Below are 113118 nucleotides of genomic sequence, written 5' to 3'. Positions count from 1 at the left end.
TCGAGAAGTGTTGTAAATCAGAGGTACACAGTGGATACTGAAAAAAAAAACAAGAAGCTCTTAGAAAAGTTTAGAAAACACAAAATTTTACCAAAATTAATAACACCAAAGCTTACGACTTTTGAACACTTCACACAGCTGCTTTTTCAATGAAAATAAGTCATGAATTTACTTTGTGTCATAGACCAGTTGCAAAAATATTTTGTTAAAAAGCACTCCGATTATTTTCACAAGTACTCAGAAGCTGATAAAATTAAAAAAAAAAGATGCTTGAGTTTCTGATTGACATTGATTTTTTTTTTTAATAGTTCAGGTCTACCAATAATCTGTTGGAATTCCGATGGGTAACAACTGTGCCAGTTTTAGAAGACTTATTTTCTGTTCAGATGAAACAGAATTTGTTCAAAAACAAATAAATGAGAAGAAAATAATTGTGGCTTTCAGCTTGGCGTTCAGATATATTGACGACGTATTATCAACCAACAATTCGCATCTGTTTCACATCTGGATACTTCATTAGCAAAATACATCATTGATAATTTAGAACCATTTCAGTAAGGCGTGGCATTCTCGGCGCTACGATATTAGGGTCTGTCAAATGGCGAATAGATTCTCATAAGAAATTAATGACATCAGGAACTTTAAATTGTTGTTGACAACGATGAGACGACCTATGCTCCACCTCTTTGTCGGAAGAAACAATCTTATTGGTTATTCTGTACACTAATTGGCATTTGTCCGAATTTCTATCCCATGTATATTTCAACAGTGAAGGAAAGCTGTGTAAAGTTCAGAAGCTAATTATGTAACGCCGAGAATGCCACGCCTTACTGAAAATCCAAGCTTAGCTGGAAATGGTTCTAACAGCGAAACTTTATGATAGACTACGTGATTTAAATTTTTCTATCATCAACTTCTCTTATTTAGCAATCCTTATTACGTGTATATGGAGTTTTTCTCTCCCAGTTGATAGAGCATCTCTACGTACAAACAATTTCTAAAACGAGGCAAGCTATAGACAAACAAGTTGATGAAACAAGGATATCAATTGTCTCATTTGAAGTCATCATTTATTTTGCAAGTTTTATGGTCGATACAGTGATCTTGTTAGTAAATACAGCCTATCCTCAAGTTAAATAATGACTGACGCATTTCATACTTATTTTGCCATTATTTACACCCTGAATTTTCTACGGATTTTCCCGTTTATCCCGATTTTAACAAGGAGCACAACAAGTTTTTTCCTCATTCTCATTCAGAAGTTTTTATATAAATTCTGCTTCACATGAATACGAAAATAGGTCTGCTAATAACGAGCGCAATGGGTGCCCATGGGAATTTCAACAGATTGTTTGAAGACCATGCCCGACTACATAGATATTGTCAATTATAAAACTCAAGCATAGTTTTAACATCAACTTCAGAGCTTCTGTTTTTTTTAACTTTCCTTATTTTCACATAGTTATATAAAGATACACAAATGATTCCAATTTGATGCGAAAAGTTTTGACCCTTTAAAAAGAGAGATTGTAGTTTTATTTGAAAACGTTAGTCAATTGTTATTAATTTTAGTTACATGAATTTCTTTGTCTTTAATTGATTAAAAATTTATAACCTAATCTACTGTTTTTCAATACTTTTAAGAAGCAGAAATGGAAGTACATGTATTCATAAGTCGCCGTTCAAAAAATGATGTACCGTTATACAATACCGGTATATGAGGAGACAAGAAAGTTTGTCCTTTAAAAAATTCTTACAAATACATTATAATTAAATTGTGGAATTCGATAAAATTGCATTAGGAAAGTTCTTAATAAATACTAGTATTTGAAATTTTATTGATTAAAAACGAATTTCTATTAAACATTATTATTATATTTAATTCAGTACGAACTGCATGGCTTAAGGAACTGCATGGTTTAAATTGTTCAAAGTGATCGGAATGGTTTGGTAAGGATTTATGCATTACGTTTTAATCAAACTAGTATAAATTGTACCAACCGAAGGCATCTTTTTCATTCATGAGTATAATTCAAAAGTTGAACAGAGCATATTTTAAATATACTCAGTAATGTATCAAGGTAAAAAAAAAACCCTTTATATTAATTTACCCACAGTTTATGATAATTTGACTGAAGGAAAACAAGCAGAGTTGGAAAGACAGAACTATGAAAGGCCTGCGAAAGAAGAAAAAGGAATCCTCTGAATATTTGATATTTACATCATTCACACGTGTTCATAATTAAGCCATTAGCTTAAACACTCTGTCCACCGAGTTAAGTTAGAAATGTTTTCCCCTCAGGTGCCTCCTGTCTGTCCCTTTGTCCCCTTTTCTCCCTTCTCGCCCTTCTCTCCGGCGGTTCCCGTGTCCCCTTTAGTCCCCGGTTCACCTTTCTGTCCCTCGGCTCCTGCCTCACCCTTCGCCCCAGCCGCTCCTGCAGCACCTGTAAGTCCGACGTCTCCCTGCTGTCCTTTTGTGCCGGGCTCCCCCTTATCCGACACCCCTGTATCTCCTTTACTCCCCGCGGAACCAGCCGTACCAGTGGCCCCTTTAGCTCCCTGTTCCCCCGTATCACCCTTTGTTCCTGATGCTCCTTGGTCTCCTTTCTGTCCGGTAGCGCCCTGTGAACCTTGGGGACCCTTATCACCGTTGACCCCTAGATCCCCCTTGGCACCTTGGTTACCCTGAGTTCCAGTGGTCCCTTTGGTACCGGTGTCCCCCTGTTGTCCTGCAGCCCCAGGCTCGCCCTTCATTCCTAAATAGATGAAATTATCTTAAATGAATTGACAGTTGGACAATTGTAACGAGAAAAAAAAATACATGTATGTCGAATGTTGAATTATAAATAGAAAGGCCCACAACTACTAGTAACTTTTATTCTCATATTTAAATAATTTATTGGATAAACAATAGGTTTTAAAAGAGCCACAAAAATTCTGAAAAGATCGTGGAATATTTTATTTTGAAAACGCTAATACAAAAACACGTTTTTAACATTGAAACAAATATTTAAGCCCAAAACCTCTCTAGTTCATGTAACATATTTTCATTTTGTAGAAATATTAGTTAATTTACAAAATCACTCAAACATGTACATGTATGTAAACTTTCCGTACCTTTACCGAGGACTGAGATGAGGTGTTTTAGGTGTTTCAGTTGTTTGTGTAGATAGTGGTACTGATATGACAATCTATAGGAATACCGCCTCCATCCCGTCGTCTCGGGGATCAAGACCACGCCCACCGCCACCAATAACAACAACTTCATATTCATCCTGCTACATGATGAAATAAAAGAAAATAAACTGATCATTCATAAAAATTCATTGCATTACTTGTAAATTGAAAGATAGTGAAATACCAATCGTCATTTCAGGTCCAAAAACAACTTGTCGAAAAAGTAAGGATAAATAAAATTTATTGAAAATAAACTTGAGCTCTTAATGGCATTAAAAATAAAAAAAATAGCAACAAAACTGGAAAAAAGTCTTAATAGATAACACCAATCCAACAGAAAAACAATGCCAATACATGTACATACACTTTATATGATCTACATGTATATCCATCACTCACGCCATCATATCTCACCTTATATTGATTTGTAAGAAAACCCTAAACGTTGCTTACATTCGTTCAGAGTTGTACACAATTCCTTCTAGGAAATGTTTTCTTATATATAGCAATCTTTGTCTTAACCACGAAGTGACCAAGTCCTCTATATATATCCTTTTGAAGTCAGTTTTGGAGTACACTACTGCTATGACGCAGCTTTCATTCACCGCGTCGTGAGATCTGGTCTTCTCCGTATCCTGATATTTAGGAATAGAAAACACGGACAACATCCTAGAGAATTTAATCACAGTTTAACGTCCTTTGGTGTATGCAAACAGCTAGATGAAACTGGAAAACATTGTTCTTCTCAGAAATTTCTGAATTCTCTAAATCAGACACTTCATTTTACAATTTTAATTTTCATGAAATACATAAAATGATTATCAGCGGATTTTGGATGTACAATAGTTATACTCATATGATGCCAGCAAATGCATCTTTTTCATTGTTTTGAACATTCAAAATGATAAATTATCCTATATATATCTCTTTACAAATATTAAACCAAATGAAGAATTAGGTTTTGTCTTTCATGTACCCTGAAGTGGACATTAAAAAGGTGCATGCTGGAGTTTCTGATTGACAATATCTATGTGGTTTTTAGAGACCAGGTCTTCCAACAATCAATTGGAATTCCCATGGGTACCAACATTGCGCACATTTATTAGCATACCTAGTTTTGTATTCATATGAAGCAGAATTTGTCCAAAATCTTATACGTGAAATGAAGAAAACACTTGCTGTGGCCTTCAACTCGACATCTAGATATATCGACGACGTATTGTCAATCACTAATGGTAATTTCCATTCTTTTGTCGATACGATATATCCCGTGAGCTTGAGATAAAAGATACCACAGAGTCTGGCACGTTTCATATTTGGATATTTTACTTGAAAAAGACGTTAAGGGTAATTTAACTACAGCTCTAGCTTTATGATAAATGTGATTACTTTAAATTTTCAATCGCCAACTCCCCTCACTAATGCAGCAAATAACTTTATCACCTACATACGGGGTATTTAGCTCTCACTCGGTGCGACACGCAAGGGCATGCTCTACGTATGTACAATTCCTAAAACGTGGTAAATTATTGACAAACAAGTTGATGAAACAAGAATATCAGCAGCCTCGTGTAAAGTCATCTTTTCGAAAGGTCTATGGTCGATACAATAACCTTGTCAGCAAATACAATTTATCATTGTGTCAAGTGACGACTGACGTTTTTCATACTAATTATTAGGCCATTTTTTACACACTGAATTGAGACGGATTTTCCCGACATTTTCCTATATGACAAGGAGCACACGGCGTGTGTGACCGTTCGGCTGGGAATGCTCACACTTCCATCGCACCTGATCCCACCTCTTATGTTTTTGAAGTCTTTGTTTACTCTGCTTGCCATGGTATATTGTTTGATGGACTTTTGAGCTTGAATACGTTTCGTTATCTCCATACATTTCATGTAAACTGTACATGTCTTTTTCAGTTCATGACTTGCATAACTGTTTTTTTTTCTGGAAAGTTAAAAACACCAGATGACAAGTGAATTACATGCACAAAATGTATGAGAAATTATCTTTTCTGAAGAAAAAAAAAGATATGACTTAATTGACCTTTGCTCAAGGCACAGAGACTAACATTTCAGTGCTAAACTGTTTGAGAAAACGCTTTTTGTAACGAAATCGGGGGAAAAAAACGAATAGTGATCGAACAAAAAATTCAATAAAATTAATAGCGAGCGCAGCGAGCGTCGCAAAGCGACGCTCGCGAAGCGAGCTCAATAGACTAACGTGTATGAACAGAGGAAATTCGGATTGAAATCTGTACATACGTCAGCCAAATTTCTCTGTGCAACATTCCCAGAATTCCTGCACTACCCAATGTCCTTTGCGCGAATATTGCCGAATAAATAAATAAATAATAACGTAAAGCATATATCAGACTTTCAGTTTGTAGAAATCTTTCAAAGAAACAAGAAATAACTCTGCAATGTTTTTCGACAAAAGTTGCACTAAGTTCTATAGTTTCAAACAGACGCTCGGCTGTCTCCGTAAGCTCCGACGAGCTTTGTGACGTCGTATGAAAATTCGAAGTGGCTGAAAATTAAACTGCGCTCGCCCGAACGGTCACACCGTAAAACATATTATTGAAAATATGCATGAAACACAAGCCCTTGAAATTTCAAAGGTGAAATCAGTTGCCAAGGAGTAGTAAGCATCCCTTGTCTACCAGTTATGCCCGCCGTGAGCCTTAAGTATTGATCATGCAGGTAGATTTGTTCCGGAAAAAAGTATATAATCAAAGGCCTAACAATTGGTTTGTCATCAAAAATAGGACCCACTGATGTTTATATTTGCGAACAAGATAATATCAGCGATCAAAAAAAAAAATTTAAAAAAATACGAACGCTGTTTTAAACGATATGTTTGAAATCCCCTAACAAAATAACTAGAATCTGTATTTTAATTAAAAACTATTGTAATATTATAGCAATCTGTGTCGGTCTTAAAAATGATCATTAAAAACACCATATGCATAAGTATCTGATTAACAATATCTATGTGGTTTTTGGAGACCAGGTCTTCCATGCAATAATCAACTGGAATTCTCATGGGTACCAATTGAGCTCCGTTATTAGCATAGCTATTTTTGTATTCATATGAAGCAGAATTTTTCCAAAATCTTATACATGAAAAGAGGAAAACACTTGCTGTGGCCTTCAACTCGACATTTTAATACATGTAGATATATCGACGACGTATTGTCAATTAACAATGGTTATTTCCATTCTTTTGTCGATATGATATATCCCGGTGAGCTCAGATGAGATCATATACCACAGAATCTGACACATCTAGATCTACGTATTTCATATTTGGATATTTTACTTGAAAAAGACGTCAATGGTTATCTAGCAACCATGTTTTATGATAAACTTGATGACTTGAACCTTTCAATCGTCAACTTACCTTACTTATGCAGCAAAATACCTTCATCACCTGCATATGGGGCCTATATCTCTCAGTTAATTCGATCCGCAAAGAGCATGTATTTGTATGTACAATTCTAAAACGATGTAAATTATTTACAAACAAGTTTATGAAACAAGAACAAGAATATCTGCAGTCTCGTTTGGAGTCATCATTTCGTAAGTTCTATGGTCGATACAATGACCTTGTCAGCAAATACGATTTATCATTGAGTCATACTTATTGTTAGGCCATTATTTACACACTGAATTGAAGTCGGTTTTTTCTGCAATTTTCCGATTATGACAAGGAGCACAAGGCGGATGTCATTCTGTGACCGATCAGCAGGGGATGCTCACTCCTCCATTGCACCTGAATTCACCTCTGTTGCTTCTTAGGTCCGTGTTTTTTCCGCTCCTATTCTATAGTGTTTTATAGACTTTTTGAGTTTGAATACTGTTCGTTGTCTCCATATATTTCATGCAAGTGGTAGTTCAAAATGACCATTTGTATATTCTTTAAATAAGGAAATTTAACGATGGAAAAGTTTAAATCATTGCAAGGCAAGAGACCAGATCATTGTATTTACCATAGAAATTGCGAAATGCTGGTTTCAAACGAGAATGTTGATATCCTTTTATCATGAACTTATTGAAATGAAATATATGGGGTCCGAGTGTTTCCCTTAGCAAAACAAGGACACTGCCATTCTTTTTATAACACTGATCTTCATGTCCACCAATCTGACCCACAGTGAACCCTAGCTAACTAGATGGAATAATCCGCAGTTAAATTACAATGGCCTTACAATTGGCGTGTAATATACTGGTCAAAACAAACACTTAAGTATTTGCGAACAAGGTCATCATATCGACCAACGAATCTTCAAGATGTTTGATGAACTCTCGGTAATTTCAACTTATTTTTCAGTAACCTGCCTCTGGTTTTTGAAGACCTCTACGTATGAACAATTTCTAAAACGAGGTAAATTAATGGTTATCCAACTTATACTCATACTACCCTTTCTAGGGAAGAAATTCTTCAAAATCATATGTCAGTTTAAAATATTTTAATATTCCACAGAGTCAAAATGAATTTGAACTACCCTATATATATTGGATTCCAAAACTTCATAAAAATCCTTACAAACAAAGATACATTGCGGGTTCCAGTAAATAATCAACCAAATCTCTTTCGTTGCTCCTCACTAAGATATTGACAGTAGTGAAGGAAAAACTTCAAGAGTACTGTGCAACAATATATTCAAGAAGTGGTGTAAATCAGACGTAGATACTCAAAAATTCAAAAGAACTTTTAGACAATTTGAAATCACAAGATTTTACCAAAATCAACAGCTTAAAAACTTGCGACTTTTCAACTTTATACACAACCATTCCCCACGATAAATTAAAGTCCAGGATTTTTGATATCATTGACAGCTGCTTTTTCAATAAAAATGGAACTTGTAAATTTACTTACCTGGTCATTGGTCATTTACAAAATAATTTTGTTAAAACACAGACAAGTACTCTGAAGTTGACATCAAAGAAATTCTTGAATTTCTGATTGGCAATATCTACGTGGTTTTTGGAGACCAGGTATTCCAACAATCTATTGGAATTCCCATGGGTACAAATTGCGCTCCGTTATTAGCAGACCTATTTTTGTATTCATATGAAGCAGAATTTGTGCAAAATCTTATGCGTGAAAAGAAGAAACCACTTGCTGTGGCCTTCAACTCGACATTTAGATATATCGACGACGTATTGTCTATTAACAATAGTAATTTCCATTTCTACGTTGACACGATATATCCTGGTGAGCTTGAGATAAAAGATACCACAGAGTCTGACACATCTGTTTCATACCTGGATATTTTACTTGAAAAAGACGTTAATTGTTATCTACTCAATAACAACCAAGCTATATGATAAACGGGATGACTTTAACTTTTCTATCGTCAACTTTCCTTACTTATGCAGCAATATATCTTCATCACCTACATACGGAGTATATATATCTCAGTTGATTCGTTACGCAAGAGCATGCTCTACGTATGAACAATTCCTAAAACGAGGTAAATTATTGACAAGCAAGTTGATGAAACAAGAATATCAGCAGTCTCGTTTAAAGTCAACATTTCGTAAGTTCTATGGTCGATACATTGACCTTGTCAGCAAATACAATTTATCATTGAGTCAAATGCTGACTGACGTTTTTCATACCAATTGTTTGTCCATTATTTATACACTGAATTGACGACGGACTTTTCCGTTATTTCCTGATCATGACAAGGAGCACACGGCGGGTGTGACCGGTCAGCAAGGGATGCTCACTCCTCCATGGTACCTGATCCCATCTCCGATGTTTGAGAGGTCTGTGTTTGCTCTGCTCCTATTTTGTATTGTTTTATGGACTTTTGAGCTTGAATACTGTGCGTTATCTCCATATCTTTTTGTTTAAAAAGGATCGTACTCAGAGCTTGTTCTCGAATTTTGAGATATTTGGAATATATAGATATCATATGCATGTAATATTGTGCATAAACTAGAGGGTATTGTGAGCAACGAGCTCACTAAATGATAACCCCCCCCCCCTACACACACACCTCTTCTATGATTGTAATGCCAAAGTCCATGTTTTGCTGTGGAAGACCCGAAATAAGTGACATGCAGGTCAAAAGGTAAAATATGAGGCGCACAGTGGCATTGTCATGATTGTGTAGTAAAGAATCTGTGAAAATATCTTAATATTTTATTCAGTGGTATAGGAGGCGTTAAGGATAAAAGATGATTTACCCTATTATTATCTGCTAAGCGCCGGGTCCCATCTTTTGAATTTCTAAGGAGTCCGTGCTTTTCTGTCCTATTTTCAAAGCGTATTGTTTGTAATTTTATATAAGGTTAATAAGTGTGCGTTACCTGCACCCTTATAATATCTTGGTGTGATATTTACCAAAATTTGCCTTTTGCAATCATATTGAAATCAAGAAAAACCAATTAAAGTTTTAATATGAATATTTTAATTCAAACAGTCGCTGATGTAACAATAAGTGTTTTAATACTCCTGCAATTCTCATCCAAACTTTAGATACAAATCAACAAAGCTATCGTCTCTTATAGGAGTTCTTTTTATAAATATGTCCTCAAATTTTAAGATATGATAACGTGAGTCGTTTATTAAATGCTTACTTTCAACTTTTTGTCTAGTTAGATCTCAAAGAAAGGAAAAAAAAATAAAAAAAATAATTACTTTCTCATCGTTCATTATGTTTTATTGATTATAATAATATAATGCAACAAAAACGTGCATATACTTTTTTTAAAATTTGAAATACAATGATAAATTAAAAAAGACGTTTTGTATGTCAAATGCATTCTGTTTATTTTCTAAAATGCTCAACACATGATCCAAAAAAGATATAGAAAGAAAGAAATGGGATCTTTTGCATAGTTCCTGACAAGCATGTGTTTTTATAATGTCACTGAGTAAAAGACGCTGATAACAGAATTAAGTAGGAAGTGATCCTCCAGCGTTGCCCTTCTCCCCCTTCGTGCCTTTCTGTCCCTTCTCGCCCTTGTTTGCAGTGGGGCCCGTATCCCCTTTAGACCCGGCGTCACCTTTCTGTGCATTGTCCCCTTTATCCCCCTTGGCCCCAGGTGCTCCTACAGCACCGGCAGGTCCGACGTCTCCTTTCTGTCCGTTTACGCCCGCCTCCCCCTTTTCAGAAGCCCCCTTTTCTCCTTTCGTCCCCGCGGCACCAGTCATTCCAGTGGCCCCCTGGGCTCCTTGTTCTCCCTTATCCCCCTTTGCTCCTGATGCACCTGTCACTCCTTTATCTCCAGCAGGCCCCTGAGAGCCTTGGATCCCCATGTCACCTTTGACCCCAAGAGTTCCCTTGTTGCCTTGGTTACCCTGAGATCCCGTGGTCCCTTGGTCACCCATGTCCCCCTTTTGTCCTGCTGGCCCAGGCTCGCCTTTCAATCCTAAACAAATGATAAACCAAAGTAATATTTAGGAAAAGCATATAAATCATAATTAAAAAAGACTTGAATTTATTAACAGAACATCGTTTATGTGTAAGCAAATACACTTCGAATAGTTTTAGGAAAAATCTGGAATAGTCTTAATAGGGAAAATCTTTTTATACAATAAAGATAAAACTAACATATGTTTAGCTTTGAACACCTTTTTCTTTAATAAAAAAAACTTTTAACTTTGATTGGATGAGTATTAAGTTTTAAACTTGTAAATACCTCTGATATCTTTAAATCATACCTTTACTAAGAAGTAAAACTAAGTGCTTTAGATGTGACACTTTATTGCATAGATTGCGGTAATGTTGATAAAGGCCGTATGATGTATAACGCGTATATCGCGTATACCGCCGCCACCCTGCGATCTCAGGGACCAAGACCACGCCCACCGCCACCAACAGCAACAGTTTCATATTCATCCTGGCTATATGAACATTTAAAAAAAAATAAAGAATATACTGATCAGCTTTAGTTCATTCCAATATTTGTAAATGGAAAAAGAATGCGATTTCAAACATTTTTTCGGGTAAAACAACTTCATTCTTGTCAATAAATAAGAATATATTGTAAGTAAATTATATAGATTGTATACATCTATTTTTTTTTCATATATCTCACCTTAATTTCGGCTGTAGAAAAGCCTTGTGTGTTGCTTACATTGGTTCAGAGTTGTATACTAATCATTCAAGGAAATGTGTTCTTATATATAGCTATCTTTGTCTTAACCACGAAGTGACCGAGGCCTCTATATATATCCTTTTGAAGTCAGTTTTGGAGTACACTACTGCTATGACGCAGCTTTCATTCACCGCGTCGTGAGATCTGATCGTCTCTGTATCCTGATTTTCAGGAATACAAACAGAGAACATGGACAGCGTCATCCTAGAGAATACTGAACTATAAAAACTTGATCTATATACAAACCTCTGCATTAGGACGAACACACACACTCTCTCTCTTTCATTCTTCGTTCAGGAATTTGGTTTTTCATTAAACAAATCATATGGGGTGGTGGGTGGGGTGTACATATAATATGTTTTGATGCAATATTCATACAAATACAATGAAATATACGGAGATAACAAACAGTAGTCCAGCTCACATACACCAGGAGCAGAGCAAACATGGACCTCCAAAACATCAAAGGTAGAATCAGGTGTCATGGAGGAGTGGGCATCCCCTGCCGACCTATCACACCCGCCGTGTGCTCTTTTTCGAGATCAGGGAATAACAAATCCATCGTTTTTCATCAGGGGTATATGACTTGCTATAGACATTATGAAGTGGTTATCAGACCAAAAAAAAAAACCAGAAGTCTCTGTAGAGACTGTAGCTCTACTGGTTTATACAGCAATAGATAGAGAAATGATCCTTGCCGCTCATCAAAATAAAAACCAATGCACAGAATTATGTATCTTAGTATAGTCTACCTGTGTGCCAAGTTATTTTGAAATCGGACAAAAACTGTAGGAGGAGTAGCATTTTGAAAGCATTTCACAGAAATTTCTATTTTTAGTAACCATGGCAACACCGTTCATCGAAATCAAAAACCGATGCATAGAATTATGTATCTTAGTGTAGTCTACTTGTGTGCCAAGTTATATTGAAATCAGACCAAAACTGTAGGAGGAGTAGCATTTTGAAATTAGAAATTTCTATTTTTAGTAACAACGGAAACACCGTTCATCGAAATCAAAAACCGATGCACAGAATTATGTATCTTGTGTAGTCTACTCGTGTGCCAAGTTATATTGAAGTCGGACAAAAACTGTAGGAGGAGTAGCATTTTGAAAGCATTTCACAGAAATTTCTATTTTTAGTAACAACGGCAACACCGCGTTCATCGAAATCAAAAACTGATGCACAGAATTATGTATCTTCATGTAATCTACTTGTGTGCCAAGTTATATTGAAATCTGACCAAAACTGTAGGAGGAGTAGCATTTTGAAAGCATTTTACAGAGATTTCTATTTTTAGTAACAACGGCAACACCGTTCATCGAAATCAAAAACCTATGCACAGAATTATGTATCTTAGTGTAGTCTAATTGTGTGCCAAGTTATATTGAAATCAAACCAAAACTGTAGGAGGAGTAGCATTTTGAAAAATTGTTTACAGACAGACAGACGGACAGACAGACAGACAGACGGACGACGGACGCATTACTATCGCATAAGCTCTTCTGGTCTCTGACCAGTAGAGCTAAAAAAATACGGATGACTTGTGATGAAGTGTATAAGAAATATCTGATTAAAAAAATAACTAAAGCCGCCATATAAAATGAAACGTTATAAGTTTATTAGAATTTTGATCACAGACACAAGAACAAACGGATTTCAAAACAATATTAAATAGGCATAACAAATGGACATCATATTGTAATGGTGTCTTAGTTTTGAACTGGGCCTCAGGATGACTTGTGATGAAGTGTATAAGAAATATCTGATTAAAAAAATAACTAAAGCCGCCATATAAAATGAAACGTTATAAGTTTATTAGAATTTTGATCACAGACACAAGAACAAACGGATTTCAAAACAATATTAAATAGGCATAACAAATGGACATCATATTGTAATGGTGTCTTAGTTTTGAACTGGGCCTCAGCTAACTACCTTTAGTAACCACGTGTGTATTTGTACATACAATTTAACAATTTTAAAATATGATGTTGACAAATACCAGTAAATTCTTAATGTTATACAACTTTTACAGGATTTGATACAGTGATATGATAAAATATACACTAGTTCAAAAAAGAAAAAATAATAATGCATCTTTAAATTAAACACTTGTGAAGAATGCATACTCCTGAGTACTAGACTAGAAACAGGGACATATATAAAAACTATATATACATCCCTACTTAGAACCTGTACTTCATTACCATTTCACTCTGACTCAAATTATTCCTAATTCTAGTTATCAACGATGCTAGGATTATACTGTAAGACTCCAAAATTATTTTCATTATAAGACTTTTTGTTATAAAAATAATTACATGTAAGCAATTTGCATTTCATGTGGTAATGCAATATAAAGTTCATGAATAAAATAACAGATCTTTGACACTACAGAGATAAAATATAACAGAGTATAACTTTTTAAAAAGTTTAAAACTTCAAATATCCTTCATCCCCTAGTATGCTATTCACTTGTATTTTGTATAACTCATTGCATGTAATTTTTGTGTCATTTAAAGCAACTGTGCCCCCCCACCCCCCCCCCACCCCCCCCCAAAAAAAATAAAAAATTAACATTTATTGCTTACATAATAGACCTACAAACAGTTTATTTATACAAAAGTTTGATAAGAAAAAGGTTGTGAAATAATTCCTTTGATCACAAAGTAACCAAGATCACACCTTTGCTGAAATAAAATTCAGAAAGCTTTTCTGCTCGTTAGCTTATAGACTCATACCACAACCCTGTTTTCTCTGCTGTACAAAGATTGTATGTAAGATTATTTCTATGTTACTGAAAAGTTTCTTCTGACACTTGCATCATTTTCATCATATTTATGTTCTTATCAATTAAAAAACTTTTACAATAATGCTAGCATAAAGTTTGTGTTTATAAAACTAAAAATTCTTTCAGGGGAAATATATGCTATTGCATGATGTGTACAGGCATGTAGTATATTTATTGCATTGAACCATCATGAAATCGGGAATGAATGAGGATGAAATGAATAAGCAAGTGAAACTGTATTGCTTTTATAAATCCTCATAGAAATACATAAACGTGTATGTACATGGATTTGGATTTTCATTGGTAAAAAAAGTACAAAATGCAGAATTCTGAAACAATACCAAGTTTAAGTCATTCTATTACATAAAGAGGAAAGAAAAGGATAAATATAATGAGATTCTATAAAATGTATCACAAAATACAGTGTAGACGAATGTCTGGGAAATAAAATAATTGCTTAGGCTTGCACTTGTATGGATTTCACTACTTGACTAGATTTATAAATTTGTACAAAAGCTTTTCAGCAACAATGATATATATAAAGATGATATCACACATTTATATGTATAGAATCTACAGATTTAAATGTATCTTAATGAACATTTATCCAAATACAAACTACAATGTACATCTGTGTACATGTATATATGACAAAATATATATTAAATAAAAATAAAAATTCTAATATTTAAAAAATCAAAAGACTGTATGCAGTAAGCTCTTGTAATGCTGTAACTAAGAAGTTGTTTAAAAGACTAGATTATCTCAACTATTACAACCTATTTCATGAATTGCTTTCATTAATAGTGACACAAAAAATGTCTTCTGGAATAGTTAAAAAAAAATATGCAAGACTGTATGCAGTAAGCTGTTCTTGTAATGCGTTTCTATAATATAATAATTAATTTACTTAACCCAATTTACATGATTATTTATACAGATATAAATACAACCTATTTCATGAATTGCTTTCATTAATATTTACAATGTACATGCTAATGCAGGAAATGCTTTTTTCTGCAACAGCGGCGACATTAATTCCCATACGAATAACCAAGGAAATCATTACATCTTTTAAATAACCATGCAATAACATACACATTTAAAATAATATTCAAAACATGTTTTATAAAATAAAGATTAGCTTAACTCTACAGTAGGTCTGAATGCAGGTACCTTTCAGAATATATCTACACTTTGATGCCTTGTTCATATACATATCAAAATAGTATGTATTGTATCTGAAATAATCATTAGAACTTGCACAGGCATCATACAGATTACGTTTATATGGATATCAATAGACATCCTTAATATGCACAAATTTAAAATGGAATTCATGATCATATGAAAAATAACAATAACAAACAATAACATTATATTGTAGGATTTCATAATGTATTTTTTCGAAAAAAGCCAACTCTGATAAAATATCCTTACACATGTTATAAAAGAGTACACAAAAAAGACAAAAACAAAGAAAAAAATCCATACAATATAAAGGGTTATATTTTGCCTCGCTATAAACCCTGTAAATCCGAAAGAAAAATATTGAAAAACAAAAAAGTTAAAAAATTAAACTTTTTGAATTCATTTCCTTTGCGACCGGAAGTACACTTGCACAACAATTTTTCATGTCCATGAATTTCAATGTCATATCTTTGGCCGTTTAAATTCAAAAATCCATTTAAAAAATACAAATTTCCCCAAAAATGTTTTGAAAAAATGAAATTGTGTGGAGATATTAACCTGGTGCATCTTTCCTGTAAAAATCTTTGAAATCACCCCAGCTTTTAAAATCAAAAAAAGAATAATAATAATAATAATAGAAAACCGACGGAAAACAATAAGGTCTTCCGAAGGAAGTCGGAAGACCTTAATAAACAATAACATTGTATTGAAGGTCTGAGACAAAATCCAACTCTGAAATCTCTACAGATACTCTAACAATACACAGAAAATAAATAATCATCTGAAATGACTAGTCATCAAATTTATCATCAAACTTGATAAATTTCAGACCTTTAGATTTTGTATACATTTACCCTGGATCACATAAATCAAAAATACCGTATTCAGTTTTAAAATAAACTAGAATTGTACAATGTAAGTTGAGTTTGGGATTTTATATCCTATGATGTGTTGAAGAATGCCAATTAAATATAAATTATCTTATGAAGCAATTATTGTACACCAATGTGATCATTGTACATATGTACATGATAATGTAAAAACTAAATACATTACAATGGTTTTAATTTCACCATGTTTATAATATAAAAAAATTACAGCAAACATTCGGCCATTGTGAATATTGTGCACATATCAATGTCTGCATTCACATTTGAAATATGGGTACATCATATATGTGCCATGCACTTAAATACCCTAGTTTCCCTACATAACTTAGAATACTGTAGAAGTACTTTTTTTCCGCATGGTATTGATTTACGCTATGTACGCGGTCACAAATTTGGAAATTTGTCCGAGCGTTCTTAATATACATGAAAGGCATATAGTGACAGCCTAGGAAATCTGCGTAATTTTCTACCTGCGGATTAAACAGAAATTGAGATTCCACAGAATTATGACCCCGTGGAAAAAAAGTACATCTACAGTAGTTGTCAATATTTAAAAAAAAAAGTTTTATCTTAATAACAACAACTTAACTTGACTTTATCCTTGTAAGTTTCAAATGAATAGTTTCTAAAATTGAAAGTATCTTAAACTGAGAAATTTAATGATCACAAAATTAAAAGAACTGTAAAATGTACCAATGATTTTTAAAACAGTCAAACCATGTTATTCTGAACTCGATGGGACCAAGAAAAAATTCAAAATATCTGACAATTCAAAATATTAAGAGTAAAATACTAAAAAAAAATGGGTGGTTTGACCTCCAAATCACTTTGGTATCCATGGTATTTGAAATACCTGTGCTCGAGATACCAACTGTATGTATAAAATAAGAAACATATAGCATATATGTACATGGCATATATGAAAAAAATCTTATTTCAATCATAAACATATCAAAATTATAAATCAAACAGCTTTGTATATAAACTCAAAATGTTTGTTCAAAATTGCTCTTAAAAAGCACCAGTAAATCCCCAAAAAAGAACCCACAGTTTTTCACCATTCAATAACATGGTCACTAAGAAATAACATGTGCTTTAACATAACATTGTGCTTATTATAGAAAGCCACATGGTGTAGAGTTATCTTCCTTTCTACCAGACCTCACACTTTTTCTTGGGATTCATCCTTGAATTAGCTGGACATTTATACTGCTCAGCAAATTCCTTAGAGTTGGATAAAGTTCCTATTACTCTGAAACAAAATATATATACATGTATATAAAACACATTTCATCTCACATGTAATAAGCAATCAAAAGTAATTTCTATGAATTGAAAATTTCAAAAATTATAAATGCAGTTCTTGATATTTTTTATATATGAGACAGCAAGCTGCCCCTGTTCTGTTTAATATACTGATAGAGTTTATTCTATTTCATTTTTTAGTAGTACAAGGTACCATTACTGGCAGAGACAATTAATTTCTCTCCTACTTCTGACTCTGTTACAGACCTACTTAATATTTTACCTGTAGATTGCTGGACTGTGGGGGTCAGTCAGAATCTGTAAATGGTCAGCTTCCTTTGTACTTGCAGAACACCACACCTAAAATACAGTATCAATTTGTTCATTTACTGAAGGACAGCCATATTCTCTGAGTCCCAACAATATAACATATTAATATATGTATATATAAAATATACAACATCAAGTATGAACTCCCCTGATCCTACCATTATACATTTACATCCTTTCCGCTTTGCAGCAAAAGATGTAATATTGGATGAATTTAACCATTATCCTTCAAAATACTGATGTTAGTTCTTCATTTTCCCTTACTAATTATGTCGCCCTGAACGAAGTCGGGACAACATATTGCGATTGTACGCATGTTTTTGTTGTACAAGCTGTTTCTCCGAGATGGCTGGAAAAACATTGCCTGTGTGTGAACTTTCCAAAGGAGGATCACTGGTTGTAGTTGTGTTGTGTGGTCATTCAATAAAATGGCTACTGTTGCCATGGAAACCTGCAAAAAGCTACAAATATAGTCCAAAAATTCTCTCTGGCCTAAACATTCACATGAAATTTTATTGAAGTAATGATTAGTATCTGAAATTGTGCTCATTGGATTTAAAAATTGGAAATTGTCAATAGTTTCCATGGAAACAGCTATATTTTCTAACTATGATTTTTAAATCAAAGCACTGGAATTATAAACAGGGTTAGTAAAACCATCATTAGAAAAACTGTTTGTTCTTAAGTGATTGCACAAAAAATGAAAGTCTTGTCAAAACCTTTCTAAACCTTCAGTAAACATTTTTGTTAACCATTCTGGAATTTTCTCATCCCCATCAACAGCTTTTTAAAAAATGTTATCAATTCCTTCAGTTTTATAACATTTTAATAATTCAGCATTGATGTTGAAAATTTCTTGCCATTCTGTGATAGCCAATAATCATAGGCCTAAAATTAAACACAGAACAAATATAGCCAAAAATCAAAGACCTAAAAGTGAACACAGTACAAATATAGCCAAAAATCAAAGACCTAAAGGTATTAAACACAGTACAAATTTTAAATCTGTAACAATCTGAATGAACAAGAGAAAGCACCACTCACGAAATAATATTTTACTCCATTTTTATATTTTCTGGTGTTGTTTATCCATTTACCTGGAATTAACCAAACATTCGCAAAATATCATCATTAAAAAAACTGTTTGTCCTCTCCCAACTGACTGACTTAATTAAAACCTTTCTAAATCTCCAGGAAACATTTTGTGGTACTTTTGGTTTGAAATTATTCATAGTTTTATTTTAAATGCGTTATTAAATTCATTTCTTTGTAAAATTTGAATTGCTTTCACCGTATTAATAAATATGTTGAAAGTTGAGTCGAAAGAAAGTAGGCCACTGTCATTTAAGAATAATTTACCAAAATTCATTAGAAATATTAGTAGAAAACTTCAATAAAATTCCCATTTAAGAATATGACTTACATGATTTTCGCCCAGTTTATATTGTGAGTACTGGTCAATAACACACTGTGTCCTGTTCTGAAAGTTTATTATGGACTGATTATTCCACCAAGGATGGAGATTTCCATATTTATCAAATTCTCTTCCTATTAAAAAGTAAAAACATTGTCAGTATTAAAAAATTCAAGATGAACATGTTCTTGTGTACCAGTATACGAATACAGCCTTAAATGAGGTCAATACATACACATGTAGAAATACAAACTTCACAGAAAAGCATATCATCCGTTTCTGTGAAGTTGACATACATGTACCTACAAATCGACCAAATGAAATGCAAACATTTGTTATATTACATGTATTAATCTTCCTAGTCAACCTTCATTAAATTACTGTAACATAATTTTTTTTTTCAAAGGAAGATTATCAAAATGTAAAGAAAAATTAACATATGTCCATATGAAATGAATGCCTCAAACAGGATAATTAATAAGGCAATATAAAAATTTTAATTAGTGTATAAAAATCGATGAAAACATCTGAAATACCTTGATCATCAAATCCATGAGTCAGTTCATGCCCCATCACCACTCCCATGGCACCAAAATTCAGTGATCTGTAATTGACATTTCTCTTAAATCTTATTTAGCCTACGTGATGAAAGGTTTTCTTTGACTTGATTTTTACAAAAATTACAATAACTTCATTTTTGTATGGACTAAAATATTTATGTTTGGAAAGGATGTATTTTCTAATGAGTACCCAAGAAGAGGTACATGTATATATAGGAAAAAAGAGTTCAAACAGTCATCCTCCATAGATTCCTGCAAAGCTCTGTCTAAACATTAAAATAATTGTACAGACTTCTAAATGTCTGCTCGACTTACTTGGGATAGTCTATCTCATAAAACGGTGCTTGCAAAATTCCAGCTGGGAAAACAATCTCATTTTTGGTGGGGGTGTAATAAGCATTCACTGTCGGTGGAGTCATATCCCATCTAAAATACAGGACAAAAATCTATAAGACAAAAATCTATAAGTGAGAACTCTTATTCTTTTCCTTTCTTAATGTTGAATTTCTACGTCAAACGAAAATCTGTTTAAAAAGACCCATGAGCAAAAAAACAAAACAAAACAAGATGTGTTTGTGAAACACTATGCGCCCGGCTGCAACAAAGTTCAAAAAACTATTTTTAGCATATAGGTCACAGTCAAGGTCACAAGGTCATTGATCTTAATGTCATTTGAAAGAACTATATTAGTGGAGTATGCGTACAAAAAATGAAGTCTGTATCTCCTACGGTTCAAAAGTTATGGTGAAAGTTCGAAAAAAAACTATTTTTAACATATGTGTTACAGTCAAGGTCACAAGGTCATTGACCCTGGTGTCTTTTGTATGAACTTAATCCGTGAAGTATGCATACCAAATATGAAGTCTCTATCTCTCAAGGTTCAAAAGTTATGGCGAAGGTTTAAGTTGAGAACAGAAAGGCAGAGAAATAGACAAACAGACAAACAAATAAACAGACAAACAGATAAACAGATAAACAGACAGGACAATAGCAACAATATATGCCTCGGATCTATCAATCCAGGCGCATAAAAAACAATCGACTGAGAATTTATTTCTCTTATTCAGGTACACTAAATATACAAATAGCTTTTTCTCCTTAAGAGAACTGTGTTATTTCAAAATACAACAAATTATACTAATTTTAATTTAAACAATATTTATTCAGAAAACTGACAAGATTCTGCCTATAAATACCCTCTCTATACAAGGTCATGGGTAACAAATACAATGAACTGAATTAATATTCATAATACAATATATATTATACTAGTATATATATATATAGTCACCATTACTGGGTTTGTAATGAACAGCTAGTGCTTACTCATTTTTCTTTGGTTTGGACCTCAGGGTCTGCAGGTCTTTCTTGACGGCAAACAAGAAATTCCTGATGTTGTTTTGGAAGTACTCATCTGACGTAACCTCTAACTACAGAAGTGATAACAAGCTGATAAATACCTCAGTGTGTTACATAAAGTACCCTCATACTCTAAGTGACAAGCTGTCCTACTTCCTTGCACTATTAAGTCTGCTGAGATACTCTCATTATAAGTACAATTCAAATCTTTGAACTACACATTCAGTTTTTGACAGGGAAAATATTTTTATCTCAAATTTGATAAGGAATGTACTTCTGCAGTGACAATCACTTGTCAAACATTAATTCTAGATAAATATCAGGAAAACTTACATCTGCGTATTCCTCATTGAGAAGTGAAACATTGTTAATATAAGCAGGAAATCCTATGAGGTCAATCACAGAATTAGCCTGAAAAATAATTATACATGACAGGTATTTTCTTTTGCAAAATCTAAAATAACACATTTTCTTTCAAATCTTCTATAGACTCAATACAACTTTAAAATAGAGCATTCTGATGATCTGATTTTTTCTTTTGTGAAATAATTATCAATTTTCTCTAAATTTCCATTATGTATACCTTATCCTTTGCTGCCTGTCGTGTCTCATCATCCATCCATGAAAGATTTGGAAGATTCTTTTTAAAAGCATCTTTGACCTCATTTACCATTTTTTCTGCCTAATAATGAGAACTAAATAACTTGAACATATTTCTAACCAACATACAAAAAGATTCATCCCTCAAAAGGGCAATAAAAATCCCCATAGGAAACTAAAAAAAATTGTTTCACTTTATTTATACATGTGTCAATGGCAATAAGTCTAACAAGAGGCCCAGGGGCCACATCGCTCACCTGAGCAACTAGCTAGGTAAAAGCAAAAAATCAGTTAAATATTGAAAAATTTAAACATATTATAAAAGTGGGTTCGAGGGAGGAGGGGAAAATTTGAACAAACTTATATCTACGCTTTTTAAGAATGCTTTTGAATTACACTGTAATATGACACATAATGGTTTTGTTGTTTATTGTTATGATCCACTATAATGATGCTTTTAAATTGATGGTCAATCATGGCTACCCCATGGGTCATGATCTGAACAAACTAGGATCTACACTACCAGAGGATGCTTCCATATAACTATGAAGAAGAAGATTTTTAAAGATTTTTCCACTGTATTCCTATGTTAAACCTTGATCCCCCATTGAGGAAGAAGACTTTTAAAGATTTTTCCACTGTATTCATATGTTAAACTTTGATCCCCCATTGTGCCCCATACTCGGGAGGGTCATGATTTGAACAAACTTGAATCTACACTTTCGGAGGATGCTTCCATATAACTTTGACCAATCATGGCTTTGCTGTCTTTGAGAAAAAGATTATTGAAGATTTTTTCCTACGTATTCCTATGTTAAACTTGGATACCCCATTGTGGCCGAAACCTACCCCCGTGGGTAAATAATTTCTTCACTACCAGAGGATGCTTCTATATGAGTTTCATCTTTCCTGGCCCACGGCTTCTTGAGAAGAATTTTTTAAAAGATTTTTCCACTATATTCCTATGTTAAACTTTGATACCCCATTGAAGAAGAAGATTTTTAAAGATTTTTTCCATGTAATCCTACTTTGATCACCCATAATTGCCCCACCCTTGCCCCAGGGGTCATGAGTTGAACTTGAATCTTCACTACCAAAGGATGCTTCAATATAGCTATGACCAATCATGGCTTTGCTGTTCTTGAGAATAAGATTTTTAAAGAGTTTTCCACTGTATTCCTATGTTAAACTTTGATACCCCATTGTGCCCCCTACTCGGGAGGGTCATGATTTGAACAAACTTGAATCTACACTTTCAGAGGATGCTTCCATATAACTTTGACCAATCAAGGCTTTCCTGTCTTTGAGAAAAAGATTATTAAAGATTTTTTCCTACGTATTCCTATGTTAAACTTTGATACCCAATTGTGCCCCAACCTACCCCCAAGAGTCATGATTTGAACAAATTTGAATCTTCACTACCAGAGGATGCTTCTGCATGAGTTTCATCTTTCCTGGCCCACTTTTTCTTGAGAAGAAGATTTTTAAAAGATACCATTAATTTATCACTACATCAAAACTCGATTATAACGAAGTCACTGTGACCTATGAAATTACTTCGCTATATCCGTAATTCGTTATAACCGTATAAGAAATTCATTCACTTTATAAAGCTGGGGAACCAAGATGACTTCGCTATATCCGTAAAAATATATATGTGAAAAGTTTACGACAACGACACAACACCAACGACGACAATAGACAACAGACAAATTTTGATCAGAAAAGCTCACTTGAGCCTTTGGCTCAGGTGAGCTAAAAAGGTTGAAATTGGTTCAGCCTTTCCAGAAAACAAGCTGCCAAGTTAGGTTGAAACTGGTCCAGTAGTTCTGGAGAAGAAGATAAAATTGTGAAAAGTTTACAACGACACACAGCTGATGACAATGATGACGACAGAAAATGGACAAATCTCGATCAGAAAAGCTCTCAAGTCAGGTGAACTAAAAAATTACCCTCTTGTCTCAGAACTGACCTTTTGTTTGCTGTCCCCTTTGAAGGCCTCTCTGACAAACATGGCCCCCAGAGCCATGCCAACCACCCCATCTGTATCTGTAATGCAGTACCTCCACAGCTCCTCACCACCAGTCGTCCCTAAAATTAACAGAAAATATCTCAATATATCTCTTAAATTACAACTTAAATCCCGATCCAAGTGTGCAATCTGTATCCCCTCAAGCTCATCTCCCACTCGACAGATTTAGTGGGTACAATACTGCTAGCAAATTCAAAGATGCTCTTAAATTGTTAAAATTAATCATATAAGGGGGTGGGAGGGGGTGTAAAACCATCTTAAAGCACATTTGAAATCCCATTCATTGAACGTTTCCCATTATTGCTTTGGAAAAATATAAATCTGTCTAAACTATATATATATTTCTTTTCATGATCAACTCTTTAGTCTCCAAGAAAAACTTGCATAACTATTTGAAATACATTATAAATGGAATAATTTATATGTACTACTGTATATAAAGCTGTTGAACAGTACAGTATCTTCTGCTTGAGGAACACAGAATTTAGTGTTGTGTGTGTAATGTACTCTATTTTCTGATTTATAATTTTAAAATTTTTCACCTGATAGTGCCTCTGTCAGAATTTTCTTGGCATTTCTGAATGGCTTTGACAGGTATGATGTCAGAGAACTGACTACATGCCACAGGAGGTAGTTATGTAATGTCCTAAAATAGAGAAATTACACTGACATGCTGGATACTGACAATAGGTCAAATTCATAACAAATCTAATACTAGTCAGTTCCTTAATATGGAAAAAAAAGCATTTTTACAATCTAAAAACATTACTAAGAAATTTATACCTCCTGCCTTTTTCTGTGCTTAACTTTGTGGTGATTAGAGAAGACATTTTTCTGAGGAAGTCAGATGAAAAGGACAGAATGGGTTCTGCTGGAGATAATGTAATGTTTGTCACCAACATCATTTTACTGGAAAACCGGGTCCAATTCAACTAAAAATAAACATCAGAATCAACAGTAAATTCCTGTCTATAGCTAAATAGGGGATGGTTTAAGTAAATTCAGCACTCCATTACACTGCATTACACTTCATCTTTTAGATGAAAATTTGATGAGTTTCCTTCTAACATGGCCCTATTGACCTTTTTAAATAAAGGTCATAAGAAGATCAAGGTCAGGAAAGTGTGACAATTGCTCTAAGCAATATCTTTTTAATGAAATTAGACTTCAAATGGAAATATGTATACACAAAATAGGATAGGGAGAGGGCTAAAATAAGGCTAAAAATTTTGATAAACTTGATAGCTATAACCAAAATACCATTCACATTCTGTGAATAAAATTTTGTATAAATAAAAAAAAAAAAAAACATAAGAAGTTGAATGCCATAGCAATTTCATGACTAGATATAAAGACTATCCAAGGTCATAAGGAAGGCGCAAGGTCTGGTATTGTGATTTTGTGTGACAGTTGGATTTCCTCACTAGGTACTGTGATCTACAGAGAGACAGGTTATAACTATATCTTCATTATTAGATTACTGTGACAAGAGAGAAAAAATATATTTTCATTTGTAGTTTTTTATTTTTTATGGGTACTGTTCAACAGAGAGATATATTTTGTATATCTTCAAATATAAAGATCATTCACCTGTCAGTTACTGTACAAAGAGAGACATGACTTATAACTATATCTTCTTATATCTCGCCTGTCCTGGGTACTGTGATTTACAGAGAGACATGACTTATAACTACCTCCATTATTACATGTATCTCCCACCCCCCTTTCTCCTCATCTCGCCTGTCCTCACTAGGTACTGTGATCTACAGAGAGACATGACTTATAACTATATCTTCATTATTATCTCCCTCCCCCCTTTCTCCTCATCTCGCCTGTCCTCACTGGGTACTGTGATCTACAGAGAGACATGACTTATAACTATATTTTCATTATTATCTCCCCCCCCCCCTTTCTCCTCATCTCGCCTGTCCTCACTGGGTACTGTGATCTACAGAGAGACATGGCTTATAACTATAGCTTCATTATTATCTCCCCCCCTTTCTCCTCACCTCGCCTGTCCTCACTGGGTACTGTGATCTACAGAGAGACATGACTTATAACTATAGCTTCATTATTCTCTCCCCCCCTTTCTCCTCACCTCGCCTGTCCTCACTGGGTACTGTGTTCTACAGAGAGACATGACTTATAACTATAGCTTCATTATTATCTCCCCCCCCCCCTTTCTCCTCATCTCGCCTGTCCTCACTAGGTACTGTGATCTATAGAGAGACATGACTTATAAATAGCTTCAGTATTATCCCCCCTCGCCTGTCCTCACTAGGTATTGTGATCTACAGAGAGACATTTCTCCTCACCTCGCCTGTCCTCACTGGGTACTGTGATCTACCGAGAGACATGACTTATAACTATAGCTTCATTATTTCTCCCCCCCCCCTTTCTCCTCATCTCGCCTGTCCTCACTGGGTACTGTGATCTACAGAGAGACATGACTTATAACTATAGCTTCATTATTATCTCCCACCCCCTTTCTCCTCATCTCACCTGTCCTCACTGGGTACTGTGTTCTACAGAGAGACATGACTTATAACTAAAGCTTCATTATTATCTCCCTCTCCTTGATAAATGACATTGTTCTTAACTTCATAAAGTCAATGATCTCTTAACTGTCCATCACTCCTTGATTCAGTGGATAGGGGGACAGATATAACTGACAAGAAAGCAATCTATAACTGACAAGAAATCAATCTCACTCACATTAGCCAGCTCAGTCTCAAAGGCTATCACGTCCTGCATGTGTTTCCTTGTAATGTTCTCTTCGCCTCCCATCAATACTCCAACCTTTGTCATGTAGTCCAAGTAGGCATCTAATACCTGTACAAAGAAAGGTCAACAAAAATTAATTACAATATAAAGTTTGTGGATAGTGTAATGAGATAAAAAGGGAGATGTTCCTCAAGGGGCATTACTCTTGTATGTTCCTGATTTAAAAAAAAAGAATAATCAATTGTTATTAAAAAGAATAATAAATTTTTGTAGTGGTATTCACAATCTAAAAACTATGTGACTTTGAACCAGTTATTCAGCAACATTGAGATATTTCTGAATTGTTGAATGATATACCCAAACTTGGACTATGGTGAGTATCTACAATACCTTTCTGTCAGATTCATTGAGATAATACTGTCTTTCTGGCAATCCTAAACCTCCCTGGTCAATCTGAAATAAGAACTTAATAATTAAGCTGTATATAAACCCAGAAAACAGAATAATCAATGTGAAAAAAAAAAATGAATGGTTTTAATGACTGACTGAGAAAAGGTATGCATACAACAGTATCATTAGCTAATATAGAAAATTTGTTTGCATCAAAATATACAGTCTAATTTTTTAAAGAGGAGAAATTTGAAGGATCAGACCAAGATTCAAACCTCGGCCTCCTAAATCTCCGGTCAGGTGCCCCAGCAACTAGCTATCTTGTCACAGAGGACAGAACCTGTCTGTACACACATGTCTTTTTTTATTTTGAATGAAGCTTACAACTGCCCTCTGATAACTGATGTTGTATATATTATCTGATTTCTTAATAATCTACAAAGACATATTAAAATACTATCATCTAACTTGTAAAATATTGACTGATGAATTCCTATCATCCACTCCAGCCCAAATAGCAAACAGAACTCCAATCCCGTAGGCCTTGATTTTCTCCACCATTCCCTGGATGTCTAAGACTTTGGTTTCATTCAGCTTTGGCCAGGCCCCAATACCCGCTAGTAGTTCCCTGACTGGCTGGGCTCCCAGCTTCTCTATTGTTTTATTGCGGTCCATACAAGATTCGTAATATTTCTGAGCTTTGATTTCAGCCAAACTTGCTGTTTGGTTCAGTGGTTTTTCTGTGGTGGGGAAAAGAAATTTATAATGTATATTAACTGTGGTTTTAAAGTTTACAGAGATATTATTGAACAACGAAGATTTTATGAAAAGGTGTTGAGAACAAATTCAGATTATAATAGTTACCAATTCTGTTTTTATAGCAAAGAGAATTGCAAAATTAAAAAAAGTGATTTAACTAAAAAAAATATTTTATGCATTACACATTGAGCATGATTGTGGATTGTGCACCTGGTACAGTTAATCAGTAGTTTGAGATGAGCTTAGACTCAGATGAAACTTAATTGTTTCTTATATATATCACAAAATACATTAAATATATGTACAAGGTAGTATAATTTTTGAGACAAGATAGTTGTTTTTAATGATTAAAGGTTAATTGTTAACCTGCTCCAGTTAACTAACTTTGCTAAACTTTCTCATCTTAACATAGTTAAAAGTGTTCCTCATTCACAAGATCTTAACCACCTTCAAGCATTAGTAAACAAATCTTTCCATCCCCGCTCCAAAGCTAGTGTAATTTGATGTCATTTACAATACAATTTAACTTTAATTTGCAGTAAAGCTAACATTAACCCCAGACATACCAATTCAATGTTACATTCTGATTTTATTTTTTTCTTTGGATATAATCTTGCAAATACCTACCATTATCATAAACACCTGCCTAATGTATAAACATCAACAAAGTTATAAGCTAAAACCTTACGTATGACAATGATACATGCATTATCCTTAAAATTATGCATTATTCTAAAAGATTCCAAATAATTTTACATTTCTTGTTAAGCTTATAAAAATAATGTAGAAATTGAAAATTAGACAGATTGACTTACCTATAACCTTTTTTAATACGATTTGATTCTCCTGCCACAGAACATTAAACGTCCCCCAGCGGGAGTGTCCTGAGGGTATGGGGTGACTGTCCACCCAACCCCCACAGGCATACTGATAGAAATCTTCACAGGGGTCAGCGGTGGTGTCCATGGCATTGTAAATGGAGGCCGCCACTGTAACACAGGCTGGGGTGACACACACTGACGGGGGCTTGTGACATGGGGGAGCTGGGTTGGGGGTGGCGGGGGTGGTCGAGGTGGGGCAGTTCTTTGTGTAGTTTGTTTTAATGATGGGAATGATATTTCCACATTCTTTACAAATCTGTACTGAAAGAAGGAAAAAAAGGCTGCTTTTATTCATGAACAGTGCAAGCTGAACATAGGAGTTCAAAGGAATAGTGCTTTCATTATAAGTTTTAAAAATCATGAAAAATTAACACAAGCACCTTTATCTAGTGAATAAACAATCATCTTTGATTAAGCAATCATCTTACAATTTTTGCATACTTTGAGATTTCTCTTATTTTTTCTAAAAGCCATGAAATATATCACAGTTACTGCAGAAAAGCTATTGATTAAGCCATCTTCTTACACTTTTGTTGCTTTGACGCCTCTTGATCAGCCTGGTGAGTGGAGGATTTGGTTGCCAGGACGATGGACATGATGATGACAGTGAGGATCAACAGTAAGCATAGAACGATCAGTATACGCTCCAGCAAGGTCTTACGCTGCCAGGAGAAGATGCTGCTCCGCACCACCACCCCCGTCTCAAAGTTCAGGACCCCTGGGGCGCTGGCTTCCGAGGCCTCATCCTCCTCCTCCAGGTGGGTATGTTTATAACCCTTATTGGACATCTGTAGACAACAAAGACAAATGCATTGTTAAAATAAGAAATTTTTCTCCTTTAGTTCTTCGAAAAAGCATGGAAACTTTTCTTCCAATCATTATAAGCATACCCTCTTGAACATAATTTAATCAAACATAGATATCTGGAATAATGTTTCCAGAAGTGCCCAAATTTAGTTACTGCAGAAATTTAGTTAATTTTGTAAAAATATCGACATAATCAAGAGTACAAAAATTTATAATAGACCATATAGAAAATGTATCAAAGTTTCAAATTTGAACATCAAAGAAAATCTATGATAGTATTTCTTAAATATTTAAAAACAAACTAATTTTTATTGACATTGACTCTATTCAAAATAAGTTAAAAATAAATACCAAAACATGCAGCATTTTTGTTTGTACGTGTTATTTATCCTTATAGACTTAGAGGTAACTTTTCCACTAAATTCTTTATCTATTGCAGAGCGCTCCATACAGCATACTAACACCAACTGTACTAGTTATATTTTATTTACAAAGGACCATAATACTACATGTACCAGCAGGAAAACGGAATCAGTCAACACCCACATTGATCCAGTGAAAACTGCCACCAGCAAACTTATATTGAAAAATATGATACTCTTTGTTCTTTACACATCTCCATCTGTTCTAAGCTAATAATTTAATGTCACTTAATTCCACTGTCACATTGAGCTAATTCAATTGATTGACATTTCTTGTAAACAATGAGTAACTGTGCAACACCTGAATTTACAAGATTCCTATCATCCCTAGTAGTAACTAACCTGATCTACGGAAGCCTGTTTAGGACCTATCAAAATATATATTTGAATTCGATATAACGAATTGTCGAAATTGTTAAAATGAATTAAATTCGTTATAACAATTTTTTGAATTCGTTATAACGAATTTAATTTGTTATAACAGATTTGATAAATTCGTTATAGCAAATTCAAAAATTTGTTAAAACAGATTAAATTTGTTAAAACGAATTCTAAAATTTGTAATAACGAATTAAATTTGTTTAAACAGATTCTAAAATTTGTTAGAACGAATTAAAGTCGTTTAATCAAATTTGAATATTGTGGCCTATGGAAAAGTATTTTTGAATTTGTTATAATGAATTCAAGAAATTTGTATACCAAATTTAATTTGGTATAATGAATTCAAAAATTGTTATAACAAATTTTAGAATCCGTTTGAACGAAATTAATTCGTTATTACAATTTTTTGAATTTTACAACAAAATCAACAAATTTGTTATAACAGATTAAATTCATTATAACAAATTCAAAGAAATTGTTATAACGAATTAAATTCGTTATAACAAATTCGACAATTCGTTATATCGGATTCAAAAATATTTTTCGATAGGTCCTAAATGGGCTTCCGTACTGATCTCTGATACATGGACACTACTGATAATTTTTCAAGATATTATAAATTTCAACTTATTAATACCATTACATGTTCTTAGACAAAAAATCAGCAAGCATTACCAGGGGTTTTACCCAGAAATTATGAAAATTTTTGCAAAAGAAAAATGTACTAAAATTACGAAATAATTAAATTCCAGATATTTTTCCATCAAAATTTGTTTTAGAAAAGGTGTACAAATCCATATATAGACATTAAAAGTATTGCACAGAGGTCATTCATAAAATGGAACTCTTCAACTCCAGGGAAGAACCCAATAAAGATAAAAACTACGTACGTTTCGTATGACCTTAATCACCCATTTGACAAGACTTATATCCAGAAAATCACTGTAACATTCAGAATGACAGCAAATATTTTACTAGTGGCACTTAAAATTTTAGAATGATAATAACTTCATCATTCTTATGACAGTCATTACCTTTATACAGATACAGCAACCATGGACTTTATAGAAAAGATCATTATGTAAGTACATGTAACATAGATATACCGGTACAACATAATAGTACAGAGTGATTCCACTTTTAACCAGGTATCAAGATACCACTTAACATTATAGACAGAAACCATTCCAAAATTCCACCACTGCATACATTATGTAAGAAGACAACCATCACTTACAGCTGCGGTATATAAACCTATACAATATTGTTTTCCTCTAGTAAGTTAGTACAACAGACAGCCTGACTTTAGTGGTCTATTGATGGAACATCATAGAATTAACCTCAGCACCACACTTCCTTCAATTTCAGCAGTGGATTAAAATCGATCAGACATGCTATGGGGCAGTGCTATTATATTTGGTAATAGAGCCTTGGAAATCTTAAAGTCTCTCAATAAAACTAATTATTCTATTCAAAGCTCAGGCCCTACAGATATTGTAGACTTGTATTGACTAGATGACTTCGGGAATTTCAGAGAATTCTATCTGTAATGTGTTTAACAACTTGATAGAAAATTCATTCCCCATTTTCATCTTCTGTCAGACACACAGATGTGAGCACAAAGCAATAGACATTCCAAAGTATTTTTATTTCGTTTTTCTTTTTCAACATAATTACTGTTGTTCAATAGCTGTCAAGTACATGGTGTAGCAAACAGAAAAACAAACACTGAGAGAATTACTGAATACATGTATAATTATTTCCATGAGTATCATCCCACTAGTTTCTGTACACTGCAAACATTCAAATAAACACTGAGATATATTCTTAATATTTTGAAATATGCAATCTGTAATTATTGAACAATATGAGACAAACCAGAAGTCTCTGTCGAGACTGTAGCTCTACTGGTTTGTACTTAGCATTTTAAAGGAATTTCACAGAAAATTCTATTTTTAGTAACCATGGCAACACTGTTCATTGAAATCAAAAACCGATGCACTATTCTATGTATCTTAGTGTAGTCTACTTGTGTGCCAAGTTATATTGAAATCAGACCAAAACTGTAGGAGGAGTAGCGTTTTAAAGGAATTTCACAGAAAATTCTATTTTTAGTAACCATGGCAACACCGTTCATTGAAATCAAAAACCGATGCACTATTCTATGTATCTTAGTGTAGTCTACTTGTGTGCCAAGTTATATTGAAATCAGACCAAAACTGTAGGAGGAGTAGCGTTTTAAAGGAATTTCACAGAAAATTCTATTTTTAGTAACCATGGCAACACCGTTCATTGAAATCAAAAACCGATGCACTATTCTATGTATCTTAGTGTAGTCTACTTGTGTGTCAAGTTATATTGAAATCAGACAAAAACTGTAGGAGGAGTAGCGTTTGAAAGGAATTTCACAGAAAATTCTATTTTTAGTAACAATGGCAACACCGTTCAACGAAATTAAAAACCGATGCACTATTCTATGTATCTTAGTGTAGTCTACTTGTGTGCCAAGTTATATTGAAATCAGACCAAAACTGTAGAAGGAGTAGCATTTTAAAGGAATTTCAGAGAAAATTCTATTTTTAGTAACCATGGCAACACCGTTCATTGAAATTAAAAACCGATGCACTATTCTATGTATCTTACTGTAGTCTACTTGTGTGCCAAGTAATATTGAAATCAGACTAAAAATGTAGGAGGAGTAGCGTTTTAAAGGAATTTCACAGAAAATTCTATTTTTAGTAACCATGGCAACACCGTTCATTGAAATCAAAAACCGATGCACACATGTATCTTAGTGTAGTCTACTTGTGTGTCAAGTTATATTGAAATCAGACAAAAACTGTAGGAGGAGTAGCGTTTGAAAGGAATTTCACAGAAAATTCTATTTTTAGTAACAATGGCAACACCGTTCAACGAAATTAAAAACCGATGCACTATTCTATGTATCTTAGTGTAGTCTACTTGTGTGCCAAGTTATATTGAAATCAGACCAAAACTGTAGAAGGAGTAGCATTTTAAAGGAATTTCAGAGAAAATTCTATTTTTAGTAACCATGGCAACACCGTTCATTGAAATTAAAAACCGATGCACTATTCTATGTATCTTACTGTAGTCTACTTGTGTGCCAAGTTATATTGAAATCAGACCAAAACTGTAGAAGGAGTAGCATTTTAAAGGAATTTCATAGAAAATTCTATTTTTAGTAACCCTGGCAACACCGTTCATCGAAATTAAAAACCGATGCACTATTCTATGTATATATCTACTTGTATGCCAAGTTATATTGAAATCAGACCAAAACTGTAGGAGGAGTAGCGTTTTGAAAAATTGTTTACAGACAGACAATTACTATCGCATAAGCTCTTCTGGTCTCTGACCAGTAGAGTTAATAAAAATTGAAAAATAAAAAATATTTTGCTTTCCAAATCAAGGACTTGAAAGAATCCTCATTATATGTAGTATCAATTTTTACATACAGTACATCAAGTTATGGTCATAATACCTCATCAATGAGAAGAAATGAATTAACTTAAAAATCTGATGATGTGAGGTTTGAGGGTATAATTATTCATTAAGAAACAGTGATTGGGATTTCCATTTCATGCATCAAGATATCAATGTCAGAGATAATATGATAAAGGTTATAATGATGTCATTAAATTAAAAGTATTGTTTCTCAGTTTAAAGAAATGCAATCAAACAAATCAAGAAACCTATAATTAAAAACAAATACAGTATAAAAACTTGGTTATAACAAAGTCACTGGGACCTATGAAATTACTTCGTTATATCCGTAATTTGTTATAACCATATAAGAAATTAATTTAATTTATTTAGCTGGGGATCCAAATTGACTTCGCTATATCCATAAATTCACAATATCTATGTTCATACTAAACGAGTTTTGCTGTTTTCCATCAACTGGTGGGGTGCATGGTTGCTGTATTTGTCCAAAAGAAGGAGGGGTCCAGCCAACCCATACATCTTATTATTCAGCATAAAATTAAATTTGTCATTTCAAGTTTTTTAAATTAATAATTCGATCTTCACATCAAAAAAATGCAAAGTGGGCATACTTTTGACTCCAATGGTCAGTAAGATAGTTAAAGTTTAATTGGTTTAAACCTGAACACCTACACTGTTGACTTTCGCATTTAATGTTGTGTACTCAATGCTGATAACCACACCAACTAAATTCTAAAGAAACATAACAATATTTATTCACTTTCTCCAACATCCCACACAATTACCTCAATCCTGATAACAAAAACTGTACAAAACTGCAAAATCGTGTTTAAAAATCAAATTTTCAAAAAGTTTGGAGATAATTCAGAGGATTATAACACATTCTAGATGATTTCTATAAAGAGAAATTGATCCTTGGAGCTTTCAAACGAAAGGTTTTGAAATAGATGATGAGTAAGTTGAAGCATGATCACTCTATCAGGAGAAGATAAAAATAACCACAATAATATTTAAAGTACACTGAAAGGTCTCGCTGCTGGCAAAGCTCACTTCCAGTATTACAAATTTTGCTATATCATACTTATATTATTTTAATACTGACAGAATTCACACCATAGCTTTAGATGTGCATGCTGAAAAAATGTGCTTGAGTACTGCTTTTATCTCCATATATTTCAATATTGAAAAGAAAAGCTATAGTAAATGCATATGATCATGCCCCCAATTTTTTGGACATGATTTTATCGAGTGCAGCACTGCACATGGTCATGCACTTTTAAATAATTTTCAAAGTGCAATAAAATTGGGACAAAATCAACACACTTTGAAAAAAAAAATCATTTATTTTCTAAATATAGTTAAAATTTCCTCATAATAGCAAAAAATGTATAGGTTGCCATATTTTTTTATGAAGTTATGGACAATATTAAACAGAAGTAAATCTCAACATTAAAAATTGTTCATTTTAGATACCAGATTATAAATATTTGGCAAAAACTGGTTAAAATACATAATTTTGATGCTAAAAGTTTAAAAGTAATTGCAAATTTTAAAATACTAGAATTGTGAATATCAGGGACAGCATTTTACATAAAGTACGTAAGGGTTGCCCGCAACCCTGTGTCTCGCCTGCTGTCGCTGTGGTTAGTAAGAAATGATTGTCTGATAAACTGAAGCATTTATTGACATTTCAGAAGGAATAACTCAAAAAGTGGATCAGTCATTTTGCTGGTTTTTAAAGAGATATTGTCATGGACTTTAAGAACTGTAAAACGTTTCTATCTGGCTGACTATATATATTTTATATGGATTTAATATATAACTTTTGCATACTAACACAACATTTTCCTCTTAGTCAATGTGTAATGCACTGCATATGCCAACTGGTAAACAGAAAAGTATAGGATAAATGCATCATGTAGGTTAAATATCTTCTGTACAGTTTAAAATTTCCATATTTCATATTATTCACAAGAGTAGGTAGGATCCAAATGCATCATGTAGGTTAAATATCTTCTGTACAGTTTAAAATTTCCATATTTCATATTATTCACAAGAGATAGATTGTTTTTTGTCCACTTTAAGTTTCTCCGAATAACTGCTGGAAATACTATGTACACTTTAAAAACACTGTATCATATGTTTGTGTTAGTAGTTCATAGCAAACCACAATGGTTTACACAACGTGTTATGAGTCGCAATAATTTGAACTTGCATTTTGAAATCAAATCCACTGTATATGTATCAAGTCATTCATGCAGAAAATGTAGGTGAAGATTACCTAATTATGGTACTGATATTGTTGGTTACCTATGATGTGTAGACTGACAAATTATCATGCCACTATAAGTTATAGTTGCTGAGATATGGACCTCCACCATAAATTTATGCAAAGTCACTCATGCGGAAAAATGTAGATCAAGATGACCTAATTCTGGTACAGGCGTTTGTGGTTACCCATGATGTATCCACTGACTAACTATCATGCCACTATAAGTTATAGTTGCTGAAATATGAACCTCCATTATCAATTTAACCAAAGTCATTCATGCAGAAAAATGTAGGTCAAAATGACCTAATTCTGTGATGTTTGTGGTTACCCATGATGTATCCACTGACTAACTATCATGCCACTATAAGTTATAGTTGCTGAAATATGAACCTCCATTATCAATTTAACCAAAGTCATTTTAAAAATGTAGGTCAAAATGACCTAATTCTGGTACATGTTTGTGGTTACCCATGATGTATCCACTGACTAACTATCATGCCACTATAAGTTATAGTTGCTGAAATATGAACCTCCATTATCAATTTAACCAAAGTCATTCATGCAGAAAAATGTAGGTCAAAATGACCTAATTCTGGTACTGATGTTGTTGGTTACTTATAACCTGTACAATGACAAATCATCATGCCATTATAAGTTATAGATGCTGAGATATGGACCTCCACCAAAAATTTAACCAAAGTCACTCATGCAGAAAAATGTAGGTCAAGATGACCTAATTCTGGTACTGTGTGGTTACCCATGATGTATCCACTGACTAATTATCATATCCATAACTTATAGTTGCTGGAATATAGGTCTTCACCATAAATTATCATGAAAAAACTAAGTCCAACTTAAGGAAAAAATACAAAAATTTGAATTTTTTTTTTCAAAATCATACTTGGGATATAAATTTTTATCCATACAATATTGTGTCCAAATTTCAAGAAGACTGAATAAAATTTGAGAAAGTTATTGCAGTTTATAAAACTTTGACATTTGGGTTAACCAAAAGTTTTCGACGACGACGACGACGAATCTATAGTCGCTATGTCTCGCTTCGCGACATTCGTCGCAGGCGAGACAAAAATGTACAATAAAATGCCTTAATACATGAGGAGTTATTGCTCTTGGCAACAATTTTAAAGATTAAATAATTTTAAAATCAAATAAAAAAAATATACATTTCTATAATGCTTTTACTTGACCTATAATGCTTTTACTTGACAATTATTTGCATTACACCTATTGAAAAGCATTCATCCAAAAATATTTTTAATAGGGATGGTATGAATATAGATTAATAACAATTTATTGCAAAACCACCTATGACATCACAGAGGGTGGAAATGCCTTAAACAATCATTTCTGAAATATTCATAATGTCTAATTATCTCAGATATTGAAGTGACCTCATAACCCAAAAGCTATCACAACCAGATTCAATTATTTATCATACCTAAGATTTGCAAGAATATTGACCAAGCCATACACATTTTAGTTTTTTTTCAAAGCGCATGTTAATATGTTCCATATTAACACACTTTAAAATGAGATTTCATTTTTTTTCAAAGTGCTTAACTTGGTCCCAAATTTTACTCACTTTCAAAAATATTTTCAAAGTGCATTGTAACACAACACTCATGACCTGGTCAGGTATTGGTTGACCAGGTGTGCTAACATCAGGCCCCAAATTTAACCATAAAATGAGAATAGACTTAAGTCAAAATTTTAATTTTTATGATAATATCTTCAGCTCCATTCGATGTATTAGCTTAAAAGTTTGCAACCGTCCAAAATACTTCAATTCAAACATATGTTGAAAATTTTATTTTATTATCGACATTATTTTGAAATTAAGTTATATCGATTTGAAATTTTGACTTAAGTCTGTTCTTAAATGGTTTTGGGGCCTAGATCAACAAAAGCATAATTTTATACAATGTATCTCTCTGGTTGACTAGAAAATTCAGATCTGGTTTATCTGTTAACATTTTCTGATCCAGAGAGCTACAGTATCATGGGGCTAAAAAAGGCTGATTTTAAATCCTTTAATGGCAATATATTTGATTATTACATACTATTTAATTATAATATATTTGCACTTGAGATAATTATAATGCATGTCATGTCTTTCTGCATCGTCAGAAACCCACGGTCAGTCTCTCTTCTCAGTCTTGGTTGGTAAGAGAAGCGAGACCGACCGTGGGTTTCCGACGATGGTCTTTTTTTAGAACTGCATGAATATATTTGAAATGCATTTAAAAGAAAACAGTACAGTAAATTGTACTCACATTCTGCATAGTTAACTATTTTTATACTGTTACCAGTTGTCATATATTTTCGACCATTTGTTATGTAAAGTTACCTGATGGGTGTGGTATACGCCCACAGTGGGGTAATACAGTAAAATACGCTTATATTGAACATACTTAAACAACTTGGCGCTTGAAGCAAAATTATGTTTATTTCCCTTAACTTTTAAAATATACTGTAAACTTCTTCTGACAATATGATGAATTATGCTTATAACGAAGCACTACCATATACATGCAAGTGTGTTTTACTATAGTATGTATATTAAACAATTGCAATAAACCAATAAAAATGACTTTTAACTTGAAAGTACAACAGTATTTTTCACTCAGTCATCAGAGTTCAAGGGAAATGTGATCCTATTATTCAGTACATACCGTTAATTTCTTATTTTATCCACTAAAAGTCTATGTCATTCTTATAGTAGTCATCAGTTTCCTGTGTTATAAAACAACACATCTAAAGCTGCACGGGGATGCTTAATGGATACCGTAATACAAATACAGGATTATACAACACAGTATTCAGATGATAAACCCTCATGCCTTTTCAAATGGAAAATAGTACTGTAACAGTATTATCAATATTTCAGTTTTTTTTAAATAAAACAGAAATGCATTAAATTGCATTGGACTGAACACAATATCGCACTTAGCCTACCTGTAATCATACAAGAAGGATATACTACAACAATAATATGTACAGGTCAAATATACAAATTTGATTGCTCATGATGCAATAAAATCTCTGCAATATAATTAAGCTTACCTGTAAATACATTTTATCCATGGAGACTACACAAAATGTCACAGGATATTGGCCATTGAGGATACAGCGTAAATCCAATAATATAAAGTCACGGCCAACTTACTTCAACCCAGCACAGCGCAAGGACACTCATGTATACATAAACTTAAATGCTATATACCCTGTACATTAATTTTCCTCTGGTGATAAGGACAAATGATTTTTACTGATAAGGTATGATGGGTAAATACTCCTACATATAAGGGTTATATCCCCGATACTAAACAGAAAAGCTCATGTATCCTCAGCTAGTTCCTGTCTGAGTATTGATTTACCATTACTGTGAAATACACAATGAAAGGATCTTCCTTTTTGCACAATTAAGTTCATTACGTTTATGATAGGGTAAGAAACTGGAGGCCAGATTCATGGCATCCAAATTTCATGCCAAAAAGAGCACCATTACAAGTATATTTATATGCATGTAAATGTATTTACTCAACATAAACTCAACAGCTCAAGCAGAGTCTGCAATATGTTCATGACTTTTGGATACAAACAATGATATGGATTTTATTGATTTTGTTTCTTGTAATATGCCTCCAAGTTTTCAACAAGATAAAAATGATATAAAGCAACTAACAACCTCCACTCCTTGACCTAGCATTGAACCATTCCATAATGCCCCAAGACAAATCCTTATTACAGTGTAACCTGTCGAATCCGACATGCACTGGGAGACAAATTTTGTGTCGGAATAGACAAGGTGTCAGATTGCACAGTGTTAAAAACAGAGAGAATACTAAACTGGGGAAGAAATTTATTTAGTCGGAATTCACAGTGTGTCGGATTATTCAGGTGTCGGATTAGACAGTTTTCACTGTATATGTCATTCAACTTTCATAACTGTCAACTAAGCAAAAAATCTAAAATGTTTTATCTCTAATGGCTAGCAAATTCACAGAAATCTAGCTATGCATTGATTTCTACAAGAAAAAAAGATATAAAAGTTGAGTTTTATTAAGCCTGTTAGCAATTAATATAAATGTGGGTTTAGCATGTTTATAGTGACAAGAATGGGAGATAAAGATACAAGTATATACTTGATAATTAAACTAATGGAGGGGTTTATAACTATACATAAATTATGCCTTTAACATCTATTGTTTCTACATTCTTTTTTTATTTTAAATATCTAATAGTAAATACTCCTGCATTTTTAAAATAGCCAAACATAATATTTATTTAGTTTGTATAATAATGTCTCTTTCTTAAACAACAAAGGGTCTTACAAAATTCCACTTAATGTAAACATTTTGTTCATCTGCATATCGTAATGTTACACACTATGTATCATGTGTTTTATTTTTTATCTGAAGTTCTAAAACATTCCTAATTACCTTAATGCATCACAAGCAAGAATTTCTTTAATCAAATAGTTTCTCCATTTTACAAAAGTACAGCTAGTTATTTTCAAAATGTTAATTTCCCACCTCTGTAAACTGCATAAGAATTTCTTTTCAAGGCTTTCAGTAAAATAGACCCTTTTCCTATGACATATTTTGCCTAGGAGTTATTCCCCTTATTTTAAATATCAACAGTAAATATCCCTTCATTATTCATAGCCAAGTTCAACTTGTTATACTTTAGTTTGTAAAGATAACACTCTTTTTCTTATGAATATAGGTTTGTTAAAGCCTCTATTAATTCATAATTTTAAGATTTTGAATTTTACACACATATATTTGTTGCATGTGTTTTAAATTGGTTGCTCTAAAGAGGTAAATTCATTCTTTACCCTTCAAGATGGCGGCTACAAGCAATTTCTTTAATCAAAATGTGTCATAGGAAAAGGGTACAACTAGTTATTTTCAAAATGTTAATTTCCACCCTTCAAGATGCATAAGAATTTCTTTTCAAAATGTGTCATAGGAAAAGGGTCTATACTTTAGTATCCAAAGATCAATCCCATATTCCCTGCATTTCTGTAACACAGGGTAAAGAACATTTCAAACAAATAATGGAAATAACTGTATAAACATGAGTACTTTATAAACTATAAATATGTCAATACAACATGATAATGTCCCTATACCCAGGGTACATTAATTAAATGCAAATATGAAAATAAATTTACACTTACTATGTACACGTACCTTGTCTTTTTGTTTTACGAGTTTATGCAGTGTGATGGAAGGATAGATGGAAGAACAGAAGGATGGAAGATGGCTATGATAATTAAGCACTATACTGACTATAGGTCTGAGGTGTCTGACCATGTTAAAGGGTATAAAAAAGGCACATCCTTTTCTTAAATGCCTCTAGTTTATCACATGTTTCCAACATTAATTAATATCTTAATTTGTCTCCTAAGAAATACAATATCAAGCTGTATGTAAATGAGTAGCTCACTTTTGATAGTGAATGACCTGGCACAAAACAAGTTGACAAAAATAGTTTGAAAGGTAAAGGGAGGGGGTCTTTTTATGCAATGATATGGTTTCAATATTCATTCTTTATTTCGTTTTGTTAAGTTTCTAAGTTTTCAAATTTTTTGTTTTTACCGGTATTGAAAATATTAATTTCAAGCGCGGATCCAGGAATTAAAGTTGGGGGGGGGGGGGGGGGGGGGGGGGGGCTTGAGGCCCCTGCCTGGGTCCCCCAGTGGGTCCTGGATTCTAGAGATTTTTTTAGGGTTTAAATGAGGTCTAGTAGACATTTTTTACATTTTCTTGATGAAACTGTTTTATGCTTTCATAATTTTAGGGGGCGTGCACTGGGTGCCCCCTCTAAATCCAGCATTAAATCTTTACACATGTTTGATATATTGATCAGAAGTAGTTTCTTACATTTTCATTGACATTAGAAGGATGTCAATGACCTTTTATGGTTGCTTTACATTCAGGGTCTTCTTTAAGAAAAATAAAAGGTAACCACTTAGATAAGGGCTTTTAACATCGTCATTATTATGTCTACATCTACCAGTATTTTAAACAACAATTTGTATCACCACTCCCAGGCTAAGAAGCAATTCTAACAACATCAGTGATCAGTATGCAGGTACACGTGATAATTGATATCTAAAACTCTAAGGTTTAATGGCTTCTTATAAATTCAATGATCATGATGAATTATCACGTACCATACACTCACTGATCAATAAATACTCCGATCTAACTTGATGATAAAAAAACTCCCAAACAAATCTACTACATGTACCACATATATTTTACAAACTGATTTATAATTGAACTGAAAAACTTTTTTTAATGTCTTTTTCTAATGTTTTTTTTTTCAATTTTGTTTGTACCAATGATTTAAAATAAATTGTTTTATTTAAACGATGACTTACGTTCACACAAAAGTAATATTTCACTTGCCAGTTATTATCAAGCTACATGTACTATACCTTTGAAAACTTAGAAATATCCAAAGAGCAACATATATTACTTACCATGTAATTTCTCTCTCAAACAACAATAGAATGTTTACAAGGTCATCTCTAACTATACAAATCTATATATCGATAGATTCTGCTTGTGTGCATTGCAATAAAATGCAAATTTCTAAGATCGTGATGATAAACACTTTTTCTATTATCCTATACAGCCTCTAGGCTCTGGCTGTGAGAATAAAGCATTGATGTTTTCAGCTGCAAATAACCTCTCAGTCATAAGCAACTTCTTCCATTTGGCCAGGGTGTTCTAATACTGCAGAAAATATTCCTAATTAAAATTACCATGGGAAGGTGTGTTAATCAAATATTAATATCAATTAGACATAAAAATATAATATTGCTATACATATATATGTCGTATTACATCTTGAAAAAATATTTCACTGCGAAAAAAAATTGTTCTAATTTTTTGTTCTTTTCTGAATCTGATCATCATTAGCACAAATTCGTTTAAGGTAAATGCCTGCCAGTGCCATACTTGCCTAAATTACCTATCCCCATCATACACTCATCCCACCCCTAGCTCACATCACTATATATAATGATATTTTGTATTCAAGGTATTGTATATCCTCAAAACTATATGCTAAAAATTTGGTTGATAATTAAATTACTTCAAAGATAGGGATACATGTATGCTTGTCTGCAATTCATTTTTATAACAATTAATTAACGCTTGACCCTTATCAGATCAACATCCTATAACATCTCTGTACATGCAGCGACTATCAGAATTTCGGAGCATAACAAAGCTCTGATTTTAATCAGATTGCCTATAAACCTAATCATTTCAGGAAGTCCTTTTCTTATTTTTTGTACAATGTACATATATGTAGCAATCCTTCCAAAACCACAATTTACATTATACATGTGTTGTAAAAATAATGTAAACATAATCTCATCCTTTTTGTTTCAAAGTTTCAAATTGTAAAAAAAATTAAGATTTTATTTTTATTTTTAGGCCTATTTTATTTTTTTATTTAAAAGATTCCCTTGCTTTATTATGTCAAGGTACTTTTTTCAGAAATGCTGAAAAAAGCATGTAAGAGAATATAAAAATTACAGAATGCCATTTATGACCATTTTTTTTACATATGAAAAGAAAGGTTAAAAACGTTAAGCGCCTTTGGCATAAAGCTTCAGATGCTGGAAAAATGTTATCAGCTTATAAATGGAGTTTTAGGTCCAGATTCTTGATAAATTCATTCGTTGGATTTGAAATCATCATAGAAATTGAAAAGACAAGTAAGTATTTTAAATATCTTACCTTTAATCTAATGAAGTTACCACAAGTTTCCACCTACATCCCTTCCACGCTTTTTAGGAAAATGTTTACATTATCGACACAGTTCTCCCCCTTATATATATTTTTTGTCAATTCGTACTAATTTTATTCTTAGAACCGACATGTTTGACGTAAGGGTTAATGAAAATTTTTATTTTCAACCAATCCAATTTTGTTTTTGTAGTAGACGGGGGGCTTTTCAAATCAACTTCCTGTGTCAACACATTGGTCACATTGACATGATCTTCGTGAAATGAAACTGTTGTTAATCGGTTTCGTGTTAATTTGGCAGCACAGAGAGTCGGAATGTGTTCTCGACTCCATAAAACATTGGATGTTTGGAGACGACACCCAGCATAATGCTGACAATGCCCTCAAAAAGAGTAGCTCAAAGTTTGAAATCGTATCAACTGATACAAAGTTTCTAAAACTTGCTAGCGAGCTCACCGATATGTCACCGCTAGATGCCTGCTATCATATTGTAATTCAGTTAACTGTATTTACATATATCTAAGAAAACCTTTACGACTCATTTAATTAGCAAAAAACATTTATATAAGGATATATGAACATTTATCATTTGTTAGTTCGCAATTTTATTTATCAAATAATTCAATAAAAATCCATCGATTGACTTAGCCATGAGCTATGCATTTAGGAGAAATTGACAATTTCGTGTTTTACTCACCACTTTTTCAATATATACCACTTGTAACAACCGTATCAACATGTCTCTACTAAAATTTTCCTTTCTATAGGCTTGATGTGATGTCATGTAATGGCTTCTTAGTAAAACAAATGTTTACATGAAATCGAAGAAAGTGGATATTGACGGCATTTTGAGAAAGACTTATGCATAGCTACTTAGGCAATCAAATAGCAAAATCCTGTGGTTCATTATCATGATTATCAGGTGTCAATAGCATTTCCAATTTTATGTATTAATTTTTGTTTGTTTTTTCAGGTTGTTTATAATTTAAAGAAAAAGTGTGGGGAACTGAAGGAAGAGGATTTAGGAAAATTGGCTGTTCAACTTTTAAATTGTCAGTCCATGGCAGAAGACAGACCCACTTTTAAGTGCACGTCAGAGATGGTACGATCAAACTTAGTCCGAAATATCTGATGTTTTCCAGGCTTTTTTCACGATTTTTATATTTTACGTGCCAGGAAAACATCAAAACTGGCGCCATTACGAAAACTGGGAATTGTACGATCAAACTGATTAAGTCACTAGAACTTGTAAGAAATCTTAGATTGATGTTAGGGCATATTCCCTTTGCCAGGTTTTGTGATACGCAAGAAAAAAAAATTGAATGGTTTTATAAAATTTTTATTTTGTATTCCAGTCAATAGCTGAATGCACAAAAGACATGGATGGCCCAACCTGGAATGCTTACCAGATTGTTGGTAACAGAGCCAGGGCAGTGTGCTACGCGACCCAGCAAGATCAGTTCCGCAGGTTAACAGAAATGGCCGTCCATGATCTGGTGTCTGCTGCAGATGATCAGCTAGAGTCAATGAAGCAAATGATGGTATAACAATAAAAATGTTGAAATTTAGTTTAAAATTTTACTTTGAAGCTTTATTACACTGATCTGATGGGATATTATTTTGGTGAATTTCATTATTCATTACATGTATTATGCTATAATTTGTATAATTCTTCTTTAATTAATGATAGGGACTCTGAAACATAGACACATTTTTTTCTATAGATATATATTCTACGTAATTTCTTTGTACTTTACTGCTTACTGTAATTTTTTGATGATACCGTAATTATTTAATATTATAAATTAAGTATCATTAGGGCCCCGCAAGGATTTGCGGGTGCCCTATAGTAATCACTCTGTCTGTCCGTCTGTCTGTCTGTCCGTCTGTCACTCTTCCGTCCACAAATTTTCTGTTTTTTTCTAATAACTTTTTTTATGGTTGCCCAATCAAGTTCAAATTTGGTATGGTAGTTCAGTAGGCAGAAATACATATTTTGATGCTAAGTTTGGTTCTCTATGTCTTCTGGTTTGGAGCTGGGGTGGTGGGGTAGATTCCTTAACTATGCATAAGAATGAATGGGCAACTTTTTTATGGTTGCCCAATCAAGTACAAATTTGGTATGGTAGTTCAGTAGGCAGAAATACATATTTTGATGCTAAGTTTGGTTCTCTATGTCCCCTGGTTTGGAGCTGGGGTGGTGGGGTAGATTCTTTAACTTTATATAAGAATGCATTGGCAAAGAGAGATAACTGCTGAAGATGTTCCCATTGTAAACTGAATGCTGGCTATGAGTCCCTTGGGATTAATTAGCTTTCGTCCTGAAGAAAATCCAGAGCATTATCTTTATCTGTCACATTGAGATGAATTACCACCTCTGTCTGCAAATGAAGTTTGTTTTGAAGTTAAGTCAATTTGGAATGCTATGAACACTCTGAAATGTGGATTTAAATATTATTATTAAATTTTTATAATTTATTTTTGTTTTATAGTTATGATTTCATTGAATTCTAAAAACAAGAAATAGATTAAAGAAGATTTTTTGATTTACTTTTTTTTCACTTTTAATATGTTAATTAATTTTTAAGGTAGTTGTATAAAAACCCCATTCTATCATTAATACTGAAAAAGTTCTTATTGTAACTTTAGAAGAAAATGATGAGAGAGGTACAATTAATCCTTTGGGATTAATTATCTAGCCTGCTGCAGAAAATTTAGTAGGCTTTCCTTTATCTTTAAGATTAATGAAAACCTTTGTCTGCAGCTGCTGTTTGTTTGAAGTTTAGGTCAAGCCTTCATGATATTTGCATCCATTGAAGGCTGGCATTCTAAGTAACACAAGCTTCATAATTGTTTAAATATACATTCAATGTTAAGTTGTTCTTTACTGCCTAATGTAAATACAAGGATATTATTTTCAGGTTTTTGAATATTCAGGAATTATCTTGAAATTTTAAGAATACAGTTGCTGTTGCTTATTCTTCGTACATTTTTTAATCATTCCGTAAGCTGCACCCTTTTAATTCTACCCCAAGGCGGGGCCCTTGCTGACTGGTCAGTTTTCTAGTTTCATTTATATCTGACATTCATTATATTATTTAGAAAGGTCAAGAAGTATTGCACACTTTGACCTCGGAGACAGTACAGAAGCTGTTTGACAGTCAGATGGAGTTGCTAGGTAACCATCAACAACTGAAGCTAGCCCATGACAACATCATGAACAATGTCCAAGACAATATGAACAGCCTGCACCAGGAGAGGTCACTGATTGCAACCGGAAACCAGCAGCTGGCAGAAATGGTGGAGAATATTAGACAGAAGCTAGGTATGCATATTATGGTGTTAAAGCTGAAACACAGGAGTACATACTCATATGATTCCCAAAAGTAAGTTTTATTATCTATTACTAAAGTCTTGAAAAAAATCATATATTTTGAAGATATGGCTGCTGAAAAAATGGCTTCTCAAGAGAAAAAACAACAGGACAATTACCAGAAAATCATCGAGGATTTGAGCCAAATTCATAAAAAATCACAAGATGCTCTGGAAAAGTTAGGTAATAAAAATTCAAGAGAAGTATGTTCTCAGATTCAAAGATTTTGAGTTTGGAAGTCATTTTTGGGAATTTTGAGCTGGAACCAGTAAAAATTATTTGAAGAACCAAAATAAAATTATGTTTTAGTACAAAGTTTCTTTATCGTTATTTCAACAATCAAATTTTTACAATAATTTTTTTTTTTTAGAATCACAAGTTTGTTTTCTTTGTGTATTATTTAGTGTTCTTTATTTGTTTTGAAGTAAACTTAAATTTTTAAACATTTTAAAATCATTTTTAAAATCATCTTGGTTGATGAATATGCCATTCATTTGAGTGTCCTCGGCTTAGGAAATTTAATACATACGAGGGCCGTTCAAAAATTACGCGGACTTGTTGCACAGAAAAATTATTTGACGACATAATCGGGCAAAACGTCACACATAAGAGAAAAGAATCTTTACTTATATTGTCTTCAAAATTTCATATCAAAATATTGTAAATTGGTATCAATTTTGAGTGATTTTTCAGGACATATCATTAAGTCACGGAGCAGCAAAATTTTCGACGTCACAGGCATTACAAAAAATAATGTGTTTGAGCTTTCATTTTCTCATCATTTTCCCAAGAGTACCTGTACAGTTTGAGTTACCTTATCTACTCAACATCCAAACACCATTTCTTGTCAAGCTTAAAATCTATTAAACAAGTAAAGAATATTCTTTTTTTGTTTTAAAACCAAACATATGCGGGTATTTATTATCAGCGTTATTGGTGATTATTTACAGTCCAGATAAAGTTTTCGTCGTTAATCTTCTTCCCGTCCTCCCCTATAGCCTTTCTCAGGAGGTCTAACGGTCTAAAATTTCAATTTGCTGTTTGTGGACGAATGTCACGAATACCCTAGTTTACTACATGTTTTAATTTGCATATTTTGGATCTTTGTTGGCGATATCTCGAGCATTACACATACTTTAACAAAAGTGTGGTGCGCCGTCAATTCAATTTTCACAGTCGTTTTCACGAGAATCGCATCAGAGGAAAATCACTATATTTCTGTTAGTACTTTAAATATCACGTCAGAAATCTAAATACATGATAATAGAACAATTTTAAGATACTTTTGAGAAAATTGTCGAAAAATATCGCAAATTATAGAAAATTAATGAGTTAAATTTTGGATTCCGCTTGCTTCTGCATGAAATTTTTTGTCGTCCTCCGTATCTATTAATATTTTAAGTATTTTTTTTAAATAAAAAATTTTGCATTTGAATCTTTAACATACATATTTCTGTGAAATTTCATAACTATATGACGTCTGCTAAGAAAATAATAGCATTTTTTGAACGGCCTTCGTATTTGATAATTATTAGTTTTATGAAGATGCATGCACATGACAAAAATTTTTTATTATCTTAACTGGCCTTACAGATGAAAGTTCTAAGCAGCTCTTGCAGAATCACAAGGAGATGACCAAGTTTTACCTGGAGATGTACCAGAATGTGGTCAAGATCAACTCCTCAGTCAGTGAGCTGATGAGAACTGTACAGACCATGCAGAGGGACCTAGAGAAGAAGATTAGCTGGTTCTCACACATCCTAGGCAGCTCAGGTAGGGCAACCAACTGTCTGGCTAATTTTATATTTGTTTGAATTTTATTAATTAACAATGTATGTGACATTAATTTTAGAGTTTTGGGAATCAAAAGAAAAAAGTATTTGCTCAAAGTGACCATAACAACTATTCTACTTAATTAGTATAGAACAAAAAAAGTGACATACAGTTAAATCTGATTATCTCAAAATCTCTGAAGCTTAAAATTACTTAAAGGTATCAGAGGGGTTGAGATATAGAGGTTAAAATACATGTAGAAAAAGTGTTTGAGAATTCCATGTCACTTTCAAAAAATATCCAAGCTAACTGTTGTTGTTAAGATGTTGTTCTAGATACAATTTCTCCCTGATGTTTTTATATTTTTGTTTTGCAGAGGACAAGCTGGCAGTTTTGATGTCCTGGGGACAGCATCTGATGTTCTTCCTCTTTATAATAATTATGTCTGTCTATCTACAAATCCCTCGTCTGTCACGCCTGGCCATCATCGCAGCTCTGACAGCTAATGCTGTCGCTGAACTCAAGTTTGGACACAGTATTGGGTTTAAACATGTCCTGGGTTTCATAGTCACTGTAGTGACAGGTAATTTATCTGGAAAATGTGAATTGAGTGTTTTCTTACATTGTTTCACTTATGCATGATATAAAATGTACTCCAAACAAAGGAAGATTGTAAAAATGTCTTCTTCTCAAGTGATAATTTTAAATTAACCTTGTAATATTGAAACCAGTATGCAAAATTAAACTCCAAAATAAGGAAGAAGGGAAAGATTTAGCTTTTAAGCGTTGATTATAGGATGCCCATATATAGAGAAAGAATGGGGTAAATAATATAATTTCAAGAAAGAAATAATAGAATCACAAAATACAGGTACCTGGATATGGAATATATATATATGTTTTATTGTATATTTTTTTCCAGCCAATGTCATGTATCATATCTGGCGTCCTAAGGTGGACACTAGAAGGGAGCCATATCTAGCCATTGGGAATTCCCCGATCTCTGATTCCAGTCCTCTGTCAGCTGGTGACATGCAGACACTACAGAACCTCTTACAGAGATTCCAGAATTCTGGTAAATTGGGTTTTACCAGAGAGATACAATAATGTAAAAAAATGTTTTATTTTAATGAAGAAAATGCACATTGTACATCTTAATACACTATTTGAAATGCTGGGAAACTGCTAGAAAACTTTAAGCACAATGTTCTCTATTTAGCTTTGGATTCAAATGAAATGGTAGCAAGAAATTTTTTGTATGCTCTTGAAAATTAAGTTAAATATGGGTTTTTTATTCAATTTTGTATAATATGTATGCAGAGTATAGCCTCAGATGTTTGCATTCAATAGCAAATCAACCGGATTAATGCAATATCTGACTTTGCTGAATTGTAGCTTTGTAATGAAAAAACATAAAAATTGTACATTCTTTTCTCCACAAATTTCATTTGAAAGGTGAAATATCTGTATTATTTGCATTGTAATTAATGGGGCTTCATTCCACACAGATTTCCACATGCTATGAAAATGACACCAGATGTTGCATGTGATTTGTTACTTTTGTTTTTCCTAGGTCCTGATGGCAATAACAGAGGAGCCAATGGAACTGATACAAACCACAGCCAGGCAACCAGAGCCAGGCCTGACTCCTCAACCATGGTAAACAGTCAGCTCTGTAAAATATATACACATGTATCGGGGTATGGTAATGTGTACTGGTACATAATGTGAAAGTGGTGATAATGAAAGGTTCACAGTTTGAGGATTTCATTTTTTCAAAAACATGATGAGTGAAAATGGTATTCTAGTCTTTTATTTGTATTTTTTTGAGGGTGCAAAAGTTAACAAGTGGGTAATTCCATCATTACAAATACTGTACATGTACAAGTCATTTGTGAATCAGAGATTAAAAAATAAAATAAATAGTGTATATTAAACTTTTAAAATGTACATATTTACATGTATATTACATTTTTTTAATTGATTATTCCTGTACATGTATGTGTTTTCTTTTTAGTTGGATGAAGATGAGAATGTGCGACGGTTTTTAGATGAGAACTTTGACCTCCCTCTCCACCCTCGACCCGAGACCCCCCTCCCATCTACCTCAGCCTTCTCACGATCATTTTCTAGGTAAATATGTATATTTATCGAGGTACATATGTAAAATTATGTCACATATATATTACTAGTATGTTGCTTTTTCATTTTTGTCGAAACATTCACTGTTAGTTATGGACATGTATGAGTTTTAAGGGGAAAAAATATTTAAAATGAATAATCTAAATATTAACGAGGCTGAGTTATGAAATGCAATTTTTTTTTATTGAAATGTGATCATGGCATGGCCCTCAGAAACAGATGTTACAACTTTTACATTTATATAAAATTTGAAAATGGATTACTCGGTAAAAAAAAAATCATCCAGATTTGAGGTAGTGCTGATCATGACAAAAGTATTCCTATGTGTTTAAATGTTTAGTGGCCCCTTGGCTGAGAGAGGTCAGGGAATGCTATATATGTAATATTCAACATTTCCAAAAGCTTTGGTAAGTCAACCATTAAAAATGTTTTTATAATATACAGGATTTACATATGTACACTATAGTTTCATAGATACAACAAAAACTGCAATAACAGGAGTTGTTGAACACTGCTCACATTAGATCATTTCTAATTAATATACATTTGAGAGTTGGAATTGTCCAACTTGAAATTTCTTTACCAATGCATACTAAGTTTCATCTTCGATATGGGGAGCAGGGTTGACCGAAAACCCTTGGCTAGCGAAGATGACCAAGTTTTAAAATTGACAGAATGTTCTTGAAAAACGAGGGAGTAAATTACATTTTAGAGAAAAAAAACAGGTTACATATTATATGCAGGTACAGATTAATAAAAGGCCCATGTAGTAAAATTTGTTGGTTTACTTTACTTTAAACATATTTTATTGAATAATTCAATAAGGATTGGGAAACAGGCAAGGCCTATGTACACCCTCTCCTTGTATAATAGGTCAAGATACATGTAATAATACATGAACATAATAATCAATAAAATTATAATGAAAAATAAAGAATCACAATCAAGTATTATTTATCAATATTATATTTTTAAAAAAGTTGGTTGGTTTGAGCTCAAGCCACCGAACAGGAAAAGAAAGATATATTTTAAAGCTGATTGCCTGGAAGAGTACTACAGGCTTATTGTGATATTTTATATTATTGTTTACAGGTCATCCACACCCTCCCGTTCTAGCACAACGAGTCTGCGTTGTCACGGTCTGACGCGAGCAGGAACCCCTTGTCGACTGTCAACGATGCCAGGACAAGAATTCTGTCACCGACACAATAAGTAACACTGTGGAAAACCTGTCTCCATGAGCATTTAACTAAAGTCCACATGAATTGTGATTTACTTGAGTGTAGAACAGATAATATACAATTATTGCTGTTTTTTTATGTCAATACGATGATTTAGACACCTGAGGAGTACAATATTCACTGAGCCCGAAGGGCAAAGTGAATATTGTACTTCGAAGGTGGCTAAATCATCTTGTTGACTGCAGAAAACAGCAATAACTGTTCTATTATATGATTAAATTATAGCAAACTCCCACAAGACTGTTTCTTTGCTTTAATTGAACGTTTTAACATGAAAAATCAACAAGAACACATTGTAACAGAAAAAATGGAACAGGTCAATAATTCTTTATATTGACCTGCAATAATTCCTTGTATAACCTGGAACGTCAAGAATACATGTATTAATACATAGTTGAATCTCAACCAATCAAAGAGAAGGAAATTATTTAATCATATAATAAAGAAAATTATCATGTTTTGAATTTTGAAATTCAGTCATGTGATTAGCTTTGGTTTAATTGATTTACTTGTGTATAGAACTTTTTATTTATCATGTTTTGAATTTAGATATCAGATTGTGTAATAAATTAAGCTTTGGTTTAATTGCAGTGCATATGATAATAGAATATAATATTTTTTTGCAAGTTCGTGATGTGCCAAATGTTAGTATGTTTTTAAATAGTAATAGATTAGTATGTAAATTGATGATCAGAATAATTACCGGTACATGTATTTATCTGAGCGTTTTTCATACTATAGTTAACATCTGACAAAATGTAGCTTTTTTTTCATAACTGTATATAAATGCCAAGTTGTAAATTGATCTCATACAAGATTTCTAAAGATATTTATGAAACATGCTTCTTATGAGAGTAGATTCAGAAAACTTAGTTTATTTCATTGTTCAAGTTTCTTTATATTAGAATTTATTGCAGTTGACTGACACCATTAAGATCAAAGATCAATACTTTTTTGATTGTAAATAAGTTAGTTGTTCATAAGTACTAGTACATGTACGAGGGTTGTCCCATAAAATCGTGGACAAAGCGTTTTTCTCGAAAAGTAATGGGCGCACTAAGCTGAAATTATCAGTAAATGTTTATTCATCATATTTAAGTGAGTCATAATGTTTTTGATAATATATATTCAAAAATAAAGATTTTATTCTGCTTGAATGTGCACAATTACGATTTACGGCGCACGGTAAAAATAGCAAGGTTATATTAGAGAAGACTTAATTCATTAAAAGTTTTCAATACATAAGATTAGGATGAAAATTATCCTAATTCCATTCCTTAATCAATTCTATCATCTATTTAAAAATTTCAAGGCATTTGGTTAATTTTTGGCAGTTTCCCGAGCATTTGAAATGGGAAAGTAATAAACACAATACACGAAAAATGGCGACTTTTTATGACGTTACGGCGCACCGGAGAGCAATTCAGATAGATAAGGATGTTGTAATGACGCCTTAAGAGACTTTAAATGAATACAGAAGAAAGAAAATATGAAAAATATCACCAGATCTTTTGTATATAAATGAAATGAAAGTTTTCTTAGTGAAGTCTTCGTGGTCGAGTCCCCAGATAGCACAAAACATATGGACAGACTGCCATTTGTAATAGCAAAGGACGCTGTCACTGTCAACCGTCGATCTGAGATTCTCTTTTAGTTGAATGATGGTGAGAATACTGACTGTAACTTGCTAATAAATATTCAGAAGATTGCTTGAGTGTGCCACATTGGTTTCTGAACTGGTTATAGATACTCACATATGTAAATCAAATAAAATTTCTAAATTTAAGTGGGGTTTATCCAACTTTAAGTTTAGCAAAGATGAAACGTGACGCTGTTTTAGACTTTTTGACTTTATCATCCGAGCCCGATACAGTACATAACATTATATATCACAGCTTTTTTTATGCATATATCTTTTTGAAATTTGCTATGTATATTCATAATTTATCTACTAAAAAGTGGTGAAAATTTCAGAACGCAGTGATGATTATTTTTCAAACTAGACAACTTGTCCACGATTTAACGGGACAACCCTCGTATATATATATATATAGTATATACATGCAGTTTAAAACTTTTGGGTAATTTTCTGCAAATATACCTGTTAGCCTTCGAGATTGTAAACAGTGCCTACTATAATATGAACAAAAATCAAGTACATGTAATACAGGTATACAGTATAAAGAAATTTTTTTTTTACTTATGATATAGATGTACAAGTGTATAACTTCAGTGATCACATGTATTTGTAAGATATCACTGAATGGTTTGAAATGAAGTAGAGGTATTAGTTTTCCAGATGTTTTTATTTTCTACAAACTATATGTGTATTTAAAGGGAAACAGAGAATTTAATGCCCTGTTCACACGGAGAGTTTAATTCGAATTAAACATAAAGTTACTGCGAATTAGCTTCGCTTAGTGTTCACATGGAGAATTTAATGCGAATTAGTTTAATTCGAATTAGTTTACTGCGCATTAAATTACTTCGCATTAGCTCTGTGTGAACGCTTAGCGAAGCTAATTCGAATTAAATTTTGAGGCATGCGTAGTGGCAAAATTAAGTCAAATGCCACATGTAGGTGGTCAGCTTTTAGTACTTGTGCTATTTTTGAGTTAAAAACTAAGGAAAATTGTGTTATAATCACTAAAATGTGTAAATGTGTGCATAGACACTGTGACATTTTATGTTAAATGCATAGATCTGCTTCTGCATTAGGTGACGTGATATTCAAATGACGTCACAATAGCCTTACTGATGCCTGGCTGTAGAAGTAAAATTTTAATTCGCATTAGTTTACTTCGCATTAGCTGCCGTGTGAACGCAATTGAATTCGCATTAGTTTGATTCGCATTAGTTTACTTCGCATTAATTTACTGCGAATTAAACTCGTGTGAACAGGGCATAAAATGTATTATCTGTTTAGAGTAATTAAGGTTACTACCTTTATATGATTTAGTTCAGCATTCCAATAGAATCAAACCAAAACCTGTGAACCTACAGTGTACATGTAATTTGTACAGCTTTATGCATATATTTATATTATTTATTGTATATATTCATCATGACATTGTCTCTTTTTAAAATTATAAATCACAAATATGATTGACTGCTTGCTAAAATTTAATTCTTGTGTATATTTTAATCAGTTTACAATAACCGGAATTTGCGAAAATTTTGTCTCACTTGTAAATACCAAACACCTACATGTATCTCATGAAAATAATGTGATCATTTGGTGATTACAGTAATAACAGTCAATCAAAAAATAATAAAATCAGTAAAAACCAAAATAGCAAAAATAAATCATATGGATTTGTTAAGCACACATTTAAAACTTACTTGAACTTGTATTTCACTTTGTCATAAATTTTAAAGTAATATACAATGTACCTTAATTTATTTGGTATCACTGAAAACAAGTCTTTATTTACTTCACTGCATTTTTATTATGTATGACTGAACAATTATTGTGCCCCTCCCCCTTTAAAGAAGGGAGAGCATGTCGTTGTGTCTGTCTGTCCATTGATCCGAAAACAGTTTCTGTTCATTCTCAGCCCAGAGGTTGCACATACTGAAATGAAATTTTTTTTGGTATACAGATTTCTCATAGGAATATCTAGATCAGGCCCTGTTTTGGTTACAATTGAGCATTTTTTGACAGAGTAAGCCCCTTGGACTTAGAAAAATTCCAACTATTTCCACTTTCTGTTCATTTTCTTCACAGAGATTGCTAATACTGAAGTGAAATTTGGTTTACATATTTTTGTCCAAAGGAGGGGACAGAAGTGTTTCACAAACAAGTCTTATTTGCTTTTCTCTTTGATAAGGTGATTAAATTCAACTGTCTTTATCTTAGAGTTTAAACCTTACCCATCTGTCACTGTAGCCATAACATTTTTGTCACGATATTATCAAACTACATGTATGTGTTCAGGTTGTTCATTCAAGAAGTTTGTGTGTGTTCTGTATTTATAATAATAAACCTACTGGAATGTTCTGGTAGCTATGTGAATGTTTATTTTACAGTATAATTTAATTAACAGAAATATGGTACAGAACACAAGAAGATTATAGTCATTTTATGGAACAAAAGATATTCATGCCTTCGGTTTTACTGTTTTTAAATTTTTTTGTGGCCTTGATATTAAAATGTTTTTGTATAATTAGTTCAATGTACATTTACATGTACCTATATACCAATTGTTCATTTATTTTGCCTACATTTCTAATTCATGCAGTCATTTCTCTTTGAAATTAATTTAATTTGCAGATTTGTCCTTGTTACGAGAAAATAAATAGTACAACATGAATATTCTTTTTGATAAGTTAATGTCTGGTAACATAGTGAGAGTAAAACTGATTTTTAGGTTACCTTGTGTCAATTAGGTGTAGATCTTCATCTTATAACATGTGAACATAACTTCTTCTTGAGCACTTTGTATACCGAGGAATCATCATTGTTCATGGTTTTTGTGAGTCATTCTTAACCAAAGAATTTGCATTCCCATAAATGGCTTATATCAAGGTATTATTTATTAAATCTTATAAGTGTTACTCACAGAAAAAAAACCAACACAATGGCAATGAACCAGAAAAATTTTGGTTGGCCATGAACAATGACCCCTATGAAGTCTACAGTTCTATTTGATTCAACGGTACTTGACCAGTTGTCTTCATTCAGTTTGAACAGAAGTACACGATTAGGGTCCTGCAAATCTAGGAGTTAAATGGAATGCATGATTTGAATGACCCTCTACCAATATGGTGTTTCTTTTCTGTGATTCTTCCTCCAAAGTGGGGCCAAAATTGTCATATAGTGAATTTGCACCTAATCTACAAAAATCTGTCTCTACTTCTACAGTCAAACCTCATTATCTCCAACTTGAAGGAACTGAGAAAAAAAAAGACATCCAAGAATTCAAGATTCCATGTCAGTTGTACTTACTTACTAGTGGACTTTTGCGAGAAGCACTGACTTTTAGAGTTGACGGTTTACTTGAGATGTAAACCTGTATCAAGTACGGCTGTACAGAATCGATAATGGATAAGAAAATCTTGATAGTGGTCATATTTATGGTGTTAGAAGCACTAACTTGTGATGACGGGAGTTGTCATTTTCTTCAAGTACAACTTATTTGTGCTTTGAAAAAACTAATTATTTTCAGCGCTCCTTGCAAAAGTCCATTATTCTCTCCATGCTCCAGAGGATGCATGAGCCCATTTCTTACATGTATACACATGTAAAACTGAAAACATGGCCAGGAAAATTTGAAGTACACTAACAAGACTTTTAACACAATAGTATTTTATTTGCATGCATTTATTAATTTCTGTAGTAACATTTTCTGTCCATAACACAGATAAAGTGAATATTGCTGCCGTGAGTTAAGGTTCTTGATCTGCTTTAACTTCTCCTCATCCTCCTGTAGACTGGAAGTGTACCGTCTTAAACAGGAAGAGGCTGACCTATAACATTGTATACAGGAAAAAACTCGTCAGTATATGTTCTCAGTTTGATGGAAATTATAGTGCATTAATAATTTCAATTTGCCTAATATTAACAATAGTTAGTTTCAAATCATGGCAGATCTGACTTTTTTTCTAAGTGATTAGCTTTTTTTTTCATACCTGGAGATGATAGTTTTCCAAGATTGGCTCAGATCTTTCATTTTATCTGCAGAAGAAATAAACTTTTTGTATAGCACTGAACCACAGATTCTATCTTGTATACTGTATTATATTGTGAAATGCTTTCAAAGTGGAAGTCACTATTAGCTGAAAATGAGAGAGTTTTCTCCCTTTAAACACATTCAACACATGAACCTCATACCCCAGCTATTTACCAAAGTCTGCGAGGGCAGATGTGTCCTCTTCCTGCTCCTACTTACTGAAGCCTGACACTGTATACTCATACATGTACTTACCAAAGTCTGCAAGGGCAGTTTGTTTCCTGTTACCCAACCTACCCTATATTTTTGTACCCGACCCTAAAGTTTTTTTCAGCTTTGGAGAAAAAAAATCAGGTATTTCATGTTCCAAAACTGGAAAAATATACACTGGGGTATTTAAGTGGTATTTCATGAAATTCTATGTTTTAAATGTGAACTTTCATAAAATAACACTTAAGGTGTGCATCAAAAGACATGGAATTTAATTTTAAAGGAAAATATTGACCTATGACATGTTTAATTTGGTTTTGTATTAGTTCATATCTCTTGAAAAAATAAAACAAAATAAAAAATAAAATAATTTTCCTACCTACCTACCCTATTTCTTTCAGGCTGGTAGCAGGAAATGAGATTATTATTTTTTTTTTGGCCTTACTGAAGTCTGACTGACACTACATACTAGTACATGTACTTACCAAAGTCTGCGAGGGCAGATGTGTCCTCTTCCAGGTTCTACTTACTGAAGTCTAACACATACATGTACTTACCAAAGTCTGCGAGGGCAGATGTGTCCTCTTCTAGATCCTCCTCCCAGCCCTCCTCACACTCCTCCTCATAAATAGCGAACTGTGATGGGGTCATCTCCATCACCTGGTAGAGACAATTTAAAGGAAAAATAGACATAGATTATATGAAATGATTTTCACAGTAATAAATACCATGGGTATTTTACTGTGAATTTAAATTTTCATGTGAGTACAATATTTATTGTTTTGTTATATTAAGAGACCCACAAATTTATATCCTCTACAAAATGCAAAACAACTCAACACACGAGATCTGCAATTAAGTCTCAACAAACTAATATTTTTTTTAAAAAACACAAACAAATTGACCCTATAAAACTACTGTAAAATCACATATTTTCATGGGGGAAACTTTTTGAGGTTTGAGAAAATATTATTGATATTTGGAGATTTGATTTTGTGGTTGGAGAAGTGTTGATTAATAATGCATATTGAATTTTACATTTCGTGGTGGTCATGAATTTGATGGTCTCTCAATACTTAGAAAACAATGAAAATTAAACCTCCACAAAAGTAGTGATTTCACAGTATGTGAAAATTCTATTTAATTTTCATTCAGTTTATGTAATGATTTTAGAGGATATTTTTCATTTTAATCCAAAGTGTTGAATCAATAACTGTATTATTTTTTTAAAACTTGGTGTCATTTCTATTGCTTTCTAGTCTGAAAATTTTAAGGTTTCGTTATTGTCTATAAAAATTTTTTTCAGACCATCAACCTATATATCTGCAGCTTCTATTTTTCAAAGCACACTTTAGCCATTTATTATTTCAATACAAAAGTCAAGAAGTAAACTTGAATTTTTTCCATGTAAGAAAACTTTTAAAGAACGCTCTTTCTAGTTAGTAAAATAATCCATAGACTAAAATTCTTGTTTCTCAAAATCAAAAAAAAAAAAATCAAAAAAACTCTAGCTATTTAACACAAAAACCTTTATCTCTGGTAAGCTTATTTTGATATTACATTACAAAGAATTCATAAATCTCGTTTTAAAAGCCCCTTCGTAGAGTGATCCAATCAATGATTGCGTAACAATCATCAAAGGCTGACCTTTAACACCATGAACAATCTGTCGTCTGTTAAAATCCCACTCGCTCCCACCACCACGTCACCAATCAAATCCTCCATAAGCTACGTAAAAAACAAATTGTTTGTTTAACTGTCACACTTCTTTGCTCAATTCAAATCCTTTGATAAGGAATGTATGAACTAGCAATATAAGTGGCAAATTGGTTCAACAGTTAAAAATGTTTATGAGTAAATAATTCTATCTTATAAGAATCTGCTAACATCAGAAACCTTTTACGTCTTTTTTTTAATGCTACCACTTAAAAATTCCTTTAAATTACTTTGACCACATTAAAGTGATAGTAAGATAAGAATTCTTGGTGGACATACATGTAGTATGGTACCTTTTGTTTAAAGAAAGTAGATTTCTGTTTTGCGAAGTCTTTGTTTTCTGCTTCCTCTTCAGCAATGTCTAGAACAGTGTCCAGAGGTATGTCTACCTGCAAATCAAAAAATAACAATGTAAAAGTAATCTTAACACTTCCAAAATTGCTTCAATATGAATGGATGATTCAGTGTAAAATTACATGTACAGTTAAATCTCCATTATCTCGAACTTGATGGGACTGAACAAAAACTTTGAGGTATCTGATGATTCAAGATATCAAGGGTAAAATACTTAAAGAATATAATTGGTTAATAGGACTTCCAATTCACTTCAACATATCAGATATTGGTATTCGAGATACCAAAGTTCAACTGTACTACTAAGTATGAATGTAATAAACATCCCAACAAAGAACGTCGAGTCGTTCTTACTGTGTCAAAGTAGTTTTCGGGATAAGCTTCTGAGAATCCATACATGTGGAGTAGATGCAGTAGATGCCAGTTAGGCCATGCAAAGTTAATTCCTTGGTTCTCAGGCCTTTTTTCAAGAAATATGATGAGGGAGGGAGGAATTTTTTTTTACTTTTTATTGCCCCCAAAACATGATGAGGCAGCTTTTTACATTGTACAAAATCTCAAAAAATAATGAGGGAGGTGATTTGGTGTTTTTATTTTATTGGTTTAGCAATAAAAAGGGTCAATGAGGCACCCTTGGAAGAGATGAGGGAGGGCCTGAGAACCAAGAAATTAATTTTTTTTTGCCTTAGCAGAATTATATAATGGTTTGTTCTACCAGTTTATTTAAGAGTATTCATCAAAAAATATTTTAATTAACATTTAACTCCCTTGCCTTGGTAATTGCCCTAGTAGACACCATTTCTAAGCAGTCAGGTTTAAAAGACAGATGAGCATTGTTCTTGGCTATGTGGTTCAGCATATCAGCCATGGGGACCATGTAAATGATTGACTTCTCTTCTTCTTCCTCCTCTGTAAAATCATCACTGTCATCGTCCTTTGGTGGCTCTGTGAAACTGTATGCCATTACATATGACACCATCCTCTTGTATAAATCTATGTCGTCACATCCTGGACTTCAACAAAATAATATCAACAAAATTTTTAAGATAACTGTTGCTATTCATAGTAGGAGTTGTTCAAACTTTTACAGACATTGTAAACTATGAAATTTAAGAGTTAGATATATTATTCACTAGTAAATTTGGATATAAATGTTGATATACAAACATTTAGCGAACACACTCCTCTCCGCAAAAATCGCTTAATAGAAATTACAAATTGTTAAAGCCTCTGTGTGATCCAGACCTGATGATGTCTTTGTGCTTTTTTATGTAAGGGGAGACAATTGATTGGAATTCTTTATGAATTTTTTCAATGTCACGGTTCACTGCTTCCACAACTCCTGTCCCTGTCAGTAGCTGCTCCCTCTCTTCTCTGTTTATAAATAATACACAAAAAAATTATCATCATATGATAATTATTGATAATTAATGTCTAATCATCTTAATGAACAGGCCTAAAATCAATGACTGATATTTCAGCCAAATTCTATTACCAGGTATTAATAATACAGAATGGAACTATCTAGTGAAATCAATTAAGATTTGTATCGCAGAAATCCATTTCTATAAGAAAGAAAGAATATTTTCCCTGAAAGGGTACAGTGTTTTGACATGACAGCTACACAAATTCAAATAATTTTAATGAATTGCTGTCTAAATCTTACTTTGTCCAAAACATTGGTAAATCCACCGATTCTGGTAACACATCAAAGTAGCTTTTCCACTGGGACTTCTGGGCTTTGTATTCATGCATCATACAAATCAACAGTTCTGACCATCCACTCTCACTGTTAACAGGGTCTAAAACAGAGAAGATCTATATCTGTACAGCTCTACAACATGACATCTAGTTTTAATGTTGTCAGACAGAAACTCTTTGAAACACCCAACAATTTTATCCATCATTTGAAAGTGGTTTATACCAAGTATATGTAATACTGTATTATTTAACTTTAAAACATAATCAGATATTTTAAACAATGCAGGACAGATCAATTTTGAACAAAAAAAGTGAAGCATGCATGAGGAAAGGGATTATCTTGAGAACATGATACAATCATACATATGTACATATTGCAAGTATTGAGCATTAGAACTTAAACAATTTCCATTCTCTGCTCCATTTTTACATTTGCATTGATAAGAGCAGACAAGCTCTTGAAACCCTTTTGTGCTTAAAGCCTTTTAAATAAGATAACAAATGGCTTATTTATATCTTTATTAAAAAATTTGAGAAAGTTAAAGTTGCAATGTATGGTATCATGCAATATGTATGCTAAATACCATTTTACCTTTTTCAAGTAATTCTGAAATACTGCATGTTTTTGGATGAAGAAGAATTTTTCTGGAAATTTGAAAAAGACATTCTCCTTCTTTTATGTCACTAAGAGCCACCATGCCATTCTGAGCACAGGAGCCATCTGGTCCAATGGTTACCTACAATAATTTCAATAAATAACAATGACATAATCTTCTTAATTGTGCAATTTATTTTTACTTATTGAAAAATTACATGTGAGGCATTTGAATTCTCAATTTTATTGTTTATGATACATGTATAAGCAGTGTTTGTATTTCATGTAAAGTTATACTTTGGATACACCTTCATTGTACTTTAAGTTTTGCCATTCAGTCACTTTCAGTATAGACTTTCAATATTTGCTGAATGGCAGAACTTTATTCTGTGATTAGCATGACATGCTAGGCTGACAGCTACCCCTGCTTAATCTATAATCAACTAGTCTGTATTTTAATTATTTAACACAGACTAAAATTGTTTGAGTTATATTCAATATTATTGGAGGAAAAAACATTCGTACGAGAAAATTCGGTATAACACTATTCACAGCAGTATTTGAACTATTTCAAAGTTTACTACCTTTTCATTGAAAAAATTATCAGCATTAGAAGAAAACCACTTGAGAAATGCATCTGCCCTCTTTTTGCAGTTAGATTTATCATCTGCGTACACATTGTCATTTTTGTTTTGATCAAGATTTGGTGTATTTTCATCACGTGGTTTCTTTGCTGGAGTTGCCATTTTTAAATCTCCTTTAACCGAAGATTTCTGTTTATGAATATCTTTAACATCCTCAAAGCACAAACGACTGATATTGATTTAAAATATTTGTTTTGCACGTTTATGATTTAATATTAAATTCTTTAATATCAATCAAGCTTTATTTTGACGTTTATTTGTATTTGTTTGACAAATACGTTTACGTTTTTATCCGATTTAATTTAATTAGTCTTCAGGAATTTTTGCCTTCAGTGCGGAACTGCTTAGTTTACATAGCCAACCAAGAAGGCAAGCAGGAGCAAGGAATATAAGAGGGAGCAGACGACTGTTTCTCTCCAAATACTAATGTTTTGACGGACATAAACACAACATCATGTTCATTGTTAACAACCGACGGACAAGCGTGGTTTCAAATGCCACAGAATCTGTAGACTTTAGTGAAAACGCGCGTACTGGACCTTATTTAGAGGGAAACCTTAAACTGATTGGTACACTGTAAGTTTTCTTGTTGTTAAAGGTTTTAAACAATAAAAATTAAAGTATAAGGCGGTTACAACGTTTATATTCCCCAATTAGGTCTAATTTTTCTTTTATCTTATTTTGTGTTTTAAAAATTAGTCCTTTTACATAAATTCACTGCGCAAAATTAATTAATTAATTAACACATCAAAACATGAAAAAAATATCAACATTTGTAATGAATATAGAATCAGTAGTTTGGCTTTAAGGGAAAATTTTTTTATCATTTGTAGTACTTCAATGTTTTTAACTTGCATTTTGATGCAAACTCACATAATATGTTTTATATGGTGTGACTATTGGGGTGAGCGCTGTTGTACCCATCAAAAACTTATACACAACTTACATTTGTAATGTTGATCTGCCCTCTTAAACTGTATGAGGCACAGTATAAACTGTAATGGATAAAATATAGTATGGAGCAAGTGTAATTTTTAATTATAGATAAGATTACTTTTTTTGTTTCTTTTAAGTTTAGCATTCTGCAAGAACCAAATCTTCTTGATAACTCTGGACGTGTTATATTTACTATCATCACATTGATAACAAGTAGCAAAGGAATTAAAAAGATTACATTTGCATTGTTTTGATGAAACTTAAAAGTCTAATAACATTTCTTGCTATAAGTTCTCAAAAGTATTTTAAATCTCTGTATCAAAACATTAACATTGGATTCTTGACTATGAAATCTTTTTCCCAGTATATTTACAAAATGGCATAAATTACACTCTAAAAATATACTTTAATTGAAAAGAATGGCATCAATTTTATCATATTTGTGTGATTTTTTTGTGTATTTCATATTTTTTGTTTATTCAATGGATAAAATATAGTAAAATTGTAATGTTTTAACTCTCCCAGCCATACAATGTGTAACCAATGTATATTTATTGTTTGTGTTTAAAGTCAATTAAAAAAAAAAAAATTCATTCTCTGTGAGAAAGACTAATATTTCATGTTTCTTTCAATAACTGCATCATAAAGCACTACACAAGCTGCACACAAATTTAGTTAAACAAAGTATGTGTATTTTGTGTAGTTCTCCTCTGATTGATGATAGCTATTTGCAAGACAAACTATTGTCAATTCTTTATATTAATTAACCTAAATTATATATGATTAATGATAGATTTAGCACATAGATTATATAATTATGAAAGTTAGTATGTATAATGCATTTTTCCATGTCTGTATAGTACTGTCTTCTGCATTTACATGTCTTTGATTCTTGTTTGTAGTGACTGTAACACAGATGTGATGTGCTGTAGATTTAGTCCAGATGGACAACACTTAGCTGTGGGTCTAATTGATGGCTCTGTCAAGGTAGAAGCTTTATATTACTGTGTATTGTATGCTAGATTAGCCTTTTGTTATAAAATGTGTATGCATCCAGTAAATCGATGTTTTTTAATACAAGATTTCTTTTAAGCTGGTTGGATATGTCATGGTAATTAAATAGGCCAATAAGGAATGCATCTGTTAGAATGTACATGACAGTGCAGTCTTCTTGTACTCAAGTCTAGCAAAAACAATAAATCTACAACACTGTACAAGTTAGGGATATTTTATTGAAAATTTCCAAAATTTTCTAACTGTCAGATATTGTATTTTTCATTGATTATGTATTTCTTTAGCTTCATGGACATCTGTAAAGTTAATAGATGTTTCATCTTCTTTGCATTTTTATGAAGCTATTGTAGACCATTTAACTATGTACAATACCTTATCTTGTACTTATTGCTATGGATTGAAGTATTGCTTTAATTAGCATTCAGAAATAGTTATTGATTACTTGAGGGGGTGTCCCTCACTTTAACATCACAGCAACAGTGTCATTTGTTTAATGGGTTCATTAAATGAAAACAGCTATGAATATTTCATACAACCCTTGTGGGTTCTATGTACAATTGCTTTAAGAATTTTCAAGGCAGAAACAATTACTCACATTTTTTTTTCATCTTTCTAAGTGCAAAGCATGATTGATGAAGCCATACTTTATCAGCTGAATAAAAAATGTTTTTCAAACAGTAAATATACATGGCTATAATAAATATTTTATTAATATTTAAACTGCAGTTATTACGTCAATATGGATGGCATAATGCCATCCTCCTCAATAAATAAATGAAATGTTCCCAGAATATATACTAGAAGTTTTGTGCAAGTTGTAAACATGTCGCCATGTAAATATTTTTATTTTAATTAAAGTATCATCTTGTAAACTTGCCAGATGAAATTAATAAATAAACTTTTAAAATTATACTTTTCAATACATTGTAAAATTAAATTATAGTTTTGAGTTAAAGATAGATGCAAATTTGCTAAGTACATTGTAGTTCAGGTTTCATCGAAGTTTAAGAAATACAGGAGGATCATTACATGGTGTACTATGTTTTACTTTAGAGGCCAAATGTTGAAAACAAGCTAGAAAATATTCATAGATCTGTCAGTGCCATCTTTTAGATAAGAATTTAAATTTGGCCAGAGTGATGTGTTTATTGTTTCGGCTTGGGTGACTTTCTTTGGGATGTTTAAATAGGCTCGGAGATTAGTTTTCAGTCTGGACAACTTAATTACAAAATTAAATGCTTGGCAGACCCTTTAAGATCTTACTCTCCTGTCTGTTTGACTTCTTAAAGTTCACATAGATGTATCCTAATGCTTTTAAATCTATGCAAATTTAACATTCTAGATACACGTATTTAAAAAAAAAAATCCATAATTAAGGTTTGTAAACGGCAAAAAAAACTCTTTATATCATTTTAAGTGCAAAAATTCTATATGAAAATGGAAGAACTGTAATAGAAATCATTTAAAAGTTTCTATTATTTCTGAGTGGATTTAAAGTGGAGATTTTTCAATTTAGTTTTGAGAGGCTGCAGATATTTCATGTTTGAGAGTGTCCTTTAATGTAATTAGAGATGGAAACATTTTGACACCCTTTTAAACACAAGGCTAATTTAAGCTTGCTAAGGTTAATATTGATCCAGATCATAAGGTTTTTGTTATGTTGATCCACTAATATTGTCATATGTTAGGATTAGCTAGTGCTTTCATGCAACTCAAGTGTTTTAGTATTTTCCAAATTCTTTTTGCATTGGCCTTCTCTTGGGATACCATGGATTTTCTGTTAGGAAAAGACATTGTGAAATATTTTTACAGAAAAAAAACACGTAATAGCTATAACAGATGTTTGATATTGTGACCTAGTTTCAGTACGAGTCCAGAGAATGTTTTTTTTAATTTGGTGACAAGTGTAAGACGCAATTCTAGAAAAACCTTGCGTCTTCATTAGAGGTCCCAAACCAGAATTCCTTTACAAACATCCCAAGTCAACACTTATCTTGTAATTTGTCTTGTCAGACAGAACCAACTCCAGCACAATGTTGTCAGTAAAAATTTAAAGTTTTCAATAGCTGCTTACTTAACATAAATTACATTGATCAACCATTAAGCCCTTTTAATTTCGAATCTATGCAAATTTTTGTTGACATTGGAGAAATCTATGCTATAAATTGGCCCATGATTACAGTGAAAAATTGCTTTAATTCAGGAAAAATGTTTCCTGATTTACATATACAATTTTGAAACCTCTTTTTCTTTAAAACAAAGCATGCTTTAAGAGCATAATTTCAGCACCAGAACTGTGCTGAACACTGATTGCTTTGCTGGGACCAGCCAGTCATATGGTTACAATACCGGTACATCCATTGACAATGACTACCTTTTTGTCACGTAGGCACAGAAGAAATAGATCATTCAGATATTTGTTTGGCAATATGAATGCCCATTTATTAAGTAGAATATGAAAACTTATCAAAAATTTAAAACTGTTTTGACATATTTTAATCAATTCTTACCACACTCAAAGAGGAAATTTGAAGTTTCTATGTGATGCACAGATTTGTTATTTCATTTTTAACCTCAACGAAGTTGGGGGAGTTAAAATAACAAATGTCTATTGGCGTCCCAGGTTAAGTTTTTTGGACTTTTCTTTTTAACTAGTCCTATATGTGAATGCATGCATGATATAAACTTGTGTTTCATTGCACCATAAAGTTTCAGATGCTGCAATTTCAGCAAAGGAATGACCAGGTTAATGTTTTTGGAGCAAAATTTTTGGTGCATTTTTGGTTAGGTTTCATTTCAATGTAATTATAAGCCCTATTTTGACCAAACTTGCATGGATGATACATCTAAGGAATATATATATATCGGATGTATAATTTATTTTTTGTGAATTTAAAGTTTTTGGTGCAGGTTTCATTTCCAAGTAACTATAAGACCTATGTTGACCAAACTTGCATGGATGATACATCTAAGGATGCATACTATTGGGCTTGCTTCAGATGCTGAATCTGACCTACATTTTCCGGTTGAGTGAACAGGTTAAAGTTTTTGGTGTAGGTTTCATTTCCAAGTAACTATAAGACCTATGTTGACCAAACTTGCATGGATGATACATCTAAGGATGCATACTATTTGCTTCAGATATATATGACCTACTTTTCCGGTTGAGTGAACAGGTTAAAGTTTTTGGTGCAGGTTTCATTTCCAAGTAACTATAAGCCCTATGTTGACCAAACTTGCATGGATGATACATCTAAGGATGCATACTACCAGGCTTGCTTTGGATGCTGAATCTGACCTACATTTTCCGGTTGAGTGAACAGGTTAAAGTTTTTGGTGCAGGTTTCATTTCCAAGTAATTATAAGCCCTATGTTGACCAAACTTGCATGGATGATACATTAAGGAAATATTGCTTCGGATGCTGAATCTGACGTACATTTTCCGGTTGAGTGAATAGGTTAAAGTTAATGCATGATTCATTTCCAAGTATCTATGATTCTTTAATGACCAAACTTGCATGGATAATACATATAAGGACGCATACTACTGGGCTTGCTTCGGATGCTGAATCTGACCTACTTTTTGTGGATGAGTAAAAATGTTAGTTTTTGATGCATGTTTCATTTCCAATTAACTATGAGCCCTATAATGAGCAAACTTGCATGGACGATAAATCTTAGGATGCAAACTAATGGACTTGCTTCGGATGCTGAATTCGACATGCATTTTTCAGATAATAGACCAGGTAAAAGTTATGAGTGCAAATCTAATACCAAAAAACTATAAGGCTTACATAACATTGTATAAACCAAACTTGCACAAACGTTGCATCAAGAGATGAAAACTCTCAAATTTGCTTCAGATGCTGGATTTTAATTACATTTTCATGAAGAAGAACTAGTTTAAATTTTTTATGTAGGTCTGTTCAAAGTATCAGATCAAAATTTCTTAAATATTTTCATTTTTGGAATGTACACTTTTTGTTGGTTAATTGTGTGACTTTGCCTTACTTAAAGACAACATTCATTGAGGTGAGCTCTGTAATCTCTGATTACCTATGTTTAAAGAAGAAGTTAAAATAACAAATCTATACCTTGGACTTTCGATAGAATGTGATGCACTGATATAAACTTATACCATATAAGTGGAAATTTTAGCGAGACGCAAAATTTGGTATTTGATTTTTAGCAATGTAATTTTAGCTATTTTAAAACGCTCACTAAAGAACCTATAACAAATATATATATGTATAATTTATTTTTTGTGGATTTCAGTTTTAGCAATCTCAGCACCCTCAGACGCTAATAATGCCAAAATTAGATCCTTTCTAAAATTTCAGCTTATACGGTACTTTTATCCAAGGAGTCTTCATATAGTTCTGTTAATCAAATTCTCTTTTATTTGAATATGGAAAACTAAAAATACTCATTTCTAATATATATGCCACTGATTGTTTTTCAAAGAATACTTGTTAATGTACAACCCATGATGAACATTGGTTTTAATAGGTTAAACTCCACACTTCTCTTTGTTTGTCAGTAACACCCTCTATCAGAGGCATTAAATTAGTTTGCTACTTGTACAATGCCTTGAAATATTTATGCTACTATGTTGAATAATAATAATTGTATATTAAGATTTAATTAATTCTAAACAAAACATACTGTTTGCTTTGTCTGGCTACAAGGTGAACAAGAACAGCCTGCTGAGTGCATTGATTAAATGTTCCAAAATAGAGATCTGTAAAAAAAAAAAAAAAAAAAAAATAAAAAAGAAAAGAAAAAAAACATGTTGTACCATTTGAAGACCTCTCAGTTTAAAGCCATTTAAGAATGTTTTGGTCTTGGGCAATTTAAAAAAGAAAGATATCTTTGATAATTGCAACTCAATATGAAGCAGTTCAAGAATAAATCTATTATGCTGAGGTACATGTACTCTACATAAATGTATGTTCTCACACAGCTAGCATTGCTCATATTGCGGCATTTATCAAAATTTGACAGTCGGTAAATGAATACAACAATTGATTAATTTACAAAGGCTGTAATTTGAGTTAAAAGTACCAAGGATTTCAACAACTACTTCTTTAAATTGCTTAGATCATTTGATGTGTAGGTAAATAGAATTTCAGCTGATAGACAAAATGCGACTATTCGTTGATATAAACAGTAAATATTTTGATCTGCAGTTTTGAATCACAGCCATGTACAAACTAATACAAAAACTGTATAATATATAGATTTAATGGTTAAGTTTAATTTTAATTCCATTGAATATTCAATATTTTTCTTTATATGTTTGTTAATTGTGTTCATATTCTATAAAGCCTTATTTATGAGGTTCTTCAGTTTGGGAAAAACCTGCACAAATTTACATTCCTAGTAAAATATGCTATTTTTGAAAAATTAAAAAGTGTTATAAATAAAACACTTCATCAACTATTTTTCCTCTTCCTTTAGGACGACGGAAGGTAGTAATACTGAACTGTAGAGCCTGTATTGTGGGCTACTTACAATGCCTTTATTGTATGCCCTAAACATGACAAATAATATATAATTGTCTGTTGTATTTTACAGATCTACAGTCCTTTCACTTAAAAACCAGTGCCTCTAACTGTCAAACATCTGTTGTATTTTATAGATCTACAGTCCTTCCACATACCAGTGCCTACATACCAGTGCCTCTAACATCTGTTGTATTTTATAGATAACAGTCCTTCCACATACCAGTGCCTCTAACATCTGTTGTATTTTATAGATCAACAGTCCTTCTACATACCAGTGCCTCTAACATCTGTTGTATTTTATCGATCTACAGCCCTTCCAAATACCAGTGCCTCTTACTTCTGTTGTATTTTTATAGATCAACAGTCCTTCCACATACCAGTGCCTCTAACACTCGTTGTATTTTATAGATCTACAGTCCTTACACATACCAGTGCCTCTAACATCTGTTGTATTTTACAGATCAACAGTCCTTCCATATACTAGTGCCTTTAACATCTGTTGTATTTTATAGATCTACAGTCTTACACAATTACCAGTGCCTCCAACATCTGTTGTATTTTATAGATCTACAGCCCTTCCACATACCAGTGCCTTTAACATCTGTTGTATTTATAGATAACAGTCCTTCCACATACCAGTGCCTCTAACATCTGTTGTATTGTACAGATCTACAGTCCTTCCACATACCAGTGCCTCTAACATCTGCTGTATTTTATAGATCTACAGTCCTTCCACATACCAGTGCCTCTACAGTCTCCAGGACACAGATACTCAGAAGAAACATCTGCCTGTTACTCAGATTCGATTCCGACTATACTCATCCGATGAAAAACCCGAGTATTCACACATTCTTATTGCCTCATGTAAGTCTTAAGATCCTCCAGACCAAAGACTTATTAAGATTTTAGTCTATCCAGAACCATGCTTGAGGTATGACATTAGAGAAAATTGCATATTTTTAGTTTTCAATATGCAAGGATAAAATTTGACAGTTCTGTCTTCTTTTTGTGCCCAGCAGGTAATTTTTACTCTTAGAAGGCCATTTTAAGTATATTTCGAAGTTGTTTGGAAGATTTATTGATTTGAAATTTGAGCAGCAAACATTTTTTCCTTTATAATTTTATAGATACATATAATCACATTTTGAATTATTAAGACACCTTTATATTTAAGTGTAATATAATTACATACAGTAAATCCTATTTTTAAAAATGAAATTTAACATGTAACATGGGTGGGCATTGAAAAAGGCATTATTCGTATCAGAGAGGGTAAAATTTTAATCTGGCGACAGCCCACAATCATTTTTCAACCAGTCTATTGTCAGTAAGAAAAAAAATTAATTAAAGGGTGTGAAAATTTGTTATATGTCTTTGTATTAAAAAAAATCCAGGATGTATTGCTCTTATGATTTAATTACTGTGACAGTCTGACATATCTATTTAATCATGAACTTTTTTGTCTTGATAATTACACTCACTTTTTATATACATAGCTGCTTAATTTGAATTCTTTCACGGCTTTTCCTTACTTTAATCTTTAATTTCTTTTGAATTTATATACATAGTGAAGGACAGTTTACTTTATACTTGGCATACACATTTCACAAATGAAGGTTATGAAGTTCAAAGTTTTAATAATTGTCAAAAGAAATCTTACACAAACTTTTGATGTATATATATACATATACATTACTCCAATTTTGGTAAACAAAAAATCGTCAATTTTTCAACTCGTCAAAATAACCACGTTTACAGTATCTATTTAATCATGAACTTTTTTGTCTTAATAATTACACTCACTTTTTAGCTGCTTAATTTGAATTCTTGCAGATCCTTACTTTAATCTTTGAACTTATATACTTAAGGACAGTGACTTTATACTTGGCATACACATTTCACAAATGAAGGTTATGAAGTTCAAAGTTTTAATAATTGTCAAAAGAAATCTTACACAAACTTTTGATGTATATATATATATACATATACATGTAATATTTTTATCATGTGATAAAATTTTGCAGATGCATCAGGTTTAGTCAAATTTTGGCATTACACATCAGGGAAATGTCTGCATACGATCAACGAAGTCCGACAAACACTAAATCTAGCTCTAAGTCCAGACGGCAGCAGATTTCTGACTACCGGTGACAGTCCACAAATCCATGTGTACGACGAAGACACAAAAAAGAGGATCAATACGCTGGAACCAAGGTATGCAAAATAATTGCAATACAAAAGGAAAAATATTAACCTCCCCCCTTCGGCAAGAAAAAGTAGTTTTGAAAATAATTCTCTCGTTCTCCATTCCCAATCACTCATCATGCAAAAGATATTTCAATATGTTATTTTCATAAAATTTTTTTTTGTAAAAATATACTTTACACAATGCTTTTCAAGATTTTCTAACAGATGTTTATAATTAACATAATTATCTCTTTATTCCCAAGAAAAAAAGAATCCTTTTAGTTTGTTGACTTTTTTAATTTTAAATTAGTACGAAAAATTTGAGATATATGTTTTGCAGTGATTCTCGAGATAAGATGGATGGTCATCATTTCCGAGTGTTTGCAGCCCAGTATCATCCTAACTTCCCTCACGTCTTCATCTCAGGAGGCTGGGATAACACAGTGCATGTGAGTGTCAGTTTATTGGAGAAATTTAAATCATATTTTACTAGGAAATACTTGATTTAGATAATTGAAAATATATAATAAAATATTTCTGTCTTAAATGTACTTTGATCAAGTATGTACTTTCTTGTACAGTAATATCTGAACCAAAACATATTTATTTATTCATTAAAAGCTATTTTGATCAAAGTTTTATATTAATAAGTTATTTAATTACTAGTACTATATTTGACATCATTCCATTCTGCCATAGACGTGTAACATTGAAATCAAAGCTTTATATTAAATTATGATACAGTTTAATTAATTTATTAAAATAATTCTCTCTCATTTCAGTTTTGGGACGATCGACAAAAACAGTCAATAAGGTAAGCATATCCTTCAGTAGTTTGTGTAGAGTGCTGATAAAAGCAATTTCAATCTAATTCTTCATCATTCAAAGCTAAAAGTGTTGAAATAGATGGTTCTTATGTTGTGGTTAGTAGACCACTCATCTGGTTGTCATAATTCTGTTATACCATATAAGTAGAATTTTTAGTAAGGATTTAATTTTGGCATTATTAACGAGGGTGCTAAGATCGCTAAAATTGAATACTGTAGATGTACTTTTTACCACAGGGTCATAATTCATCGGAATCTCATTTTCTGTTTAATCTGCGGGGAGAAAATTACGTGGATTTTCTCGACTGTAACTATATGTCTTACATTTATATTAAGTACACTTGGACAAATTTCCACGTAAAATCTGTGACCGTGTACATAGCGTAAATTAATACCACACGGAAAAAAGTACTTCTACAGTATTGCTAAATTTTAATTGCATTTTATTTGTAATGGCTTCTTAATTGAGCATTTTATAATCGCTAAAATTACTTATCTTAAAAATAAAATATCAATTTTTGTGGATATTTCACTCAATTTCCGTCTCGCTAAAATTTTCACTTATACGGTATATAGTTCTATACATGTATATTATAAATCAGTTCCCTTAGACTGATTAGTGGACCACACACTGTTGTCATCATTCTGTTATATTTCTATATGTTATAAATTAGTTTCCCTTTAGATTATTAGTGTAGCTTACATATGTAGTGCTCATTCTGTTTTAATTCTATATGTTTATTCCCTTCCAGACTGATCAGTGGACCACACATCTGTGGGGAAGCCTTAGACATCGACCCAATTCACAACCACATCCTAACCGGGTCCTGGAGGAAAACCGACGTACTTCAGGTACATATGACAATAACTAGTTATGATGTAATTATATTCACACTCAGTGTCTAAGTTCATATCGATCGCAATGGAGCAGACTTTTACTGGCTTAAGGCTGATGTTAGGATTTGCCTAAAAAAAGGTCATTTTGATAACAAATAGTATAAAATTTAGATTCATCTTTTGAAATAATTACTCATTGAAATGAAGTTTGCATTACACTGTAGATCTGGGATTTTGCTAGTGCTGAGAAAATAAAGGATGTTCCTCCAGAGCCTATGAATGACAGTTTGGTGAGATCATTACTTGTACATGATGTATATGAAATTCTTATATAGATGTCAGAGCTGTTGTGCATTCTGTTATTTCAATGTATGACTTACAATATAACACATACTGTATGTGTACATAATTTGGTGTATTCAAAATTTAGCGCAATCAATGGATATGGGGTTGTTGGTGTAATCATGAATTACTGCTACACATGTTCATGCTGTATATTTTATTTGAAAATAAAGTCTTAGCGGTATTCAAGAATTAATGCATCCTAAAGTTGTTTGCGCAAAAGCCACTAAAATATGAAGCCCGCTATTTTAAGTACACATACAGGATATTTTTCTGTATCAATTGACAAGTGATACAGTAAATGTATTAAGTGGTCCATTTAGGTGTTACAATGTGATTTAAGGTTCATCGTTACTCTGATAAGAGAGATAACTCTTAGTTATAAATTAATCAAGTTCAGTTTTCTCTTTTGACTACCTGGTAATTTGGCCACACAAGCTGTGCTAAAACTGTTTGCATTTTACTTATAGAAAACATTTGTTTTTGAAAATCATTTGTGTTAAAGCAACATTTTATATGAGTGAGCAAAAAGATTAAGAACCTTTATATAAAGTGACAATACATGTATAACTACGTTGTTACATTTGTTTGCAGCTATACTGTTGCCAATGGCTGGGAAAGGAAAACATCATTTGTGGAGGATCGGACATGAACATGGCCAGAGTTATTGATAGGGGAACATTAAATGTAAGTACCATGTAGAACTGATAGGGGAACATTAAATGTAAGTACCATGTAGAAATGATAGGGGAACATTAAATGTAAGTACCATGTAGAACTGATAGGGGAACATTAAATGTAAGTACCACTAAAGAACTGATAAGGGAACATTAAATGTAAGCACCATGTAGAACTGATAATGAACATTAAATGGAAGTACTAGGGCTGGGCAATAATATCGATATTTCAATATATTGCAATACAAAGACAAAAAATATCGTACCGCAATACGATTTTGTAATATCGATATATTGGCAATATACTTAGATTAAGGAATTTTTGACATCAAAATGATTAAATATAAAAAAAGGACATGAAAGTTTGTTATTAAGACAAACAGTAAGACAGAAGTTGTTTTGTGGGAACATTTAAGAGCATAACTTAAATGAAATCAACAAGATTTTTTTTTCTTCGTGTTGGTTACTTATCACAGTTATGTAAATTCTGAATGTAAATTAAAGTACATATAGTAAGAAAATGCCATTTTTTACATTGAAAATATTGCAATACATATCGCAATACGGTTAAAAATATCGCAATATATCGCAATACGAAATCTCTTTCCAATACCCAGCCCTAGGAAGTACCATGTAGAAATGATAGGGGAACATTAAATGTAAGTACCATGTAGAACTGATAGGGGAACATTAAATGTAAGTACCATGTAGAACATTAAATGTAAGTACCATGTAGAACTGGAACATTAAATGTAAGGACAATATAGAAATGATAGGGGAACATTAAATGTACGTAAGTACCATGTAGAACTGATAGGAGAACATTAAATGTACGTAAGTACCATGTAGAAATGATAGGGGAACATTAAATGTAAGTACCATGTAGAAATCATAGGGGAACATTAAATGTAAGTACCATGTAGAACTGATAGGGGAACATTAAATGTAAGTACCATGTAGAACTGATAGGGGAACATTAAATGTAAGTACCATGTAGAACTGATAGGAGAACATTAAATGTAAGTACCATGTAGAACTGATAGGGGAACATTAAATGTAAGTACCATGTAGAAATGATAGGGGAACATTAAATGTAAGTACCATGTAGAACTGATAGGGGAACATTAAATGTAAGGACAATATAGAACTGATAGGGGAACATTAAATGTACATAAGTACCATATAGAACTGATAGGAGAACATTAAATGTAAGTATAATACAGAAATAATAGGGGAACATTAACTGTAAGTACAGTGGACCTTCAGATATCCGGACCCCAGATATCTGGATGCTTCAGTATCCGGACACTTTTTCATCGGGACGGAATTTTTAAATGTTATATTGTTTTGTTTAACTGGTGATTCAGGTATCCGGATGCTTCACATATCTGGACAAATTGACTAGGAACCAAAGTGTCCGGATAAATGAGGCTCCACTGTACCATGTAGATATGATAGGTGAACATTATACAATTATTGACTTTTGAATTTGGTCTACTCGTGACTATAAGGACCGTTTTATTAAATGATCAGGAATTTTACAACACTTTTGACACTTTGTTCTTGTCTCCATCAAATGTAAACACTCATAATAAAATGCAAAGTGTAACAACACTTTTCACATATTGTTATACTTCAACAGCTTAACATCTAGTAGTTAAAGATGTAAAACAGTATTATTAAATAAACAATAAATACTCAACCATTTTCTTTCAAAAGCGTTTAAATGCCTTGGAACTGGTGTCTGACATATTTACATTCACACCGACACATGCTTTGAAATACGCAATCTGATTGGTCGAAAAAGCTGTAAGCAAATATATGGTTGGTCAAGAGGGAAAAACCAAATAAACCTCATATGAGGTGAACTCACTCTGAGGTACATCTCAGGAAAAGGCGTCTAGACCAATCAGAGAGCACCAAAATTCCTGATCATTTAATAATAAAAGTACCATGTAGAACTGATAGGGAATCATTAAATGTAAGTATTGCATGGAACTGACAAGGAAACTTAACTCATTTAGAACTGATAACAGAATATCAAATGTAAGTACCATATGAAGCTATTATTAAGAGAACATTAAATATATGTAACATGTAGCATTATGGTTTTATAAATTATTATTTGACCATAACGCTACAGATCCTGTAATGCAAAAAATGTGCAATTTATGGCACAAGATTTTTTGCGCACTGTTTTCTCCACTTTTCAACATTAATAAATCATCTTCCTTTCCCTGTATAATTATAGAAGTAGCAATGGTTTTATTGGGAGCAGTTTTCATATTTTTTCAGTAAATTGATAGATGGTTTCTTTTTGATATTCATTTTATATAGTGTAATATTAATAGCAGAAGTATGATAACACAATCTTCAAAAGACTCTATATATTTATAAAGTTGAGGAATTAAAATAATTAATTTCATTGCAGACAACTGGGCATTTATGTGAACTTCCACAGGGCGTATATTGCATCGATAATGATGGCCATGGCAACAGCCCCCTGGTGGCCATAGGAAGTAGCAACAATATTTATCTGGTGCGCAGTGAAAAGAAAATCAGCTAAAACTCAGTTCTATGGTTTATTTACATGTATCCAACATGTTATGACATTCAGGTGATATTTGAACATAAACTTGATGATTTTGAAATGATATTGAGCATTTTATTAATGTGATACACCTTGTAAACATGTAAAAATATAACTTTTTACTGTATTGGTTATGTACATGATTCTTTTTCTTTATACCATTAAAATTTATTTGTATATAAAAATTGATATTTTTATATTGTCTGTATACATTTAAATGCTCCCCCTCAACTTGAGGGGAGTATCAAAATGAGCCATCAACTTTTCAATAGAGAATAACATGTAAGATGAACAATCTAGAACTTGGTCCATTGTCATGCATTCAACTTTATGTAATGTAATACCTGTAAATATCCTCTCCATACAAGAAGGATTCTTTTATATGGTAACTTTTGTTCAGACTGGCCCATTGGTACATTAGATGAAGTATAAAATTTGAAAAGTTAAAAGATACACTGACAGATGAACATGACAAAATTAGATCAAAAAAGCTTTCTTGAGCTCTCAACTTGGGTGGGCCTAAAAGATTGGCATATTCAAATTATATCAAACATAGGTGAAAGTATCTTGATGGTGTAACTATATTCTGTTAATCTACAATTTTGTCCCCTTATCTAAATTTAATGGGGTATGGCCATCAGGTGTTACAGGTTCGAGACCAGATCGTTTTTGACGAGAAGTATTTCTAAATGTATTTATCTCTTCATAACCTTCTCCTTCAACTCTTCTTGAAGTAGATTCCACATCACTTATTGTGTATGTTCTCATTTTCTTCTTCCTTAAATATAAAAAAAAAAGAAGATTTTTCAAGCTCCATCTTTCAAAATTCCAACAAAAAATGTTTATAATTTGTTTTACATTTAGATAGAAAATATACTCACTTTCTATAGTATACAAAACCCAGAATTGCGATGATTATAAATAATACTACTAGTGGTCCCAACACCCCTGCCAATATGCGAGTATCCATTTGGGAACGTTCACCTGGAAGAAACCTGCGGGTAACTCTCTCATTGGGGTCGGGGTTTTTAGTAGTTGTTCTAGTTGTTTTGCTGGTCCTATAAGTAACATTTGGTAGTGATGGATACCTAGGACTCTTGAAGGTGAAGGTGTCTTTTCCTGGCATTTTGGGTGACTCCCTGTTAAACCCTAAAGTTGTAGACTTGAATTGGAATTTGGTGTTAGTTCTACTAGTTTTCCCGTGTTCCATTTTTGTAGGTTGTAATGTAGGGAACTCATCATCGTCAATGTCACCTGAATTTAATCCAGATTCTGAACTCATCCCAGATTCTTCAGAGGTATTTTCTTCCGCTGTTTGATAGATGGAAACTCTTTGATCTGTACCCTGTTCTGTGGTCTCAGCAAAGTTTCCTGAGGAATCAATATTCAATGTGGACCAAACACCAGTTTCTAATAATTCTTCCGAATCTGACTCCAAAGACACGAGTGGGGACATGGTTTGTATTTTAGAAACAAAATTTCCATTTTCTGCTTCAGAAGATTTCATGATGGGCTTGATTGTGACGGAATTAGAAGCTACTTCCCTGTTTAGCAAAGTTGGTATAGATTCTGTGACCATTCCTTCCAATAAACTAGAGGAATTTTCTTTTGCCTCATTCCAACCAATGGTCTTCGGAGATTCAGTGGATAATTCAGGCAAATTTTCAGAAGAGGGTTCAATTTTTTCATCTAAGGATATGGTTCCATGCTGCAATTCATTAAATTTGTTTATAAATTCAGTGGTAATGCCTTTGACTAAATGTGTCGTCTTGTTGTTAAGAACTGTTGTTGACTCCATGGAACCTTGCTGAAAGTCTGTATTAGTAGTTTCAGGTACGTTTTCAGACAAAGCTGATGTTAATAATGAGAATTTCTTGAACTCTGGGGATAATTCTGTTGTCGTAACCTCGTTTTGATTATCTGAAAGTTTGTCTTCTATAGCTTTTTCATTTTTGGACCAGGCTGTGTCCGTTGCAGCTATAACTTTGGTTACCGAGTTAATTTTAGGTTCGGTGACTTGAATGATAGGCGCTGAAGAATGTTCTATTGGCTCAGTCCTGCTAGTATCCCCTATAAAGGGCATGGGTGTTGATTTACCTGACGATCGAAGCAAATTTGCAGTAGAGGATTCTTGTGCTTTATAAATACCGGTATCACTTGTAGGCATGGTTGCAGTTGAAAGTATTCTCAAGTTTTTGTTTGAATCATCAATGATGCTGTTCACTGTAGACATGTCCAAAAATTCTGTATTTATTGTTGATTCATCAATGGCGCTATTTACTATAGACATATCCAAAGATTCTGTGTTAATTGTTAATTCATCAATGGTGCTATTCACTGTAGACCTGTCCATAAATTTTGTGTTTATCGTTGATTCATCAATGGTGCTATTCACTGTAGACATGTCCAAAGATGCTGTGTTTGTTGTTGAATCATCAATGATGCTATTCACTGTAGACATGTCCAAAGATGCTGTGTTTGTTGTTGAATCATCAATGATGCTATTCACTGTAGACATGTCCAAAGATTCCGTGAAATGCTCTTCCGCATCTGAGGAATGCGGCATCTCTAATGAATCAGTTATTTCCGAGTGCAAAGTAGAAGTTTCAAGTGAAAATTCAGTCGTTTTCATATTGTTCGTCGCAGCAAGTTCACTGGTGTTCAGACGTAGCACAGAGAGCAATCATGGGTCTTCGGATGGTAATATTTCGTTTAGTCTAATGAAATGTAAATGCAGAAAATCTACTTCAAGAAGTCGTCACTACTTTTACAGCTTTTATATTATTAAGCAGGATTTTTGAGAATATACTGAGGAACGGCGATAAGACCATTTTGCCGGTCGGATATAGTGATAAAATGCGGATGTCCGCTGTTCTGGAAAAAGGGATATTTTTTTTTATTGTTTATTGTCTGATATTATTTACAAACAAAATGGAGACAAGACAAAGAGACAGCTTTATAAATGTTGTTTTAAGTAAAAAAAATAAGTTTTGTTGAGATTTTGACCTCTCAGCTACATCCTCTACAGTTTTAACAGGAAAGAGGATATGCACGCATATGTATCTGTAGAATAATAATTTCTTTGAACAGGAATAACAAAAAAGTGTAATAATACAACGTTTTAGACGCCATACCCAAAAATAATTTTACATTTCTTAGTGTTATGTTTAGCTCTGTGTAAAAATTGTTTTGGTATTTAACACGATCATTATAAATGAAAGAATTAAAATTTTTATGGGGTCAGTCTAATGTATAGATATGTTTTTTTTATGACTGGAAGCAATTTATTTTATTTCTCATCATTACCAACATAAAAAACTCCCAAACACATTTTTGAAATACGGAACGTTCTCTCTATCTTGAAATTTGTTTCTTTTTTTCTGACTTAACTGATTTCATTTAAATAAGAAGAAAAAATTGTCTATGTCACTGCTTCTGGAAGTTACTATTTTCAAAATATTTTATAAGTATGGGAGAAAAAAAAAACTTTGTTGAGATTATAAGTTTCTGAACTTTTCATGGCGAGTAGAAGTCACAAATATTGTTTATACAAAATAAAATTTACAGTACTAATCCTACTCACCATTTAGATATACGTGTACATGTATCAGCGACGGTTTATTTATCTATTAACAATAGGTCATTTACATGTCGACTCAATATATCCATATGAACTTGAAATTAAACAAATAGAGGGTCTGTTTCATAATTGGATGTTTTATTGACTATAAACATAATATCAAACTAATTACTATACTGCGTGACAAATGGGATGGCTTCTTTTCCGTCTTCAATTTCCTTAATTATGTTCCCCAAACGAAGTTGGGGAACATATTGTTTTTACTCTGTTTCTTATTATTATTATTATTTTTCTTCCTGGGAAAATTTTGTCCGCGAGTGATCTTGTAAACTATACATCCGACTTAGGTAAAACCTTTTTAGGGTCACTAGGGATGTTATGTAGATTTGCCGAACGAAGGTCATTTTGCGCGCACGTGCTTGCAAGAGCAAGCACGTGCAACACGTTAAATGGCAAATATAAGGTATATTGACTAAACTTTTCTATTTTTTGATGAAATGGTTTGAAACTCATAATGTAAGGATATATTAGTAGTATAGACAAGATGCATGGTCAAAATAGCAAGATCTCACGCGCATGCACGTGCGCTTTGCTCTGATTGGCTGAAACTTAAGTCTCAATATTTTTCTTGTTTTTTGACGAAATCCTTTGAAATTTTTATCATAGCTTTGCATTACGATATCCTACAACATGATATATAGCAATTATCATGAAAACACGTGTATGCACGTGCGTTGCAATCTGATTGGCTGAAACTTTAAATAGCTATAACTCCCTTGGTTTTCAACCAAACAGGATGGGATTTGGAACATAGATATATATAACAGACTTCGACAAGATGGTATGGTCACCATGCACATCCATGAACGTGTGTGTACGTGCGATGCAATCTGATTTGCTGAAACTTTAAACAGTTATAACTCCCTTGCTTTTCACCCAAACGGGGTGGGATTTAGACCGTAGATAGATGTAATTGACTTCTACAAGAAGGTATGGTCACCATGCTAATATATGCACGTGCGTGCACGTGAAATGAGTAAAATCAAAAATACATTTGAATGAGCGTATTTTTAATGATTTTGGATTAAATACATTAATATTTAGTGTATTAAAATATATAGATTGTGTAGACAAGATGATATAGTCATTACGCAAATGCATTCACATGCGCATGCGTGCAATGCTAAAATTTGAATGAAATTGGTACACTTCTGGGTTTACTAAACGTTGTTAAAACCTCAAATGCATAGAATTTGTCTTATTTAATGAAGCTTACAGGGAATATGGCACCAAAAGGGAATTGGGGAGCGTTTGGGGAACATCCGTAACGGTCTCCGTTACAATTAGCACTAGTTTATTTAGTAGTGTTCCATCATCATCTCCATATGGTGCCCATATACGATCAGTTTTTAAACTGACAGATAAGTTGATGTCACCTGCATTTCATCAACCCTGCTCAAGCTCAGCTTTTTTTTTTTAAATTATACTCTTATTATACAGCAGTGACAAAATTGAGAACATAACTCTATGAAAAATAAATTTCAAATACTTATATGACAGTATATACATAATCACCTGCATATGGAGTTATCTCTATATGACAATACATATATACCTAATCTCGCGCATATGGAATTATCTATCGAAGTAAATTCGATACCCAAGAGAATGTTCTATTACGAGCAATTTGTAAAACGATACTAGATATAATTGTAAAATAAGTTAAAATTGTTACAAACAAATCAACAGTTTTGTTTAAATTCAAAATTCTGCAGTTTTATGGTCGATACAATGACCGTGATTGCCAAAACAATCTGCCATTTAGTTGAATGTTAACTAACTTTTTAATATCCATTTTTAGACCATTATTTTCACTTTATATTGTCTACGAACTTTTTGTTTACGAGATAATAACAAAAAGTACAGAAGGTGTGATTTGTGGGCATGGGATGTTTGCTCCTTTATGGCCTCTGTTCCCACTTTGTCATCAGAGATCTGTCAAGGCTCTACTAATACTTTGTATTGTTTAAATAAACTTTTGAGAATAATTACTGTTTATTATCTACACATTTTATTTAAAATCATTGAAATTCGAATATTTTATGCAAGCTGAATTTATTCATAGTGTGAAATATACAAAATGTTATTGAATATACACTCTTAAAGCTTCTTCCGACGAGGTAATAGCTACAGTGCTACCTAAGTACTTATAAATGTATATTGAAAAGCAAGGTAAGTTAATTGAAATAGCCTCCTTAGTGACCCTTTTTGTTTATGGTTTAAAACCTACACAATAACAATTATTTTCTGAAAATCGGACACTAATTAACTAAATCTAAAAAATAACTATAATTGCGTAAACTCAAACATTTTAGTGTAAAATAATATTTAGACTGTATGACTGAAGCTTGGTCCGTGTAACACTTAACAATTCAAATTTCTGAAATTATTTTGAGTTTTAGAATGTTGACCGAAGCTTAAACGTTCCACCAATTTTCAATATATGCAGCTTATGAAGTCTGTAAGCCCATTAGTTATGAAAGAGCTGTTTCGCAGACATAAGATTTTACTGTAAATCACTTTTTATTCGCGAGAACTTTATTTTCGCGTAATTACGCGAGACAGTGAGCACGCGAAAATTTCATTCTCGCGTATAATAGTATTCCGTAAGATTATATAGAGAAATATTATCAATTCTTGAAAATTATGTCTCGCTTATAAAGAGTCAATGACTATCTCGCGAAAATAAGATGTCGCGAAAATATAGTGATCTACAGTATTTCATTGTTAGTAAACGAATGACAGGATAGCTCCAGCCTATTGTCATTCTTAACAAAACACATCATTTATTTTTAGAATTATTTTGAGAAAATGGAGAGAAAAGATCAAGTCTTTGAAATATGTAAAAAATGTTCCTATGACAAACATAGCATATGTAGCTTGCTTATTTTACTTGTCTTCCCCGTTGTTGAAAATGGTTTTTTGCAAATAGGAATTCAAAAGACCAAAAGGTATACAAATTAAGGGCCAAGATTTCAGAGTCAGTTATCTTAAGATGTAATTTCGAAAAGACCCTTTGCTAAACAATCATCTTAATTTTTTTTTAATCTTGTGCATTTCAAATTCGTTCTGCACAACTTTTACCCAACAAAACAGGAAATCTTCCTGAGTGTTAACGTTAAAAAAAGGTCGGAAGCGATTATCCAACTTGACATAAATTTTACCATTTAAAACTTCCTTGTTGGCCAAAGGAAAGTATTGAAAAAAAATCGTCTTCATTTTTCTTAATTTTAGAGACTCTAATAAAAATTTGACACATTCAAAAACTCAAATTATTAACATAGAACACATGTTGCTTTATAAAAAGAATTCTTCAATGTAAGTGATTAATTATGAATAATAAACTAAACGGTTGGAGAAAAAAATATGGAGATAATTCAAGCTCAAAAGTCCATTAAATAATACAAATTTGGAGTAGAGCAAACAAGGATTTCTCCAACATCAGAGGTGGGATCAGGTGCCATGGAGAATAAGCTTCCCCTACCGACCGGCCACTCGCGCCGTGTGCTTCTTATTACGATCGGGAAATAATGGAAAAATCCATCGACAATTCAGTGCGTCATTTATGGCCTAAGTATTAATATGAAAAACGTCAGTCAGCATTTTACTTAATGATGGATTGTATTTGCAAACACGGTCCTGACAAAAACACATACCGTAGATATTGTCAATCAGAAACTCAAGCATCTCTTTAATATAGTCACCAGAGTACTTGATGTGTTTACAATCAGAGTGATATTTAATAAACTAGTTTTACAAAGGTAATTTTATTTATGATTTCCGTTTTATTGAAAAAGGAGCTGTAAGTGATAAAAATGTCTAGATCTGGACCTTAATTTTTCATGGGGAATGTTTGTATATAATAATAAAGTTGAAAAGTAACAAGTTTTTATGTTAATTTTGTGGAGAAAAAAAGTGATTTCAAATTTCCAAAAGTTCCGTGGAATTTTTAACCATCAACATCTGATTTACAACACTTCTCGAATACATGCATATCTGAACAGTACGCCCGAAGTTTCTTTTAAAACTGTTATATTATACGTAGTCAGGCTTGGTAGAACATTTACTGGAACCCGCTATGTATCTTTGTTTGTAAGGTTATTTTTAAGGTTCGGAATCCAATATACCGGTAGATGGGGTGATTCAAATTCATTTTGGTTGTTGGAAATAAAAAAAAAATTATATCTGACATATGATTTTGAAGAAATTCCTCCTTAGAAAGGGAGCTATGGGTAAATCTTGGATTACCACTTGTAGAATGAAATCCCATTTCCTTTAGAATAAAACTTAGACATTGATCCTAACAAACAAACACAATGTTAATTGTTACCTGCTTTGTCAGCAGGGACCAGTATATACTGATTGTGTAATCAATTTAATTTTTTTCACTTCTTTTTTTTTTTTTTTTTTTTTTTTTTCTCTTTTATTAAAACATGGTACATAAATAATTCATTGTACAAAAGCATAATACATACATTGCATAGCTACTTGAACATCAAAATCACAAGTAATTGCCTATTTCTAGATATAAATTATCCTTAATAACATGTGCCTTCCGTAGAATTGCGTTTTGTAGACAAAGAGAATTTTTTAACTTATTTCGAAAAATTTCTGTAAACATATTTTCTTTTTCAAATCTACATTTCATTTTATATTTATAGATGTTAAAACATATAAAGGACAATAAATTATTCAATCTCGTTGTTTTTGAATTGATTTCATTGTAAAAACCTAGAACAAGTATTTTCCATGTGACTTCAAAACCCAAAAATAAACTAATTTTTTTCCATATATTTTCACAGATTTTACATTTGTACAAGAGATGTTCATTGTCTTCAACAACCATACAATATTCACAATAAGGTTCTACATCTTTGTTCCATTTACTTACATTTAGATTATTATTCAATATGCAATTCAGTAATTTATAATTGAATTCAGCAACATTTTTTTCATACATATACTTAATTTTAGCTAGATATACATTTTTCCAGATATATTTGTAACTAAGATCGAAAGTCTTTTGCCACATATTTTCATAAACTGGTCTTTGAAATTTAATGTTTACCAAAATTGAATAATAAAAGTCACATTTAAGATTTTCTAGAGTTCTTATGCTATTATCTCTAAATAAAAATGACATTTTGTTTTTAATATTAACACATTTAGCATATGTACAATCAAAATTGTTTTTGTATTCAGTTTTCAAAACAAAGAGGTTTAGAATCATACTGAAACAAATTATTGTTCCAAATGAATTCCGATAAAAATTGGTCTCTCTTTAAAGTACAAATTTGTTTAACTTTTTTACATTTATTGAAAGCAGAAAGGACCTCACCATAAAAAAGTGGTATTCTTATCATCTTAAAAAAGGCAGTATTTTCAAAGTTAACTACACGTGTTTTGACAATATCATTTACTGATAGGTTTTTAAGATTAAGAATATTGTTCAACGTCTTACATATTATATTTTCTTTATCTAATAACCGTTTTATCCAGGAGGCTTTTGCTGCAGTAAATTTACTCTCTATATCAACAATACCTATTCCACCTTGGTCAACTTTACCAATTAGCGTATTTCTTTTTATCCTATCTTTTTTCTTCCATATAAAATTAAATACAAGTTTTGATACTTTTTTAAAGAATTCTTTTTTTGGATTTGACAAAATAAAAGCATTATATACCAATTTAGATAATGCTAGTGTATTAATTATGGTACATTTTCCAAAGATTGTTAAGTTTCGCTTTCTCCAAACGCTCAGTATTCTTTCAAGTTTCTCCAATTTATTCGTCCAGTTCATGTCATAACAAAAATCCTTATCATGACCGAGATATATACCTAATGATTTTACATGGCTTTTAGCAATTTTTACACCAAATATATGATTTTCGTTTAAATACCTTTCAATAAATTTTCCTGTTAATAAACATTCTGTTTTGTCCAAATTCAATTTCGGGCCTGCGACTTTGCTACATTCACTTATTGTTTCTAAAGCTTTTTTCATTGAATTAGTGTCTTTCAATAGATTAGTGCAATCATCTGCATGTTGAACGATTTTTAAATTTCCATTATCACCTGGCGATAAACCGATTATTTCTTCATTATTTTTAAGCTGAACTGCTAGTATTTCTAGCACAAAAATAAATAAAAGCGCTGATACAGGACAGCCTTGTCTAATCCCTCTTTGCATTTCACATGATTTTGACATCCAGCCATTATTTTTAACTTTGAAAGTTGGTTTGAAGTATAATGTCTTTATCATCTTGATAAAGTTTTCTCCAAAATTAAATTTTTCTAGAGTTTTGTACATGAAGTTATATTCAACAGAATCAAAAGCTTTTTCAAAATCGAGAAAGAGCAAAATACCATCAATATCATTATTTGTACAATATTCAAATATGTCTAATATTATTCTTGCGTTCTCTCCAATGTATCTACCTTTAATATAAGCACTCTGTTCACTACTAATTATTCTACTAGCAATTTTTTGCAAACGATTAGCTAAAACATGAGCGAAAATTTTGTAATCAACGTTTGTAAGACTAATTGGTCTATAATTCTTAAGATTTTCTTTCTCTCCTTTTTTATATATCAGGGATATCACAGCGTTTCTTTGCGAAAAGGGCAAAATACCATCATCAATACTTTTAAGTAAAGAGGGAAGAAATATTTCCTTTATATCATGCCAAAATCTTTTATAGAATTCTGCCGTTAGGCCATCTTGTCCAGGGGATTTGTTATTTTTCATTTTAAGAACAGCTTCTTCGCATTCTAATTTTGTAGGTAACATGTCGCATAACTCTTTTTCGGCCTTTGTGACCTTTTCACAGTTAACATTCTTAAAATAGTTTTCAACTTCATTATCAGAAATATTTTTACTACTGTATAATGAGCTATAAAAAGTAAACAAGCTTTTCATAATATTATCGTTGTCACAAACAACAGTCTCATTTTCATCCTTTATTTTAGTTATTGCATTATTTATTTGCTGCTTTTTTTCAAGACCTAAAAAATAAGAATTACTTTTCTCCCCCTTTTCTATCCACAAAGCTCTAGATCGTACATAAGCTCCATTACATTTCTGGGCATAATAATTATCTCTTTCTTCTTCAAGCTGTCGTTTGTATCTCATATTTATTTCAGTATAATGCTTTAAATCGATTTGTTTTAATTGAGTTTCTATAAATTTGATTCTCTTTTTTTGATTATTAGCTTTATTTTTTGAAAAAGATACGCAGAAGTCTTTTATTGATATTTTCATTCGTTCCCATCTAACTTTTGGATCGTTTAATTGCTTTAATTCTTCTTTTTCGTCATTTATATGTTTTCTTAGTTTTTCACAAAAGTTTTCGTCATCTAATAATGAGTTATTTAGCTTCCAATAACCACTTCCTCGTAAAATTTCAGACGTACTGAGATCAAAACCTAAGCCTAAATGATCGCTCATACGTGTCCCTTCAACACTGGGTGCTCTACGTACAGTAATATCACAAAGTGGGAAAAGCATATTATCATGCATAAAAACATAATCTATTCTACTTTTAGGAATGTCCTCTCCATCACACCACGTTAAACCATTTATACTTGTTTTTCCACTGGAAAGCCAGCAGTCATTTAGATCAAAATATTTCAAAAAATTTCTTAGATTCTTAACACTTTTATCATTTTGATTATAGTCTAGTTGACAATTAAAATCACCACAGACAACAAGCCCTTCTACATTCATAGCATGTTGACTAACCCAAGATGATAATCTTTTAAAAAAAGCAATTCTAGAGTGTTCAGCGTTAGGAGCATACACATTCACAATTGTAATAATTTTTTCATTATATTTTAAGTTAACTAATAGTCTTCTTCCATCAAGAGACTGGTGATAATTTAATATTTCAACTGAAAGGTTTTGCTTAAAAAATAGCGAAACGCCCCTACTATAAACAGAGTCGGAAAAACAATGAAGTTTGTTTCCAAACCATCTAGAATTGTATATAAATTCATGTTCTTTAACAAAATGGGTTTCTTGTAAGATAATTATATCGAAATCTGAATCTTTCAACCACTCAAACAGTGTTACTCTCTTTTTATAGGTATTTAGACCTCTCACATTTAGGGAGAGGAATGATAAAGAGTTTTTAATCATGTGATCGTGTAAATTGTTAATTCACATTATTTTGCAGCAGAGTCGTTTTCATTTTTCTTCTTATTTTTTTTCAAGTCTCGGATAAATGTGTCGAGTTTCTTTTGACTAGCCTCGCTTTGAGAGCCTTTCCTAGGCACAGAGGCGCTCCTGAGTTTTCTAGTATATTTGGCAGCAATTTTTTGTACGATAGCTCCAAGTTTGTTTTCACCTGGCCATTTGGATGGTTCTGTTTGAGTTGTGCCGATGGTATCCAAGCCTGTACCCCAGTAAACATCAACAGTAGATTCGGCGAAGATCGTATTTGCATTGGAGGCTTCAGTTTTTCCCGCATTGGATTTATTTGTTCGGCTTTTGCTGTCACAATTTCCTCCATTATATCAAGTTTTTGTTCGCCCCACCCCTCCGGGTCTTTTATGGAGTTTCCTATCTTTTTAGCATCGAGTGCTGTGGGAGCGTGTCTTACCTTCTCAGCTGCGTCTAAGTTACCTGCACGTATCGCTTTTGTCAACTGGTAAGCATGCTCAGCTGACTGGTGGTGCTCGCCAAAGACTTTAATGTCGCAAGGAAAGAAGTTTCTTCTTGAAGAAACTTCTTTCCTTCCTTCTAATTTTTTTCACTTCTGAATTTTTGAACATATGAGGATAGTTTGTTTTCATTTTGCCCCTAAATCGCTTGATGAGAATTTTTAAAACAGACATCAGTAAATTAATATACACGTACACGTAAACAAAGATATATTCCCATATATTGAGGTTTCATGAAAATATCATATTTAAGCATTGTTTAGTTCTCATCTCATCATAAAACTGTCATTGAATTGTCTTTACTGGTTCAGTTGATGGTAAAGATTTTAATCTTATTTACTATTATTGCTATTAATTGGTAATTTTCTTGTCTCCAAAGGGAGGCATATCTATACATTTGAATGTAAATCATTCATTTAAGAATGTTTTATGATTTATGTCAAACTGAGTTGAACTTGGTTCAGTGGTTTTAAAGAAGTCAAATTTATTATAATGATTTATATGGAGATAACGAATAGTTTTCAAGATCAGAAATCCATAAAAAATACAAAATAGGAGCAAAGCAAATACGGACCTCCAAAACAGCAGAGGTGGGATCAGGTGCCTTGGAGGAGTGAGCATCCCCTGCCGACGGTCACACCCGCCGTATGCTCCTTGTCATGATCAGGAAATAAAGGGAAAAATCCGTCGTAAATTCAGTGTATAAATAATTGACTAACAATTAGTATGAAAAACGTCAGTCTGCATTTGACTCAATGATAAATAGTATTTACTGACAAGGTAATTGTATCGACCATAGAACTTCTAAACTGATGACTTTAAACGAGACTGCTGATACTCTTGTTTCATCAACTTGCTTGTCAATAATTTACCTCGTTTAGGAAATTGTTCATACGTAGAGCATGCTCTTGCGTATCGAATCAATTGATATATATATAATCCGTATGCAGGTGATGAAGGTATATTGCTGCATAAGTAAGGGAAGTTGACGATAGAAAAGTTAAAGTCATCACGTTTATCATATAGCTTGGTTGTTAGATTACCATCAGAGTCTTTTTCAAGTAAAATATCCAAATATGAAGCAGAAGTGTCGGACTCTGTGGTATCTTTTATCTCAAGCTCAACGGGATATACCGTATCCTATAAGCGAAATAATTTTTCATTTAGTGAACCCTTCATTTTGAATACTTGCGTGTAGAATCAGAAATCAGAATTATTTTTAACAAAGTTATTTCTATTGACCTTTCTTTAGAATTCCACTTTTATCAAAGAAGCAATTGTCTGGATATCAAAAAGAGTAGTTTTTGATTTTTACAAGGAATGATTGAATAAAAAAAATAGAAAAGTCGTACGTTTTGATATAATTGACGTGTGTTCATTTTAAATTTTGTGATTTTCTCCCTTTTTCATTTTTTGAGAATCCACATCTGAATTATACAACATTTAGAATATTCTTTTAGACAGTTTGTCTGAAGTTACTTCTTTACAGCAGTTAATTTTTTGGTAGGGGGTAACGGTAATGTCTGGCAATGTACGTATTTCTGTTTATTAAGGATTCTAATAAAGTTTTGGAATGCAGTATAAGTAGGGTAGATATGACAGGAATATCAAAATTTAAAAAAATGAAATGAGACATTTTTAGAATTTCTTCCTTTGAAAGTTAACTATGAGTATATGCAGGATTTCTAGACGTATAATTGAAAGCGGGTTCCTAAAAAAGTTATAATTATATGAGCCTTATGAAGAGGCTCATATTTAAAATAATGTTTTAGAGGAACTTGAATTTAATTCTACAAGTAGAATCAAACTTAATAATTCTCATACTTCCCTTTCCATGAAGGAAATTCTTCAAAATTGTATAATATTATAAGTTAAAAAAATATTTGTAATATTTCCAACAATACTTTTAATTACCACACATATACTGGATTAGTTAACTTGTTAAACATCCTTAAACATGCATTATGGATTCTGATAAATGTTCAACCGTTAAACATCCTTAAACATGCATTGTGGATTCTGATAAATGTTCCACCAATCCTCTTTATATTTTTTTATCACGGAATATTCCATCGCCCTCTTCAATACACTCGGCAAGGGATGTCTTCTCCTCCTATGTTCCTGATATTACTTTAGGAATTTCCGAAACTCTTTTGTTTTATACCCTGGTTACAGATTTGCATTGTTTAAAGATTTCTTGAAACCGGCTATAGTTCGTTATCTATAGGTTTTTCCATTTTCTTATTACGAAGATTTCAAAAGTAATGATATACAGCTGTAAAATTTATAAAACTGTACAACATCGTCTTTTTATGCCCCCGCTAGAAAATTGGGAGTATATACATAGTGATCAGGATGTCCGTCTGTATGTCCATCTGTCTGTTTATATGTTTTTTAAATCATAAACACTGACGTTGATTGTACTTGACTTAAAATCATGAAAAAAATTCCCATAAAAGAATTCCATTTAAACGCAATGTAAGAGCAAAGTAATCAAATTGAGGAAAAGGGATTTTAAGGGCTTTAACATGTGCATCATGCGCATACTTTCCCTTTAAGTTGCATATAATTGATTTTCAAAATTCTGCAATAAATTTATCTGCGGATATTTTAGTGCGGATACTGTTTTATGGAAGTTGATATCATGTGTCATAATATTATGATAAAAATTACGTTTTTTGTTGCTTTTTGTATATGTATTTTTCAAGGTAGTAGTGAAGAAAAGGCGGTTTGCAGTGAAAAGGAAAGGTATGATATTTTAAACAAAAGCTATTTTGATGTAATATAAATATAATATGTGTTTTGATTAAAAAGGTTAGCAAACGGGAAGAATATTAAATCTAAAAGTACTGACTGACATACTGAAAGTATATTATTAAAATATTTTCGTAAATTTTGGAAAACAACATAGTTACTCGGCAAAATTGTCTCCTTTGTTACAATAAAAAAATTTGATAAATATAGTATCTAACTCAAAGAAGAAAATGTTTTATAAACATCGAATTTCGATATTTACAGTCCAATAAAATGCTGTGCAAATTATAAACTGCGTGGCAAAGACTGTATACGTAAGTAATCTTTTTCAAAGTATGTAATGAATATAATTTTGTAGAAATAACATTCTTTATAAACTTTGAGCAAAGTCTTAGTAAGATTTATCAGTATTTGCAAGTAATAAGAATCTTTACATTCATGATTAAAATTTCCCGAAGCTGTTTTGATGTAATTTAAATCTTGATGACAACCTAATCGATGCCTTTCGTTTAATGTTTTGCATGGCTCTTCTCAAAAATTTTAAATTGCAAGAACTGAAATTATATGTTGAATAATTAAACAAAGTATCTTAAAATAGTCCTTTCACATTCAGTTTCCGAGGGTAAAAATGTAACTAAAATAAATAAAGAACATGAAGAATAAATAATTTAATAATAAGGTTAAGCATCGACATGAAGGTTTTTGATAATCTATTGCTCTGTTGTATCATCATAGCACTATTCAATCATGTAAATTTTGATTTAACGTTTACACGTTCAAAATTATTAATGTCATGTTACTGAAATTAATGATTACAACGCACATAAATGAAGTTTTCAAACTTAACAATTTTGATACATTTTAAATGATATATATTTTAGTTAGGGTTATTTCTCGTAGAGTATTAGTAGACCTTCATAAATCCTATTTTCATTTTTTTCGCGCACTTTTTACTGAAAAAAAAAAAGTGCGATGGTTATTTTTGTTGTGATTTCAGCCTGTTATGGATACTCCGGTCCACAATGTGCGAGGTCGTGTCTACCTGGATACTGTGGCTTTGGGTGTAAAAATGAGTGTTTGTGTGAGCAGTGTTTTCCAGTCAACTGTTCATGTTTTTATGACCAGGGTATCAAAATCATTATTACATATCTTCAAATATAACATGTAGAGTACTACATATTTAATGTTCTTTTTTCAGAGTATGTAAAATACACAAATTGTATACACAAACTGAAGGAAAGTGCAAAGCACTTTATGTTAGCGTGAGTTCAGTTCAGGTCTGCAAGTGGTTATCTTTTACCCATAGCTCCTTTTCTATGTAGGAAATAATTTAAAAGCATATGTCAGTTTCGAGTATTTTCATAAATTCCCTTCACTTAATTGATGTTGAATTACCATAAGTAATACTGGATTCGTAAACTTCATAAGAAAATTCACTCCTCACTAAAAATAACAACAGTGAAGGAGAAAGTTCATGAATATTGTACAACAATGTATCTGAAAATGATGTAAATCAGACATGGACACTGAAAATATCCAAGAAAATTTTACACAATTTGATATTACAAGTTTTATGGTCGATATATTAATGACCTAGTCAGTAAGTACAATATATAAAGTAGAATGCTGACTGTTTCTTTTACCAATTGCTAGAGCATTGTTTTAACTGAATAGTTTTAGAGTTTTCTTTCCGATTTTGACAAGGAGCGCAAGGCTGTTGTGACCGGTCGACTGAATATGCCCACACCTCAATGACACCTGATTCCAAAAAAACATCTGTTGTTTTAGATATCTGTGTTTGATCTGCTCCTTATTTATATTGATCTGAATGCATGTCTACATAACAAATACTGAACTCAAAAAAGAGGCGGGATAAGGTGCCATAGAGGAGTATGAACCCCCGTCGACCATTCTCGGCCTCTGCATGATCCTTGTCATGAACGGTAAGCATTGATTTGCTGGGAAAATAATAGGCTAACAATCCGTAAGAAAGACATTTGACCTGACCTAATGACGCTTGTATTTGCAAACAATGACATTGTATTGATCATAGAATTTGCGACATATTGACTGCAAACAAGATGTTTCATATTCTGGTATTTATATCTTGTGTGTCAGTGACTTGCTTCGTTTCTTTAACAATATGTATATGTGTTTTTGGAGACAAAGTCTTCCAACAATCTATTGGAATTCATTCCCATAAGTATCAAATGCGCCAGTTGTTAGCAGACGCATTTTTGTGTTGCAGAATTTGTCCAAAATCTTATACGTGTTAAGAAGAAAACACTTGGTAGAATTCAACTCAACATGTAGAATTATCGACGACGTATTGCCAATTAACAATGGCTATTTCCAGTCTTATGTCGATACGATATATACCAGTGAGCTTGAAATAAAAGATACCACAGAGTCTGACACATCTGTTTCATATTTGAATATTTTACTTCCAAAAGATATTAATGGTAATCTAACAACCAATCTTTTATGATTGAGGTTTTAAATTTTCAATCGTCAACCTCCTTTACTTATGCAGCAATATTCCGTCATCACCTGCATACGTGGTTTATATCTGTCAATTGATTCGATACGCAAGAGCATGCTCTTCGCATGAACAATTTAAAAACGAGGTAAATTGTTTACAAATAAGTTGATGAAATATTAATACTAGTATCAGCAGTCTCGTTTAAAGTCATCATTTTTCATTATACTTGTTTAGCCATTATTTACTCACTGAATAGTCGATTTTACTGCATGAAATGCTCACTCATCCATTGCACCTGATCCCACCTCTGTTTTGGAGGTTCGTGCTTGCTCTGCTTCAGTTTTGTTTGTTTGAAGAACTTTTGAGTTTGAATAATGTTAGTGATCTCCACATATTTCGTTAAAATTGTTCTTTTTTTATGACAAGTTTTAGAGCATAGCAATGTAATCAATTAATTTATCAAGCGGAGCTACAGTTAACAAACTTTTTTCGCGTGCGAGACATATCTGCGAATTCCGCAAACTTCTTCAACTCGTGAATATCTATTGCCGTAAACCATTTATTTTTTTTTAATAACAGACAATTTATTGGCAACCATGAAGCCACCGTTGGCTATAAGCTTAGGTGGAAATGAACTTACAACAATGGCGTCTTTTCTTATAATGCTAATGACAATTTTATTTCTTGCAACAATAGAATCTGATGGAAGTCACTCTTCGGAGTCTTTTGATATCATTGTGCTAGTAGTAGTGGTAATTGGTATCTGTTTCGTGACTGCAATGATAATAACGGGCTACGTTATACGGTAATTTTATTCTATTTATTCAGCTATATAATCTTAAATTGTTATATACATGTATATATTTTCACACAAAAAAACCCAAACAAACAAACAACCAAACACGGCTTTACATCGTATAATGACTTGAGTGTTTACTTTGCAGATGTAGAACAAGCAGAAACAAAGAGAAAGGTACGAATGTTTACTCTTACTAACATGAAAAAAAACATAGCCTGGAAAGTGTATAAAATCACATTTAGTTATTGATCATGTAAAATTTAGTTTTATAAATCACGCCTTCTTTTCTTTTTTTGTTTTTTGTTTGGTGGGGATATTTATATAACGTTCTATTTTGATGTAAAAGTAATGCATATAACCTCCATATGGAGAATATCTTTCTCAGTTTATTTGATACCCAAAAACATGCTCTAAAGTCGAACAATTTGTAAAAGACGCAAGCTATTGACAAATAAGTTGATGAAATTATCTTTTTTAGTTGAGGAATACGCGTATAAATACAGCTCAAACTATATGAAATGTACTTGATTTATTTCTTTTACAGATAAAGACAGTCAACTAACATTTAGAACCATGGGACCTCCTATTTCGCTGCACGATTTTGAAAGAGCTTCAGATAATCCATGTCGGACAAAGAGACAGAGACTAGATCCAGGCGAAAAGGCACAGGAAGTTAAAAGTAATACACACGGATATAACCAGATATCGATGATGTACAAAAATCAAGACATTATGTTTGAAAACGACGACCCTATGTTCGAATACGACTTGAGTTTGCACATCGAGTAATGAATGCTGATATATTTGTCAAAACATTTTCAAGTTGAATGTGTCTTATATAGCTCATCTTAATTTATAAAAATAAAGCTATTATAAAGCATAGAAGTAAATGGAATAGAACTCTGGAAAGATGTATTAGATTTGTTTGATTTTGCATTAATTGTTTATTTACTTATTAGATATTATAAGCTTGTCTAAAAAGAAATGGAAATCACACGTTTCCATACTTATGTATACCTACATGTACGATGTTAATACATTCCAGTTATACAAAGATTTAAAATTGGAATACTTTTCAAGCGACTAAAGAGAAATCAGGGTTTTAACAAATTTCTGAAATTTATGCAAAACCTTTTTATGGATTCCCCTTTTGAAAGCATTTGAAATACTTTAAACAGAGGTTTAATATTTATACCCCCACTTGAAAAGCGGGAGGGTATATAGTAATCGGTATGTCCGTCCGTCCGTCTGTCTGTCTGTTACGCTTTGGGGTACCCATCTCTTAGCCGCAACTATTCTCATACCACTGAATGAAATTTGATGATACTTTCTCAGAATCTTTATTACATATTGCCATGGTGCACCTCCTATTTTACTTTTTGATCCGACACATGTTTTGGGTTTCCCACGGCAAAACATGGACACTGCCATTATATTCATATGGGAGGCGGGGGTATCATTTAGTAAGCTCATTGCTCACGGTACCTCTACTCAGTTAAAATACAAAATGAGTTACGAAAACCTTGAGATCAACTTATAATTGAAAATGTTGATTTCTTTATAAATCAGTATGCATTGCTCCCAGTTGATAAAATAGGTACAATGTAACAGTATTGTATTTGTAAGGTTTACTTTTTAAATTGTATTAATTCAGAGGAACTGGGATTTCATTCGACAGGTGATAATCTTATCCATATCCTTATACCCATAGCTCCCTATCGAAGGTAGAAATTCTTCAAAATCAGATGTCAGTTATGAATATTTTTAATCTTCCCAACAACCGAAATGAATTCGAATTGCCATATCTATCTGGATTCCATTACTTCATGGTCGATACTTCTATGGTCGACACAATGACCTTATCAACAAATACAATTTATCATGGAGTCAAATGCTGACTGACGTTTTTCATACTAATTGTTAGTCCATTATTTATACACTGAATTGCCGACGGATTTTTCCGTTATTTCCCGATCGTGACAAAGAGCACACGCCGGGTGTGACCAGTCAGCAGGGGATGCTCACTCCTCCATGGCACCAGATCTCACCCCTGATGTTTCGGGGGTCCGCGTTTGCTCTGCTCTTATTTTGTATTGTTTTATGGACTTTGAGATTGAATACTGTTCGTTATCTCCATATCCTTTTAACCGAACATGTATCTCTGCTGATGGACAGTCTGTCCTCGGGGATACTTGTCGTTCGGTACCTATGCATTCATGAATACAAAGAATAACGAAATGATACTGGCAGGCGCGTCGCCCAGTATGAAAAAAAGGCGACACTCTTTTGAGTCTATAAGGGACACAGACTCAAGGAGTTCATTTGGTGCCCCTCGGATAATCCTCAGGGATATCAAACATATGTCATATGTACAGTCTTCAGATTCCCAGTTTTGGTATAAAACCAATACATCATACACCAAATTGAAAGAATTTAAGGTTTCTATTACAGATATACATTTGATAATTCCTTTTCCGATCCCATGTCTTATGTTTCAAAATGTTCTGTGCGAAACTGTAAAACCTGTGACATTTTGATAACTAACACTTCTTTCACCAGTAATCTTACTGGACAGAGCTTCTATACCAAAACTTGAGAAAATCTGAACAGCAAATCTTCTAATGTTGTCTATCGAATAGAATGTAATCTGTGTGGACTTGTTTATGTTGGTGAAACCAAGGGATCGCTTAAAAAAAGAATATCAGGTCATCGATTTTAAATAAATCATGGTGGTCAGCAGCTTTTATATAAACATTTTAATTTACTTGATCATTCTATATTGTCAATGAAAGTTAGAATTCTCTCGAAAAGATTTATCACCACACAAATAGTCCGTCGCTGAGTACACCTTTCCGTAGATAACAAGAAGAATTTTGGATTAGAAAACTAGGGACAGCCTTTCCCTATGGATGTAATGATAATGTCGATAGTGTTGGAAATCTTTCCAGTCCACAGTGTAATAATGTAAATGTGATGGGATTTTTTAACCATACACAGAGACGTAAGCGTAGTCATGGGCATCGGTCGTACAATAAACCTGCAATACACGACGTCTCTTTTGATTCATTACTACCTTATGTAAATCGACAGTTAGGTCTTTATCATATTCGCACCAAACTTTACTCTGTCTCTTTGAAAATTTTAAATAGCCTTCTTGAAAAATTTGAAATTTGAATTGGAAAGTCCAATTTTTGATTCCTCGTTACCAGAATATAGGCTCGGATCTGTGATTATCGATATTGCATTTCATAGGCTTTTTAAACCCGCACGTTTAACGGAAGAAAATGCAGCTAAGACAATCCGTCTTTTCCTTAAACTTCAATATGCCAATAAAGGAATAGACGCAGTTAATATAAGTAATATTCTTAATCACAAAAGGGTCCAGTCTTGTATTCCACCATATTTCAAGTTAAAAACTACACTTTGTATTTCCTACAAATATACAACGACCAATGCTTCCAAACTTTTCAATTACAAAAAAACTTTACATGACCTGGATACCGAGTATCTGAAACATAATCCTCCATTGTGTTCATGTTCTTCTTCGCCCTACAACTATAGTCCTGCTGGACACGTTTTTACAGGTGACGTAAATATAGTTAATAATGAGGACCTTAGATCACTAAAGTTAAAAGGTCCTTAATATAGGGAACACCGATCCTTCAACTGGCGTCGGAATTTCATAAATATTATGGATTCTGTTGAAAATTATGCCAGACGATGGGCTAGATATGAAAAAGAAGACGTTGACACCTTGTCAGAATGGATAAAATGTATTAGATCCATGTTAAAGTCACGTATTAAAAGACTGAGGGGCAATATGAAAACCATCTATCCTTCTGTGTTCAATAATCCAGAAGTGAAAAAAGAATTAGATAGATTACATGATCAGTATGTACTGGTCCCTGCCGACAAAGCAGGTAAGAACATTGTCTTCGTTTGTGAGGCTCATTATATAAACTGTATTTTAGAAGAACTTGGATCTAATTCTACGAGTGGTAATCCTACTTATACTCATACTTCCCTTTCTAAGGAAGAAATTCTTCAAAATCAAATGTCAGTTTTAAATATTTTTAATATTCAACAGAGCCAACATGAATTTGAACTACCCTATATATATTGGATTCCAAAACTTCATAGAAATTTTTAAAAACAAAGATACATTGCGGGTTCCAGTAAATGTTCAACCAAGCCTCTTTCGTTACTCCTCACTAAGATATTGACAGTAGTGAATGAAAAGCTTCAGGAGTACTGTGCAACAATATATTCAGGAAGTGGTGTGAATCAGATGTGGATACTAAAAAATTCCAACTTTTGGACATTTTGAAATCACAAGATTTTACCTAAATCAACAGCTTAAAAACTTACAACTTTTCAACTTTATATACAACCATTCTCCACGATAAATTAAAGTCCAGGCTTTTTGATATCATTGATTTTTTTTTCAATAAAAATGGAACTCTTAAATTTACTTACCTGGTCATTGGTCAGTTGCAAAATTATTTCGTTAAAACACATTTTGATTGCACACACAAGTACTCTCTGAAGTTGACATCAAAGAAATGCTTGAGATTCTGATTGACAATATCTATGTGGTGTTTGGAGACCAGGTATTCCAACAATCTATTGGAATTCCCATAAGTATCAATTGCGCTCCGTTATTAGCTGACCTATTTTTGTATTCATATGAAGCAGAATTTGTGCAAAATCTTATGCGTGAAAAGAAGAAAACACTTGCTGTGGCCTTCAACTCGACATTTAGATATATCGACGATGTATTGTAAATTAACAATGGTAATTTCCATTCCTACGTCGACACGATATATCCTAGTGAGCTTGAGATAAAAGGTACCACAGAGTCTGACACATCTGTTTCATACTTGGATATTTTACTTGAAAAGACACTAATGGTAATCTAACAACCAGGCTATATGATAAACGTGATGACTTTAATTTTTTTATCGTCAACTTCCTTTACTTATGCAGCAATATACCTTCATCACCTGCATACAGAGTGTATATATCTCAGTTGATTCGATACGCAAGGCCTTGCTCTACGTATGACCAGTCTCTATATCGAGGTAAATTATTGACAAGCAAGATTGTCACAGAGTGGCTGGCGGCTTCCCAAAATCACAATACAGTTTTGTTAAAATAGTTTTATTTACAATATGTACAAACACACGCGTAGTGTACGTAACTGTCTGAATGGCCCACTGGCTGAATGGCAGGAATGGTACAAATGGCCTGAATGGGACCTATAATATATATCAAAGTTAGATAGACATAATATAATTATACATTGCTCATACATGTACATTTTGCTGTCAATTACTTAGGTGCATTTCATTTTTACTGCATTATACTTTACTTAGTTGCATTTTACTGCACTGTACTTGTACTTCACTTCACTTCATACTACTTTACTTCATAGAACATTTACGTTCACACATAAACTAAGTGTATTACTTGTAGACAATAACTTTACTTTAAGACGAATACTATACGCCATACTTTATACATACAACACTACGTCTACATTATACATATACTCATACACTTATACTTTTACTTATAACACATATACTTTACATGAGCAAATCTAACTTACGAATGAAATTATAGAACAAAGTTCCGTGGCAATTTCAGGAATAAAAACCGTCAATAAATCATACAGTTTACAATAATAAATTAAATACACTTATCCAGAATAGGTGGACTTCTGGTCATGAAATAATAAAACAGAGAACAAAATAAGGTAGAAAGTTGAGCATTCTTAAGACACTTCTGCTCTCTTCAGTTGCTACGCCCAATCTGATTTCACGGGATTTAAATCACCAGGTAAAACCTGCTAAACAAGCTTAAAGGTATGGAAAACATATTGGGCAAATAATATTAGTTATATAGTAATCCGATAAAACATATGGAAATCAAATACGGACATCAATTGTGACAAAGATGATGAAACAAGAATATGAGGCGTCTCGTTTAAAGTCATCATTTCGTAAGTTCTATGGTCGATACAATGACTTTGTCAGAAAATACAATTTTTCACTGGCTGACGTTTTTCATACTTATTGTTAGTCCATTATTTATACACTGAATTGACGACGGATTTTTCCGTGTGACCGGTCAGCAGGGGATGCTCACTCCTCCATGACACCTGATACCACCTCTGATGTTTCGGAGGTCCGCGTTTGCTCTGCTTTTATTTAAGAAATAAATAACAAGTTTATAAACTTCAATGGGAATTGAAGTGGGTCGGTAACGTGATCAAATCCTGTGAAGGCCAAAGGCCTTCTCAGAAGATTTGATCACGTACCGACCCACTTCAATTCCCATTGAAGTTTATAAACTTGTTATTTATTACTTATATATACATTTGAGACAGACGATTGAATACTTTCGAATACAAATTATTGCACTAACCGTCCGTCGTAGATTTTGAAAAAATGATGCAAGGTGTAAATCGGCTTGCAATTGAATGGCGGTTACGTTACGCTTCGAATTCACCAGGCTAAGGATTTTATTTCCAAGGGACTATTTTGTGAAAGGCTACTTGTGATCAGTAATAGTGAATAAATTGTTGTCTGGGAATATTTCTATTCGTGAAAATTGATAATCAATGCTGAAAAGACACAAGACACACGTCCGAAGATCGATGATAAAAAGTTGGAGGAATTTCGGTCGCCAGTAAGGGATGGATGATCCGATGGATGGAAACACTTGACCATGCCAGTTAATTTGCAATCAAGTATTCAAGATAAAAAACATTTAACCTACGATATCAATAACTGGCATATTTATGATGTAAACAAAAAACGGGGACACTAGCGAAAGTTTACATTGAACTACGACAGCGCCGAGGTGTTTGTCAGCTGTTCGTGGCGTGATTGCAGTGCTTTGATATTTTCCAATAGATTTACACATTTATCGTGAGTAGAATTTGTTGAAAAAATTAGTTTATCATGAAGATGTAACTAAAAGTTTTCCCAAAAAATAAGGATAAAATCAAACTGTACAGCTGAAAAAAAGTGACATAAAACTTGTAAACAAAAGCTAGTTAATTTCTATATATCGGTATATTCTCCATGTATACACAGGTTAAATCGATAGCCAAAAAACTGTATGAAATACTTGTTAAGGTTGTAAATAAAATAATTATTATTTTACTTGCATATATTGTTCATTTTTATAGGGTACATGAAAAGCAAGTAGAGTAAGTCATTTTATATTTTTGAACCGGTAGATATTATTGCGCCGTGTGATTAGGTCACGTATTGACCTCTGACCTCAGACAAACTTCATACAGAATTGAAGATATATGTTCTCCGTATGTTTAAATAATAGAGAGATACCACAAATGTATATATTTTGTATTGTTTTATGGACTTTGAGATTGAATACTGTTCGTTATCTCCATAGATATCTTTCATATAAATCCTAACAAACAAAGATAAGTAGCGGGTTCCAGGTAAATGTTATTTTACAGCGGCGGTGAAGGAGAACGTTCAGGAACAATTTATTTGAGAAGTGGTGCAAGTCAGATGTGGATACGTCTTCAAATCTCCAAGGAATATTCAAGATTTTACCAGAAAGAAAAACGTCAAAACGCACGACCTTTTAACACTCTTTACAACTATTCCCCGCGATAAGCTAAAGTTTAGACTTTTTGACATCATAACAGATATTCTTGAGAGGGTCGTATCAAATTACCATAGCTGCTTTTTCAATAAAAACTGAACTCCTTTTCATAAAATACAAATAAGTAGAATAAGTTTATTTGAAAAATTACTTTGGTAAGAATATTCTGATTGGACATATCAAGTACTCTGAAGTTGATATTAAATCTATTAGAAGCTTGAGTTTCTAATTGACTATATTGGTTATCTATGTGGTTTCTAGAGACTTGTCTTCCAACAATTTTTTGGAATTCCCATGGATACCACTTTGAGAAAATTATCAGCCTGATAGTGCAGAAAAAAAAGCTAAACACAGAAATGCAGTTTGTTAACTAGGTCATTTAATTGAATGATATAAAGTAAAATCTGTAACAAATCATCAAGGGGGATCACCTAATATTAAACAATACAGGATAAAACATGTGCATGTGTAAGGTACAAGTGTGATCCCCCTCAGATTGACTAGAAATTTATGCAGTGAAAATATCTGATCTAGATTACATGTACATATGCATAAAATATAACATAAATGAATTCATCCAAGGAGGCGTCCAAACAATTGCGCCAATCCAAGAAACGTATGACAAGTTATTAGAAAAATACAATTTTTGATAAGAATGCAAAATAATACAAAACATGGATGGTGGGGCTTTTCTTTTTTCACCGCACTACAGGCTAACAAAAATGGCGTTTCAAAAGCAACGTTTTTGATTGGTTTAAAAATCCGTAACTACCCGACGGGTTAATTAAAACCAGATTTCTCATAGCGGCATAATTGAATTATCCGTGATAAAAATTTTTTATAAGAAGACGAAAACATTTACTATGGCCTTCAACTCGACATTTAGATACCGGTACATGTATATTGTATCAATTGTCAATTAACAATAGTTAAGGCAATTGTAAAATAAACACCATTTCCTCATTATTATGCTCTAACTAAATGTGCTTGGAAAAATATAAGTGTTTTAAAAGCTGCATCAATTTTATAGTCGCGTTTTATGAAATTCCATGAGATTAAAGGAAAAGCACTATGATATAAATGAGTATGCCGACATTTTTCAAAGTATATAACTATGCTTTACAGTTTAATCTAGTCGATTTTTCATAATATGACAAAAATTTTGATTTTGGCTTTATGTTATAATTTGCAAGTTATTGTCGGAAAAGAAGGATTATGTAGTGAAGAAGGAAGGTATGTCATTATCGATATTTTTTAAAAATCTTATGATATACTAAATGAGTTTTGAAGAGCTTTGAAGTTTCTAAAATGTGAAAGCCCCCCCCCCCCCCTAGAATAAATGAAAAAAACACTGTCTGATAAATAAAGTATACTCTGATATAATGAAAAAGGTGTAAATAACAATCAGTAATCGTTCTAAAACACATATAAGACACAAAGCCCTGGATATTCCAGATGTAGGATTACATGTAGATGGTTAGGTGGTAAGGAGAAAAAACATCCCCTGTTAATCGGTAAATACCGCTGTGGGCCTGTATTGACAAGGTAGACGGAACACGAGAAATGTATTCAAATTTAGTAAAAGCAAACGCCAAAAAATTGTTATGAATAAAAGCAGACAAAAAACACGATCAATCATTAGGTTATAATTGTAAAAGATCATTATAGCGATCAGAGAACTTAGGAAATGACGACTTTAAGCGAGGCTACTGAAATCCCTTTAGCTTCACTTTGTTTTTCAGTAACCAACCTTGGTTTAAAAATGATCGTACTCGGAGCTTGCTGTTAAAAGACGATATGCAAATGATGCCGGGGAATTACTTCATTAATAAGAAAAATTGACGATGAAAAAGCTGAAGTCATCTTGTTTGCCATAATTATAGTAGTTGTTATTGCGCACTTATTGTGTATAGTCAGTTACACATCAAATTATGAACTGATATGGCAGACGTCAGGGTGCTAATCTGATTTTTTTTCATTTTAAATAATAAAAACTCCAGCATTAATGCAAAACAGAAAATTAGAAGAAAGTGGTTCCTTGAAATTTTGTTTTTTTAGAATCTAGAGATTTTTTTTATATTTCTATAAAGAACCTGTGAAAGGTCTTTTCATATGGTTTGTAACCGATATAATCCTTAATTCCTTTTAATTAAATTAAGTAATTCTAAATTTTGTATATGACTTTTCAAAAATATTTCTAAGTCATTCAGGTCCATCAAATAATATGTTATTCATCTATCCATTTATATTAACCATGCATATTTTGTCACAATTTCGATTTTCATATGTACAGAACCACTCGTCAAATATCAATTAGACATTCCATAAACATGCTTTCTTAACGAAATTCTAATTTGCTCAAAGAAAGAACAATGATATAAAGTCAGATAATTATGAAGTAAAAATAGTAAATAACCGATCATTCTCCAAATATCAAATGACAAAATAATGCTTTCATATATACTGAGTAATACGAATGGAAGTCATTTATTTTTGACTCATGACCAAGAGACCAGAACATTGATCATACAATAGTGGAACTTCAAAATGGCTGTTGAAAATTTGAAGTAATTTAAAATTGGTTTTAACATAAATTTGTTTAAAGTTTGTCAGTAACACCCAAAGCCCACGTAATATAATATAAATCACAAGTAGCAGATCTGTTGTTTCTTCATATCGATTCATTGGAGTACATTGAGTTAAACTAGTCACAATAGATACACAGTAGTTTTTGTCAAAATCTTTTCTGAGAAAATTAACCATGATTTCTAATTACTTTACATAATTAAACTGGCATATTAGTCGAATTTTCTTTTTACAGTTCAAAAAAGTGTTGCCCAGATTATAAATGGAATGGAGTAGAATGCACTCGTAAGTAATGTTTCGATAACATGTAATCAATCTTTCTTAAGAAAAGACACCATTGATATAATATTATTATTAATTTGTTACTATATAGGAAATGATAGTCAGCATATAAATTGTTAGAATAAAAAACAAAATAGGTAACGATATTGAACAGTGATCAGTCTAAAAAAAAAATTACGATACAAATCTGTGAAGAAAGGGTAATTTAACACACGGACCTTGAAAATTTCAGATGGGATCAGATGCGTAGAAGGAAAAAACATACCCTGTCAACCGTTCACGGAATAATCCCTAGTAAAAGAATAGAAACAATCTGATACTGTATCTTCAATAATAAGTGAAGCTATATGACTCTTTTAATGGATATTTGTTTTGTTTTGAGACTACGGATTACTCCGTGCTAAATACACAAGGCTCATGGCGGAGTGACCGGTGCGTTAGAGCTAAAAAATCACTTCCAAATGTTTTTGGTCAAATAAATTTAAATTTAAAAACTATGACGGATTTTTGACAAAAAGAAGTTTATGTTCCGTCTCTGGTTGGTTTTGTTTGAATTCATTTTCCAAAGGTCTCCATTACTAAATTTATTTTCTGACAAATTTTGAATAATTTTCAGGAATAATATACTGAGGAAGTTATCTCTCTTATCAGAGGGTCGGTCCCCTTTGACATTCTTCATGGAAATTAACTACCTCTTGAATAAAACATCCTGAAAAATAGCATATGTTAAACCAATGATCTAAAACAACTTTTTGAAGACCGATTTCCAAGTGAAAGAGTATTATTACACATTTATAATGCCTGAGTCCATCGAACTTTTATTAGGAACATAACAGATAAAATTTAAAAACAAGAGGTCCATGGGCCACATCTCTCACCTGAGAATCTTTGACTATTCTGTTTTTTACCAGATTTCCCCCTTGTAATACATATTGTGATCCCACCCTACCCCAATGATCATAATTTAAACAATTTGAAATCTACACTACCCCAGGATGATTCCACATAAGTTTCAGTTTTTCTGGCCCAGTGGTTCTTGAGAATAAGATTTTTAAAGATTTTCAAAGATTTTTCCTATATATTTCTATATAAAACTTTGATTCCCCATTGTGACCCGCCCTACCCCCAGGGGTCATGATTTGAACAATTTAGAATCTACACTACCCCAGGGTGCTTCCACATAAGTTTCAGCTTTTCTGGTCCAGTGGTTCTTGAGAAGAAGATTTTCAAAGATATTTCCTGTATATTTCTATGTAAAACTTTGATTCCCCATTGTGGCCCCACCCTACCCCCAGGGGTCATGATTTGAATAGTTTAGAATCTACACTACCCCAGGATGCTTCTCCATAAGTTTCAGCTTTTCTGGCCCAGTGGTTCTTGAGAAGAAGATTTTCAAAGATTTTTCCTATATATTACTATATAAAACTTTGATTTTCCCATTGTGGCCCCACCCTACCTCCGGGGGTCATGATTTGAACAATTTAGAATCTACACTACCCCAAAATGCTTCCACATAAGTTTCAGCTTTTCTGGTCCAGTGGTCCATGAGAAGAAGATTTTCAAAGATTTTTCCTATATAATTCTATGTAAAACTTTGATTCCCAATTGTGGCCCCGCCCTACCCCCGAGGGTCATGATTTGAACAATTTAGAATCTACACTACCCCAGGGTGCTTCCACATAAGTTTCAGCTTTTCTGGCCCAGTGGTTCTTGAGAAAAAGATTTTTAAAGATTTTTCCTATATATTTCAATGTAAAACATTGATTCCCCATTGTGGCCCCGCCCTACCCCCGGGGTCATGGTTTGAACAATTTAGAATCTACACTACCTCAGGATGCTTCCACATAAGTTTCAGCTCTTCTGGCCCAGTGGTTCTCGAGAAGAAGATTTTCAAAGATTTTTCCTATATATTTCTATGTAAAACATTGATTCCCCATTGTGGCCCCGCCCTACCCCCAGGGTCATGGTTTGAACAATTTAGAATCTACACTACCCCAGGATGCTTCCACATAAGGTTCAGCTTTTCTGGCCCAGTGGTTCTCGAGAAGAAGATTTTCTAAGATTTTTCCTATATATTTCTATGTAAAACTTTGATTCCCCATTGTGGCCCCGCCCAACCCCCAGGGGTCATGATTTGAACAATTTAGAATCTACACTACCCCAGGGTATGTTTCCACATAAGTTTCAGCTTTATTGGCCCAGTGGTTCTTGAGAAGAAGATTTTTTAATGACCCCATCCTATTTTTGTCTTTTCTTGATTATCTCCCCTTGTGAGGGGACTTGGCCTTCCATTTTAGCATAAAAGTCATCATAAATATATCCTTGTGATGGAAATATTTAAAAAATTCGCCTTTTTTGCACTACGATACAAATGTATGTGGTAAAATCAAATTATTTTTCAGGATGTTTTGGACACTTTGGTCCACAATGCACTATGCCATGTAAAACCGGCTTCTGTGGATTTGGTTGTCGAGATCATTGTTTGTGTGATCAATGTGATCCATTCAACTGTTCCTGCCTAAACGCTACTGGTAAAAAATAACATTTCTTCTACACATTTTATCATTCAAAAATTTCTACATAAGAAGAAAAAACACTAGCTGTTGTCTCTAACTTCACATTTAGATATATTGACGACGTATTATCAATCAATAAAAATAACTTACATTCATGGTGACTCGATATAGCCCAGTGATCTTGAAATAAAAGTAACATAGATTCTGACACATCTGTTTCATAATTAGATATGATACCAAAAAAAAAAAAAAGACGTTTATGGTCACTTAAAAAGAAAGCTTTATGATTAAATGACTTCAACTTTTCAAATGGCAATTTCCCTTACTAATGTAGCTGTTTATCCTCATCACCTACACATGGGGTAATTGTTCCTCATTTGATTCAAAAGAGCATGCTCAATGAACAATTTCTAAAACGAGGAAAGTTATTGAAAAAAAAATATCATACTCGTCAGTCGTGACAGTCAGATTGAAATATTTTTTGACGATTGATTTTTTAAGATGATTCATATGAGTGGTTAATATTTGATTCGACTACAATACAAAGCTAAAACACATACATTTTTATTTTATTATAAAATTAGGAAAAACATAAAAAAAAACCCCGAACAAATAAGTAAATAAAAGAAACAAAATAAAATTATTTATTTTTAAATATAAAAAATTGTAATAATTTTTTTTTTATGAAACATGTGTTGGTGATAACGAACAGTATTTCAGATCAAAAGTCCATTAAACAATACAAAATAGGAGCACAGTGAGCAAACTCGGACCTCCAAAACATCAGAGGTGGGATCAGGTGCCATGGAGGAGTGAACATCCCCTGCTGACTGGTCAAACCCGCCGTGTACTCCTTGTCATGATCGGGAAATAACGAAAAAATCCGTCGTCAATTCATTGTATGAATAATAGACTAACAATTAGTATGGAAAACATCAGTCAGCATTTGATTCAATGATAAATTGTATTTGCTGACAAAGTCATTGTATCGACCATAGAACTTCCGAAATGATGACTTTAAACGAGCAATTCTTGTTTCATCAATTTATTTGTCAATGATTTACCTGGTTGTAGAAATTGTTCATTTGTTATTTTATTATTGTCATTAATGCAAAGGCCTGAATACAAACTAGAATACATGGTTAGAGATAAATCTTTAAATAAAAGACATCTGCATTACTTGTATATCAAATTCATTTGAATGGTTGAAATATAAAACAATAAGTATTGTATTCACTATCTTGGGTATATTTTTTTCTATAGAATAATTAGTATATAAAGAAAGACTTTGATTTCAGCAATAATATTTCATTGTAATCATTTTGTTCCTTTATAGAAACATCTATGGAAAATCATTTTACCGAATCTATGATTGTCACAACAGTTGTTGTAATCGGATTTTGTCTCATTACTACAACTATGTTGGCGGGTTACCTTTTACGGTATTTCTATTCTTTTTTTATGAATTTTCATAATTCTATACAATATACATTTATTGACTTAGTTCAAGGGCAACATGCATTTTGTCGGACACAGGAACTAAACTGTCTAAAAAACAGTTTGGTTCGAGGGTCTGACAAACGCATTTGCCCGAGAACATATGGTCCATAAATGTTTTGTTATACCTTTAATTTTTATTTTTTGACATACATGTATTTTGTACTGTCTTCCGTGATGTAACCTCAGGTCCGTCACTTCAAACACCATCGAATGTAAATGAGATGAAGCTCTGCCCATTCTGTGACGTAAGTGGTCCAACATCTCATCGATCGGTCCAACATCTCACTCAGCGATCAAACATCGATTTTTTATGGGACCTTTTTTATGCCCGCTCAGCAAAACATTAGAAATGTTAGACTTTTTTGGTATAGATTTTGTATAGGAACAAATTTTGAAAGGTATAACAATATTTGTTTTTTATGCAATCATCTTGCATCTCATAATTTGCATATATTGACTATTTTGCAGATGTTTAAAAAGAAGGGGCAAAAAGAAAGGTATGTTATATCATTTTGAACCACTAACTGAAATAAAAAATGTAACTAGAGTATCGTCCTACCTTAACAAAGAGCAAGGTTGTTGGTTGGATTTGGTTTCTCCGGTCCCAAAACAGAACATAATTTTTTTCAATAGCCGTAATTTAATAATGGATAAGTAAGATACAAAGGGAATCTAATTATTTGAGGAAGAAATCGTCAATGTCTTTAGTAAATTCACATTTGTTGTTTTTAATGATTAATTAAACGTAATTAAACAGATACGTATGAACTACAGAAATTTGCGCTGCATTTCATCTCCGGAAATATGCATAGCATTTCCGACATTTTTTATTTTATTTCCGACATTTTTGGTTTTCATTTCAGACATAATTTTCTTTTCAATTCCGGAATTTACCTGTGCGGCAATCCAACGTTTTCTAAGTAAACGAAAATGGAATTTTAAAAGTATTTATACCAAAATATCAATAAAGGAAAAAACATCAATATATATGTATATATGCATACATGTAGCACTAAGTCTAGCTAAAAGTGTTCAATGAGCATAAAACTTTTTCACCACATTTGATGTGGACTAAATTAAATTTCAACGACAGCACCATACTTATGTCCAAGTCACTGATAGATTTACAAAATTGGATTTCAATGATTTATTTACGATTTAATCCTTTAAATTTTTCGTAAGTAAAGTTTTCAAATCTGTTAATATAGGTACTACATAGGTATTTGAAAAATGTCGGAAATGAAAACAAAAAAATGTCGGAAATGAAAACTAAAAAATGTCGGAAATGAAAAGTTGATAATCACCAAAAATTCCGGAAATGAAATGCAGCCGAAATTTGATAAATGAAATGGATCTTATTTATCACCTATTCAGATAAAGACCATCATCAGGAATCAAATGCATTGGAACCTGAAATTTCATTGCGTGATTTTGAAGGAGCCACAGACAACCAAAGCCAAACAAATAAACAGAGGACAGATCTGGGTATAAACGCACAGAAAAACACTTCCGGCCAGAGGCTTACGTCGATGATGTATACAACTGATGACCCTTTGTTTGAATACGAATTGAGTAAAAACATCGAATATTAAGTGTAAATCTTATTATTCCTTTGAATTACCGAATAAAGCATTGTGATCGGTTAAATTCAAATATATATTTTGGTTTCAATTAACACGTGGATAATTTGTGATGTTTATAAGATATTAAGAAATTAAGACGGCAGATATGTAGATATGTTTATTGGTGCTATATGACCGTTAAAACATTGAATAATTAGGCAGATAATAATAAAATATACAAATATTCTCGGTATTTTCATGTTTAATTGCAGATCTTTTTTAGCATACCCTTTTTATTTTCACAAGAAGCAGGAGCAATTTAAAATCTTACACATGACAAGAAAAACACTTTCTATGACCTTTGAATTCAATTCGCCATTTTGATATACATACATGTACGATGTACAATCAACTAACAAAAGTAATTTCCATTCACATATCGACTCGATAAACCCCAGTGAAATTGAAAGAAAAGATACCACAGAGTTTGATTACGTCTGCTTCGTATCTTGATATTTAACTAGAAAATGACATAAAAGTCAATCTAACAACAATAGGGTTATTTTGTGCGTCGACTATCCGTCATTTTGGTCAGAAAGTAGTCAGTCACATAGTGGAGTTTTGCGAGAAGCACTGGCCCTTACAGTTGACGGTTTACTTTGACATTTAAACCTGTGTCATGTACAGAGGTACAGGTTTGATAATTGATAGGAAAACCTTTCTAGTGGTAATAGGTATGGT

At 32.6% G+C, this 113118-nt stretch overlaps 8 protein-coding genes, 1 long non-coding RNA gene and 1 pseudogene across 9 annotated transcripts; 4 read left to right on the top strand and 6 right to left on the bottom strand.

Annotated features, from left to right (window-relative positions):
* Window positions 1-2119: 2119 nt before the first annotated feature.
* Window positions 2120-11441, bottom strand: LOC134239932 (collagen alpha-1(I) chain-like). The gene is made up of 5 exons (XM_062722062.1): window positions 11241-11441; window positions 10864-11042; window positions 10106-10571; window positions 3118-3305; window positions 2120-2756 (listed from the first exon to the last, which is right to left on the bottom strand). The coding sequence occupies exons 2-5, from the start codon at window positions 11039-11041 to the stop codon at window positions 2299-2301; spliced, it is 1290 nt and encodes a 429-aa protein (XP_062578046.1). The 5' UTR covers window position 11042; window positions 11241-11441; the 3' UTR covers window positions 2120-2298.
* Window positions 11442-14843: 3402 nt separating this feature from the next.
* LOC134239929 (uncharacterized) lies at window positions 14844-15476 on the bottom strand. The gene is made up of 2 exons (XR_009986322.1): window positions 15048-15476; window positions 14844-14873 (listed from the first exon to the last, which is right to left on the bottom strand). It is a non-coding gene; the product is annotated as an uncharacterized LOC134239929 (long non-coding RNA).
* A 457-nt stretch (window positions 15477-15933) lies between these two features.
* On the bottom strand, window positions 15934-39186 carry LOC134239931 (endothelin-converting enzyme homolog). Its single transcript, XM_062722061.1, has 19 exons — window positions 38901-39186; window positions 28996-29257; window positions 28404-28730; window positions 27298-27569; window positions 26830-26892; window positions 26431-26547; window positions 25395-25478; window positions 24499-24647; window positions 24258-24361; window positions 23656-23774; window positions 21667-21765; window positions 21417-21494; window positions 21051-21154; window positions 20040-20150; window positions 19701-19768; window positions 19170-19298; window positions 18115-18242; window positions 17704-17780; window positions 15934-17427 (listed from the first exon to the last, which is right to left on the bottom strand). Exons 1-19 carry the CDS (start codon window positions 38919-38921, stop codon window positions 17328-17330), a joined length of 2412 nt encoding a protein of 803 aa, XP_062578045.1. The 5' UTR covers window positions 38922-39186; the 3' UTR covers window positions 15934-17327.
* Window positions 39187-43798: 4612 nt separating this feature from the next.
* On the top strand, window positions 43799-52232 carry LOC134239926 (protein brambleberry-like). Its single transcript, XM_062722057.1, has 11 exons — window positions 43799-44102; window positions 44586-44714; window positions 44968-45153; window positions 46715-46937; window positions 47052-47168; window positions 48579-48758; window positions 49135-49341; window positions 49681-49833; window positions 50332-50417; window positions 50776-50891; window positions 51993-52232. Exons 1-11 carry the CDS (start codon window positions 43875-43877, stop codon window positions 52114-52116), a joined length of 1749 nt encoding a protein of 582 aa, XP_062578041.1. The 5' UTR covers window positions 43799-43874; the 3' UTR covers window positions 52117-52232.
* Window positions 52233-57446: 5214 nt separating this feature from the next.
* On the bottom strand, window positions 57447-63163 carry LOC134239925 (N-lysine methyltransferase setd6-like). Its single transcript, XM_062722056.1, has 11 exons — window positions 62974-63163; window positions 62387-62531; window positions 61760-61895; window positions 61339-61467; window positions 60851-61106; window positions 60448-60546; window positions 60033-60128; window positions 59671-59751; window positions 58581-58683; window positions 57773-57818; window positions 57447-57610 (listed from the first exon to the last, which is right to left on the bottom strand). Exons 1-11 carry the CDS (start codon window positions 63133-63135, stop codon window positions 57451-57453), a joined length of 1413 nt encoding a protein of 470 aa, XP_062578040.1. The 5' UTR covers window positions 63136-63163; the 3' UTR covers window positions 57447-57450.
* Window positions 63164-63331: 168 nt separating this feature from the next.
* On the top strand, window positions 63332-78055 carry LOC134239923 (WD repeat-containing protein 5-like). Its single transcript, XM_062722055.1, has 10 exons — window positions 63332-63609; window positions 64872-64956; window positions 71210-71354; window positions 72515-72704; window positions 73018-73126; window positions 73460-73491; window positions 74257-74356; window positions 74566-74631; window positions 75278-75370; window positions 77792-78055. Exons 1-10 carry the CDS (start codon window positions 63488-63490, stop codon window positions 77924-77926), a joined length of 1077 nt encoding a protein of 358 aa, XP_062578039.1. The 5' UTR covers window positions 63332-63487; the 3' UTR covers window positions 77927-78055.
* Window positions 78056-78094: 39 nt separating this feature from the next.
* Window positions 78095-80850, bottom strand: LOC134239922 (uncharacterized). Its single transcript, XM_062722054.1, has 2 exons — window positions 78832-80850; window positions 78095-78728 (listed from the first exon to the last, which is right to left on the bottom strand). The coding sequence occupies exons 1-2, from the start codon at window positions 80580-80582 to the stop codon at window positions 78545-78547; spliced, it is 1935 nt and encodes a 644-aa protein (XP_062578038.1). The 5' UTR covers window positions 80583-80850; the 3' UTR covers window positions 78095-78544.
* An 8904-nt stretch (window positions 80851-89754) lies between these two features.
* LOC134239930 (riboflavin biosynthesis protein VVA0006-like) lies at window positions 89755-92435 on the bottom strand (annotated as a pseudogene).
* A 433-nt stretch (window positions 92436-92868) lies between these two features.
* On the top strand, window positions 92869-97061 carry LOC134239928 (platelet endothelial aggregation receptor 1-like). The gene is made up of 5 exons (XM_062722060.1): window positions 92869-93000; window positions 93271-93320; window positions 94004-94132; window positions 96433-96461; window positions 96832-97061. Exons 1-5 carry the CDS (start codon window positions 92882-92884, stop codon window positions 96847-96849), a joined length of 345 nt encoding a protein of 114 aa, XP_062578044.1. The 5' UTR covers window positions 92869-92881; the 3' UTR covers window positions 96850-97061.
* A 7946-nt stretch (window positions 97062-105007) lies between these two features.
* On the top strand, window positions 105008-112300 carry LOC134239927 (uncharacterized; the record flags this gene model as incomplete). Its single annotated transcript, XM_062722058.1, has 6 exons — window positions 105008-105164; window positions 106753-106802; window positions 109202-109330; window positions 110652-110757; window positions 111284-111312; window positions 112190-112300. Coding segments are annotated over exons 1-6 (508 nt in total), but the record flags the coding sequence as incomplete, so codon positions are not given.
* Window positions 112301-113118: the final 818 nt, after the last annotated feature.

The sequence above is a fragment of the Saccostrea cucullata genome, unplaced genomic scaffold (genome assembly GCF_032062105.1).
Source record: "Saccostrea cucullata isolate Sc308-1 unplaced genomic scaffold, CSIRO_AGI_Scuc_v1 ctg1112, whole genome shotgun sequence".
NCBI classification, from domain to species: Eukaryota; Metazoa; Mollusca; class Bivalvia; order Ostreida; family Ostreidae; genus Saccostrea; species Saccostrea cuccullata.
The sequence above is the reverse complement of the archived record's forward strand: the minus strand, read 5'-3'. Positions and strand labels throughout refer to the sequence as shown.

Coding starts and splice junctions, on each gene's coding strand:
- LOC134239932 (XM_062722062.1), bottom strand. CDS start 11,041: ATGAATATGAAACTGTTGCTGTTGGTGGCGGTGGGCGTGGTCTTGGTC. Junction 10,572..10,863: donor AGTTTTACTTCTTAGTAAAG/GTATGATTTAAA, acceptor TCATTTGTTTAG/GATTGAAAGGCGAGCCTGGG. Junction 3,306..10,105: donor GGCAACGCTGGAGGATCACT/TCCTACTTAATT, acceptor ATGAATGATCAG/TTTATTTTCTTTTATTTCAT.
- LOC134239931 (XM_062722061.1), bottom strand. CDS start 38,921: ATGGATAAAATGTATTTACAG. Junction 24,648..25,394: donor TGGAGGTAGTTATAAGTCAT/GTCTCTCTGTAA, acceptor GTTTATTTTTAG/TTGAATTGGACCCGGTTTTC. Junction 21,155..21,416: donor TCAATGAGGAATACGCAGAT/GTAAGTTTTCCT, acceptor TCACTTCTGTAG/TTAGAGGTTACGTCAGATGA.
- LOC134239926 (XM_062722057.1), top strand. CDS start 43,875: ATGAAACTGTTGTTAATCGGTTTCGTGTTAATTTGGCAGCACAGAGAG. Junction 46,938..47,051: donor GAATATTAGACAGAAGCTAG/GTATGCATATTA, acceptor TATATTTTGAAG/ATATGGCTGCTGAAAAAATG. Junction 49,834..50,331: donor ACAGAGATTCCAGAATTCTG/GTAAATTGGGTT, acceptor TGTTTTTCCTAG/GTCCTGATGGCAATAACAGA.
- LOC134239925 (XM_062722056.1), bottom strand. CDS start 63,135: ATGGCAACTCCAGCAAAGAAACCACGTGATGAAAATACACCAAATCTT. Junction 61,107..61,338: donor AAGCACAAAGACATCATCAG/GTCTGGATCACA, acceptor ATTTTGTTGAAG/TCCAGGATGTGACGACATAG. Junction 57,819..58,580: donor ATCTGCCCTCGCAGACTTTG/GTAAGTACATGT, acceptor TTTCTTCTGCAG/ATAAAATGAAAGATCTGAGC.
- LOC134239923 (XM_062722055.1), top strand. CDS start 63,488: ATGTTCATTGTTAACAACCGACGGACAAGCGTGGTTTCAAATGCCACA. Junction 63,610..64,871: donor CTTAAACTGATTGGTACACT/GTAAGTTTTCTT, acceptor TCTTGTTTGTAG/TGACTGTAACACAGATGTGA. Junction 72,705..73,017: donor ATCAATACGCTGGAACCAAG/GTATGCAAAATA, acceptor TATGTTTTGCAG/TGATTCTCGAGATAAGATGG.
- LOC134239922 (XM_062722054.1), bottom strand. CDS start 80,582: ATGAAAACGACTGAATTTTCACTTGAAACTTCTACTTTGCACTCGGAA. Junction 78,729..78,831: donor GGTTTTGTATACTATAGAAA/GTGAGTATATTT, acceptor TTTATATTTAAG/GAAGAAGAAAATGAGAACAT.
- LOC134239928 (XM_062722060.1), top strand. CDS start 92,882: ATGGAAGTTGATATCATGTGTCATAATATTATGATAAAAATTACGTTT. Junction 93,001..93,270: donor GTTTGCAGTGAAAAGGAAAG/GTATGATATTTT, acceptor CGATATTTACAG/TCCAATAAAATGCTGTGCAA. Junction 93,321..94,003: donor GCGTGGCAAAGACTGTATAC/GTAAGTAATCTT, acceptor TTGTGATTTCAG/CCTGTTATGGATACTCCGGT.